At 44.4% G+C, this 121,896-nt stretch overlaps 3 protein-coding genes across 3 annotated transcripts; 1 reads left to right on the top strand and 2 right to left on the bottom strand.

The window, feature by feature from the left end:
• Positions 1-50,962: 50,962 nt before the first annotated feature.
• On the top strand, positions 50,963-52,272 carry DLX2 (distal-less homeobox 2). The gene is given in 4 exon segments (XM_068408184.1): positions 50,963-51,287; positions 51,511-51,698; positions 51,954-52,028; positions 52,030-52,272. Coding segments are annotated over 4 exon segments (831 nt in total).
• Positions 52,273-60,683: 8,411 nt separating this feature from the next.
• Positions 60,684-62,611, bottom strand: DLX1 (distal-less homeobox 1). The gene is made up of 3 exons (XM_068407880.1): positions 62,105-62,611; positions 61,386-61,585; positions 60,684-61,031 (listed from the first exon to the last, which is right to left on the bottom strand). Exons 1-3 carry the CDS (start codon positions 62,415-62,417, stop codon positions 60,777-60,779), a joined length of 768 nt encoding a protein of 255 aa, XP_068263981.1. The 5' UTR covers positions 62,418-62,611; the 3' UTR covers positions 60,684-60,776.
• Positions 62,612-66,346: 3,735 nt separating this feature from the next.
• On the bottom strand, positions 66,347-119,272 carry METAP1D (methionyl aminopeptidase type 1D, mitochondrial). Its single transcript, XM_068407958.1, has 10 exons — positions 119,223-119,272; positions 89,670-89,836; positions 86,978-87,127; positions 81,878-82,026; positions 81,158-81,200; positions 77,547-77,710; positions 68,442-68,539; positions 67,761-67,808; positions 66,781-66,859; positions 66,347-66,643 (listed from the first exon to the last, which is right to left on the bottom strand). The coding sequence occupies exons 1-10, from the start codon at positions 119,269-119,271 to the stop codon at positions 66,565-66,567; spliced, it is 1,026 nt and encodes a 341-aa protein (XP_068264059.1). The 5' UTR covers position 119,272; the 3' UTR covers positions 66,347-66,564.
• Positions 119,273-121,896: the final 2,624 nt, after the last annotated feature.

Below are 121,896 nucleotides of genomic sequence, written 5' to 3' on the forward strand. Positions count from 1 at the left end.
TTTAACAAGCCCGACAGCTGAAAGTAAATAATTCTTGGGCAAAGTTTCTAGGATGAAAGGCTTGACCTGCACTTGAATCTAAAAGCAGCAAGCTGATTGACCTTATGATACTGTGGTTTAATTTCAGGAGCTGCCTTCCTCGCCACCTCCCCCCCTCAAGCTTTTTTTCTGAATCGCATGAATATTTCATGACTAACTGCACATACCATGGTGGACAAAGAGCTAACAGATTAGTAATTTGACCTGCTATTTATCTGAGGTGCCCCAAACATGCAAGGAAAGAGACTCTGATTTTTCTTTAGAACAATCATGAAACAGAATATGGCTGATTCGAGAAACTTTATCTTTACTTTAGCTGAGCTAATTGCAGCGGGTGGAAGAGGCAAAGGGTATGATAAGAATTCACATCTGGGAAGAAAGGAAATCAGTGAGCAATACAGTCAGACATGATAGAGCACTCTATCTTAATCACTGCAGTAAAACACTGAACTTAACTGCATTACCTAGAAACCTTGTTTATACTGCTTCTGCTAAACTTCAGCAAAGACTTAAAAAAAAACCCAAAACACCACAAACACTGAAAGAATGAGTGATGTCACATGTAAGAGAGCTCTTCAGTTGCACAATTTTCTTTCCCAGATTATGAACGTCAGTTAAGATTGATGGAGAAATCTCTTAAATGACATGCAAAAGTTGCCTGTAAAGCAGTTCTTGGAAATCATCTCTAAAGATCAAATTATGATTGAGGGATCTTGCTAGTGAAAAACATGAAGCTATTAGACAAAGCAAAGTGGTTTTGGATAACTAAGCATAGAATGGAGACTTCATTCACTCCTTCCTGCCCTCAGAACAAGAACCATTAAGGAAGAGAAGTGTAAACTGGCATGGAAGGAAAACATTTAACTATGAAGCCATTTTTATGCATTAAAAAGGTACACAAATTCATACAAGTACACTCTGAAGCAGAAGAGAACATTTAACTGAGGAAAAAAAATTAATAAAAATCAGTCTATTACATCATTGTGTAGCCAACATCCAAGTGTAAAAATTCATGAACAAGTTCAGATGACTAGAAATTGCCAAAAAGAGTGGTTGGAAAACACTGTGTTGCAACATTTGCGTAGCCATGATCTAGTTGACGTGGTGGTGTCAGGGCAACGGTTGGACTCGATGATCCCTGAGGTCTCTTCCAACCTGGTTGATTCTGTGATTCTGTGTAACATTTAGAGACCCACTTCCGCATCAGCACAGACCCACGGTTGATCAGGCACTTTACAGCTTTAGGTACCTATTTTCTGCTCAGAGTGACATGCTCTGAGGTTATGATAGCTGCACTCCAGCCTGTTAGTCATCTTAACTGCTGCATGCCCCGAATGTTATGCTGTAGCATTTAATTTGAGATAGGGGTGTGTCAGGCACCCCACATTCAAAATGTACGCAACTGTGGAACAAGCACGTATATAGATTGAAGTTCTGAATTTGGTGAATCTAGTCCACAGCTACTTTGACAAAATTTACACAGTCAATTTTCTGGACATTATTGACAAAAAAATAGCACTATTTGTCACCTTCAAATAACAATTCCACAACACTAGTGATCAGTCCATGGTCTGGAAGCCATCTACAGTCCCATGGACAATTAAGTTCAGGGCTTGTTCCTCCTCCTCCAACACCTCTGCCCACATTGAGTTTCTTTTGCAAAAGGCATACTTGCTAAATATCTTTTGGTAACCTGTGCAACAAAAGTACTTCCATAGCATTGGAAAGTAATGAAAGAAATCTCTGAAGTATCTTTAATCTTAAACTGGAAGCATGGCTTCCCAGATACTGCTATTGAGGAGGTGAACAGGTTAAGAGCGGGAATGAAATCTACTGAGAAAGGAAACTGCATTACAAGACTTTGCTCTCAAGCATCTGTATTAGCCTACGCAAGAAAGCATCTGAGGGTAGTCAGAAGTAGTCATGGCAAGTAACATTTCTGACAGCTTGGCTGATATTTAAATTGTAGCTAAACAAAGAAAAAAAGACAGTTATAGCTAAAAGGACCTGGGAATCTCAAACCACTTTGGTTACTACAGGAGAAAACTGAGACCAAGCAGTACAGAAGGAAGCACGCAGTCTTGAAACCTTCTTCAAATGTTTATGGGAAAGAAATGGTAAGAGGTAGAGAGAGGATCTGTCAGAGTGAGGTTTGTGCTGGCTTTACCAGACAGGCTCTGGGAATGAAGGAGTTTGTTTTCTGTTTCTTGTCTTACTTATTTCCTGAACACGGACAAGTAATTTCACTTCTCTTCCTCTTCTCTTTTTGTTCTGTAAAACTGGTATTATACCATCTCTTGTGTATGTCAAAGGCACAGCAGAGTGAAAGCTGGAAGGAAGCAAGCCAAGGAAAGAAAGAAGTCAGATTGACCCACTCAGCAGATTTGTAAGATGGGGGAAGGTAAAGCTATTTATTCCTATGCCAGACGTGTGATCCTGTGGCTGGCTGGAGCAGGAGGCAGCCAGCTCACAGGCACTAACATGCTGGATGCCTCACCAAACCCATCTGAAATGACAATGCTGCCATGATTAATGAACATCTCCAAACATCATACAAAATAGCTAGGGAGAGTAATAATAAAAAAACTAAGATTAAGGAAAAAATCCCCATTCTCAAATTGTCACAAAACCAATCTACTACAAAATATACATCTTGGATGAGAAAAGGGGTCATTTTTCTCCCTTTGGGCATTAGAGTCTTTAGTCAAAACAATACAAGACTTCTCCTGGAGCAAACTTTCTCCCTAGATAAAGCATGGTGACAGCATTGTGGGTCATATTTAGGAAACCTAGAAGATGTATGGCTCAAAATCAGACTGTCCACCCTCTTCCCTTGCTAATGCCAGCAGCACGATACCTCAGCAGCCCTTGGTGCTCAGTGTGCTGTGGGTGGTTGCCATAAATCAAGCAGTAGTTCAGCATTCACCAGTGCCATTTCACCTTTGCCTGTCAATCCTTTCCTTCTTGCAAAAGCTATGACTTCCACAGTTTCTGTAAGGAAATGTCCAAGTAAACAGTGAGCTCCTTCTTAGCCTCAAGGTCTCTCTTGAGCCTCTCTCTCTAGTTGTAACATTTGGCACTTCATCCTTCAAGTGTTTTTACCAATGTCTATTCTATACCTGCTGGTTTGGTCTTGACTATAAGAACACATAATTACCAGACTAATTTTAGCTGTTACAAAAACATCTAAGTGTATGTACATCCAAACTTTCAGAGGACAGTGCCCTTCAAAAAAACAAACAGATCAGCTATTCAAATTTAGAGCGCACCACTTCGCTAAGTAATCCTCACTAAAATCCAGGACAGCAATGGGTTTGTGCCACAGCAAGTCACAAGAAAGTTTCTACATTATCTCAATATACCAGCACATTTAAATTGCAATTCAAATCTCTGTTGACAATAGAATAGTTTAATTATATAAATGAACCTACATCAGATTATAGCAGTGGTAGCCATAACAGCAACATAAATAGTAATTAATCCAAACACTTCCACAGTCCCCTTCAGCTGTCAGTCTCCAAGTATTCTACAGATGAGGGTAATGACCCCCTTCTTTGCAGGGAGGAAAATGGAGGTGCTGCAGTGTAACACCATTTGTTCAACAAGTAGCAATTGTAGGTCTTGGACACTTCACTGTTATCCCCAACTTTCTTATTTTCTCTAATGGGCCATTATACACTCTACAAACAATTTGGAAATTTGATGGTGCTTACAACTTTAGTAGTTTCAAAAGCTTCAAAAGCTCTGTCATGTACCAAAGAGGCATTCAGTATCTCAGACCTCAGGACTGGCTGAAGCATAACTCCTGCTGATGAGAGGACTTTAAAGAGGTGTGTAATAAGTCAGCCATGTATCAAAGAACAGGCTCTACTCTTTGGTTCTCAGCTGTCGAGCAGAAAATAAAAATTAACGTATAATGGCGAAACACCTTCCTTGGGAACGCTTCCAACTCCTGCTCCACAGAGCCTGGAAAACTGCTAAGAGCAGCTCAAGTGAAGAGAGCTGTGTGTCAGGAGTACTCCAGCAAAGTGACCGAGCTGTGTGCTTGCCTTTGATCACTCACACTTCTGTTGTTCTGCAAATATGATTGCATCAACTTGCTTTTTATCTTCTTCTATTTAATCTGTACTAATGTGTCTGCAACATAGCTGAAGCAAAATCACAGCCTACATGTGGATTCTAGATCACCTTGAAATACTGCTCCAAAAGCATTAGCATTGATTTCCAAAAGATCTTGATAATACAGGCAGGCAGTAAAAAAAAACAGACACAGCAGACGTTTTCCAAGCAATTAACAATTTTTGCAGCTCCATTTCAGTGCAGAGATTTACCAGAAGGCAGAAGCCCCCCTAGTCTCCGTCCTTTATCCCAACTGCCACTCACATCCAAGCACTGGTACTACTCATGTTATTAACACAGCATGTAAGTTACTTTCTGGTAAGAGAGAGCTATCTATGGCAGTGCAACAGTGGAGCAGGAGGGGATGGACAGTGCAGGGGATAAGAAGAAACACTAAAACTTTTCCTGCAGTTGTAGGAGACACAACCAGCAACTCTTTCAGAGCATCTGTACTTCAGGCAGCTCCCTTCATTTCCACCAGGTGACTCACATGGGAAAGGGATGGGGTGATGAGGACATACGCTAGTGCAAATAAATAAATCCATAAAATTTGTATCAATCTGGAGGGAAGCAGAGCTGCAGTTTGACTCAGACATGCAAAGATAGAAAGTTTTACATTGTTGAGATTTTTCTTTGGGGTTGCAGATCATTGTCAAAATAACCTCAGATTGGGCCACTACCTACTACCTGGCATTGCTCCAGAGCTCAAGAACTCTGCAGACAGTTTTGCTCTTCTGACAAAAGCAACACTATGCAATAGGCTGAGCTGGGCAGAAGACAAAGTTATCTTGAGAATCTGCTGGATTGTGAAATGTCACAAACCACACTGTTTCTTAGATGTTGACCTCTCAGCACAAGTGCATAGCAACATGTGGAAGCCTGTATATACACACAGTTTAAAAAAATCCCAAATAAAACATTTCACTACATACACTTCTCTCCCTGCAAGAGAACAGTCAAAGAGCACACAGCAGATATTAGCCGTATTACTTCATTTACTACTGCAGGATGATCAGACACAGCAGTGATGAATATACAGTAAGAGTCTATACAATAGAAGGACAACTTGAGCAAGTTGGTGTATTTTATAGCACTCAGAACAGCATCCTTTTACACAGATAGCAATGCTCAACTTTTCCAACAGCTGATCTGCCACTTTGATAGCATTAGGAGACACAACATTTTCTTAAGAGTCAAAATGCATGTTTTCCCCATTCATTCCCACTCATAGTTGTGGCGTGAAAATACCAGCCTTTTAAGCAGCACAATGCATTTTTTTTTTTAATATATAGAAAAAGCAAAAAAGGACAACACTGAAATTCTGTTTCCTGCGTATTTATCATATGGTTACATTCATCTTGTAGAAATGCAGCCTTAGCGTTCAATAGAGGTGCTTAGTGTCAAGGAAAGGCTTACAAAGCCATGCCTGAGCATGTATCACACCCTTTTTCCTTCTAACAAGTCACGGCATCTTTATGACACCCTTTCAGAAGTGCATCCTTAATTCCCTTTGCTAGTTTCCTACCTTAGATTCAAAACATCTATTTCCCCCAAGGACAGGCAGATGCTGAGTTTGGAGTACATAAAATCATTATGGTTAGGATATTAGTACCTACACTTGCATCAGAAATTCACTTCCTTTTAGATGCATATAATGTCAGTTAAAATTCCACTTCTGTACATGAAAAGTGTAGATGAAATATGTACTGATGCTGAAGAACAAAGCACCTTATTAGCTCTCCAAGCACAGTGCACTGCAGTTCGTCATTATCCAATGCATTCCTTGCAAGCCACTGGGTGGGGGATATGACAATCCTTGAGTCTGCAATGCAGAGAATTATCCACATCCAAGCAATACCAGAAGCAGGGTATTGCCCAAAATTATTTGTCATTGGCATCTTCTTTAATATTAGAGGTGGAGGGCAAATGGAACGAACAAACAAAAAAAACCACTGGTGAAGTGCAGGAATATTACCTTTGAGTTAATTTATTAATAAAAGTCATTTATGAGACACCTCTCTGCCTCATCTAGGGCCACAACCCAATAGACAGTATACGCTATCTATTGTATGTCACACACCAACATGTTGCAATGTGAATTTCTCGCTGTTAATAGGGAGTTCAACAAAATAGTAATAGCAAGAGAAAAAATAAGTTACTATTGTAGTTTATAAAGCATTTTAATATTACTTTTGCTCAATTGTGACTGTTCTAAAAATGGTAAAATTTTACCTGCTGTACAAGAGGGGTTTCTGACACAAGGCTCACAGAGTCTTTGTATATAGCTGCAAAGTGATGTCGATAACTGCAGCACCAATCAGGACAATCCTCAGTGCTGCAGTAGCAGCAAGATTTCTTGCAGATGAGCTAAGAATGGATTCAGGAAATGGGCATTTAGGTACTGAAGCTATTAACGTGACTCTAGAGAGTCCTACAGCTGTGCGTTGCAGACTAATTCCTCCTCTAGCCCTACCTGCCATTGTGAACTGGAATAAACACCCTCTGCAGGGTCATTCTAAATGTGACATGTCACCTTCCAAAATCCGGAAGCCCGCAAAGCTCTTCTGCTACATATCGATTGTCTAGGAGTCAGCATACAGAGGAATCCACCAGCACTGCAATAGAAGATTAATTCCAGTGCTTTTGCCACAGGAATTCAACAGTTGGACTTCTGGGTAACCTTGAATAAGCTACATTCTCCTGTCCCTCAGCTTTCACATAGGATAGCACTTCCTCCACTTGTAGGGGTGCCGAGAGGCATTAGTGCTCCCGATACCAAGATACTGACAGCACCACACGGCCAAACACAAATATCATGGGCGCATCACAGAATACCCTAGTCCTGTCTGCACAACACAGTACTTATTTGTAAACTACCCCTTTCAAATACTGCTATAATTATTTATCAATCCAGTCTCATTTTTGTCTATTTATTCTGCCACTTTCTGCTGTGCTCCAGAGGCTTCTGTATATAATCAAGCCACAAACATGTTTTGCTTTGTTTTAAATTTTGTTTAATAATTGTTTCCTGACTAGCTTTAAACAGAGCTAATTTCACATACACACAGACACGTATACACAAACCACTGTTAACTCTAATTTTGTATTTTTTTTAAAAGGACTGAGGGGTGACTTCATTAATGTTTTTAAATATGTAAAGGGCAAGTGTCATGAGGATGGAGCCAGGCTCTTCTCAGTGACATCCCTTGACAGGACAAGGGGCAATGGGTGCAAGCTGGAACACAGGAGGTTCCACATAAATATGAGGAAAAACTTCTTTACGGTGAGGGTGGACCGAACACTGGAACAGGCTGCCCAGAGAGGTTGTGAGTCTCCTTCTCTGGAGGACATTCAAAACCCGCCTGGACGCGTTCCTGTGTGGTATGGTCTAGGCAATCCTGCTCCGGCAGGGGGATTGGACTAGATGATCTTTCGAGGTCCCTTCCAATCCCTAACATTCTGTGATTCTGTGATTCTGTGATTATTAAAAGTTGTAAGTAAAATCATTGCAAAAGATACCCAAGCATCACAAGGCACAGAAACACAGAAATCATGCCCCTCTGGCACAGAAAATGCCCACCTTTGAACTAAATTTCCTACCAACAGGAGAGTTCAAACAACGTATTTTTCCCTCTCACAGCCTATTTGAAATCCTCAGGCGTCTGGAAGTTCTGAAGGTTGAGTGGGAAGGACACGCTAGAGTGAAATAAGTGACCCACAAATCTATAACGTGTTACAAGGCGAGTCAGGCAGGGACAGATAACAACCAAGTCCTGCTTCCCGAGAGCCTTGCCCACATATTGTGCCTCAAAGCTGGCAAGGAGGGCCCACAGCCCAGCGTGGCAAATACACAAGGCTGAGGACAAGCTACCTTAGGGCTGGATGTTACTGGTATCACAGACTGACAGGCAAGCTTGTCAGGACACAATGCATTCTCCTAAAGCTCAAACCAATCACACCACAAAAGAAAAAGGATGGTTTCAGGACACTATTTTCAAGCATCCTTCTGCCATAACAGTTCTTCCCTCTCTGTGTGTTTTTGGGCTAACAGAAGGTCAGTCCCTCTCTTGAGCATTGTAAGGAACTCACACTTTGCTGATTGAAGTCAATACCATTTCCATAGACATTTGTGACCCCAAGATTTCTCCCCTTGGTCTTTCATGAAACTAGGGGCACAGGAAAAGGATTTCCTAACAATGAGCCAGAAACACAATTACAAACTGAAGCCAAACAGCAAATCAAACTCTGATCTCCCTTCCCCTGCCCATCTTTTGCGTTTTAATTCTTCTTTAACTGGTAAGCACAGACAAAATAGACCTTTTCCTTGGTTTAATTTACTTCTTTGTTTCTGACAGAAGAAATAAGTCCTTCCTGCAGGAGAACCAACTCCACTTTTCTCTAAATAAAATCCACTTTTGTAGATGGAAGTTCCTTTGAGAGGTTTCCTAAAGCAACTAATTTAAAAAATGGAAGACTAGAAGAGCCAGAAGTAAAACTTTTTTGTCTCACAAAGGTATTGAAGAGCAAAGACATTTATGTGGATAAGTTTTCAAAGGAACATTTAGGGAATGTGAAGCCACTACTTACTTTATGTGAACCACAGTAGTTGACAAGCATAGGGTTAAACCTATCAGTAATCTAGCGAAGCAGAGTAAAGATAAATTTGCTAAAGTGCACAGTGAGACACCAAACATTGTTCCTTCCTAAATAAATGATCACATACAAAAATATATCACCTATTGCTGTGCTATGTAAGCAGGTTTCAATAGTGAACAGCCCAGTGATTTACAGATGCCTGGGTTATAGAAGAGAAAGAGCACAGATGACTCCTGTCAGCACTACAGAAGGGTTTGGCAGAAGACCTGAAAGGACAGGGAAGATGCTAAGGATGAGCTGAACCCTCAGCTCATGGTGGCCCTTTCATACCATATCTGAATTGTGAACTACAATTGTGAATTAATCCAAGTCCATCTAAATTCTTGAATTCCACAGAAGTGTTTAGTGTCTTACCATTTGAACTGTATAGTCTTGGTTTTAAAATTTGACTTTGCATTTCACAGGTAAAAAAAAACAGAATTGCTAATTTCTGATAACAACTGTGCACACACACACAAAATCTATATACATGTCTCTCTCTGCTTTGCGTGAAGGATTTGATGTGTGAAATGTGACCATCCCAAACTCTGCTAAGAAATACCACAAACTAGACAATTGCAATCATATGTTAAAGAAAGTGAAAAAAAATCAGTGTCAGGCACACGGAATAGGTATTCACAGTGAAATAAAAAGAAAATGAACATCCCTCAGCCTGGGGACTGATGATAGGTTTGCCATGATTGTTTTTTCCCCCTGGGAGATTATGTCTCTCAGGAGGTGACATCCACTTAAGGGACAATGAACCACTATTTATATAAATGTCCATCAAGGAAACTTTCTAAACAATTGCAAATATTGACTGACATGCAGCAGATTAATTTGGCTTCACTGTCATTGTGATATATTGTAGACAGCTATTGTGAAATGGCAGATCTTTTACATTCATACTTGACACATAACAATTACAGAATCACAGAATCACAGAATGTTAGGGATTGGAAGGGACCTCGAAAGATCATCTAGTCCAATCCCCCTGCCAGAGCAGGATTGCCTAGACCATACCACACAGGAACGCATCCAGGCGGGTTTTGAATGTCTCCAGAGAAGGAGACTCCACAACCTCTCTGGGCAGCCTGTTCCAGTGTTCGGTCACCCTCACCGTAAAGAAGTTTTTCCTCATATTTATGTGGAACCTCCTGTGTTCCAGCTTGCACCCATTGCCCCTTGTCCTGTCAAGGGATGTCACTGAGAAGAGCCTGGCTCCATCCTCATGACACTTGCCCTTTACATATTTATAAACATTAATGAGGTCACCCCTCAGTCTCCTCTTCTCCAAGCTAAAGAGACCCAGCTCCCTCAGCCTCTCCTCATAAGGGAGATGTTCCACTCCCTTAATCATCTTCGTGGCTCTGCGCTGGACTCTCTCTAGCAGTTCCCTGTCCTTCTTGAACTGAGGGGCCCAGAACTGGTCACAGTATTCCAGACGCGGCCTCACCAGGGCAGAGTAGAGGGGGAGGAGAACCTCTCTTGACCTGCTAACCACACCCCTTCTAATGCACCCCAGGATGCCATTGGCCTTCTTGGCCACAAGGGCACACTGCTGGCTCATGGTCATCCTGCTGTCCACTAGGACCCCCAGGTCCCTTGCCCCTACGCTGCTCTCCAACAGGTCTGTCCCCAACTTGTACTCATACATGGGGTTATTCTTGCCCAGATGCAGGACTCTACACTTGCCCTTGTTATATTTCATTAAATTTCTCCCCGCCCAACTCTCCAGCCTGTCCAGGTCTCTCTGAATGGCTGCACAGCCTTCCGGCGCGTCAGCCACTCCTCCCAGTTTTGTGTCATCAGCGAACTTGCTGACAGTGCACTCTAATCCCTCATCCAAGTCATTAATGAATATATTGAATAGTACTGGTCCCAGTACCGACCCTTGAGGGACTCCGCTAGACACAGACCTCCAACTGGACTCTGTCCCATTGACCACCACTCTCTGGCTTCTTTCCTTCAGCCAGTTCACAATCCACCTCACTACCCGATCATCCAGACCACACTTCCTCAGTTTAGCTGCGAGGATGCTGTGGGAGACCGTGTCAAACGCTTTACTGAAATCGAGATAGACCACATCCACAGCTTTACCATCATCTATCCACCGGGTTACGTCCTCATAAAAGGCTATCAAGTTGGTTGAGCATGACTTCCCGTTGGTGAAGCCATGCTGAGTGCCCCTAATGATCCCCCTATCCTTGATGTGCCTAGAGACAGCACCAAGAACAAGTTGTTCCATCACCTTTCCGGGGATGGAGGTGAGGCTGACCGGTCTATAGTTACCCAGGTCCTCCTTCTTGCCCTTTTTGAAGACTGGAGTGACATTCGCTTTCCTCCAGTCCTCAGGCACCTCTCCCGTTGCCCACGACTTAGCAAAGATGATGGAGAGTGGCCTAGCAATGACTTCCGCCAGCTCCCTCAGCACCCGCGGGTGCATCCCATCAGGGCCCATGGATTTATGGACGTCCAGATGGCTTAATTGGTCCCTGACCCAGCCCTCATCTACCAAGACAGATTCCTCCTCTATCCTGACTTCTTCTGGGGACGCAGGGGTCCGGGGCTCCTCAGGACAGCCTCCAACAGTATAGACAGAGGCAAAGAAGGCATTCAGTAACTCCGCCTTCTTTTTATCCTCTGTCTCCAGGGCCCCCACCTCATTTGTCAGTGGGCCTACATTGCCTCTAGTGTTGGCTTTACCTGCAATGTATTTGAAGAAGCCCTTTCTGTTGTCCTTGACCTCTCTTGCAAGGTTTAATTCCAAGGAGGCCTTAGCTTTCCTAATTGCCTCCCTACATCCTCTGACAACAGACTTATATTCCTCCCAACTGGCCAGCCCCTCCTTCCATGATCTGTACACCCTCTTCTTCCACTTGAGTTTGCCCAGCAGTTCCCTGTTTAACCATGCGGGTCTCCTGGTACCCTTCCTTGATTTCCTACCTGTTGGGATGCTCTGATCTTGAGCTCGGAAGAAGCAGTCCTTGAATGCTAACCAACTATCTTGGGCCCCCTTACCTTCTAGTACCCTGTCCCATGGGATTTCCCCTAGCAATTGAACATGGAATTTCTGTCAACAAAAAGAGAAGCATTTAATAGTCACTTTGCTTCCCTAAGAGAGACATAGGCCCTCCTAATAAAGTAAAGACAAGAAGGATTTTTTCTAACAAATACTAACAGATTTTTGTCATAATACTAGACATTACCTATGCAAACAGTACAATCCCATGCTAACAAAATGTTCCTGCTTTCTCTTCACAAGGAGTGTCTCCAGTAGATCCTGAAACACAAATCTGTGTTCTGCTACAATCACTTAAATGTGAGGGGATGTCAAGGTCTATAATGCACAGAAGCATTTTCCTCAGTTGCAAGAGCTGCTTCAGTGCCCATGGGGTTTGTTTGTTTTTATTAATATGGCTAGTCCTTGAATTCAACTGCAAAGCAACTACAACATTCTCAAATCTAAATTAAGAAAGCGTCCAATGTCAAGCCTTGAAACAGGGCAAGGTAGGACTGAGAGAAGCATATTGCATTTTGCTGCTGTCTCTGAGCTAAAGATCACAAACTCTGTATCTCCTTACCTTCACAGCTTTCCTTATGGAACTGTACCTTTACAATACTGGGACAAATGGACATTTGTCAGACTCACTGAAAGACATTCATTGCCATGACACAGGTAGGACAGCAGTATTTAGAATAGGATGCAGCAGAATAACTAATACCCAATTTTCAGAAACATCAAGTAGGTACATTTTCTTTGACCTCCGTACAGTTTGGGATACTCAATACCTGAAAACCAGACCATGAGAGGAACTCAGATAATAAAACCAGAAAACCACTTTGCCTTGCTCCCATTTAGCCACACCCTTTTTGGGTCTAGTAGTTCTAGCATTATACTCTTAATTGGCATCATACTCATATTCCCATTTGAGATTTAAAGGAAGAGAGAGTGTGTGTGTGTGTGTGTACACTAGTGTTAAACAGGAGGATGTAGCAGCAGGAAACCGATAATCAAAACATTTTTCTTTTTTAACGCATTTTAGTTTGTCATCAGGACTTAATTTTGAACAAGTTTCAGAGATGTAAATCCTTGCTTTATTCTACTTACTTCACCCTTTCAAGTGCTCCAGGAGGAGAGAAGGAAAGCTGTTGTGAAGCAGGATAATTAGGGACTTATACTGTAATTGTTAAGAGCACTGAGCACAAAGGCAATACTAAGAGCTGCCTGAAGCTTTTTTGGCCATGGGAAGTGGCGTTACCAAGGTAATAACTTTCAAACTGTCCAGCAAGACTGCTGGGGAACTCTGTACCAAGAGGGATGTGTAAGCCAAAGCGTACTTCCTGAAAAAGAGAACACGGGCATTCACTGATGATTTGTAGGACTTCCATGTTTTGTCTTAAATACGTATTTCTAGTTTGCTGAAAGTTGGAAAGCTGAGCTCATTGTGAAAATTTAAGATCCTTCCCTATCACATCCTGAATCTTGCAGTTGATTTGAAAATCAGATGGGGGTAAAGGAAAGTAACTTGAGAATTACTGAGATGCTAACCAAATTAGATAGAGACAGGTTAGGTATGGCTTATATATAAATGCTCAGGGGTGAAAGTGCAAGGAACCACACTTTTCCCACACTGCAAATAAACAAATTTGCAGTACTTGTGCTTTCCTGTGTCCTCGCCTCCTTGTAGCAGCCCCTTAGGTGCCAGTGCTATTCTTGTGTGCCTGCAGGAATGCAGCCCATCACTCAGCTACACGGAGACAAGGATGCGAGCCTGACAGCTACTGCACTTAACTCTTAAGATCCGCACAGAGGCTGTGCTTTTAATTCTGGAGATTCACAGCAAAGCATCCGGTCTTCACCAAGATAGCAGCTGTTACACTAATCTGAGGCCTCACTGTGCTAATTGCTGCGTGAACCAGCCACAGTAAAGCCAACTCTTGCCCCACGCTATTTAGCTGTTAGATTATCCTGCTACGCAAAGTGGACAAAACCACATGCATTGTTTGCAGATGGAAGAAGGTGACATGAAAGGAACGGTGACAGCAACAACAAAAGGGCAAATGCAGGTTTCCTGACCAGCAGCAAAAGAGGGGCACAGTGTTGCAGCAGTGGTCCTGGGCTTTTCATGTGGTGGCATGGCACAACCCCTGCCTGCTGGGGGATGTGCATCTGAACACTGCAAGGAGGTCACCAGAGCCTAGAAATTACTCTGCTGCTCCAGCATCCGGATGAAGCAGCTTCCCTGGAAGAAGCAGGATGAGTTTTCAGCACATGGTGTTAATGTACCTCCTCTTTGCTGTGTTTTCGACACTTTCAGGTAACTATCACACTCATTATCCCAAGGTATGAAAACAAAAGAAGAAACCTGCAGAGAGAAGATGCAGTCTCCTTTTAGATTATGTTTAGATTTGTCCATTTTATGTGAACCAAGCCATGCCACAAAATTACCTATGAGTCACTTAAAAGGTTTTCAGTTCATTAACAAAAGTTGTCAGAGATCCCGTTTGCACAGGGCCTACGGATACAGTTACATAAAGGTGGAAGGATCTCCAATATTTTTCCTCCTAATGCCCTGTGCTCAAAGCTAGAAGTAACTGTCTTTATGTGCATGATTTCAACTGTATTTCTATGCTTAGGCTGCACACGACATTTGTATGTATTTTCTCAAGCCTATGTATCCTAGCCTCAAGTTATCAATCAACCCTTTACCTCAACACTAGAAAATATCTAGTAAACAGCTTCTAGGAATTTTCTCATTATAACCAAACATGAACCCCCATGAAAGGGGGGAAGCACATTTTATAGCTAAGAAGCCTTTGTTAAGGACATAAAGGTTGCCATGACCAGTCTCTTCCTAGATTTATACAGATGTGAATTTGGCACCTCAAATTATCTCAGCTTCCACTATATCCAATTCTGCATCAAGGGGTACTCCTGCACTTTCAGCATTTTTTTGCCACTTCAGTTCTTTAGAAGTTTACATTTTAAAAAACCCACTAGACTATGATCAAGTCTTAAAGGTATTTAAAAGATATTTGAATGTCTTCTCTTCCCACCTTCAAAATTCTTTGTTGTTTTTTTGTTTTGTTTTGTGGGGTTTTTTTTCGGGGTGTGGTTTGGTTTTTTTTTAGTAGGAATGAGTATTAAATACAGTACTTTTTCATACTTAAAGGGTCCAACTCTATCAGATTCCAAGCATGGCAGAAACAAGACAGACTGTAAAATTGTAAGCAGTCTCCATTCCTAATTGACATCTTTCTTGAAAAATGGTAATCCCATAACCTTGCAACATCATTTCTCAGGGGACTGATTAAATGAAAAGTCTGTTTTGGTCAATGGTAATTATAGCTGCAGACCTCAAGGTAACCTTTAGTGTGTACATTCTGCCTTGCACACAATGCCAATTAAATGGTTGACTGTCATTCCTTAGGTTCATCTAAAATTACATTCTCTTGGAAGATAAAATATTGCCAATACAATTTACAATATGTCTCTTCAAACTGCAATACCCAACTAAGATTTATTTCTTCCAGGTCAAGAAAAATTGAAAGAAAAAAAATATATAAAAAACTTAATTTGTAAAATACCTTTAAAATAGAGGAAACACATGTTTAAAACAAAGGGTGTTTTGGGGTTTTTTGCTTCCCTTCATAGAGGGGCTGTTTGGGTTAAGAGTGGAGGTTTTTTTGGTTGGGGTGGGCTGAGTGGGTTTGTTTTGGTTTGTTTGTTTGTTTTTAGTTTACTGCCATTTATCTCTCTTTCTGTGTAGCTAGCTCTTCCCTTGTTTCTGTTGTGTTAAGCTAAATCTCTCCGAGGTTCAGAAAAGTACTGATCTTTCAAGTACACAGGATAAACAGTGTCTCAGGCCATATAATGTCCCTCTGTCTTGTCATCAGTGTTGTTAAATATATTAACAATGTTTTAGGAAAAAATAATTTGCATATTCGTGCCAGAGACAAATCAAAGAATGTACTTATGCAAGGAAGATGCTGAAGAGTAACCCAGGACATCAGCTCACAGAGCATCAGTTTACTGACCTCTGCCTTCCCACACAGCAAAGCATAGAAAGTTCGTATCTGCTTTGTTCTGTTAGTTTTTACATCAGTGAAGTAGTGGGGGTTGATAACACATTTCTTCCAGCTGTTTCTAATAGGAAATCAAAGTGAGGCCCACAGTTTTCCTAGCAGTTTCACTTGACAGTGATTTGAGTACCAGTTTAAAATTTGTCATTGAAAGTATTTGTTCTCTACTATTTAATAACATAATTCTTCAAAGATAAAGCAGATTTTAAATAGTTTGTACTTAATTTTGTTAGGCTGTCCCTGACTGTTTGAGATTTTAATCCCTTTACATTTCTACTCCATTCCCCGCTATGCACAAAGAAATATAGTACTTTACTAAAGACAAACTTGTAAGTCAAGACAGGAGTCAAAGCAAAGGGAGCATCATTTCAGAGCACAGCCCTTCTTTCAATAACTCATCACAAACATCAAACACATTTGCCAGTCTCATACGGATTTTCTGTTGCTTTCAGTTAAACTTGTTCCTGCTGGCCTAACATTAAAAAATCCCTTTCACATCCCTCTCTAGTAATGCCCTTTGCCTAGCTGTTTTTCTGTTATGGTTTCCAATCAGGATAATTACATAGCATTACTTTTGTCAGCCTAGATCAGCTTCCATCCAGAATACCTTTATTCATGTTCTTTTACCTCCACTCATAACCTTATGTTTTAAGAATTTTAAAACCTATTAAGTAGCACAATATCACATAACCCTGGTTTGGGGGATCATGGCTTCGTTAATGAGAAACTTGCTGATGAAATTTATGGTGGTGATCAAAAACAACAGTGTAAAACCTCAAAAAGTTTTAAAAAGCAAACACAGAAGATCTAACGGAATGAGATAACAGGTATTTGACTGTACAACGCTGTTAGCCAAATGTGAGCATGATTATGACCATGAAGTCATCTTTTCTACTGTTAAAAAATGTGCTACATTGTCTTCAACTCGAGGTTATGGTTTCTTCTTAACCCCCGGCCCCCAAAACCGATGTTCAATGCCTCATCACCATTATTTATCATTAACACAGAAAACACTACTATCAAGTAAATCTCCAAAACTTCCAGAAGTGCAGAGATGACCAGACGCTACACATACTGTTTCTCTTCTGTTCATTTGTCTTGGGGAAAGACCAGACACTCCCTTATGGCGGATCTAAGTATAGATTAGTTCATCAACCAAATAACGGGAGGTTATCTGCTCATTTTTACTCTACTACAATGCATCAATTTCTATTCATTTCATCTCTTTGCTAAATTAATTTGAAAATTACAATGTAAAGATTCTGCGAAACAAAAAAAATCTTTTTGCTACATGCTGGTTTTTCCAATGAAATAATGGGTAAACATAGGCAACTATAGCACTTGTAAATTCAGACTTTTGTTTTCCACCATATGGCATTTTTTAAACACTCTCCAAGCTCGACTGTGAAAGATACAGCCATATTTATGGAAGTGCTATAGGTATCAAAGATAGTCTTTCCACTGTAAAAATATTTGAGCCCCATCATTAACCAGTATATCCTACTGGTGCCAACATTCTGCAGAAATTGACAGTTTTAATCTTACAATCCTTTGTAGGTTGAAATAGACCACTACATAGCACATGGATGAGAGCAAACCACCTCTCACCCAGGTTAAGTGTGTTAATCATCAGTATGTTTAGTTCACACATACATGTGGTTAAAATAAAGCTTGCCTTCCAACATAAGACAAATTATCATAAAATCAACTGCATTTATATTTTATGTAATACTTAAACTTGTGTATATTTCAAAGGAACCATCATGAATAAATCTTCAAACCAGAGTAATCTCTCATTCATAATTACACTAGTTTTAAAGGTATTCGAGGGAACAATTTCCCATGTATTTACACAGATGTTCCCAAGTGCTTGATAATAATCTCCTAACACTTCTGAGAAAAGCTGACACCAATGGCATCATTTCCCAGATCCCATCACCACCCATATGACTGCGGCAACAAGGATCACCATCAGCCATGTGATCGTTATGAAGCCCCAAGTGAGAGCAGACTAACAAGCACTGTCCCAATAGCAGGGGCTGGGATGGGGGCAGGAGTCCCCACAGCCTCTACAGTGACCACCAAGTTCGCTCCCTCTCTCCAGCACAACTCTGTCCAGCACCGGACAAAGATTCCCAGACTCAACCCATGCAACAGGGACTGGAACATGCACTACACCAATTTTAGAAACTGGCATTTTAGCACAAACATCAGAACATCATAGAGTGAAGATGCATGTTGTATTAGAGCAGTCAATGCGCCCCTGAACCAGAGTGGCAGTGACAGAGAGGCCATCTCTTTGGAAGTCCTCACAGATTCTGGTTCCCTCCCAGTTCTTCAAAGAATTTATAAGTTTATTGGGAGGTTCCCCCCCTCCATTTCTCTTCATTAAACTCGTCTTACCATCACCAATATACTGTTCTATTAAGAAAGGTTTACCTGGGTAAACTGAATAAGAAAGTGCCTTCATGCCACAAAGGGTGGCTACACGGAAAAGTTGCATCAGCATAACTAAAATGGAACGTGCATTTCCTCAAAAATATGCTGGCCAAATTTCTTACTCCTTCATTCAAGGAAAAATGACTCAGCATACACTAAGAGTTAGAAAAAATGAGATCTTAATAGAAGAACCCACTAAAAACATTTGAAGAAAATACACTCTCAATCAAGAAGTGCTAATAGCAATATTTACTGCATTTTTCTCCATTTCTCCACTCTTCCTTTGGCAGCACCTCCACAAAGAGATGGAGAAAATTTGGAAATATTTAGTATCAGTTCATGTCTAGATAAATATAATTTATTTTATGAAAAGTGAAATGCACATGCATCATGCATAAATTGGCTGACATCACTGCAATTACGACACAGTGACTGCTCTTCCTCCTTCAATCCAGAGCAGGAGCTCCAGCAGTACTTTCAGAGCCTCTCCCATCACATGGGACTTGACTATGAGGTTCTCAAGATTACACATCTAGAAGCTTTCTAAGTGCACATTAGTTGACAAGAGGCAAAACATCACATCTTGATTACTACTAAAACAACATGTTGTTCCATGAGCCACTGGAAATGCGATGCCTGGTTGCCTATAGACATGTCCTAGATTTCTGCACCCACCTATCCACAAGCATTCTGTTCAGCCAGACAAGTGACATATGGGTCATGATGTTTTCACAGCTACATGTGTGCTGGCTGACCGGCTGGTGCATGATGTGCATGCTCATTGACCAGCTGGCTGATGCCCAGCAGAAGCGACTGGGAGCCAAGATGTAGCTGCCTTTTCTCAGCAGGGAGCACTAATCAGGCTGTTCTCTTTTACACAGCTACTGATTTTTGTTAAATTTGTAGGAACTTAAAATGTATTTGAGACATTTCATTCCCAGTTAAATTTTGCCACCAATAGGTTCAAGAGTTACAGTGGACTAAAAGGAAGAAAAAGAGAAAGAATCTGAAAGATACACAGTACAAACATACATGTTTCTTTGCCATTGCAAACCTGGCTGCATATATGCCATCAGCGTTCACCACATACCTCTAGCTAATTTTTGCTTTTTTTTTTTTCCACTTGTATACTTTTTGCTTTCATTACTCTCGCACAAATGCTACCCAGCCTTACTAAATCCTGCCCTACTACTTTTCCCACTCTTGAAACCCTCCTTCCCCTGTTTAGAAGCTATTTCTGTTTCCAGTTCAACCAGGCTTAATAGGTAAGTAGCAACTAGACAGTGGAAACACATTAAAAATATACAGTCAATAGACGTATAATAACGTACTTCACATTTAAGTGTTTTAGAGGGATTTTTATATATGATTTATCTGTACACATTTTACATGGAGAGAGAAATAACTGTTAATCATGCCATTGTTCAAGCACAAATTCTGCATCTAATTGTCTGTTAGTTATCCTGCCATGTTGACCACTCATATGTTATTTTGAAGGCACAGAGAAAACAAAAGTCCTGGAGCTACCACAGCATTTCCATTTGTAACTGGTAAAACTGAAAGTGAAATACTCACACTGCCCACGGCTGCATCAGTAGACCTCCTGCCCCAACATTTTCCACCCAAAAACCGTAGCACCACTCAGCCATGCTCCCATCCGGTCCAGCATTATCATTCATTGCACACAGAGCCAGGCTGATGTGGAGTGGATTATGAAGATGATTCTTTACAATACAACTCAAAGTCATCGAAATAATTTTACTGGTTTACACAATAAGTTTTGTACAACCCTCCCTCTGTGACCTGTTGTAGAAAGAGTGCAGCTGTTTCATCCTTCCAGCTGTAGGTTGTTTGTTTTCTATGATAAAATTACACAGTTTCATTGAGGCAAAACCATGAAGCCATATGAAGCTTGTCACTACCCTAAACCCACTGCATAACGGTTCTACATATATTTGATATACACTCCTCACACTCATGAGGCAAAAATGTTACCAGACACAACAGGCAGACCCAGAAAACACATGAGCCCACAAATCTGTGTCATGAACTCATAAGTTGAAATGGCTTAAGCCTTGACAACCTACAGAGATCCTTTTGGGAAAGGCAGAGAGGGCCAGGTGCAGTCAGCGCTTGCATGGGAGGAGTTCCAGCTTTCTGTGCCACCATCTGGGCAAGGCCCACTTCTGCTGCACCACATTCATTACTCACTGTGTGATGACTATCATAGCAGCTGTGATGTCTGTGCAGCATCGAGGCCAAAAAAAAAAAAAAAAAGTACTATTATTGCAATAAGTCATGACAATTTTATCAACTTTAAAGGATGTATGTGACTCTCAAAAACGTATCAGCTGTTACACTCAAACTCCTCCGGCAAGTTACAATGCTTGCTATGCAGCTGACGTCTTTAGAACATAAAATAAAATTTCACACTGGAACATTTAATCTTCAGTGGATGCAAATTACTGCTGTGTCTTCCAGTAACAATTTCGGCTGATACAGCATTATAGTCTTCATCGGACATAAGATCTCGGCTTTGAAATTAGAAGCCAGTTGTGAACATTGCCTTTTGAATACAGGAGGTTATTTGACTCTTATCAAGACCGATAAGGAAGTTGTTTCTCTATAGGGAAACACAATACAGTAGGATGTTGGATTTCAGACTCCACTGCAGATAAAGTGCAAGTTCATATTGGCTGGGGAGAAAAAGAAAAGCTTTTTGTCTTATTTTTAAGATCTCCTAAAGCCACAAAAAGCATTTCTAATTCCCAAAGCATTTCTAACACCATCAGTACAGCACACTAGCTGTAAGATAAGCACCTGCATTTCCCCTTGCCAGTATAGTATCATTTCATCTTGCTGGGCTGCCCTACGGGCACCAGCCATGACAAGCTCTACAGATCACTGCAGTCGTATCCCATTTCGTATCCTTGCAATGGTAGGAAGAAATGGTCCAGGTCTGCAAAATCCATTTCCTGGCAACAGGCTACAGCTGCATAGTATAAGCTGCTACGTGTTAGGGAAATCGATCCTACGCTTCCTAAACACAAGAACCAAACACTGCTGCTTTTTATGAAGCCAGTACTTCTCCTTGCTTCTGCCCAAGTAACTACCACGTAAGGTTGACAAGCCTCAAATGCTAGTCTGAGGACAGAGATATAGCTTGTGTTCAGAGCAACTGAGAGAGGATACAGAAATAGGCTGTGCTTGTGCAACCATGCTGCAGATGGACACATGGCAACATGCACTGTGCCCAAAACTTTCAAATAAGAAAAGACATTTTCATGAGGCTGTACAAGGGGTTTACCTCATAGGTGCTAGCAATGATCAGAAGAGGACTGATAATGGCTCAGCAACCCTGTGACAACCAACACCCCGTACTGTCAGAGATCTGTTGGCCATCCGTTCAGATATGGTTAAAGTTTAGGGGTGGCACAGATGTCCTGGATGTTTGCAAGGCCATTAGTGCTGTGCTGTCTCCACCACCTGTCAATACTGGAAGTGTTCCTGAATTAGCTGCAAGGTCTGAGGAGAGAATTTCAGGCCCTAAGGATGGTATTAACAGGACGTGCACAACACTCCTATCCCTGCTGTTTCAAGTAGGGCAGTAAGTTCCCTACAAGCAAGGTGAATCACCTCATGCAGATCTCCCTGCTGCGTTTCACTGGATCAGGAGGTTGCTGGAGTGAAACCATAAAAGTGGCTTAAAACAATTATTCCAGCTCCCTCCAGTATTTTCCTCAGTTGTGTTCTCACATCAACAGAAGTGACATGCTAGAGAGATGTTTTTAGCTATTAAGAACTGGTGATCTGACTCCCCCTCTTATACCACTCACAGACACACGAACTTCAAATTCTGTTTAAGGAACTTCTGCTTCTGGCAGCCAAAGCAGCTGATCCTGCTTATTTCGTGCTGCCTTTTGCTGAATCTTATGTTCTTGATGGGAGTCTGACCTTGCTTATAAGCAGGTTTTTTCCATGTGAGCAGGTGCAACTAGAGATGATTGGTAGCAATACATTTTCTTTATTCATAATTAAACAACTTTATAAACAAAGATCTAAAATTGCACATTGATTTAGAACCTACAAGTTCACCAAAAGCCCGGACATTCTCACACTTCAGTTCTCCTGTAAAAAAAATGCAGGCTCAGGGAAGGAAAAAAGGCAGAAGCAGTGAGACATGTACCACTCCCGCTCCCAGCGCTCAGAGGCTCAGGCACATACCTCAGCCAGTCTGCTGCAGGCAGATCCACCTCCACAGCAGCAGCCTTCTCTACCACTAAGTACCTCCGAACGGGTAGCTGATGAAGAGAAGTTGCAAAGATGGAGTGTTTTCTGAACTACTGCTGTAGTAATAATACCTAGCTATATACACAGTATCTGCATTCAGATCTTTGGCAGGTGTAAGACAGCTCTTTATACCACGTTCGTGGTATAGAAATCATACTATGATGTTCAAGAATTCTAAGTTATTATACACTTGATAAATGTATATAAACCACTGTCTCTGTTTAGCCTGCACCCAGGGCTAACTAATAACCAGTTGTTCTATCACACAGTCTCCCCTCCCCAACTGAAAAAAGGAATTGGGAAAAGGAGGGACTCTCGTGGGTTAAAATTTAAACAGATTTAATAAAATAAGAAAACCAATATCGATACTAATACAAAAGACACAAAATTATACTTAGCTCATAGAGTGGTGCCAAGTCCCTCCAGGGATAGTAACTGTTAAGAATAAAAGAGAAGAAGGAAGATGAGAAGCAAGCAAAAAGCCCTTCCCACCCCCAGCAGCTTTCCCATTTATAGTGAACCTGACGTTAATGTTACAGAATACACCTGTGGGTCAGCCTGGGTCAGCTGCCCTGGATTTAACTGCTAATGGCCTTGATCACCGTACCACAGCTGGCCACACACTGAAACAAAATGTAACAGAAAAGTGATTCTATAAATTTTATCCCTACAAAACCAGGACAACCACTCATTCTTTCCCATTTATAAGCCAAAAGAATATTCCAGGTTATAATTCAATGTAAATGCAGTCTTTTAACTATGAATCAATCATTTTCATCTTTTGTTGCAAGTATAACAGCAGTGGAGTACACAAAAGCTACTTTCATTACAGAAGTATAATATGAAATCCAGCACAGGACACCTTACTGGCAATTACATATTAATATAACAACATTAAAAAACTTCAGTATGTATTACAACAAAGACAGAAATAGAAAATATTTCACTATATCCAAGCAATTGTTTCAGGTTTGTATACCAGCAAGAACTAATTGTATTGCATAGTACAAAGCGACTGTGAAAGCTGTTTCTTATTCATATTTCTACAGAACCCCAAAAGCTGAACCAGAGAATAATCATCTATGTTCATTCAGGTTTATTACATCTAATAAAATGACTCATTCAAAAAAAAAAAAGTTGATTAGACTGCACACACACTCAAAAAAGAGTTATATGTGCAACCTCAGGTGACTCTCTTTGCATACTCATTAGGCTGTAAGTCTCTAATTACATTATAGGAGCATTGTTTTCTCCATAACACTCCTTCATCTAGTATTTGAGCATTCAGTATTTCTTTTTCTCCTCTACAGTAAGTATGTAGCTGATGCCTCTGTCACACATTCCATCTAAACTACTGAACACAAGTTACACAGGAAAATTTAATTCTGGTATTTCCTAAGCATGCTTCACTCTGCACTTGAAATATGTTCTTTTAACATAATTTCTTCAGATGTGATTTCCTAACTCTTAAAAAAAATAATAATTTCTACATTCCATTATATGGAACCAATACAAGTAATATTTAGAAAAACTATTTCCCTAAAATATATGCACATAAATTTTCACCCTCTGGCACAGATCGAACACAGAAAATATCAGTCCAGAAGATTAAAATTTGGTAAAGTTATAAGCATCTGAAAAGTGATCTTTTACAGAGAAGTGCCAGACAACCTTAATTTCAAGCAATACAATCAGCTCTATTATTAACATTTAAGTATATATATTGCATATAGTACTCCTGTATTTTGCACACTTTGAAGACTAGTACTGCAGTTCTTAGGCTTCACAACCAAAACCAGACACACAAAAATCAAAGCACATGACTAGTTAACATATGCTTGTATCATATTTGTTGTTAAGTACAAAGCACCTACAAAATTCTTCTGAGAGCTAAAAAAAAGACTTGTTCTTGACCAGAAAGGTAGGTATGCTTGACTTTTCTTTCAAAAAAAAATTCACGCAATTTTAATTTTTGATGTTATTTAAGATAATTCATTGTTAAGAAATCGTGTCCTGTGATAATCACTTTCAAGAAGCACATGTGCAAACAGAAAATTGTGCCTAGTCCGCATTTCACAAAAGGTCATCTGCCCATGGCCATTTTTCATAAGTAGCTTTTGTCACATATTTCATTCTTATAATAATGACATTATGGTAATGCCTAGCATATAGCTCAAGGCAAACAGACACAAATTCTCCTTGTGCCAATGGGGAGAGAGGAGAAATCATTCTTAATCTTCAAACACACTGAGGTTAATGAAGTGTTAATTAAAATATTTTAAAACAAGTCAGCTAAATCTTAAGAAACCCTCCAAAATATGGGTAGCTTTTCCTAAGCTAAACTCTCCTGTTTCATTTCCACTTCATCCTACTACATTCAAGCTGAAGATGAAGCTTAGAAAATCTTATTTATATTGCAACACTTTTCCACTTGCAAATATGTCCTTCTCAGAGCCATTCTGATGCAAGGACAAAGCTACCACTGAGGCGGCTAGTAGTAACGTGTCACAAGGGAAAGAATAAAACACCCTGAGGCTCTGTAAAAGCAGCCCAAGAATTTCTATTCATACAGTAAGTTGAACCAATGGCAAAATACTGTTTTTCTGAAATGTTAATTTGCATAAACACTAAGACAATTTAGACATGGATTTACAGTCTTAGTAACTGATGGGATGAAAACAGAAAGAAAGAGACTAATCTCATGTGCTTGCATGGTGTACCATGCCCAAAGAACATTTCTTTTGCAGAACAGCATCCACCAGGCCTAGGAAGCTGATTCATCATGATATATATATGAGTCAGGTGCCTATTACAAAGGCATCCTGAATCACTTCTGGACTCTAGATCATACTCAAAATGCACACACAGCACAGGAAAAGCATTCTTATGCTGTGAGTAAAGTAAGCACTTTCAGCATGCAGTCACTATTACACTTTTATTTAAAAAGAAGCCAAAAATAAAAAAAAAAAAAAAAGAGAACAAAGGGAAAATTTCAAACAAGCTCAGCAATTCTGACTCCTCCACATCAAAATAGTGCTAATAATATGACATTTCTCATTAAAAACAAAAGCCACTTCTCTGCAAGCTGGCCGGTTAGCCAATAAACCTAACTTCTGGCTCAGTGACCCCAGCCTTTGCTCAAATGAGACCACAGCCCCAGACAAGCAGTGCTATGGACACTTTTCATTAGTCTCCAAAAGGCGTACTAGAACATTTTCTGATACTACAGGATTCATTCAAATATGACAGCACCACTTCCTGGCTACATGAAGGTAAAAGAAAGAGATATTAATATCCTATCAATATACCATACCATTAAAGTGCAAAACTCCCAAATTTTATAACGCTCACGTCCATAGAAGGGACTCAGCATTTCCATATATTATATCCTATCCTAAGGTCCATACTGTTATATAGTTGTCTCATAAAAATATTAAGATATTTTGGCTACGCTAACCAGCAAGAAAGAGCAAGGGTCTAAAGGAATTACTGCCAATTCTCCAGGTCCAGATAACACAAATGCAACAAACAAAACAATACTGTCTTTAGTAAAAAGCAAGGTCTCATTTCATTCCAGGGCACATTCAAGCTATCCTAAATTTCTACTGCATTCACCCAGCATAGCAGCTTCTCATCTTGCACTGCTCTCCCAGCCTGCATGCCTAACTATGGGATGAGATGGAGTCCTGACAGAGAGGCCAAAGTGCAGAAGTTGTGCTTGTAGACTTCCTGAACACGCCAGAGCTAGAAACGTAAAGAAAAAGCACAGCTCTTACTCGCAGTGTTGGAGAGCAGAAACCCAGACCAGCAAAAGACCTTATAACCCTCCTAGACTGTTTTCCTGTCTCAAACAAGGAACTCAGCTTTGGGTGGGTATCCCCAGGAGTCTCCTCAGTAACTACCCCAAGGTTATCCAGGACTTGGAGGTGTTACCACAGCAGGTAGGAATCAGCTGTACTTAGACAGGTGTGACAGCAGGCTATTGCTTCACAGGCTGTAGGTGCACCTGGACCCCTCACTGCAGGGCAGCAGCGCCATGCAATGTAGGGCAGCAAGAGTTCATGCAGAAGAGGTGAACTGGCGGGTACAGTAGTACTGCTACTCCCAGACTAGGAAGGTTGTTATTTAAAAAGAGAAAGAAGAAGTCTGACTCAGAAACTAAATAAAACCACAGAGAACTTTGTGGCTGAAGTGTAAATCAGAATAAAAAGCAGTTTAAGGAAAGGATTTCTTAAACTAACTTTGCTGCTGAAAAGCTAAGTTTGGCAGAAATGCTGCAACAACTACTACGTGATAGTATTGTTCTCCTCCCTGTAGAATTATTTTTAAAGCTACATACTAATGTCAGATTATGTTATGCCAAAGGCATCAGATTTCCTTACAGTGTGCCTGCTCCTCCTTCAAGCCATTCCCATTTGGGCTTACCATGCCAGGAGATAGCAGCCATTGTCTCTCTCCTCTGTAGAGCTGGCCAAAAGATTTTCCCCTTCCCAGGGGGGAAGGGACAACTGGCAGTTGCTAACTAAGAGCCTCACAAACTAATTAAAGATGGGTTTCCTCATCTAAATTGTTAAGGTGCAAGGTACTGCTTGTAGCAAGTCAAGTGTTCTGAATCCCAGCTTGCAGAGAGTGGGCACCAGCCCCCAGATGCTGCAGGGCTGAGGCAGCTTATTGAGAGTAACAAGTTGCTCAGCAAGTAATGCACTGCTTTCTTCAAACAAATGGTATAATTGAGGGAAGCAAATTGTTCTGCTTCACATGAAACAGCCTCCAGAAGGCAAACATTCAGAGGACTTCCAGCTTTTCTTTAGATAAGGCTGCAAGGGCATATTTCATTCAATGCAGACAGCCTTGTGTCATTTAAGAACAATGGGGAAATACTGAAGCAATTAAGACTTTTCCCTATAAATTTCCCAATAACTGCTTCCATTCCTTCAGAATCCTGTCCTTCCCTACTGAATCAAAACACAGGGCAATGAGACAGCCTGTGCTTTAAGACTTTCTCTCAGAATATGACCACCACTTCCTTCTCTGGACCACAAAAGAAGTCCAAGTGCAAATTTTACTTAACCTCAAATAATAATTTTTTAAAATATCTTATTAAATAAGAGTGTTGTTCTGGAACTGTTACTAGGAGCTCACGGTATCAAAGCTAAGTCAGGCATTCCATTTTTTCAGGAGCAAAAGCAGATGTCTCTCTATCTGAAGCATTTTTGTAAATATAGTCAAAAATATGTGCAAACATCCCAGTTCTTGTAAGAGTGGATACCTGAAGGAATATTCTGTTTCCATGAGTTTACTGATGAAGGGGCTGTATTGGTTAGGATGCAGGCATTGTGGGTCCTTTAGGGCTCTTCACCCTGATGGGTCAAACTATGATTGTCCCATCAGACTATGGCTGTGAAATATAGTAACAGCTGGCATTCCTATGGCTGAGAAAATACAAGGCATCACTAATGCAGGACATATCCTACACACACGACACAGTGTTATGCCTAATAATGCTTATGTTTACCAATAAATAGCTGCTTTATGAGTACCTTGTGTCAGCTGTCCCTTGACCCTACAGAGGGTCGCACCTCTTGCATACAGAGGTGTGGGGTGAAGTCAAATTGTTGGTACGCTCCAAAAGTTACTTATCATTGCTGTGTTGTGCACAGAAAGCTAGTTTTTTGATGGCATACAGAGCTGAGGGCTGTCTTTCCTCAGTCCCTGCCATCACTGCCTGTAGTACCAAAAGTAACACTTGCCTTTTGTCTTCCAAAGGGACATGATGACAGTGGGTATAAGAGAAGCTGTGTAAGAAATGACTATTTGGTCTCTCATAGATGGTTTCACTCACTACTACTAATTCTTATCAGGTGGCAGAATTTAAACAAACAAAAAGGCTTTTTTCATGTAAATAATATTTACATTTCTAAGCTTTTAAGCTTCCATGGTATCCTGTGTCAACAGTATAAATGGTTTTAAAAAGTGATTAGACACATTCTTGGAGGGTAAGTCAATCAGTGGCTAGTAAAAACTTAGCAGTTCATGTGCAACATCTCACCCCAGGACCTCTTTCAGCTGCTGATTGCTTCAGACTGGAGAGCACAGAAGAAGCAATCTGGGTTCCCTTACTTTGTTTTTACATGTCTCCCCCAGTGTGCCACTGGCCATTGCTGGAGTAAGGACCCATGTAAGCCTATTAATCCCATGACCATTCCCATATTAGTGTTCAGCCTTCCTTTCAGCACATTTACTTTTCAGCATCCATAGAAACTTACAGCTGTTCATGACTCTATTTCTAGAGGCTACTCAGAGGTTTCCTAAATCTCATTATCCCTTATCCGCACAGCGTATATGAGAAGTACCCTTTGAGAGCATTTTTAAGTGTCTTCAGTGCCTTTAGCATGAAGAAAAGAGACATTAAATTGTTGACTGAGATTGCCTGTATTTCCTTACTAATAGCTGTACCAAGAAACAGGGCCGTATTCATTGCTTGCATTTAATTTGCATTTGGCACTTCTGCAGCACCTCCTCTATCCAGGTAATAAAACAAGGCATGGCATCCCCTGGCCTTCTTCCCCATCAACAGCTAAGCACAGCACCTGCACTCTTCAACCACAAAACACTTAATTAGAAACTGCATTGACTGCTTGGGGCATGGGTCAGTTGGGAATGAGGAACCCAGGCTCTAACCCAGGTGGTGAGATGAAGATGGCTGCCGGTGGCCTGGGCACACTGCATCAGCTGGGGCCTCTAGACAGGGCACCATGCAGCAAGTTCACAAGTAGCACCAGGCCACACATTATAAACATGCAGCACAAAATGAACTGTGAAAAAAGGATGCAAAGATGGCATGTGCAGGAAGAGGTACTTTTAACCTCTGTAAAGCAGGGTCACACAGGATAGCAGACACAAGTGAAGGGACATAGAAGACAGGGCTGCCTATAGACACCAGTCTGGCACTTTTCTTAGTGCTGAGCTTGCTGAATCATGGAAACTGCATTAAATATAGAAGGCAAGGAACAAAAGCTGAGCTGCCTAGGAAAAGAGAATATTTGATAGTTCCCCCAGGCTGGTCCCCAACACTCTCCTCCAGTCACCATCCCTAATTCATCTTTTAGATTAAATCAGATTAAGTGGCTGCAAAAGTCTGCCTGTCGCATTGCATAGGCTGCTTCTGAACAACGTTAGTGTCCATACCAAAATGGTGTCTGATTCCCCCATTAAGCTAAACACACTCAATTGTACTGGAGAACGTGATGGTATTCCAATTGATACCAGACTGGAGCACTCAGTCTGAACAGACAAATGGTCAAGCATAAGATCTACCACATTTAGCTTTTGGAGATTGGAGGCAAAGAAAAAGGAAGCAGATTTTTCTAGACCATGCTAAATACTTGCCTAACTCAGCTGTAAAATGGACAATCACAGTTCATCTACCCAGATCCCACTAAGGCCTTAGCCACAAAATCATACTTCTTATACGATGTAGGTTTCTTCCAGTATTCACTGTTGTTCAGCAGGATGAATCCTATGCTATCAGTACTAAATGTAGCTATGTTAAGTATTATGAACTTTTTAGTCATTAAAAGAAAAAAACAAAAAAAACCCAGAAAACAGAAAGAGATGCTTAACATCATTATAAATCAAAGGTCTTTCAGTTGTGATTCAGAGTGTGGACACTGGGAAATGCAATTAATGTTAACATTGAAGGTCAGAGCAATGTGCTTGTGTTAGAAACACTTTCATTTTTAAGCAAGTGCAGGTAAATAAGAATGCATTACATTAAATGGATTCTGTTAGATATCGTAGTAAATAGGTTGGACTGAGTTCATACCATGTAGAGATTTAGGAAGTACTTTTCTTCCTCTTTCCAAACTACTCTCTCCCTCTACATCCAAAAGTAAACAGACATGAAAGCCAACTCTTACTCAGCTGGTGGTCTATCGCTACTATTCCTACATCAGTTTCCACCTTAAGCCCGTGCAGGTTTTCTTTCAGTCTCAAACTCTGCTTTGTCACTGGTCAGCAATACTGTTCTTTTAATGATTAACTGAATAAATTAGCACCAAAGTCACAGCTGAACATTGTGGAACAAGTCACTATCACAAAGGTTTTATTTTAAACTATGAAAGCAAACAGTTACTCACAGCTTAGGTGAACACTGGTTAAGAGATAAAAGTGCATAAAAAGAACAAAACCCAAAACTGAAAAAGCTTTAATCAGCTTTGCTACTTAAAAATCAATCTTCCAGGGAAGAGGCAGCAAGAGATGAAAGCATACCTAAAAATCCACATAACAACTCTAAGGATAATAATCTGCTAATATACACTCCAGCGTCTTAAGGGCAGCTTATTGCTACACACATCCTTCGGCATAGATTCTAAATGAGACCATCCTGCACCAAAACAAGATCCACCAAGCAGCTTTTGAAAACAGAATAAACATAGCTGGCTATTTAATACGAAACCTCTGATAAACTATTGCAAAAGAAAAAAAAAAAAACTGAAAAATAGGCGATGCAGCTTTGCAAATATGTTAAAGTAACTGTATTTATCAATAGCTATTTACCAATGGCCTACACCTCCTTGCATCTGCCCAGCACCAAGCACAATGCGACCAGAGTCCCTGATTCCTAGGTGTCAGGATAATACAATTTTTAAAAATTAAATTATTACAAAGGGAAGCAGACTTTTCTTGTCGTAAGGATGTTATACTTCTGTCTTCAAAAGACACAAAATAAAATCTTCCTGGGAATACCTGCATTTCATCTGCCACTTGGTCACGGACAACACAGTAGTTATCTGAGCCTTGTTTTCACTGCAGCTCCCATACTGCTGTGTTTCACACCATTCTACTGCTTCTGTTTCTTATTTTCAAATCCAATACGATGTCAGAGTGTAGATAAAAACTCTCAAACTCTAAACAAGGCAATTTAGCCTTGTTCAACTACCTGCTGGTCTTATATGTCTGGAGGTGGTACATTTCTGTGCCAATAGGTTGCAGGTTGTTCTGTCTGAGATAAGATGAAGACATTGCTCAGCTGAAGAGCAATTTTCCTTCCTACATTTAAGCATGCCCTACCTGCACTTCTTGTCTTTCCTTTAATCTTGGTACAGAGCTGGAAGGTAAAGTTTAAACCAGAACTCTGTCACTCATTTTGGCTTCATACACACCCCAAGCAGCTTTCCAGAGATGGGTTGGATGCTTCAACCATCCAGCAGAAGTTACCACTTGGCACCCACCTCCTGCCTTCACACACTGCCACAGTCTGGGAGTGCACCATGGCAGGTGCTTCCCAGATCCTCCCCAGCCTCCTTGGGCTCCAGAAACATGCTGCTGGGAGTACACAGCCCTGCAGTCATATGCAGCCCAAGTGAGACATTTTGGCAGCTAGAGACACTAAATGCTAATTTAACGCCCTTTTCTCTCCTCTTCATGAATAGCTCCAAGATAGGGCACTTTCTCTCCTTGCCAATTCTTACACTGCCAGAGCAAAAAGGTGGCAGCCTCTCTCTGGACTGATTGTCATTGCCGCATACCCAGCTCTATCATTTGGTATGCTTCACACACTGTCCTCTGATCTGGCAACAGGCCTGAGTACAAGCTAATTTACACCTTCAGTATAATGGCTTTTGTGTCTTTTGCTACTCTGGAATATATTAAATGCAGCTGAAACATAAGTCCAGCAAGCTGCTGTCTGCCATCATCTTGTAAAAAGAACAAAAAACAGGGAAGAGAAAGAGATCATTTAAATTTTTCCATAGCTGGTTTTGTTTCCAGACCTTCCTGAGTCCATGACAGTCTCCTTGCCCTTAAATACTTCTTTCCTGCATGCCCCTGGAAGCAATCCAGGGAAGGGTACAAATACCAGAGATGCAAGAGATGGAGGATTTCAGTTACAGAAAAATGCTTCTGAGTAGTAAAATGTCTTCCCTGTTTAGCTGAGTTTGCACTTGCCTTACTGAAAGAAAAACCCATCCTCAGTTCTGTCACTCCAGAGACACAAAGTGCATAAAGAGTGGGATTTAAAGAGCCTAGTGTTGAAATCTTCAGAACAACCCTTACAGCTCAAACCTGTGTTCCCAAGTCACAAGGAAAAGCAGTGGGTAGAAAAAAAGGCTAATTCTCCATTTTTCCCTACCTCCCTCTCAAAAATTTTGCAACACATTTCCCAAACCTAAGTCCTGCGCCTCAGGCCACACAATTGCCTCACTCGGCTTCTTGGACACACCTTAAGGTTTACATAATGTCATGCATGCCAACCACACATGAAAATGTACTACTTCAGGGCACCAAGGCTGTCATTTCACTATTAAGCCACACTACTGTGTGCACAGTTTTACCACTTATGCCTGCAGACAAAGGGGTCAGTACAGCAGAGGGGAGAGCAGCCGGGGCAGCGGGACCACCTCCATCAGCCACAGTGCCAGCCTCTGCCAGGCTAATGTGACCACAAACCTGAGGTGTTACTGTGCAAGGACAAACGTGATCAGAAGAGGAACAGAAAATAGCTGGATTCTCTAACGTCCTCACATAACTTGACTTCCTTTAGGGATTTATTCAAGCTTTCTTAATATGCCCTGGAGCCAGTAGCGCAGTCTCAGGTATCAATAGAGGCACAACCACAGGTCCTAGGGAGAGTTCAGGGATGAAAATGAGACTGCAGCCAACCTGTTAGAAACCTCAAGTGTCCCTGGGTTTTGCACTCAGGTTTACAAGAAGCACAACATGACGCAGAAATGAGTCATAAAATGCCAGAGGAGCAGATGGGCTAATTGAGGCTGCCTACCCCCCATGCGAGGGTGAGCAGCAGTGATGCTGGGAGGGTTATTGGTCACTACAGACAGCCCAGGCTGAGCACACAGGCCATGTCCCAGGTCCACCTGCCTTTCCCTGCCTCACCCCACCCTGCACAGGAATGCCTCAGCACTGGTTCATTACTGATTCAAAAGATCACAACGACTTTACGGTTGCTTGGGCAGGTTTGCCCTTTGTGGCACAAACACAGCACTGTGACGTTTGCAGGATCCCAGCCAACTTTGGGATATGGGGAAGTGCCTTTGCACTGCTAAGCAGTGGAAAATTAAAAAGGAAGAGAAACACCACCGCCAGTGTCTCCATCGCTCCAAATCCCCACGCACACAGCAGACTAGCTGGGTCAGTAATGCAAGTTACTGGGTTTTAAGAGCACCAGGCATGCTGCTTCCTGCAGAGGAAACGTTCTGCTCACTCTTGGTTTCCAGCATCCCACCTCACTTTACGTGTTCTGAGTAACACATGCAAGGCATGCTGACTCCAGTTTTTACATACTGAGCCCTAATGAGGTGTCCAGCTTCTAACAATGTGCACATGCAAAACCATTCCCGACCAGTAAACAGATCAGGCCATTACCGTACTCAGCTCCATGGGCCTCCTCTGTTCCTGAACAAAACTGTCACTCACTGCCACACAGCAGCCAATTTCCACAAGAAGTTTGATCCCCCTGGGCTCGCTATTTGTTTCTGCAAACCCACACAGACCAAACCTAATGTAGCCAAGGATCAGCACGCATAGCTGCACAGCAATGCTGCAGCAAGACAAGCCAAATTCACGGGGCTGTGGATTCCTCACTTTATTAAAGAATCTTAATTTTTTAATGCTATGTTGTCAGGCACTGTGATGTGTTGCTGAAGTGATAGTGCTTAAATAACAACAACAACATGAAATGAATAGTTTCACTCTTCAGACTGAACACAGCAAGATACAGGATGTAAAATTAAGTGCTCGGACTGACAGCAGTTGAGTTACTGATCCAGCTCTTTGAACCCAAAAGGAGGGCTGCCACTAATTGAAATAAATCCCCAATTACTGAACTTTATTAGAGGTTTACCACTACCAGGACTGTCAGAGACAGCTGGCTCTGGACAGGGTATCTGCAATATTCCAGAAAGATTTTCAGTCATTTCCTGGTATTTACTCTCTGCCTACTGACCGTGTAGGAAGATACCAAATCTTAACAGGAAGCCTAGATGTGCTGTCGTGATCCTTTTTTAATAATGGAAAAGCACATCATTTCCAAATAGAGAAATCTTTGGCAGTGATGTCAGAGAAAACAAGAGTAGTTTTCTACTTTTTTGTTATTATTTTAAATGGTAGCATTTTAGACACCATCCCCTGATCCCAGTGTGACTCCCTAACTTTCCTATTGTTAGTAATACTTACCCTAGTCCTAAGATTCCTTCTAATTATAGTTTATTACACATTTTGTCAGTTTTGTTTGCTGAGTAAGTTGGTAGCTAGGCTAAGTGTCAGATAGTGACCAAGACAGATGATCTAATAGTTCCCTTTGGTTTTTATCCTTAAAAAAATGGAAAAAAAAGAAATGTAAGGCCACTGAACTGAACTGGCTGAAACAGATTTCATGACGCAGCCCTTCCAGCCTCTGAGACCTTCAAAAGATTTCAGTATTTGGCTCCACAGTTACATCTTTGTTTACAGCACAGAAATCCTGGGATGGGACTCTCCTTTGTAACCCCATGCGAGTCCGGGCACTGATATGTGGGACAAGACAGAGCCTGCCAGCAGTTAAGCCTGAGAGGCAAGAGTGAGCTTGAATGAGTCTGTCCTGAAGTCAGCCCCAACGTGCTCTAAGACCCTGCCAGTGCAGTACATGCAGTTCCTGTTTCCATGACTCAGTGCTTCACCCACTACTCCTGGGCACGTTCTCTGAGCAACACTGGGTGGAGCGGGGGTGGTGGTGGTGCATCTAAACTAGATACAGATGAGAAGGAAGACAAAGAGGTGCTGCAACACCAACAAGATGTCTTGTGTTTCAGTCAGAGTTGGTAAGCACTAGCACAGCTCACTGGTAACCAAAAGCAAGTAACTGCTGCTGTAACAAGAAAGAAACTGCTCTAAGAAGTCTGAAAGCTGTGCTCCTCTGAACCATTAGCTTACTAGACCCATAGTCCAGATCATCAGTAGTGGTGGAGCACAATAAAAGCAAAGCTAAGAAAAATCAGGCATTTCCTCAGAAGTAGGAAGGGCAACATGTTACAAATATGTAAGAGAGCAGCCTTGGGCAATCAGGCAATACAGGTATTTGCAAGTCCTTTTCTTTCATAGCCTAGGGTAAGAGGTGAGAGCTCCCAGGTGGGCCCTACTCCACCAACCAGAACAACCCCGAAGACACTGGGGAAGCTGTGGTGTTTCCAATCTATACATTGTACTCCCAAACCTACAGTGATGCTCCTGAATTGTCAGTGATATCCCCAAATGGCCAAGAACCTGGCCCATAAAACTCAATGGGGAAGGTAGTCATGCATGGCAATCACAAGAAACCGCTACAGATACTACCACATAACTCACCCAAATACCAAAGGAAAAATAAAGTGTTTTCTAAAAATTAAACAGGGGAACCCTCTTAAGGAATCCAGCATCTCCTGTCCTGACTCAGAGGACACACTTCTCCCTGAGATACAAGTAATTTCAAGTTAGTCAATTTGCTGATTAATCCATTGTGCAGAACTTATCAACTCTGGTGTTTTTTTCCAGGCATAACGTTATTGGGAGTTACAGCAAAGGTGTCCAAGTTTCATTACACTTACAACACAGTTCATTGTTGCTGGCCCTGTGTTTTTGTAGTCTCATGTTGCTGCTCCTCATTCTCTCCCAAGAGCTCTGCTCTCCAACAGTTCTGACTTGACAAACGGCCCCCTCCTCTCTGCCTAACGTGTCACAGGGAAGCTTAGATTATCCGTCCCTTATCTTGTCTTGAAGGTGCATCTTCCCTCCTGCAAAAAAGCACTGTTTAAACAAAAACAATCAGGCCTTATTCACTTAATAAAGGCTGTGTTGAGATGAATATACATTGTACAATACTGATTGTTGCATTCTTGCAACATAAGCCACTTCTCTGAGTCTTCTGTGCTGCATCCATATGTGGGATGTTTAGTACAATGGCCTCATTGTAATCGCACGACTTTGGCCTTGTGTTGGAAAAAAAACTGAAGCGAGCTTCCAGAATTGCAGAAAGATCAAAGGTTGAAGCCAGACACTAATGACCTAATAGGCAGAGGTCTACAAGTCAGCAAACCCCCTAACCTTGGAGGACAGCTCTTAGTACACTTGCTGCTGTTTTCAGATTACTGCTGCATCTCTGTTTCTTCTCAGCTCTCATTCCACATTTTGTAGCAGATCTATAGATAGCCCGATTTCCTTAAAGTGTAAAAATTAGGATCCTAGAACTTTATTGCTTCTCTCTCATTCCTCTTTTGCAGTCATGCAGTGACCTCACCTGAGGCTTGCAGAAGCCTTCTGACAAGCAATGTGAAACTGTGGCATTTCAGCCAACAGCAGCCGTGGTTGCTGATGCTAGTACCAGCACCTCAGTCAGCCTTGGAAGCAAACCTATTGACCACTGAGTACTGCTTGTCAGTTTGAACACTGACTATCAGCAATAAAAAACACCCAGCAAAGTCTTAGCAGCTAAACAAAGAAACAAATGCCCAAAGAAGTCTTTCGTACAGTTAAAGTGAAGTGCTCATACAGCACGTAACTAAATATACATGCTACCACTATCTATTTTTAATCTGTGTACAGGAAATAGCAAGCTATTATTTTCTGCTGCATAAATTTCTCTGTAATATTAAGATGTTAATGTTCTCTGTCTAATATAAAAGGTGTTAACGCTCACTGATAATAAGAACTGTGGGGTTGAAGATAAAGTTGTCATAGACTTTGGTTGTTCTCAGGGTAGCACTGGAGTGTTTGAATGACCTCACTTGTAAGTTTCCTGAATGATCCAGACTATTTTGTAAAACAGGCTCCTGATTATCCAGACAGAAAAAAAAGTGTTTTGGAGAAATTACTGTTCTAAGTGTTTATAGCTGAAGTCATTAATTATTTTATTGTTGGCTTTAAGTCAAGCCACTGTTTTGCCTAGATATACAGACACATTCTGTAACGTCTTTGATTCCATTGCAATAACTAAGATGTATTTGAAGTAAACATCATTGATACGCACAAGAAAAAGGGGAAAAGTGCTATATATCTATATAACAGAGAAGAAAACAGAGAAGCAGCCATTTAATTTTATAAAAGGAACTTTCTGGAATTATAATATATGTAAAAACCATCACTCTCAAATCATGATCAAGCATATTTTTGAGGTATAAATCCAGGTAATCTATGTCTACTAGACAGCTGGAAGCATCAGGTAATAAGGATAAAGCTTCTTTTAAGGAATTTGGCAGACATATCCCAGATAGCTAAGGAAGAACAAGTTTAGAAAGTTTCTGCGCCTTGTTGTGACTGGTGCTTAGTCAAAATTGGCAGTAGCTAAACACAGCAAGTATTAGTGAAAGTACTCAGGCTCAACAGCTAAGACAATATTACACCAAGGAACACAAGGAAGAAGTTAAACATGCAGCCATCCACTCACACACACATCAATCTCAATCTCTTTGATGACTCAGCCAGTACTTAGCACTTCATCTATGATAAGCAGCATATAATCTTGTTGCACAATGGTGTAGCCTGTTAGTTCTATAAGTCTTCTCCTCTCAGAAATTTTACACAATGATGAAGCAGTGTTGTGGAAAGCATGCTGGCAGCAATACAAAGATCTCACTGATGTGAACGCCAAAGCCTTTATTATAAGCTGGGTGGTCAGGCTGCCAAATAATGCTGTTTGTTAATGCTATGCATCACTAAACACTGTTCCTCTATGCATGATCTTTAAATCTAATACTGTGTTTGATGGAGCAATATGTAATATACTAGCTAATATTTGAATGAAGTAATCCATAAATTTATAGCTATGCTCTGCTATCCTAAGAAGGGCTTCTACTGAAATGCAATTCCCAATTTACAATATTCAATGCTAGAGGTACGAAACAAGTAGAACTGTTAGGACCTACCAAATCAAAACGATTTTCAGATTAGGTGGGGTCCAGATCTTCGCCTGGGAACCCATCGGTAGCGATCATACTAGAGATCTGTGATAGTGCATTGCTCTTGTTTTAGTTTTCCTGAACCTTGGAAGAGGTCATAGCATTATGAGGCTACTGGAGATCAGCCACATCTCAAACAATGCAGTAGATTCTGCAGAAAACCACCAAGGGGGAGGAAAAGGATGGAGACTAGGGAAAGCCTGCACAATTATCACAAAGCAAGTAGGTTTCTTCACCTCCTTCCACCCATCCTTAATGTCCCCATAGTGCACAAGTCCCACTGGCTTTGCCCCACTTGTTCCCACAGGCCCAGTGCCCTCCCAGGGTGGACACTGGAGCAGCTGGCCCCGCTGGGGAGCTGGGAGCATGGTGCAGAGCCCTTCTCTGCAGTTGTTTTGGCTGGGTGGGAGGCTCTCCCATGGCTCCTGCCCAGCCTATGCATGCACCCAGGGCCAGAGGTGGCACCCCAGGGAGGTGGGCTCCGGCAGGATGGGGTGCCAGTCCCTGTGGCTGTACCCCGCTCACATACCCCCTACCCTAACTCCAGAACTGGTTTAACACAAAAAAAATGCTTTTTGCCCAAAACCTATGCTGAACATGACACGTAGACAGACCAACAAAACCATTTAACTTCATAATTTCTGTATTCAACATGTTATATAAGAGTAGATATGAAAATCTGGCAGAGGATGTAAGCTGTAGACCTTTACACTATGTTCAGGGTGATTTTCCAAAGACTTGTTCTCACAGAAGACCTGGTGCCAGAACTTTGGAAACATCCCAAGAAATTAAAAGTTTTTCAAGCTCAGGTGAAGTACTAATTTAGGAAACAAGCCAGGAGATTTTTTTTAAGGTAGCATTTATAAATCTACAGTGCAGCCAAGTGGTCACATTTAGAATGCACTTATCCATTAATCAGCTTGTCACAATAGTGATGTTTGTGCAAGAGATGCTGTCATGCTCCAGTGACAGAGACAAAATACAAACACACCAGACACATTTGGTAAGAACATGGTTTTGAAGTTTCATTTTCATGCAGAATAAAGCTCAGGCGCTGCTCTTCTCCTTGTAAGAAGAGTGCAAATACCTGATGCAAATAGGGAATTAGGCAGGGATGTTTCTCTTCATGAATGCTGTGTGCAGGTAAGTCCAAACACTACCTTCAGGCAACCTCCTGAAGGAACTGCATTATGTCTGCAAGATGGTTGCTACTCCCTCTGGAGGTTCTGCAAAGGATCGCCTGACATTTCCTGATATTACCCTTAAGCATAGTTTAAAGCTGCTTGGCAAACTGTTAAAACTATTTTTCAAATTTTTCATTAAGACTGTTGTGGTTTACACTGAGTCCAATTTCAATCTTCCATTTTCCATAGTGCGTAGTGGGAGGGAGTAAGGATGCAAGAATATAGCAACTGTTAACTACAAAAGAGATTTTTCTGCCAGCTTTCTTAAGTATACAGCTGTACTTTTCACCTTCAAATACCATCACCAGGGAGAAAGCCCAAGTTTCCAGAACCTCCTATTAAAACTGCCAATGCAAACTCCACATTTGTGTATGTGGATGAACTGAGTATTGTTATATATCGTACAATTAAGAAACAGATATGATGCACATTCATTTTTAAAATGTCATGTTACATTTAACAGCTTCCTTAACAACTCCCATGAGAATGTGCCCCACCCTTACAGTAAAAAAAAATAACAGTATAAGAAAGAATGGATACAGCAATGAGAATTTAAGATTAACAGAATTTCAAGAGATGATGCATCACTGACTTCCTGGCTTAACAACAAGACAGTAGACGTGTTAAAGACAGCACATCAACTCCGTCAGGTGAGCTGCTGTCAAAAAAGAAAATGAATGAGAGGCAACAAGAAAACAGCTAGTTGTCAGACATGTCACCTGAAAAAAGAAAGGTCCAATTTATTTACCTCCCTATAATATGCTTAAGTAACTGCTGGGCAGCACATCAGGCAAACAGGACAGAAGCTGGCACAGCAGCTCATTTACTTACCTTTGCTATCAGTTCACTGAGCAAATCATCAATAGTAATACATTTGTTGAAGCTTAGTATTTCTTTGAAGAACTGCTAATTACAACGCAAGGTTATTATTAAGTCTCTGCAGAACTCTAAGAAACTTAACTAGTTAACTAGGTCATGCAAACCAGGGATCAACAAAACACATTTTCATCTTAAAGACAGATACTCTCAAAATGCTGTATGACTCTATCCCATGCTCCTCAGAACAGTGAGGACACTTTTAGAATTAAAAAATACTTAGTGTCTTCTTCACACATAACAAAAATGATGTTCAATAACAGTAAAGCAAGCTCTGGTTCAACTTAACAGTGTTTATGCTTTATGTTTTATGTAATTAAAAGCAAACCTCCGGACTGCAAAACACATTGTTCCCCTACCCGGCTTGAGTGATGACAGTGCTCTCTCCTTCGCGTTCCCCTTCCAGAGCCAGATAAGTTTCACACTCGACAGTACCCTCTTCTCCCCTCCCCAGCTCCCCAACCATGGATATAATAACAGAATTTAACATTTACAGGTATGCTAGGTGAATACCAACTGGCAGCCACAGCTAGTTACCAGTTAAAGGAATGCTTCCTGTCATACCTATTTTACCTTTCCAGAGTTTGCCAGGAAAGGTCTGGCTTTATCACTGGATGAATGAAAGGTGAAACACAGAATTTCCTTCTCGGCCAGGGTGCTGGAGTCTCCCTGCCAACACAGCTGTGCTGGCACAAACCCGGTGGAAATGTGCCATCTCCTGGAAGAAAGCTTTTTTCCTGATAATATGGCTATGAAGACACCTTCCTATCTGTCTCTGCTCTTGGGTTTTGTCAAGACTGGACCAGCTAACACAAAGGACAATAACCTGGACAGGCAATGTTCCTCACCCTGGTTTTCTTTCCCCGAGTCAAGCTGGCTGATGACATGGCACACATCTCTTCTGGTCAGAGATAGCAACACCCAAATCCTCGTTCCCACAGCAAGCTGGGAGTTGCTATACTCCAACTACAGCACCGCTGCATTCCTGTGCTACACAGACACACATACACAGCAGAAAGAGCCATGCCAGCAATGCCATACTGTAGGTAAAGGACGTGAGGCCACATTTCTTATTGCTGCCTTCTCCTAACCATTTACAGGGCCAGATATACAGAATGAGATGTAGTAAGTGACCTGGAACCACCCAGGCAGGAACACCATCTCCTGCCTCATTCCCGCTAGGGAATGAGAAAAGGAGAGAATTCATAACCTCTGGGTGGCTGGCGCTCTCACAGAAAAATTGCACTAATTATTCCCCATTCCAGAAAGGTACGCATATGCAGGAAGAAAAAAGGAAGGCAGCAGTCAAGGGGATATAAAAAGTGTTATGAAGAAAGCATGCAACCCATATAATGTATATTTTATGTCTGAAGGGCAATTATTCCTCCAATATGTGCTGCCTCACACTGTTCAAGAGCAACTGTTCACAGTTCTTCAAATAGAGCACAAAAATCCCCTGCTTGTAAAGTAGCCTTTTCCTTTGCTGCAGTGCCCTTAGTGATGCAGTTACTCTTCCAGCACTAAGATCCATACAACAGGATTCTTGATTAGCAGCACTGCAGGCTCCTTACAAACCTGACTACTCCAAGTTCAACAGCCCAGTTGCCTGTGCATCACCTTCCCAGCTCACAGGTAGCTTGCACACACTGTACTGCAACTCCAGCCTTTCAGTTCCAGAAGCAATGTAAAAGTTTTATCTACTTGGTGATCAGCTTTCATCATTGGATCACTTCACATCAGTTTGAAAGACTAGGTCGAGACAAGATTTGCAGTCTCTGGATACATACGAGTCCCATTGTTTTGAACAGTGATAGCCTCACTAACAACTCCATCAGAGTTTTGTCTTTCGTGCAAAGCCACCCCTGATGTCAATGAGCCAACTGACTACACAGGCAATGGTAGCAGTAGCATGAATCTGGTCTGGTGGGAATCTTGCATATACTACAGTGGATGATAGCATATGCCTCCCTTATAAAAAACCTTTCACACTGGTCAGGAAAAACATAGATACAAAAAAAAGCTAACCTATATTTCCACATAAAATGCCTAGAAGGCATAGCTTGCTGGAAAGGAGAAAACATTTGTCTCCCCCCAAGCTCTTTCAATAATAAAAGCATATAGAATCATATAGATTTGGGTAGCATGTCCTCATGGACAAGAACAGACTTAGTTTCTATGTTAACTCAGTGCTGCACTCCAAGCTTACTTTTACAGTAGCTCGTCTTAAGAAAATAAGTTGGCATTCACCAACTCCCAAGGAAACACCTCTAGGTGAAATGCCAGTCATCTGTTGTTTGCAGCATAATTACTGTAGTCATTTAGACAAGTCTGGTCTACAGAGCTATTTAAAATAGGATAGACAATCCAAGCCTGGAAGCTACTAGATAAACAAGACTGCAGACTGCTGCTGATATTGCAGCATTCAATTCAGTAAGAAAAGGCAAGCGTGCCACTGATACAAAAAATATAATTCACAGCTCCTGCACTGCAGAAGGGACAACCAAAAGCAACGAGTTGCTCAGGTAAGAAGAGTTTGCTCTTCAGGCTTTCTCAGAAGGCTGGATGGCCACATGCATGTAAAAAAAGTATGAATGTGGACATATGTCTGTACCCAGCGTACAAAGCCTCACTGCATGGATTTCCAGGCACAACACGCTACCCAAAATGTTATTGTTTCTCATCTCAAATACTACCTGACTTCAACATGGGCTGCGACTTTCAGGAGTGCTGAAAATCTGAAGCAGCTGGATATAGTTGCTGTAGCTATAAAGAATTCCTAAGGAAAACACTGCTGCCATAGCCTAAATGTAACAGCATGGTCTTGGACTCAGGAGTGTGTTTTCACATAAAGTCCCAGACCTAACATAGTGCTCCTTATGCTCTGTACTTTTCCCTGCATATATCCTTGTACAGCATCAGCCACGGTTTGGTCCACCACATATGGTACATCCAGAGTTTTGGGACACATATATTATTCAGAAGCCACAGTGTACGTTTTAGCATTACAGCTATTCTCTGCACCAACTTCCTTATTTTGCAGAAAGCCTCCCTTCTGCTTAAAGTAAACCACTTCCACAGTAGGTTACCATAACAGCCCAAAAACATTACTTTTATTTTCACACCTTAGTTTATTTGATGCCACCAGCTTTGTTCAGCCTTATCTAAGTATGCCACTTCGTTTTCTTAATCAACATGCAAACCAACTGTAACAGCCTTTTAAAAGTGAAAATTACCTTTCTGAATAAATTCTCATTCGAATTTGAGTGAACAAATTGCATTCACACGGAATTAATAACTGTTACTTCAAAAAATCAAGTCTTGTCCATTCCTAATCTTTGGAATTTAAAAGAGAACTCAGACCTAAACCAAGCAAGTCAAGCAAAGCATCCCCATTTCCCTTCTCCCTCCATCAGATCAGATGTTAATTGGTTGCCCTGTCAATTAATAAGCATTGGGAATATGAAAATGAATGCTAAACCTCCAACATATAAAGTATCACACTTAAGAAATGTGTCAAGCTTTCTACTACAGGATAGATGGCCTATCAGGATGCATCATGGAACAGTGGGGACATCCTGTGGCCACTTAGATTCTTTACACCTGAATGTTCCCATTATTGTTTTTAATCCATTTATTTGTTCAACCACTTCTGCAAATTAGATGCAAAGTCACTTAATAATGTAAGAGGGCCTGAAGGCAATAGAATTTGCTTAGCTAACTTCCCACCTATCACTTTATGTAATCCCTTCTTAGTAGCTGCTGTGCTCTACCTCAGTTTTCAGTATGTTCTCTTCTTCGGGTTATATAGTTTGCAAGTCAAAACAAATAAACAAAAATAATATTTAAGGAGCTTGAGCTGGTCTAGGTGGCAACACTAACCCCTGACAGCCATGCATACAAGTCAAAAGTGACATTCCAGTTTAATTTATTTAGATTTATAGCAGTGTTCATAAAAGGCATGTAATTCTAAGATCTAGGCATTCTGCCAACAGGAAAAATACTATCAGATGAGATACATATGTAAAGCACCTGCCAATATTGTGAGCTAAGCAACCACAAGAAAACAAAAGGCCAGTAACTCTTGTGAATCTGAACACAGTTCCTTTCATCCCCTTCCCTCCAAGGGAGGAACAATTTCAGGATAGATATGTGTGCAGACCAGGAGGTTGACTTCTCCTCATGGACAACTAACTGCCCAAAACTCCCTCTGTTTTCATACTTACATGATGGACTATATAGCTCGAGGAAAAGGTCCCCCAGGCAGTTCATGGGACAGCTGTGGCTTCACAAGTCAAGATCATCTCAACTCACTCACTTCTGATCATGTTGACTTCACCACTTTTAAAAACAAAAAGCACATGAACTTTAAGGAAAATTATTTTTTCTGGTTTGTACACACGTATTTTCTCAATACAGGAAAGAAGATGATTTTCTTTTAAATTTATATCTTCAAGCAATTCACCATCTCTACTTAAGCTTTCTATGAAGGCTGGGGGTACCCAGTGCCAAATCCCAGAGCATATATCTAAGTGTTCCCGTGAAGAGGCTCTGCAGTTTGCATAGCCCACAATTTGAGTCCATTTAGTGTGGCATTCCAGATGGGAATGCAGCCATCTAGGACTTGCCCCAAGTGTGCTGCAGCTGTAAAATCCACCTAGGAGGTCTGTTCTTGAGCACATCTTCTTTAAAGCAAAACAAACACTCCATCCTTCCAAGCAAGATATTCGTGTTTTCCAGCAGGAACAGACCCTGTTATTTGCCAGTCAGAGGAGGTGTCAGCTTAAGCAACGTGCTGCAGGAGAAACTGTACTCCATGCCTCAGGGAGTTCACTGACACTACAAATCAAAACTCATCCAAGCACACTGAGATGATATAGCATTTCTCAGCTCCAAACACCACTGTCCACTACATTGAACCCTTAAAATAATCACACTTAAATTAAAACAAAAGCAGTCTAGGTTATTCTTCGTGTTGAACAGTTTGCATAGACTGCACAGGTAAAGGTTGTACAGATGTTACAATCAAGGCAAAAAAAAAATCCGTTCTCCACTACCTGTGCAAAACAAGAGTTCATAATGACACGAGTGATCAACTCTGCCTAAATGTGCTCCCACAAAATACGCCTCTCAGCTTGTCTCACACTTGTCATCTAAACCAATATTAGAAATTATCCAATGATTCCTCTTGGAAGTATTTTTCCTGCATGCTCTTATAAAGATTTTTTCCATCTAAATATTCACACACAAAACACTTTCAAAGACTTACCTGTGGGCTGAACCTGAGTTTGCTCAAATCCACTATAAAGTGGGCTCAGAACCACCTGCTCCACAGTGTACATGTACCTGCAGGCATGGTTGCCCAGCCTGTGGCCAGTTAACATTCCCATATAACACTATTAAAAATTAAGATTGCTTTCTAGTTGTTCTACCAATCCCCTTCTATATAAAAAAAAAAAAGCATGCAGCTTTTGTCAGTGCTGTTACCTACGACACAGCTGGTGAATTAAAAAAATCTGGAAGCACAAGAGGCGGTCAGAACAGCCTGAAGGGCCCTACTTAAGCACTGGGTGGGATTTCACAGCCATAAAGGAGGCAAGAGGGACTGCTTGGGCATGCTCTGCTTTATTCCCAAAACCTACATGCCACACATGGAGCACTGCTGCTCTACTGACTTCACATTCTGCACACAGACCTTCCTTCCCCCCTGCATCTGTAGCAATAATTAGACCCAAGACTGTGCTGATACTAGACACTCACCCCAATGCATCAGGCTGTGCACTTCCTCAACATAGTACAAGGAAACAAATGAGAAACACATGTGCTAAATAACACCGGACTAATCCTCTATTAAAAGTCACAGTTTGTGCTCCAGTCTGCAAAGGTTTCTACTGAAGAAAGGTGCTGAGCTGCCAGTGAATCTTCACTGAGAAAGATAATCTGACACCAAGACAGCTTAATAAACAACTCTGAAAGGCTTTTACAGAGCCCATGTCTCCTATCACACTTGAATAAGCTTTTTACAAGGAGGTAAGAAAGGAAACCTCGGGGAGCCATGCAAGGGGGCATATTCTTCCCAGAAGAGTTTTGTGATTTTTGGAATGAAGTAATCTGATGCACAGATCGATGAGACAATAAACAGTTTTTAGAGACGAAAATGATTAATGCTGGATTCTGAAACTGAGCACAGCAGGTAGCAAGCTTCCGGATGGGTGTTGAAAAGACTCATACAATTTCCTAAAAGCTGATATGTTTAATCCCTTGGAAAAGGAAGATATAACTGTTACCATTACTCCAAAGTGTAATACCAGATCTCATAGGTACAATGCAAGCATAAACCCTCCTCGTGGCTTCATGTGGCACATGATTTAAATGACCCTTCTACTTTGAAGACAAATGCTCAGGACTATACCATGCATTGTATCACCATAAATCCACTGGAAAGCATTTTCCACAGCCATGAAAAGAAACCCATACTTGTTAACATGCCACTGCAGTAGAGATTAATGTCCAATTACTTTTTTGCAACATCATCAGAAATAACAGACCCATTTCCCAAGATTCACCACATTTCCACTGAAATAAGTGACACGGTTCAGGCCAATGGGGATCATAATGGATAAAATAATATTAACAACTACAGTGGATTAAAAATTACATCTCTTTCTTAATGCTGAGCGTGGTTCTCTTCAAGTCAAACTTGAGATAAAACATCGTGAAACAACTTGCTCTGTTGATCCCTAGGTTAAATCTGTACCATATATAAAGATTGAGGAGGCAAGCCTTTTAAGTGCTTTCACATTTTTCTCATATTAAGTCTGTTTTAGGAAGAGAATCATAGGAATAATAGCTAAAAAATAAAACAAAACATACCAGGCAGGAGTTACTGTAGCCATTTCTATGAGTCATATATAACTGGCCTGATAAAACAAAAATCAGTTAATACAAACTGATCAGCTGGAGAGATGATGATTTTGAAGACTGATGGTCCTTTCTTGTGTTTACACATTGTGTTTAGTATACTTGATAAAGAAAATATGTCCACAGTCCTAGCAGCATGAGGATGCTTCTAAAACAAAAAAGTCAACAACAAAGCCAGCTCAATTGTTTTGCAGCCTCTGGCTATAAGTGCTGTACGTTTATATAAACCTCACAACCAAAACTTCTGAACACTGAACTGCTCTGCAATGAGAAGGCAAGCATCTTTCTCCCATGTGCAACTGAATGACTAACGTCCATAAGATATATATTTTGCATCACCTAAACATTCCTTCTCACAGGACATAAATAACAACACATGATCTATTACACCAAAACCAAGCATGACTGCTGAGTAGTGATAGCAAGTACACAAAACACTCCTCTCCTCTGAGTTTTACCTCACGCCCCAGACTCCCTGGGTCCTTTCTAATTACCCATCCAGACAATATTCACAATTCCCAAAGCAGGGACAAAAAAAAAGGTAGAATTAAAATTATCAACTCGACATGAGAACACAGAAACGCAGAAACACGGGACATCCTAAGGCCATTATTTTTTTAAACTCCTTGCTAATACCAAGACTGATTCAGAGGAGTGTGTTTTAAAACATTAATGTTAGCCAAGTTGTCTCTTACCTGGTACAACCCTTCCTCTTTCCTTCCTGCTGCCTGATGTCTTCCCTCCCTGCATCATAACCTGTTCACCTTCACAGCCTGGACATTCATGCCCTTACTTATACAAGTTAGCGTTTAAAACAACCACCTTACTCATGAACAAAGTTCAGGTAAATAATAAATAACAAAATCAGATCTACAAGATCAGCCATGTGAATAGATGCATAAGTAACTCTCCAGTGGTCATTCCAGCAGAGCCTGTGCCTCCAGACAGGCAAAAAATAATAAAAAAAAAAGAGCAGGAACAAAGCCATGAGACTCTGTAACAGTTACCATGCGACAATGCACTTAAAATTTGTGAGCCCTGCACTAACTTATAAGGAACAACTTGCATGAGGAAGACTACTAATATAAGATGAAGTAAACAAAACCACGCCCTTCACTTTTTGTGTAAATCACCACGCACATGCATGGGGCTATATAGCACTAAAATATTTATTTTCATTTAAAAAAAAAAAGTTTTTCCTCATAGCAAGACAAATTTCCAAGAAACTCTTTTTGCATTATGAAGTCCTCAAAATGGGATAAGGTGTCTCCTTTGTAGTTTGGGGTTTTTTTTAAACTACCTCGTATGCTGCAAAACGTGACTAACGAAGAGCAGCTGACCGCCCTGAGCTCTGCCTCTCCCCTTCTCTCCCGTGCCAGCCAGCGGCTGCTTCAGGCTGCCGGCGCCCATCCCGCAATGGACAGAAAGCGTCGTACAAAGATGTAACGTGGCACAGCAGTAACCTCACACTGCGGATTTTATAAACAAGCTTTTTTTCTGCATTAAATACTATGTTTGAGAGAGCCCGCAGTACGCGAGCCCCCTGGTACCGGCGCCGTGCCCTCTCCGCAACCGCCGCTGCTCTTTTCCCGGCCCGTCCCCGGGACCCCGAGGGCTCCGCTCGCCCCGGCAGCGCCGGGCACCAGATACCGGAGGTGTCACCCCGGGTTCTCGGTACGTCACTTCTTTCGAAGGCTTAACGCCGGCCCGACCGAGCACCCCGCCTCCCGGAGCCACCTGCCACAGCCGGCGTCGCGGGGCCCCGGCCCGGCCCCGCTCACCTTCGCCCGGCGCCCGCCACCGCCCCCCCCGGGCACAGACGGAGAGGCTCCAGCCGCACCCCGCTTCAAAGCGACCGCAGCGGGGCTGCGGCCGGGGTGAGGCGGCCCGGCGGCGGGGGCGGGACGCGCGGCGGCGCCAGGAGCCGGCACCGGCACCTGCGCTGTGAGGGAACCGCGCGCGCGCCGGGCGGGGGCGAGCGCGAGGAGGGGTCTTGAGGGGGCACCCGCCGGGGCTCGTGAGACGGGGCAGGCGCGGGGCTCGCGGGGGCACGCGATCGGCACGCGCGGGACTCGTGGGGGCGCGCTGGGGCCGCCAGCCGCCCCCCCGCGGCCCCACGAGCACCCGTGAGATTCCCGCCCTCGCCCCGCGCAGCGCCGCAGCCCCGGGGGGCGCGGGGACCGGCCGCGTTTTCACGTTCCCCTGCGAGAGAAACGCGCTTCCTGAGGAGCGGCTCCGCGCTGCGGCGGGACAGTCGAGGGAGAAAAATAAAACATAAAAACAAAAATCCGTCCTGAAGGCATTTCACTGCGCTCCCGAGACACCGCCCCGGCTGCCCAGGGCCGCCGCGCCGGTTGCTGCTGCCCCGTGGGGCGGCCCCGGCAGAGGGCGGCCGAGGGCAGCGCCGCCGCGCCCGCCCGGCACCCGCCCCCGTCGGCCGGCGCCGTCCTCGGTGCAGCCGCCAGCCGGCAGGGACGGGGCAGGGAGGTCGGCAGCCGCTCGGGGGGTGCCCGGCACCGCCGGTCCCGCGGTCGTGCCGGGGCCGCAACAACGCGCCGTTACCGGCTGCCGCGTGGTGGGGCGTCCCGTGGGTGCCGTCAGCAACTGCTGTGTAAAATACACGTGCGTGTGTACCAGCCGGAGGGCCGCCCCCCGCGTGTAACTGTGCGGAGGTTTCGCTGGAAAGCGCTCCCGCCCTGGCACCGGGAGGCGAGAGCAGCGCTCCCGCCACGTGGCCGACGCCCCGGGGACAGGGCACCCGGGAGGGATCGCCGACCGCGGCCCCCCCCAGCTCCGCACGCCGCTTGCCGTCCTACCGGCGCCCACCGCCAGCCGCGTCCGCACGGGGATGCAGCTCCTGGGGGGACGGACGCCGCGGGCCTTTCCCTGGCCGGGTCACATACTGGGCACAGCGCGGCAGAAGCGGCCGGGCCGAGCCGCAGCCCCGAACGCTCACCGGCGGGGGTCGGACCGCCCCGTCGGACCGCTCCGGCGGCGGCGGAGAGGGGCAGCGGCATGAGCCGTACGACGGGGCCGGGGAAGGTCCCAGTCCCGCTGCCGGTGCCGGTGCCGCGGCGGGCCGTAGCGCCGCGTAGCCCCGCGCAGGGCGCGACCCCGTAGCCGCTCGTGCCCGCGCCCGGCGCCGCTGCCGTCCGGCGCCCCGCGAACCCGCGGGGATACGGCGCAGCCGGGCGCCCCATTGGCTGTTGCTAGGTGACGTGCGCTGCGCCACGTGACCGGTGTTAAATGCTGTCCCGGCGGCGCGCGGCGCCGCAGAGCCCGTCCCGCTGGCGGTGGCGGGAGCGCGGCTGCCCGCCCCGGCCCGGCCCGGCCCCGCGGGCGCGGAGCGCAGCACAGCGCGGCGAGCATGGTGGCGCGGCCCTGACCGCCTCTCCCCGGTGGGGACGGCCGCGGGGCGGCGGCGGCCCGTGCCCCGGCGGGCGGGGGCGCGGGATGACTGGGGTGCTGGAGAGCCTGGTGCCGGACATGCACGCCAGCCAGATCTCCGCCGGCAGCTACCACCAGCACGGCGGCCTGCACAAGCCGCAGGAGTCCCCCACGCTGCCCGTCTCCACGGCCACCGACAGCAGCTACTACACCAACCAGCAGCACGGGGCGGCGGGCGGGCCGCCCTACGGCCCCGTGGGCTCCTACCCTTACGCGGGCGGCGGCACCGCCCCCTACTCCGCCAAGGCCGGCTACGACCTGGGCTACGCGGGCGCCTACGGCTCCTACGGGCCCTACGGCAGCAGGGCCTCTCCGGCCAACAACGACTCCGGTACGTCCGAGCCCCGGGGCGGGGGCTTGGGGGAGCCGGCGGGAGCCGGGCGGCCCCTCCAGGCCCGGCGAGGAGGCGGTCGGGGCTCGGGACCCGGGGTGGGCTGGGAGGGCGCTCGTCCCCGGTGGGCCGCCCCGACGGGCAGGCGGTGATGCCGCGCTGGGGGCAGGGCCCGGGGCGGTGAGGGCGCCTCTCCTCACCGGGGCCTCCGTTTCTGCCGCAGCAGAGAAAGAAGACTGCGATCCGGAGATCAGGATCGTGAACGGGAAGCCCAAGAAAGTGCGGAAACCCCGGACCATCTACTCCAGCTTCCAGCTGGCGGCTCTGCAGAGGCGCTTCCAGAAAACCCAGTACCTCGCCCTGCCCGAGAGAGCGGAGCTGGCGGCCTCCCTCGGCCTCACCCAGACACAGGTAGGGCTCTCCCGCCGCGGCGTCCCGGGAGCGTCCCGCGCCGCCGGGGCCACTCGCCCTCCGCGGGGTCGGATGCGGGCGTGGGAGGGGGGCTGGCCCGCAGCGCCTCGACGGCCCCGGAGTGGGAGTGCGGGGGAAGCAGCCGCGCCGCCGAGGCAGCGCCGGGGTTGCGAAGGCTGCTCGTCCTTGCCCCGCCGCGGGCGGCCCGGGCGGCCCCGCTGAGGCTGTGGCCGCCTGACGCCCCTGTTCCCCCAGGTGAAGATCTGGTTTCAGAATCGCCGCTCCAAGTTCAAGAAGATGTGGAAGAGCGGCGAGATCCCGGCGGAGCCGCCCCCCCCGCCGCAGCGCCTCGCCGCCGCCCCCCGCCTCGCCCCCCGCCTGGGACTTTGCTCCGCACCCGCGCACGGCGGGCAGCGCCGGCACCACCAGCCCCAGCCCCGCCGCCGCCTTCCTCGGTAGCTACTCGTGGTACCCGCCGGCGCCCGGCGGCCCGGGGCACCTGCAGGCGGCCGCCTCGCTCCCGCAGCCGGCGCAGCCGCCGCACCACCACGGCGGCGGGGGCGGCATCTTCTAGGCGCCGCAGGGACTGGAGCCCGCGGGGCCCCGAGGTGCAGCACTGGTGTTTTGGAGAAGCCTGGCTCCGGCCGTCCCGGTGGAGAGGAGCCGCTCCGCGGCCCGTCCCTTCCCGCCGGCTCTGGCGAGCCCCGTGTGCGCTCGGCCCCGCGGGGTCCGCCTTGCCGCCACCAAAAGAACCGCGCTGCGAAACAAGCACCCACCTGCCCTCTTCTTCCATCCCGGCTTTTTCATGAAACCACCGGTGCAGAACTTTGGTTAACTTTTTATTTTTTTAAAGTTGATAGGTGCCTTTGCGGATGACCTCACTTTGATGTTGGGGACTACAAAAATAAAATGTAAAAAAAAAAAAATATAAATAATTTTTATATGTAGATTTAAAACAAGAGCCTCCCGTGTTTAAGTTATCCTTTTTAGCCGTGAACGAATCCGTCCGGCGAGGGGGGCCGGTCGCAGGCGGCGGTGCCAGGGCGGGTCTGTCCCCCACGGCGGGGGGGCTCCCGCCCGCGCGGTGCCTCTGGGCGGGTTTCGTGCCCCGACGGGGCCTCCCCGGCGAGGGCGCCGAGCCGCGGCGAGCCCTCCCCTCCGCCGCCCTCGCCGGCAGCCCAGCCGCTGGTCCTGCCCTTGCGCCGCTTAGATGTCCAGAGTAGTGGAAAAAAAAAAAAAAAGGTATTTTTTGTTATTTATTATGGAAAACTTAAACACTCTTTAATGTTTCTTTTACAATAAGCAGAGATTATTTAAATAAATTATTGTTTCCATGGTGCCCGCGCTCAGTTTCTTTGGGGATGAAGGAGGTTAGGGGTGTCGATCCGGACCCCGGCGCTCGCTTGGAGGAGAGGGCTGCCTCCCCTCCGCCACCTCCCCACCGCAACTAGTGCCGCAAGCCGGCAACTTCCCCCCTTCCCCGCCTCCCTTTCCCGTCTACAATAAAATCTCGCCCCAGCCAGTCTTCTCGGCGAGACCATGAATCACTCAGCGCTGCCTGCAGCAGCCCAGAGCTGTCCCCCCCGCCCACGGCCTGCTGGCGCCAGCGACATTTCGCTCGGGACTGGCTCCTGCCGTCTCCCAGACTGGCCAGAGAGGTTTGGGGCAGGGCTCTGTCCGGGGACCGGAGTACGCCTGCAGCGGGTCCCCGGGCGCAACCATGCCCCAGATAAATTTTGCCTCCCCCCGCCTCGGTGGCACCCAGGCCGGCAGCCGGCATGGGAGCTTTGCTTGGGCCGGAGCTGGTGGCTGCCCCCGGGTCCCTCTTTGGCCATTCGGGGGCTAGAGGCACCGGCTGCTCCTCTCCGGGAAGTGCCCCTGGAGGGGCCGGACACCTCAGCATGTACCCTGCTGGGATGTAGCCCTCCAGGCGTCACCCCTCATAGCTGGACCCCTCTGGGATGTACCCTGCGAGGGCTGGATCCCTACAGGCTGAACCCCCTTCCAGGCTGCACCCCCTCCAAGTTGCACCTCTCTGGGATGTATCCCTCGAGGGCTGGACCCCTCCAGGATGTAGCTTTCGGGGATGCTCCTTACCCATCTGCACCCCTCCGAGCCGAACCCACTTCTAGGCTGCACCCCCTCTCGGCTGTGCCCCTCCGAGCTGTAACCCTGAGGGGTGTACCCCTCCGGGCTGCATCCCTGGAGGGCCTGGCGGCTGGAAGAAGCAAAGGGAGGTGAGAGGGGGCTCTCTGCCCCTTGTCGCCCCGAGGGTGCGGGGGACAGAGGGGCCGGTGCGGAGGATCGCACTGCAGACAAGACAATGAAGAGGCCCAGGCCAGCTCGCCCGGGGCAAGGAATGTGCAGCCCGGCCGGGACTCTCCTTGGCATGAGGAGCCCGGGCGGGGCCGGGGAAGGCGCGGGGGGCGGCCCCACAGGGGACACGCTGGGGTGGGGGCGGCCGGGAGGGCAGATTGCTCCTGAGAGCTCGAGGAAATCTTGGGGGCGAGGGGGGAGGGCAGAGGGGCGAAGGAGGAGTGAGGAAGAGAGAAGGGAGGGGCGGCGAGAGAGGCGGCTGCAAAGGGGGCGAAAGGAGGGAGCGGGAGAGACAAAGGGGGAAGGGGCAGCTGCCCGCCGGCCCCGTAGCTGCCCCGGCGGCGCGGACAGGGAGGAGAGCCCAGAGCGGCCCCGGGAAAGATCGGGGCCGGCCCGTCCCGCACCTCTCCCCCGCGTCAGCCCCCCCGCCGGCTGTGGGGAGACCCGGCGGCAGCGGCCGTCCGCTCGGGCCGGGGGGAAGGAGTTTTCTCGCTGGCGGCCTGCGAAGCACTGGGGTGGCGAGCATGGAGAGGGGCAGGGGGGATAAGGCAGGGGGACCACCTCCAGAGACAGGGGCACGCGTGGTGGGGGCACGCGTGGCGAGCAGCACCGCGGAACCCCCCGCCCCCGCGGTCTGGCAGGGGCTGCGCTCCCGGCGGTGCCTCCGCGGGCCCCGGCGGGGGGGGCGTGTAGGGAGCTGGGACACACCTCTGCTAGGTGACAAGTTTTGATAAACCGGTCGTCCGGGTTGCAAGAGGAAAACGTGGGCGCGGGACATGTCCGGGACGGGGACAGACCTCCCTGCCCCGTCGTTTTTACAGGCGCTTCTCGCTGTTAAATTAAGTTTCCCCCAAACACCTGCCCCTCCGTCCCCTCCCCGTTGTCCCTCCTCGCCCAGGGACTCCAGCCCGCTGCGGCGGCGCGGTGCAGAGCGTGGCTCGGCTCCGTGGGGCCGGGCAGGATGCGGACAGCGGCGTGGGGTCCCCGGGGCGGGGCCGTGCCCTGCCGGGGGACGCTTGTCAGCGGTCTGGGAACAAAGCACACCCCCCCCGGGACGGGGGAGACTGCGGGCAGCCCCTGTTGCGCTCCGCGCGTTCCTTCTCCTGTTTAGTTGATTATTATTATTTATTCACTAGTATTTATTTGCTACCGTTTTAACAGCAGCTCTCTCTGGGCTGCCCGCACCTGGGGTGTGCGTGGGGGAGTTCGTGCTTCACCCCTGCGGCATCCCCGCAGCTCCCGCAGCCCTTCCAGGCTCCGCATTTCGCCCGCTGCTCGCACGGGCTTGGGACGCGGCTCGCACCGTGCTGGGGACGGCGGCGGCAAGGGGATGCATAGGCGCGCTGCACCTCCGCACGCCCCGGCGATGCATACGTGTAGATATGTGTATGCTTGCAGTCTGTTTTCTCATGCTCTTTCCCTGGCCGATCGGACGGGGCGGGCACCGCTGTGAACCATGCGCCCCCACACAAGGCGGCAGCTACGCGGGGCTCGGCCAGCCGGGGCCGGGAAGAGTCGCGGGGAGCAGGGCGGACGAGGGGCGAGAGCTGCCTTTGCCCCCCCAGCACTCCGGGAAGGGTTGTGGGGGGGGACCTGGGTCGATGCCGCCTCGCGTCCCAGCCCCGACGGCCCCCCTGTCGGGCCCGGCCCCGGGCGGGGGCGACTGAGCAGGGCCGGCCCCGGGGGGGGGTCCGGGGTAAGTGACGGCTCCTTGGCCGGCCCGGTGCGGGGGTGCAGGGGCACCCTCTGCCTCCCCGGCGCACGGGCGGGGCCTGCCGGGCTTGTGCCGTGGGTCGGCAATTTACTCATTTGCCCCGGTGAAAAGAAAAAGCACGAGAAATTCAATTAAAGCGGCTCTGGCAAAAGGAGTTATTTGAGGCATGAATGTCTCCCCTAAAGCTGCAGCAATCATGTGGCATTAGACACTTCCGGAATCCTATAGCCAACTTGAAAAATCCCAGACCCCCTTTTTTTCCTAATTTTTGCTCTGATCTGTAATTTTATCCACATTTGCACTAGTTTGAGCATTCTGGCTCTCCCATCTGAAAGCCTGCAATTACTATATAATTCTTCGCAATTTCACATGTCCTAATATGGACTGTAATTTTTGCGCAAGACAATTTCCTGCTATTTCAAGCATCAACATTGTCAAAGTTGTATGTACATAATAAATGGGAATATCAATGCATAGTTTTTAGCATAACATCTTGACTCCTCGATAATTATATCCGTTCGGAGCCTACGCAGAATTAGCCTGAATTGCATGGTAACTGCTGCTGCTTTAAAATTTTTAAAAATTACTCATAATTTTCCCAAAGATTACCAAGATCTCGAGTGCACAATGTCATCAGCGTAATGAAGAGTAAACATTTATGCTAATAATCTGCAATTTTTTTCATCAGCTATAAAGACAGAGGCTATATAGCAGAAAATTTCAGTCATATTCTGCAAGAGCAGAGCTGCAAAAAGGCTGCTGCGCTCAGAGGCATGTGCATCTCTGGGGGATCTCAATCCACATTTGCACTCTCAGGATATTATTATTGTGCTCCGCTGCTTCTTTTTTTTTTTCCCCCTTTCTTCCCCCTTTCTTTCTCCCTCCCCGATCCTCTCCCTGTCTCTCACACTCTCTCGCTCCTGTAACTTTCGTAGCAAAAAGCCGCGTTCGGTCCTGTGGTTTGTTATAAAGCAGAGACTTGTGCCCCGAGCCTCAGGGACTGAGGCGGAAGGTAAGGGTGGCGACACAGGCTCCTTGCTCGCGGGGGTAGGTGAGTGAATGGGGCGCGACGTGGACGGATGCCCCGCGGGCCGGGGCCGGGGGAGGAAGTACTGGCAGCGGCTCCGCCGGCCCCATCTCCCCTCAAAGCTCCTCGCCGGCGGCGCCAGGGAGAGGGCAGGAGCGGGGCGCCGGGCCGGGCGGCGGGAATGCGGCGCGCAGCCGAGACGAGCCGCGCCGCGCCGGGGCATCCCGCGGGCCGAGCCGCGCCGAGCCGCGGAGTGCTGGGCGGGCGGAGCGGGGGCACGCGCTGCCCGGGGCTCCCGCGGGGGCCGGGGGCTGCCGGCGCCGGGGCGCGCTCGTTTTCGGAGGTGGTTTCGCGGTTTGCGTTTGTCGGTGCCTTGCGAAGGGGAGCGTTACTGCCCGGTTCCCGGCCGGGACCCGGGAGGCGGGACGGGAGGGCACCGGCGCGGGGGGGACCATGGGACTTTTTCACCGGCGTGAGAGCGGTGGCGGTGGCGGGAGCGGGGCAGGCGGCCGGCGGCGGGGAGAGCGGTGCGTGCGGCGGCGGGGATTGCTTATCCCCCTCTGTCAAACGAAGGGAGCAAATTCCGAATGCAAACGGGCTTGGGCTCTGATATTTGATTTTTTTTTCTAGTTCCAGGGGCCGCTCTGTGCTCTGCAATTAGATTGACACATGTACAACATCCCCAGCCATTCAAGGGGGTTCGCAGGGACACTCCAAAGGGATTTTTTTTTTCCCTTTTTCTTTTTGGGTGGAAGATATTAAAGAGGTATCTGTTGTTTGGCAATTTTGCTAAGTCTGTCTTCATTACTTCAACATTGTGCATTTGCTAATTTGGAAGCCCCTTCCTATTGACAGCTCTGCTCCATACACCTGCAAGCAATTTGCAGAGCTCCAATATAGGAGAATTGCAGAGATGGCAGCTCGCACCTATTTTATTTTTTTTTCTTCGCTTTTCTCAATGCACAGCAAATTTGGCTTTCAGTGCGTTATCTCTTTTGTTAATGCAAAAAGATTCCCTGGGCGAAAAAATTGCTCATAATTACCAGAGAGATGGAGAAACTGCATTAGAATAAATAAACCTGAAATTACTGTAATTATGTTGTGTTTGATGGGCTCGGCTTGTAATCAAGAAGAGAATACAGTGAAATGATGCTGACCCTCTTGGGTTTGCAGCTGTACGCGCACTTTGGGGTCTTTTTTTTGCAGAAAAGAGTCATTTTGATCATCATTAAGCTGTGTGTAACCTATTTCAGAAGTGTTTGAAAATGAGGGGCACTTTTTTTTTTCCCAACAAGGAAAAAATATATCCCAAAATTACATTTTGCCGTTTACAGTCTCATCCATAAGGTTGTGTTTGCGGGGTGACAATTGTTAAAGGTATAATATTCGAAATCAGGACTTAATCATTGTAATGAGGTATTGTTTCAATATAAGCACCTTTGGATTATTCATAGTTTAATTAATATCCTCATTATTAAAATCTTCGAATCCGATATTTGATGAACTACTTGTCAGCAACAAGGCAGAATTAATTAGGCCTGTATTGAGATTAACATTTTCAAATGTACAATTATAGTAGACTCTAACTCAAGACCGCCTCGCTGAGAGAAAACTAATAATTTCTCTATTTGAACTGTGAGCAAGACGTTATTGAATTAGGAGAAGCTGATATATCTTTAAAGCGCTCCGAACTGCTTGACCACCCCGTTCCCGTCCGGTCAACGGCGTTTGGTCTCTAGCTGCAGCCGCCGCGGGACCTGCGCGGGTCCCGGGGTGCTGCGGGGCTGCGGGGTTGCCCCGCTCCTGCTCCGCTCGGGGCTTCGGGCTGCTCGGGACCGGGACAGGGACCGGGCCGTGGCACCGCGGGAAACACAGAGCTGGGAAGTATTTTCCGCGCCGGATCCAGCACTCCCGCGGGCCGCCCTGAGTGCGCCTGGGCGCATACTGCGCTGCCGCGCAGCGGCTGCGCGACGGCCTCGCGGACTGGGGAGCGGGTGCGCGCAGCGACGTACCTCGGGGCGGGTAAGCATTGTCCCCGCGGGGCTGCACACCATCTCCCCCGCGGAACCTGCGCGCAGAGCCGCGCACGGCCGGCCGGCCAAGCCCGGCCGCTCCCCTCCAGTGGCGCCTGCGGGCTGTGCCCGGAGCGGGGCCGCCACGGGGAGCGGGCACATCTGAGCCCGGCTCTGGGATAGCCGCGGCGGCAGCGGGACGGCTCCGCCGGCGAGGGGATGCGCGGCCCAGACAGCCGGCCTGGCCTGGCTGTCGGGGCCGGGGCCGGGGCCGGAGCCGGGGCCGATCCGGCCCGTCCCGGCCTGCCCTCCCGCCCACATCCCCCTCCCAGCCCGGGCGCTGGTCCCGGGTCCTCCTCGGCCCCGAGCCACCTCTCCGCGGAGCCTCCCGCGGCACTTCGCGACGGCCGCCGCCGCCGCCTGGCTGGGGGCCGACCGGGCGCACCCGGGGACAGGCTGGTGGCCCGGGCCGTGCCGCCCCCCTGCCCCCGCCTCGCCTCCCGGTCACGGCCGCCGCAGTCCCGCTGCGGAGCGCGGAGCCTGGCCCGGGCCCTGCTCCCGGCCACGCTACGAGACAGGGAGCACGCGTGTGTCTTGTTCCAAACCATAATTTTACTGTCTCAAAGAAACTTTATAACTTATGTACAAAGATTTGTGTTGTTTTTTTTTTCTTTCCTTCCCCAGATACAAAGCAATAAGTTAACATTCTCAATATAAAACTAAACTTTGACATATAGAACACTAAACACAGCCGAGCTCAGTTTATCACATCTTCCGAGTTTCACGAGTAAAATGTCAATATCTCAGTACACAAAGCATCATGGTTTACAGCCACACGAACCAGAACGGAAATAATAATAATAATTAAAAAAAAGCTAAATTTGTGCAACATGTTTACAGAACAATAATAATAAAGAATAAAATATGTACAGCGAGTAGCTCCTGCACGTCGGTTTGTGCATTTCGACTTAGGGCCGGCTTTCCGCTGGGAAGCCCCGCCGGGATTGCGCGGCGCTGCGCCGGTGCGCCCGGCCGCCCGCCCTCCCGCCCGGCGGGTCCCCACCCGCTCCACCGCCGCCCTCGGGGCTCTCGTTCCGTCCTCCGCGGCTCGCTTCACCTCAGCAAAGCGCTCGGCAGCTGCTGCGATTCCACTTCAGAGTACCAAACAATGTGCATTTATTTTCTTTGTTAAATACGCGAGAAATGCAAATCATTCGGACCAAACCTCTCCACACCAGCGAAGTATAAAAGTTATTGTAAAAGTTAAAAATCGCATCCTTCTCTTGTGGTGATTTATTCGGGGGGGCCGGGGCTGGGGGGCCGTGTGTGGTTTTTGTTTGAAGTAAACTCTGCGTCCGAGCAGTGCCCTCAGCAAGCCGGATTGTCCGTTTGTTTCTAGCACTCTCATAGTGGTAATTTAAGTCAATAAATAAAACCCCTGTCTTCCCCTTTTAACAACAACAGAAAAATATACAGATGGACAGTGAAAGGTACAGAAAACGTCGACGGAAAGAAGCTCTGGAAATCGTACAGCTTCCTTCCCCCTTGCAATTGAAGAGACCGTCAGATCGGGGTAGTAAATAAATGACCTACATTTCAACAGACACAGACAGACAGACAGGACAGAGGAGAGGGCTTCCCCCCCTCAAACATCTTTTTCTGATTGTCCCACAAAGCCGCGGCCGGCGCTCGCTCTGCTCCCAGGCTGTTGTGCGGTGCTCGGGGCCGCTCGGGCAGCTGTCAGCGCTGGGAACCGGCCCGCATCACATCTGTGCTCCCTGCACCCAGCTACGGGGCAGCGTCCTAATGGCTGTATGGGCAAGAGACCTGGTTGTTCGCTTGTTTGCGTTTCTTTTGTGTTTTCTCCTCTCTCTCTCTTTCCCTCTCTCTTCCCCCCCCCCCTTTTCCCGCTCTCCTTTTATTTTATTTAAATTTTGTTTTTGTTTTTTCTGTAATAATGTTAATTTCGGGACCGATAGTGCTTGCGGTAGGGGAAAACGGGTTTATAATCACATCAGCTGCGGCTGCTGCATAGCTTCTTGGTGGGACGAAGGATACCACGACGTGTAGCTGGGGATGTAGGTGCCAGGGGTCCCCGACGAGGCCTTACCGGAGGCAGAGGTGGTATTCCACACCGGGGGCACCGGTGGCGAGCTGCCCGAGAGAGCCCTGCCGTTGGTCAAGGCGCTGCTCTCCAGGGCGGCCCCTCCTTGCTTCATCAGCTTCTTGAATTTGGAGCGCTTGTTCTGAAACCAAATCTTCACCTGCAAACGGGAACGGCGCAGGGCTCAGCACCCTTCGGTACCTTCCAGCATCCCCCCCCCACCCCGGGGTCCGACGGACCCCCGCACCCGGCGGCCCCCCAGCTTCTCCTCCTTATCAACCCGCCCGTGGCTGTTGTGCCCGTTGCCATTTTGTCATGTCAAACCACCCGGTAAGACCCCCCCCGTCACCAACTCCACCGCGGAGGCGCAGCCGGTGCCGCGGAGGCCGCCGCGGCTCGCAGTGGAGCTTGCGTCGCTCCGGGCCCCGTTGCCCGCGGCTTTGACCCGTCTGCATCACGCGTGGGGTCTTCCCACGGGGAAACAGAAGAGGGGTCGGCTCAGTCGGAGTTGTACCTGGGTCTGGGTGAGTCCCAGAGATGCTGCGAGCTCGGCTCTTTCGGGGAGAGCCAGGTACTGAGTTTGCTGGAACCTCCTGTTCAAAGCCTGTAGCTGCAAACTGGAATAAATAGTCCTGGGTTTGCGGATTTTTTTCCCTTTCCCATTAAATCGAACTTCCCCTCCTTCTACCACAGTGCTTTTCTCCGATTCGGCCCCTACAAACCACAAACGGTGCAGAATAAATAATAATAATAATAATAGCAGCGATAGTAATAATAGCAGTAACGGCAATAGCAGCAGCGATAGTAACAATAACAGCAGCAACATCAACAATAACAATAATGAGGAGGAAGAAAAGTGAAGCTCGAGTAACGCTAACAAAGGCTCCGAGCGATTATGGCAGCCCAGGCTCCTTCCCAGAGAAAGTTTGCTATTTTTACAGGCTGCAGTTTAGGTTTAATTACCCTTAATTGCATACATTGTTTATAGCGCTACGCAATAAATAATTACGAAGACTAATACGTGCACATCTGGGTTGATTTATTTTCCAGCCGGGCATTGTGTGCTCTGTGTACTGCTCCCCTGTGATCCTCAGCCTCTCCTGACTAATATTTTGTAATTTAATTTAATTTTCCCCCCCGATAGATTTTTTTTTTTTTAACACAAGCACCCTCCCTCCCTCTTTGCCTTCCCTCCCCCCCACCTCCCCCCTCCCCAAAGCCGAGTGCACCTACCTGTCTCCTCTAACCGGGTCTGAGTCAGGCTGGAGCTGTTGGGGTAGGACTGCACTGAACTGATGTAGGGGTTGGTCGAGTGGCTGCTGACCGAGTTCACATAGGGGTAGCCCAGCGGTCGGGAGAAGGACGAAGCTGTGCTGTACGAGCTGTCAGGCTGAGAGTGGCCCGCGGAGTGTAAACAGTGCATGGAATAGTGTCCGTGGGACATGGGAGAAGGAGACATTTGCTGGCTGGGCGGCCCAAACTCCATAAAGACAGCCTTCCCTGAGACGGGGCTATTTAGACTCTCTGGCATGGTAGTCATGGTCATTTCTTGTCGCTTGGTCTGTGTGTGTGTTCTCTCTTCAGCTTGCCTTTTTAGGGTCTGTTGTGTTTCTCAGGACAGGAAAGAACCCAATTTAAGCGGAACAGGGTTTTTCACTTTCCATTCATAAGAAAATGGAGTTTGTCTCTTTGAAAAGTCTAAGCATGATGCTGTAGATCTACACAAACTCGCCTAAAAGCTTTGACTCAGCCAAGTCTATGAATATTCATGAGCTGGCGGAGCTGATTGGTCCGCCGTCTTGCATAATCGCTTTGGATTGGTCCAAGGAGCTCGGGGCTCGCCCGGACCCCGGTGAGCGCGGAGAGCGGCTCTGGCAGCGCCGCGCCTCCGCGAGCGCCGGCCGCTCGCCCCGACGGCACCGGCGGAACGGTGGGGCCCGGCGCGGCCCGGCCCGGCGGCCTTTGCCTCGCTCCCCGGCTCCCCAGCACCGGTCCCCGGCCGGCCCCGGGCGAGGAGCCGCCTGGGCCGCCCGCTCCCGTCGCCGGCGACGGAGGGCGCCGAGCCGGGACACGGCAGGAGGTAGCGCACCCCCTCCGCCCTTCTCCTCCGCCCCTCGCCGCGCAGGCGGCGCGGAGGGGACGGTGGCCCCGCTTCGCCGGCTTGGGCGGGCTGCCGGGGTGCTGGCCCGCCGGGCGGGCCCTGCTCCGCGCCCAGCTCCAGCAGACGGCGGCGGGACCCGCAGACAAAGCGGCCGCGAACACTCCACGGGTGCGCAGGGGCTCTCCGCTCTGGCCCGCGGGTCCCAGCGCCGCCCGCACCTCCGGAGCGCGCCGCCCGGTTATTGCCGTTCTTGTTCTTACAAGCGAAAAAAACAAACCCCAGCGAAACAAAACCGGCCCTGAACGGGCCAAACGGCGCGTTTGAGCTTAAAATGAAAACTTCCGCGTGCGTGAGCAGTAAATGAGGTGGGACTTGGGAGATCCTCCCCAGAAAGCCCACTATGAGTCCCAAATTACTTTGTTAGATAATTAGAAAGTGTTGATAATTATTTCTTTCATAATTCAGCGGTGTGACTGGAACAGGAAAATGATCTTCTGAAAGTTCACACGTGCAGATGTATTAGTTACTGATTCATTTGATTAAATGCTAGTCTCAAGTGCTCTGATCCACAGCTGAAGGCGGCCCCATTAGCATAACACTGATGTTTAATTTTCATACGCATAATTAGCCATATATTTAACACTAATAGCAACATGCAGCCTTTCAGCATTAAACAGCCTGGGATTTGATCTGGCCTGGGCTGAACTTTCCCGGTTACACCTAGGCTGTCTAGGGTGCGCAGTTATCCCGGCACCACATCTGTGTAATCAAACACATTTTGGCAGAGGGAGAACACCAATAAAAGTGAGCATTCAAAACAAATCGCGGCGCTGATGCCGTTAGCCGTTAGCGGTACGAGCGCCGACCCGTCTTCCCCCGCCGCCGCCGGTGGGCACTGCCGGCGCGGGGCTGGGGCTCCCTGCCCCGGCGCCACCGGGCACCCCCGGCAGCGCCCGCACCGCGTTCAGGCTCCGCCGGGCAGCGACGGTCCTTGAAGCAACCGGCTAATGACTGCGCAAAGCTGACAAGACCGAGGCCCTCTGCTCCTGGTCTTTTTTTTTGCCCGTGTTTTCATTAGCTGCTCTGTCGGTTTTAATTGCCCATTTCCTAACGCCTCTTTTACTTCCTCTCCCCTCTTTTTTTTTTTTTCTTGTTTTGCTCGCGATGCGCAAAGTTCATCTTCACAAACCGCCGCGGCTTGGCGCGGGAAGGGCGGCAGCGGTGTGTCCCCGGACGGACTCCTCTGGCAGCCGGCTCTGCCCCCCGGCCATGTAAGTGACCACCCGAGGCGGCTCTGCGCGCTTCTCCGAGGGGGGGACGGGGCGCCCCGGCAGCTCCGGCACCTTCGCCGGCTTCGAGCCCGGCGGCTGCGGGGAGGCTGCTCCATGCTCGCCGGGTCTGCCGCCACCTCCTCCGGTCGGTCGGGAGCAGGCAGTCCCGGGGCGAACCACAGTCCCGCCGGCCCCGCCAAAACCCCGCGGTCCGCACGGCGCGGCTCTGCTCACACCCGTCCTCTGGGGCAGGGCCGCCGCCGCCGCCGCCCCTTCGTGCAACGCCGGCCCCGGGGAGCGCAGCTCCGGCGGGCGCGGAGGGGCCGCGGGACGCCCCGACCTCGCGGGGGCGATCGCCCCGTCGGGGCACTCTCCGTGCTTGCCCGGCAAGACTTCTTGCGTGAAGGGCTTGTGCGAGGGGTTGTCTGTCCCCTCACAGCCGAGGCATCTCTTTAGTCTCGTTCGTAATTAGGATTACACACGTGTGGCATCAATGCCAGCGCCTGGCCGCCACCGCTCCGCAGCGGCCGGTAAAACCCGCAGTCCCATCAGAGTTACCGGGGTGACTTCAGAACAAACAGCGACTTCCAGGAGCTGCCAGCAGCCCCCTTACACCGGTCTGGGGGGGTACCTGCTCCAGGCTGCCCCGCTCCCGCCTCAGCCCACGCCCCGGTAAGCGCGGGGTAGAAGGCGGAGGCGGCCCAGCGGAGGGGCAGGGGACGGGCAGAAGCCCTTCTCTGCTCCCATCTTTCTCGCTTAGCACCTGCGGTGCCATCCGAAACCCCCGGGACGCGCCCGTGGTGTGCCGCGGGACCCCCAGCTGCCCCCCGTGCCCCTCGGAGCGGGCAGCGGGGCCGGGCGGCGGGGCGTGAGGAAACGACCTATCCCCCCCGGGCAGTGCTGGGGGTCCCTCGCCTCCCGCGGCCGCAGCGCGCTGTTTAACCTCTGTGTATTTGTAAACTTGTTGGCTGCATGGTTTGTTTTCACAGGTTTTAAGGCCTTCCAAGGTCCTCCCGGGGAGGACGGAGCCGGCGGCTGCCCCGCGGTGTTAGCCGTGTTCTGGGGGGGTCCTCCTTTTTGGAAAGATGCTGTTAGAAACTATTAGAGCTGACAGCTCGCTGTAGTCGAGTGAAAACAAACAGCAGAGCAAAGCTGTAAGAAAGCGGCTTATTTCTGCCCTGAACCGCTGAGGGAGCCGGTGCTGAGCGGCCCCGGCCGCCAGCATGCCCAGCCGGCCAGCCCCCGGCGCAGGACCGCATCTGCCTACAATTAAGGGCAAGTTATTTGTACCAAAACTGCACCGCTGCTGCCGCGGCTCTGGGGCACTTCTCTATGTCACATATATACAAGGCTACCCTGCATTTCACAGGACCGGGTCCTGCTCCGGTATCCTCCAAGCACCCAGGCCAGGCAGGTCGCAGGGCCGGCCCGACGGGGCAGTCAGCAACCGGCTAATTGCAAACCAAAGCCTCCACCCCCGGCAGGCCCGGGACAGGACCGCAGCGAGCACGGGACCGAGCGGGACCCGCAGCTCATGAGGACCATCAGCTCCAAACCCCGGGCAGGAGCCGGGCTCATCCTCCAAACGGCAAACTCCCCCGTTTCTGTTAAACGCTTAAACAGCAGAGTGCCTCTCCCTTAACTAACGTGGGCACTACAGAGCAGTGATTACCCCAAACTCGCTAATTCTTCAAGCAGGGCCATTATTGATCTCCAGAGAAACGCACTTCACATCTAATTTTTAAACACTTTTTGTGCTGTGCAAAAAGAAATTAGCCGAGGCAGGAAGGGAGAAAGCTGCAGGCATGGCTGCGGGGGAAGAGGCTGCTGCCTCTGCCTGCCACCCTTGAGAAACTTTTTTCCTTCCTAGTAGAAGTTACAGCCTGGGAGACAGCACTGTGCTAATCGCAGTGAAGACAAATTGACTCCATAGCTCAGCTATAAAGGGAAAATGCTATGTTCCTCTGTCCTCTCAGCTGCACTGAAACAGTGTCATCCGATACATGTTTGTCCCGCATAGGATTTGGAAGAGAGGGGACTTGCTCTCTGCCCCTCACCCCAAATAACCCAAACCCTTTGCACTTGCAGGCTGTGCATCGCTGCTTCCAGGGTCACAAACAAGCCAAGGGACTTTTATTAAATACTCACCAGGTAACATACAGACAGGACTATGTCCAGAGCTGACCGCTCAAGCTGCTTTTTCTGACCCCTGCAGCGACTTACGCAGCACCCATTCCCCACAGAAATTACAGAAACCTCCTCTCTGTCCCGAGTGAAACTGGAAATCCCAGAAGCATAGCGAGTCCCTCCTTGCTCCATCTTTAGGCTTCTTCCACCAGTTTAGAGAGGATTTCTGCTCCCTTTGAGGTAACCACAATGGTATGTTCAAACTGCGCTGATCTGAAATGCACATTTAGCAGTTATTAGGGGGCAAATGCATCCACCACGCCCATAAAACTCATCCTTTTTTTTTTTTGTTCTATCTGTCAGTTATCAGTTCCAAGGCTTAGGAAAGATCAAAAAATAAAATCGGGCACCTTTTATTGTCTACAGAAATTGCAGTCCATTTATCCTTCAGAATCTTAAATTCGGGGGATCCTTCCATTATTATTGGCTCTGCAACAAGAAAAAATGTTTTCTAAGGCTAGTTGCACTCCCACGCAGACCATGAAGCAAGAAAGCGGGGGTGTCCCAGCAGGTAGCTCCCCTTCTGCACAGGTCCCATCCTCCCTGGGCCGGCACTCTTTTGCAACACTAAAATGTGAACTAAAGAGGAAGATGAAGTATCAAGGCAGGAAGTTGTCCATTCCTCTTTTGTAGAAGCAGGGAATTTTAATCAAGCTTTAATTAAGACCCCATGGATAATAACCAAAGCACCAACCACACTTATAAACAGCAGATAGTTTTAAATATTTGAATTTTTAAAACAGGTTTAAAATGTTCATTAAATCAGCAAAACAACAATTTCCTTATTCCCCTCTAATTGCTGCACCATTTAGCCACACAGTGAGAAAGAGGGCTTTTCCCCCAGCAGCTCTCCATCACTGGTATGTAGCACGCTCCATCTGGGGGGCGATGCTCTGACTGGTTATCGGTGCTGCAAGCCCCCAAACTGAACCAGCAGCTCTGGCAGGCAGCAAATGGCACAGGAGCCACCCAGCAGCTCGTTGCGACCACGGCTTTGGGGTCACCACCGCATTCTTCTCATCCTGCACAGCCCAAGTGTGCCGTCTGAGCCTCCGCCTTGCCGAAAATATGTGTAAAATATGTCATTTAATAATAAGATTTATAATACTCATTTAATTTTCTAAATCTTATAATTCGGAAGCTCTTTCACCCAACTGGTTCCTTAATGCGCTTTTAAAAAATGGTATTTTAATCTGCTTCCTAAAGGGTCAGTGTCTCCGACATCCCCATATCTGCATGGATCTTTCTATATCCCAATAAAGAAATAGTACAGATCTGGGCTGCTCTGTGTGTGCTTTTTAAAATAAAACCATAGCAGAGAGTTACTAACCTATTGTGAACGCCATTCCTTCTGCCATTAGCAAATTACTGTCATTGGCTACAAAAGAAAATAAAAACGCGTTTACGGCTGGGGGGTTTTTTAATTTTCTTTTTTTCTTTTTTTTTAGTAAACGCAACCAGCACTTGGTTTAAGTCCCTTTCTTGGCTGGCAGGTACTGTGCACGCCGGCCCCCGCTACGAACCGGAGCACCCGCCGACAGCGCTCCCACCCCGGCGGCAGCGGGACGGCCCCGACGGCGGCTCCTCACAGGCCGGTCCGGGGCTTTCACGGTTCCGCGGCGATATTTATTTGCACCGCGACAAACTTTGCCGGCGTGGTTCGGGCGCGGACGGGATGCGGGGATAGGGGGACGCGGGGGTGCGGGGACGCGGCACACGGCGGCTGCCGCCCGGAGCGGGGCGGGGGAGGCGGCCCGCGGGGCCCAGCTGCCGCGATGACTCCGTTAAACGAGCGATTTGTCCTCAAAAACACCCGCGCGACTCTCAGCGAAGCCGGGGCTGCCCGACAGCTTCCCAGCGTGGGCAGCCCCCCCGGACCCCCGCCGGGACCGGCAGCGTGCGTGGGCGGCTCTGCTCGTTTGACCGCCCTCCCCGGCCCCCGGAGTCATTTCACCGCCGGCGGCGGAGCCAGCGCGGGGGGCGACAGGTCCGGCTGGCGGGGGCCGCTTACCGTGGTGCCACACCTCGGGGTGCCCGTGGAAGTACGACCCGATGCCGTGGCCGACGAAGGAGGGGCAGACCTGGAAGCCGCCCCGCTGCGCCACGGAGCTGCGGGGCAAAGAGGACAAGGTGAGGGAGCACGCCCCGACTACCACCTCCGCGAGCCGGCCTCGGCAGCACCCGGCTCCCGCAAGCTCTCACCTCCGCCCCAGCACCGCGTCACCACTTTGTGCCTGCTCCGAAAGACAGCAGCCATCAGAGCTAGCACCGGTGAGCCATTGTTAGGTTTCAGAGTTAACGCGCCTGCCAGCAGAGGCTGGTAGCTCCTGTGCCAGCCCTGCTGTCTAAGCAAGACGGCAACATGTTGTCTCCCTGTCCAGTAACCTTTTCCATGAGCTCACTGGGAACTAATTTTAACGTGGGACAGCTAAACAGCAGCCAAGTTGCACAGCCAAGAACCCAGCACACCACCAAACCGCAGCCTTCGCTGAGTCCTCCCTAGGCGCAGAACCTGTGCTGGGCCGTGCACCCACTGCCTGCACCGGGCTTTCTGCAGGAGAGGATCCTGGTGCTAACGGGGAGAGTTAAGAGCCCTACCGCTTCCCTTCTGAAATACTGCAAACATTCAATACCAAAATGTACTGCAACCCCAGCAAATCTGTTCATGCTAATTAACAACGTATTTTTAATGAACCCACCACCACAGTAGCAAAACCAAATCATAACAATTATGGTGTTTCAGTTCTGCCTGGGAGATCTGTCCTGTCCTTCATGGCCTGCCTCAGGGAGGAGCATCTCTGAGAGCTACCTGCAGGAACACAGCCCGGCACTGATCCCTACCCATGTCGGGAAAGCAAAGTCCTATCCTGATCCTTAAAAATGGGAGGACCTGGAGAAACATGGGGTGTCCTCTGGCTGCTGGGCTACTCCATGCCTGCGGGCTTCACTCTCAGGCTCTGCCCTTACTCAGGCAGTGGTGGAGGCAGTGGTGGAGGTGGTGACTTGAGGCAGCTCAGCCAGGAGGGCTGCCCGCATCCAAAACAGAAATGTGTGGAGATGGGGGGCGACCTGGAGGTGGATTAGAAGTGACAAGGAAGCTACCCCTGTCCCTGCATATCATCGCCACACTATTTCTAAAAGCAAACAGGAGCAAGACAAGAAGGCACGCAGCCTGAAAAGATTTCACCTATAACATTAAAAGCTTCATTTGTTTGTTTTAAATCAAGGCAGGCACTCAAAAACTTCAGGTTTGCCTATATTTACATCCTAACAAATACTTTCTCAGAGTTTGACTGCAGGTGGAAAAGCAGGAAAGTTAAGAAACTCAAATAAAGGTGTAAGCTCTCACAGAAATTAAAGCATGTTAACCCCCATGGGGAGGCTCTTATTCAGGTGCAAAGTGGCCTCAACTTGTTGTAGGCAGTAATCCCTTTGCACACCAGGCTTCACAGACTCTGCAGTGCTTGCTCCAGTGCCCGTGGGTCACTGTCCCAGAATGTAATGCCACTGCAATGAGGGACATAGTGCTCCACCACCGCAAATGGCAATGAGAGAGGAGAGTCGGGTCAATGGTTAGCAACGCTGCAGTGTTCAGACCTTCAGAGCACGTTTTAACAGGATTTGTATATTAGCTTTTTCTATCATTGCCCTGATACAAAGACTCATCACATTTCTTTCATTAACTCTGGAGAATAACGGAAATTTAAAGTTTAGCTGCCCCCAAACTCCTAAGTACTGGCAAAGAGGGTTACTGATAGGGCTAGAAGTTTGGCTTCATTTGGTTGTCTCCGAAGTCCAGGTTTTTACCTTATATGTGATTTATGTGGAAAAAATTAATGAAGGTTTATGCAGTGAAAAGTCCTACTAGCAATGGAAAAGACTTTCTCCCATCTTTCTATCATATCACCCACATCTGGGTCAGAGACTTGGCCTGCTGCTACGACGATGCTGAAGGCCAAGGAAGAAGCACAGGGAACAGCAAGGACTTAGAAAATCAGGTTATTGAGAAACATACACAAAATGAAATGGAAGATCTCTGGTGACCAAGCCCAGAGCAATGCAGATAATGATTCCCATATGGGTGAGCAATTCTCTGAAGAGAGATGGGAGAAGCTGTCCATGCAACATGTGGTAAGGTTTTTTTCACCTTCTTCTGCAAGTCTTTTTCCAAAAGCACAAACAATCCCACTGACTATTTGTGGTATCCCTGACCACTGAAAGAGCAGAGTCATTTTTTGAGATGTTTTGTATAATTACAGGGTCCAACAACCCCCCCCCAAATACATCTTCTGTAGCACAACAGAAAGCTTTTTCTCTGTTCAGCTATTCTTCCGAGCACCATGGCTACATACTCTCCTGTGGGCAGGGGAAGCTCTCACCCCAGCACTCAGCTGGTGCCGTGGAGGGTTGAAGCAGCAGTAGCTGCGTGTTGGGGCACTGGGCACAAGAGCACCGGGGCACACAGAAGGCAGTGTTAAAACAGTATCCCGTCCTCACGCGGTGAAAGAAGTGGTTCTTGTGCATTCCAGTGGTGAATTCTGCCACTTTCTTGCCAAACAGCTTGAAAACAACTCTGTTGGCACCAGTAGTTCAGTGGTTACCATCTGTGATCAAAATAGGGGATCTTGGAGCTCACAAGGCTTTGACATCTGCACTGACAGATGCCTGTGCCCTCCCTCCTTCCCATTCATAATGTCTACATACAGAGCTTGGGTATTCTTTACATAAAATGTAATGTGGCCAATGAACCTGAAGTGACACAGAGAAAACCTGTGGAGAAAATAAGCTGCAGGTATGAAACTCAGCCATGTTCACTCTGGTTTTAGTATTTGCATGTGCTTCAGAAGCACCTTATGGGGAATTTCACACAACAACTACTAGTTTTACTTTGGAGTATTTAAAAAATCCTAGTGAGCTCTTACCTCCTTGTGGTGTTATACTAAAACACCCAGCTTTCATAAAAAAAGAAAGCTACTAACCCCGGCTACAACTTGCAAAGGTAATCCTGTAAACGTATATCTACATGTTGGCTGTAACTGCTGGCAGGGAGGACTCTGAAACAGCTCTGAGAAGAGTGAATCGAGTGTTGATCTCGGTCAGCCTCTGCGGCCTCCAGGATTCTCAGGCTGTGGAATCTGATTAAAAAATCAGGATGCCATGGAGAGGAGCATTTTCACACAAGTGCCATTTGCTGCTGACAACAGCTCAACATTTTGGTCTCGCTGTCTCATTGCCCAGCTCAGGATCTGTCAGCTGTGGTCCTTCTTTTCAGCTTTCCCTGGAAGGCAACCTTACAAGACTGCAGCCCGAGCTCCATGCGCTGCTCCTTGCAGACAGGCAGTGTAAGATCAGGCAGCCGGAGGAGCCCTGATTGCAAGTGGGAAAGCAGTGAAGGCGGGAGGCAGGAGTCGCACGGCTGAGCTGGGCTGCCTGGCATCTGCCATGGGAAACGGGAAAGGGGAGCTGCAGTGTTGGGTGGATGTGCCAGTCTGCCAGTTCCCCTCAGCTGCGGGGCTTCCCTCAGCCGAATCGCTTCCAGAGCAAAGGCTGGGGCAGCAGAACCACGCTGCACCAACAGCATCAAGAAAGAAAAAAAAAGATTCTTCCGAATAATCATTAAAAATATCCATTGATAACATTTATCATCACATATTTTGTTATTTGAGCTATGTTGCATGTATGGGCAGAGGTGAATTGGGCAGGATTAAAAGCATAATCATTTAACGAGCCCAGTACTTGATTTTATGTTTTGCTGCCATATGTTCCAGCCCAGTGGCTGCGGAGTCAAAAGTACCTGCAGGGCTGCTCCTCTTTTGCAGATGGCAAAGCCAGGGAAAGTGTCTGGCATCAGGATGGACCAGCAGTGGCCCAGCTGGTAAAGGAACATCACTGAGGGCCAGTCTGTCCACCTAAACCCATAGGCAGAGCCTCTTGTATGGTGGCATCATGCTTCTGAGAGTGGACAGAGACAGGAGAGCTGGACATCAGTTCCCTCCTGAGCATCCTCCTCCCATGTTGCCAGACAACAGCTAATTCTCTGAAAGGAGGGAGAAGTGTGGAGACTCTCTACAAAGCTCCCTCCGATACTCTGGAGCCTCCCCTGAAAGGAGCTCTTGGGTGAACGGCATAAATCCCTCCCCTTAAGAAGCTGAAAAGCAGGTTTGTGGGGTTCCCACGGGACAATGGTGGGAACGAGGTACTGAACGAGCTATGTCCAGGCATGTCCAGGGGGCGGTAATGGGGTGGTAATGAACTAGCCAATCATAATAAAGAACAAGGACTTTGGCTATGAGAAAAATAAGATATGGGGAAGTTGAAAAATAAGAAAGAATGCTGCACCTGCAAGATATAGCTTTTTAGCATAAACCAATCAGAACTAATATAGAGGCGTGTGAACAAAGCATACTAACCAATCATAATAGAAATGACATGTACACAGAGTGTGTACAAAAACAGAATAGTATAAATGTACCCTCAGATACGTAAATAAGGGAGATCTGCTTAACGATCATATTGGTCTGCGTGCATTTACTCCGTGCCCTCTCAACACAGGTTGAAAGAACTTCCTTAGGGGGCTGGCCCTGTGCAGATGGCCTCTAGGAGTGTCTACAGGATAACAGGCATCCCAGCTCCAGAGCAAAAACCATCCACTCAGTCTCAGCACTGGAACTCCCATTATTTTTTGGGGGGGGAACTCCAAAACCTGCAATTTTTTTTTACCAAATTTTGACACTTTTTCCTCAAGGCAGGTCTAGTCCAGTCTTCTAAGCCCTTACCGAAGAAAGAAAGTGAAACAAAACCCATTTTCAGCATTGATAGCAACTGCCTCTCTGGGCTCTTGGTGGCACAAGGGAAGAATTTGGCTGATCAGACAAGATGGCACAGACTGCTTTGCTACTGAGGCTGAACACCCCAGCGAACTGATTCCCAGCTAGGGACGCTTTCCCTGCAGTGCCAGTTCTCTCCCCACGGATGAAACTTTATCACCAGTGGTCCTGCAGAGCAGCATGACATGAATGGCTAAAGTTGCTAAACAAATTGGTGTTACACTTCTGGGCCGTGAACATGCTTGTGAACATGCTTGGGAAACACTGAAAGCAATAACAGATCTATGATAATTGTTTTCTTACTTAGGGATCTGTACAAATGCCTTTTTTTCTTTAATTAGAAGTAATCACATTTTTCTTAGATACATTGTTAGCAAAATGACCACTGAATGGCATATTTGCCTTTTTTTCTTTAAATTTTTGAAAACAGCATCAGCCTAAACTAGATTTGCTTGTGATAAAATTATCTATTTTGAATAGTACCATATTATCTGAGAAATTACAAAATTCTACTGGAAAAATATTAAAGTATTTTTCTCTTAAATAGTAATCCTAGACTGAGGGAATCCACAGCTTCAGGGATTCCCTATAATGACAATAAATGTTGAGGTATAATTAGTAATATTTTTGAAAGCCAACAATTGTTTTTTGAAAGAAAGGTACATTTTAGTTTCAAACTGGAACACAAATTACTGTATTTTTCTTACAATAGTGCTGAACTTTTATTTGAGGTTCTCTGTTTCTGAAAGCAGACATGATGGATTGAAATAAAAGATAATTTATTGCAATGCTTACTTTCAAGTGCAGAGAGAAGCAGTGTAATTGTAATTTACAGTAGCTGTCAAGGAAAATCTATCACAGATGACATTAAAATGACTTATTTTGCCTGAGCCACTTATTGTTTAAATGTGCATAATCTGATAGAAACAGATTTTTTTAAAATCTGCTTTATATTGTTCTAAATTAATATCAAAACATATACTTACGAGTTAAACATTTTAAACCATTTATTAATACTTTCACTGCTACTATTTTTTCCTAGGAGTTGGAAATTGGTTTATTTAACAATATCACTTTGATGGTTTTTAGCTCCCTACACTCACACCACTTCCACGTCCCTGAATTCACTGTCTAAAAAGTAATTTCAAACTAGATTTGTTTCTGTCTGAAAGAGAAGTGTCAGAAATGATAGAACAAAATGGAACACAGAGCCCGGTTCTGTTTTCACTGGAGCTGACCGACAGTTTTGCCACCACCTTCAATAAGAACTGGATAGCAAAGATTCAAATTTTTCTAAGCAAAGTAACTCATGACTCCATGCAATCTTTTATTTGCAACTTGTAGCTGATGGGAGAAGGAACTGCTATCCATGAAATACTCGGTGTCAACTATCGACCTTCCATAACAAAGACGAGGTAAGAATACTGAATGCAAACTTACCTCTGCGATATAATTATTCCCAAACCTATTGTAGAAAGGAAATATTCTGATTATTTGTGCCTAAGATACGTTCTGCATATTACTTGAGCACCTTTATAGAAATACTGATGCAAGAAACCTAGACACATTTCCATTCTGATGGGCCTAAATGTTTTCAGCTTGTGGTTGCTCTCAAGTATTTATGATATCTAACTCTCCTGAAACTTAAGATTTTGATGTATGTGTGTGTTAAATATGTCTGTCTGCATGCAAATGTCAAAGGATGAGTAACCAGCAACACACAGCTTCATGAAACCAAGGTGATCTTTCAGCAGAGGCAGTGGTAAAGTAGTTCTAAACAAGCCAGCCCATTTAAATCATCGACACGATAAAATTTCAAGAAATAAAGTTAATGACCTGCTATTTCATATGTAGTTTTGAACAGCTACTAGCTCTAGCTTTGATTAATCTGCTTTTCAAAGGGGGCGCTGACTATATATTTATACTTTGCAAGTAAACTGACCTCCGTACCAACACAGCAAAAATCTAATGTCACATTCAATTCTGTTCTTTTTCTTCTTCTTCCCCCCCCCGCGCTTTTTTTTTTTAATACAGCTAGAATTAATGTAGTGAATCTGTAATGAAATGCATTATCCTGCATGGAGATTTATCAGATTTTCCAACTGAATGCCATGCTTTGCTAGCACTAGCTGGAGTTCACCTGCATGTTGGTGTGGCGTGTGGCTCTTTTTTGTAAAGAGTTAAGTTGAACACAAAAAAAGGGAACAAAGGTCAGCACCCAGCCGCCACTTGAATGTGAGATTTTTCTTTTTATTCCCCTTGATGTATACTAGGCTCTGTGTTATTAGTCTTAATGATGGAAAATTGTAGTGTTGATACAAATCTTTTTTTCAAAGTAGTAGGCGGGAGCTCCATTTGTTAGTAAGTTTTTTTGTGACTAAAAGCCACGGACAGTACATTTATGTAGCAGTAAAAGGCCTAGATGCTCTTTCCATAGCAGAGCTAATTATTCCTACTGTGACCTTACTGATCTACCCTGTTCCTAGTACATCTCATCTGCACGCCTGTTCCTCTGTGTAGATGGTGTCAGAGAATATGAAAAACCCTATAATGAAACCATTTTCATGATGGAGAAAGGCTACTGGAGTTGCACTTGCTACAAAGAGGCTCAATTATATGAGTAATTGTGATAATTTTCTACATTCATAGCCTTCAATGGGGAAAAAAGAATGAGAGCCACAAAGGAAAATTACTTTAACAAGAAAGTACAGAGAGTAAAAATGGAAGAAGAGACAAAAAGAGGGAAAAAAATAACCAGAAAAAAGTTTAAAAAATAGATCTGGAGGGAGGAATAGCAAGACAGGGAGAACAACAGAAATGCTCAAAAAGCCTATGTGCAGCTGTGTTGCACAATTAAATTGAATTTTTTTTCTGCAGTTGATGAATGTGACTACTGCAAATGTGCCTCTGTAGTTAGCTATCATTTGTTGTTCCGTGACAGGAAAAGGATAATTACCTCTCAGAGAGAATCAAAGGCTGACATGCCCTTTAGACACAGCCATGAATGCAGAGCTCGATAGAATGCTTGAATAAGAATCCAGTGTTCTGTGCCCCCTTCTACTCAAGAATAAATTTTGTTAAAATGCAAGAGCACCACCAGTAAATTTGTTGAACCCTAGGTGTTCAAAAATATGAGGTGCATCTATCGACTCATCCCATTTGCAAAAATAAAACTACATTTTGAATTCACTTCTATTATATTCATGGACAGTAAGATAGTGAGATATGCATTAAATTTCTCTTCCCAGTAGGGGTCTGATTCAACATTTCCTATGAAAGAGCAGAAAGACACTATCCTTTTTCTCCAGGCTAGTTAGCCTATAATTTAAAACTGTCAAAAACACAATTTTATACAAAGTCTTCAATAAAAGCTTCTCAGATATAACCCAAAGAGGTTTTACTAAAGTTTGATTCAGACTCTGTTACAATATTTTTAAAGCTATAAATACACCTAACTGATATTTTGCCGTTCTCTTTTTTCCTTAAAGTATTTGAAGATTTACAAAGAAAAAAAGCAGCATCCTTTCAAGGTGACTAAGCCTTGCAGCTTTTAAGTAATCAGAATGTATTCAATAGCATGTTGGGACCATTAATAGTCCAGAGAAGTATTGCTTAATGAAATGTACATGATATATGTCTATTTTTTTTGGCAAATATTTTAAAATAATCCATAGGTACCTTCAAAAAACTAAGCAGACGTATTTTTATTCAAAACTGCCAGCAGAAGAAGAGTCATGACTGCATTTATGTGAAGGCTAGAAGAGATGCAAAATAGGGAAAAATCTCTGAATGTGACCTCTTTTTCCCCTGTGACGTTAGCATGCACTGCTCTTTGTAAGATCAGAAGCTCTGGAGTTAAATATTTTTGTACTTTTAAAACAAAGAGACTCATTTGTGTTGACCAATTCCTTTGTAACATTCGTTATTGCTACACAATGAAAACAATGGTTTCTAACCTTCTTACATCATTAGACAGAGGTGGTGTAGTTTCACACACAACTGAAAAATAAACAAAAACCCACTGCAAATCACATCTGTTAATTTAAATCCAACTTATGAATATTTTTGACTCTTTCTAGAGTTATCTTTGCTGACCCTAGTGTAATTCACTTCAAAAAAAAAATCTCTTTTACCCAAGGAACAACATTATAGCTTGGCAGTTCACATACTGATATCAGACTGAAATGATGGTTTTGAATCATAAAACATGTCATCAGCTTTATACCAAACCACCAATAACCTTTGTCCCACTTGCCAGCCCTCCCTTTACTTGTCAATATAAGGCTTACCTGATTGTGTTTCCAATTACAGAGAAGGGAGCCCCTGGTCTGCAAGCTGCAATTGCTTCATCTCTACATTTCCTGGCAACCTCCACTAACTTTTGACCAGATTTATCCACGTTGCCCACCAAAAAGGTTTCAGAAGTGTCACCATGGTAGCCATTGTAATACACCTAAACATACGCAGAAATGTAAGACATTTTCTTGTTTTGCATCCAGAAACAGATCGTCTCCTTAATTAAATCCATTCTTTCTAGGAACAAGCTATATATTGCAATGGATAGACGACAGGTAAGCTGTATTTGCAAGAATGAGACTGGAAAAGCAAAACGTTGCAGAAAGGGGGGGGGGAAAAAAAGGCGTGAAAGACTGCAAGGTGCGCAAGGGTTGGCAATTATAAAGTCAAGAAATGCAGAAGTTGTGCATCTCTGCTCAGCAGTGCACCAGATGATGACATTGCTGAGCTACGGGACATGAGGCTAGCTGGGCTGCATGCAAGAAGATGGGCTGGGGCCCTGCATGGGCTGAAGGGGGCCCTGGGGGCCGTCGGGTGCCCACCTGCCCTGGCTGCCTACCCCCGGGGCCAGGGACCTGCTCGCACCCCACAGGGGTAGGGCATCAAGCCTTGGCGCTGGCTGTGGGCGCTGGGAGACCCATCCCTCCACAGCCAGCAATCGCCAGTGGGGTTTTGAGGTGATGCTGTGCGCAGCTGGGTGAGAGGTGTACCTTGCTGTCAACATCCACAGGGAGCCCCAGAGAAAGCACAGGCCAAATCTACCACCTGCCGCTGCAAGTTTTCTTTAATTTCACTTCTAAACTACAGTGTGGCATTAACGTTGGATTTAATTTCTGATTTCCAGAGATGAATTTTGAAAGAGAATAAACATACCACTCTGGCACCGCAAAGTTTCCCAGGCTGAAAACGTGGCACCCTGTTGAATTAATTATGTACTGTCTCTTTTTTTTTTTTTTTGACATTTCATTGGTTTTAAACCTCTGTTCTCCAGAAATTCTCTGCCAGGCACAGGAAACCCTGGCTCTGCACTATGGAGCTCTGCAACACCGCATAATGCAAAACCATTAAAATGGGTTTGCAGCTCTGCAGTATGGCAGGCAGGCACATAATTCTAAGACCAAGCCAGATTTCCCTACAGAAAGACAAATTATAACAGTGCACAGTTCTGATCTTCTAAAACATTTTTTTTTTCCCCCCAAAGAGTGGGCAACTATCCTTCTAGGACTAATAAATCACCAAGCTCGAAGCACTGAACTTTTGCCACTGCCGAGCTATTTGTGAAAGAGACTCATGTTCTTTTTGGTTGATTCCAAACTAAAAAAAAAAACCAACCAACAAAAAAAACAACCTGGCTACAGACAGTTTACCCCAAGGCCAGGTTTGGGTTAGGGCTGAGACGTGAAGAAAACTAAGGCAGTTAGGAGCGAGGGGTGTTTTAAAGAAAGGTGAGCGCCAGCAAGGGCCCAACCATGTTGCTGCCACTCTGGCGGACAGCGGCTGCGATCCGCTGCTCTACACCTTCCTCTGCCAGTCCAAACTGCCACTATATCTTTTTTTTTTTTTTTTTAATGCTCGTTGGGCAGGTTTTAATCTAGCTAGTTCCTATTTAAACTGAACTAGTTCATTTTTAGCTCTAGCAAGTACAACACACAAAACCCCAGCATTAAACATCATCATCCTGGAAATGCAAATACAGATTTAAAATGGGAGAGCTTAAAAATAATAATAATAATAATAATAATAATAATAATAATAATAATAATAATAATAATATTTTCTGCAGCCCATCAACTGCAATTACATATTTTTGACGTTAATAAGCTACAACCACAGCAACTGTAACACAATAATTTCTTAAAAGTCAATGAAAGAACCAAGCTGTAAGAAACGTTAACCTGGTAATGGCAGGCTGAAAATTGCACTATGCTGAGAACTTAGTGATGGATAATGCTTTTGTTTCTACACTAAAATACATTTTAAAGGCTACATGATTCCAGCCAATAAAATTTGTATTTCATCTATGACATTCTGTCACCTTAATTGTGCAAAAATGGATTTTTTTCTTCAAATAATGTGTACATAGTGTGAAGTGTTTACACTTAATAACCAGAATATTATTTAATCATTTTATAGAACCTGTACACAATTATAAACAGTTTGTTGTGAAATATTTACTTCGATTTTTATTCTGTCCACCTGTGAAACATCTCAGTTTCGCTCATTAAAGATAAGCTAAAACATAATTAGCAACACTGCAAAGTAGTATTTCTTCCTCAGATAGTTTGTAACTGAGCAATTATCAAACAGCACAATTCAGTTTTAAATGATAAAAACGTCTTTACAAATAGAATCAGCCATCAATTCCCATCCTCGTAGGAATCTTCACATTCACAGAAACGTCAAGATCTATTTTATTTTATAAGGGTAAACAGAAAACAAATAAAAATCTATCTTCAAAAAGACCACTAACATTTCGTCTAACATTATTTGTAAAGCAGAGTGGACAAAATACACTTGTGGATAAAAAGGTCACTGACCCTAAGTTTAATAGAAAAAATATTTTAGAAAGCTTGAATCTCATGCTTAGAGGTAGGTCTGCTGGAGATTTCTTCGCTTCTACCAGTATGAAATTTGGGCCTATGGAAAATAGTATCAAGTTACCAAGAATTTCTTTAATGATTAAAAAAGCTTGTTTTTATAAGATGTTACTCCCTTGTATGTGACATATTGCAAAATTATGGTGGGATTCAAAAGGTTTCTGTGTTCATATTAGAAATAAACTGCACTTTGGGAAAATAAAAACATGCACAGTAAAAAGAAAAAAAGCTTCTGCAAGAAATGAATGATTTTTTTTTTCTAAATGAAACGAGAACTAGGTTTCCAGTTTTCATACTTTCTTGCTCCTAAAAAAACCCAGCCAGTGTTTATTTAAATAGCTATAATTGACCATTCTCTGGAAATATTAAATCACAGTTATATCACACTATTTCTGCTTCTGCGCAAAAGGTTCAGGGCTTTTATAGTAGAAATGGAACACAACACTACCTTCAGGGATTTTAATAAATGTAGGGAACACTGCTAGCAAAAGAGTTGCTGTCCAAATAGACTGACATACACAGGCCAATGTAGCCTCTAATGACAGAGTAAGATAATGACAGGCCCCACTCAAAATCAGCAGGAAGAGGAAGATCAATCTTGGCAGAGTGAAGGAAAAATGCTGGCTTTCTTCATGTTAGCTCATCTCATACATATCTGTCTTCAGCTGCTGCCCAGTACCGTGGTGCTCTGCATTAACTACACAGTGGATCAATAACAATTACACCTTCTCAAAAACATGACACATAGCAGGATTGGGTTGACATTTCACTTAGGCCAACATTGATCTCAGTGCATCTGATTCCAGTCCTAAATTCAAGTCAGGCCTGGGTCTAGCTGGAATAAACACACAGTTAAAAACAAAAAAGGAAACCAGCTGCTTGTGCCTTGGCTCAGAAGTAAACAGCACATCCATCTGTGCATCCCCCATCTCCAATCCACTATTCTTCCTGTTGCTACTAGTGATTCTAAAGTTGATCAAAGACTATTTTTTATATGAATTACTCACCGTGACATCAATGTTGATAATATCTCCATCCTGAAGAGGTCGACTGAAACATAAACAAAACAAAAAAAAAATGGTGACAGACAGTTCCTAACAAAGGCAATATAAGAATAAACACCTAACGACACATACATAAAAAATCAGGGGGTAGATACTTTGTGATGGAGGAAGGCAGAAGCAAACAGAATAACCATTTCTAATGTTCAGCTCTCACTACTTAGAGAACAAGTGTAGCTGAATATAAAATAATGAGAAACAACTACCAGAAAAACATATCAACACCTGAAAAATCTACCATTATATTGATTCTTTTTCTCTCACTAGGGTTCATATTTTACTTTGTGAGTAGCTGAATGTATTGCAAATAAAAAAAAAAAGCACATAAATTCAAAACTATTCATTCCTTACCTTATACTTATTTTGCTGGAGAAAAAAAAAAATCAGACTGCACTGTGTTTTTTTTTTTCCCACACACTAAACTCTAAAGGCATTATGCTACTTTTTTTTCAGTGTCTGGACAAACAGGATAGTATTTTTTTTTTCTATTTCACATACATTCCTATAACATCTATAAGCATCATGTGGTAACACGATACGCATCTGCAATAGGTTTACATATGACATTTAGTTAAGCTGAAGTATGTTCAATATTAAACACAATTTATTAATTTCAGTTTAACATTTTCATTCCCAGTGGTAAAATGTATATTATTGGGGAAATACCTGTCGGGAATACCATGACATACCACGTTGTTTACAGAAGTACAAACAGATTTTGGAAAACCTCCATAGCCCAGAGGTGACGGATAGGCATTCTGTCGGATTATTTCATGATGAACAATGGAATCTATTTCTTCCGTTGTCATGCCAACCTAAAATATCAAACATAACACCCTGTTAAAAAAGCAAAGATAGTTTTTTCCAATTTACTGAATGTGATTGCAGCCAAGAGTTTCAATGAAATTTCAGATGTTTCAAATACGCTGCTTTGATACAAAACACTAAACTGTCTGATATACTCTATTGACACATTGGACTTGTTTTTTTTAAAGAGAAAAAGGTTTGAAATAAAGCATGCGGTAGAAACGAGCACTCAAAGGTTCCTAAAAAACCTAAAATACTGTCTACTTCCTTGCCGTCCTTTTTTCCACATTTGGCTTCTCAAAGACACCAGTTTCCCATGGCATCTTGTTTCAGTAGCTGCTACAGAAATGTCTGGCTTTAATGCTTTCAGTCCCTTAAAACGCAACATTACTTTCCCTTTTAGTTGTAAAAGAAAAGATCTTAATTCTTGTAACCACCCAGTACACTTATCATAATGTACTTGTGCATTTTATGAAATTGTTTTCCAAGTATTCTTTAATTTTATAAAATATTTAAATACGGCTTCATATCTTGAGGATATGGCTTCTTATCTTGAGGATATTTTACTTAAGGTTGCCATAGCCCGGATGATCACAGTGAATCTACAAGTGCTTATCCATCATTTTTAGAAATCTTCATTTTTATGCTCAACGTTTTCTAGATTCATCTTTTTCTCACAATTTTACATATTAAAAAAAAAAACCCTCATAAATCATTCAGCCATTTTCTGAGTATCCATGAAGTGGAAAACGCACAGGCTTAAAATAACATTCTTCTCGCTTTTCTTTTGGATTGACTCTGTGTCTGGAATGGTTAGAGCTGAAATTTGAAATTTGGAAGGGAAACCTCCCTCATTGAGAAAAAGTGCCTTTGAGGGTTCCTCTGCAAATTGATTTTGATTTGAATGAGTTTTGAGCCTTTGAAAATCATGCCTCGTACACATACACTACAGTGGCTGTGATTTTGGAGGACTTTTTAGTAACACGTGGAATACAGGTAGGCTGTGGCGCAGGAGGCATACTTATCCATATATTGAAATATTCAGTGATCATGCATGGTGAATACAACAAAGTGCACTTGTGTACTGTGCTGAGGATAAAACCAGATCTATTTGCTCAGCTTGCATCTTGTTCAGCATGAAAACGTGGTTGGGCAGATGAGGAGCGATGAACCCACTCAAGACCGAGGATCTGGGTGTGCAAACCGCCCTGCTTTGCAGCAGCCATTGCAGCCTCTGCACTGGGATGGCAGCTGCAGCCCTGGTGCACACTCGTATCGCTGCCATCGGTTCTGGGTAAAGATAGGTTTGTCGCTCCTGCCTTCGCTTGCCCATCTATCACCTTCAGCCTACAGACAAACTGAACCGCTATGTACCCGATTGGGCACTGTCTGCCGCTGCTCTGCTCAAGGAATTTTATGTGGCTTTTGGACACTCAGCAGGCAGATCCGTGTTCTCTGCATGGCAGGTTTACACACTGTGAGAAGTTCTGCTTTTAACAGCATCTGCTTTACTTTTAAAGGAGATTTTGCTAGCTGGGCAATGCTGGGGAGGCACATACTGTGCACCTCATCCCTTATTTGGGACGGGGCAATGTGATAGTACCTAACAAAATACTTCCATGTCACAGAATTTGCTGTTTTATTCCCCAATCTTTTCCTCAAACGCAGTAAATGCTATCATATATAATACCATGTTGTACTTTTCAACCCCACAGGCAGTAAGTGGTAATATCAAAACCACACTCAGTCCAAACTTTGTCCCTCTGCATCCATGCACTGTAATGCATCTTTGTTATACCGGGGGATGTTACTGCCATTAGCTAAAGCACAGGTGAGAGCTGGTTTCGAGGGCTGCGTGCAAGGCGGGTTCAGCAAGACAACAGGAACAGGTGGAGGGATGGGGCTCTTCAGATAAAACAGGAATGCAGAATTTACCTTATGAGAATAGCCTAAAAGAGCTCAGTTTGTTTAGTCTGGCGCACTGAAAGCTGTAATAGCTCTATTAACTGCATGAAGGGGACAGACTCAAGGAAAGGCAGGAAGCTGTTTAAATTAAAGAGTGGTGTTGGCACAAGAACAAATGGGTATAAACCGGCCACACGCAGCGTCAGGCTGCAAAGCAGAAGACGCTCCCTGTCGATGAGGAAGGGTTTTGGAGCATCCTCACAGTCAGGGGAGTCTTGGCCAAACACTTACTGGTGTAAGACAGAGCTCACCCCTTGACTGTGGCTGACCTGGGCAGTGGTCTTGGCACTGCAACTCCAAGTGCCACCGCCCTCCCAGTCCACAGCTCCTGGTCACGTAATTCTTACCTTTACATCACCTTGCTCCAAAATGTTCATTAGATGTATGTAGTATTTTGCTACTATGTATGATTTGGCACATACTATGAACTGCATCGTAAGCTACACTGTATTGCATACATATGTATTTTACACATGATAACAACCAAAGAGTATTAGTGAAAAACGGCTCTCAATCATAACCCACATTGCACCCTGATCCTTCAGAAACATGTATATGCCCTTAACTTTACAGAATCACAGAATCACAGAATCACAGAATGTTAGGGATTGGAAGGGACCTCGAAAGATCATCTAGTCCAATCCCCCTGCCGGGGCAGGATTGCCTAGACCATATCACACAGGAACGCGTCCAGGCGGGTTTTGAATGTCTCCAGAGAAGGAGACTCCACAACCTCTCTGGGCAGCCTGTTCCAGTGTTCAGTCACCCTCACCGTAAAGAAGTTTTTCCTCAAATTTAAGTGGAACCTCCTGTGCTCCAGCTTGCACCCATTGCCCCTTGTCCTGTCAAGGGATGTCACTGAGAAGAGCCTGGCTCCATCCTCATGACACTTGCCCTTTACATATTTATAAACATTAATGAGGTCACCCCTCAGTCTCCTCTTCTCCAAGCTAAAGAGACCCAGCTCCCTCAGCCTCTCCTCATAAGGGAGATGTTCCACTCCCTTAATCATCTTCGTGGCTCTGCGCTGGACTCTCTCTAGCAGTTCCCTGTCCTTCTTGAACTGAAGGGCCCAGAACTGGACACAATATTCCAGATGCGGCCTCACCAGGGCAGAGTAGAGGGGGAGGAGAACCTCTCTCGACCTGCTGACCACACCCCTTCTAATACACCCCAGGATGCCATTGGCCTTCTTGGCCACAAGGGCACACTGCTGGCTCATGGTCATCCTGTTGTCCACTAGGACCCCCAGGTCCCTTTCCCCTACGCTGGTCTCCAACAGCTCTGCCCCCAACTTGTACTGGTACATGGGGTTGTTCTTGCCCAGATGCAGGACTCTACACTTGCCCTTGTTATATTTCATTAAATTTCTCCCCGCCCAACTCTCCAGCCTGTCCAGGTCTCTCTGAATGGCTGCGCAGCCTTCCGGCATCTCAGCCACTCCTCCCAGTTTTGTGTCATCAGCGAACTTGCTGACAGCGCACTCTAATCCCTCATCCAAGTCATTAATGAATATATTGAATAGAACTGGTCCCAGAACCGACCCTTGCGGAACTCCGCTAGACACAGACCTCCAACTGGACTCTGTCCCGCTGACCACTACTCTCTGGCTTCTTTCCTTCAGCCAGTTTACAATCCACCTCACTACCCGATCATCCAGACCACACTTCCCCAGTTTAGCTGCGAGGATGCTGTGGGAGACCGTGTCAAACGCTTTACTGAAATCGAGATAGACCACATCCACAGCTTTACCATCATCTATCCACCGGGTAACATCCTCATAAAAGGCTATCAAGTTGGTTGAGCAAGACTTCCCGTTGGTGAAGCCATGCTGAGTGCCCCTAATGATCCCCCTATCCTTGATGTGCCTAGAGACAGCACCAAGAACAAGTTGCTCCATCACCTTTCCAGGGATGGAGGTGAGGCTGACTGGTCTATAGTTACCCGGGTCCTCCTTCCTGCCCTTTTTGAAGACTGGAGTGACATTCGCTTTCCTCCAGTCCTCAGGCACCTCTCCTGTTGCCCACGACTTAGCAAAGATGATGGAGAGTGGCCTAGCAAAGTTACATGAGTAACTTTTACTGTACTGGGAAATAACTGCATATAAAGAAGTTAAACACACACAAACGTATGTAAGATTAAAGCTTCAAGTAGTTTTGTTATTGGCCACCCCAGCTCAAGAATTAAACCTCCGGGAAAGTGTGATGATAGCTGAAAGAAAAATGCATGGTAAATTGATATTTTTTTCCCCTTTTAAGCCAATGCATTGACCTACAGTTCCCATCTACCTCTGCATCTCATAGCTACTCAACCCATTTTACCCTATCCAGTATGCTATTACATGAAATACCAAGGCAAGGCTAAAAAAGCACTCCATCTGCAAAACTGTGTAGCAGGCTCCTCCCAGTACACTTTAACTTGGGAGGTATCCCAAAAAGCATACTGTAGAAACATTACTGGAAACCACGAGGCTTCATTATCGATGCACTCTGGAAAATTGTGTGGAAATTGGCAGCTGTTTTTTTCCAACAGCAGTTCTAAGACTTGTGCTGCGCCGGACCCTGCGGGACAGCGAGGGGCTGAAGGATGGACGGGAACCAAGGAGGCAGCCCAGCCCTTCGGACCTGCACACATGCAGAGCTGGAAAGCGAGGTGCATGGGGAAGATGGGCCATGAAACAAAAGGAAAAAATGTAGTGTGGGCCATACAAGAAACTCATGTGATTTGACACAATCCGAACAGAGGGAGATTACAGGCAGATATTATGCCTGAGCCAGCAACTCACTCTGAGTACTACATAGGTCCAAAATACAGAAATAATTGAACAGGCACATAATGGATTGACTCAAAGGTTAATAAATCCTTTTTCTTTCAGGATCTAACTTAAAGTTGGATGCACATTAAGGGAAAGTAAAAAAAAAAGTAGAAAAAAACCCCAAATAAGTGAAAGCATAAAAAACATCCAAGCTGTTGTGGGACTTCTGTAATTGTTACCTTTAAGCCCTTTCCAGCCAGAAGCAGGACATGACGGGCCAACTGACAAGCTTGACGAAGCCCTTGAATCTGATCTTCGTTCTTAATTTCTATGTCGTCTCCCCAGTCTGGTACAATGCTTGTCGTCACATAGTCTGGCTTCTTTATGTGCTTGGAGAAAAAGGATTGAAAATGAAGATCAGAAAACTGAGCATGACAATGGGATCATTTTCTCAGATACTGCCTCCTGCTTCATGGCAGCTTGCCCTTTCTGTCGTAGTATCGACCTTCCTAAGCCATCAGGGCAAACCCTCAAGGCTGCCTCAGTATTTCTTCCACTGCCCTTTTGAACTTAACATTGCCTGTTACTACTGACTTATACAGTCTGTTAACCTTCCAGTGCTGAAATCCCAGATACTACAGCCAATTTCCAGCACAGACAGTCACAAGTTTTGAAACTGTGAGAGAAAGACTTAAAAACTCTTAATTTTCTTTTGGAAAGAGCAGCACATTTTCTACAAAAGGCATCTGAACACTGGAACTGATGGGACAAACATAAAGAATTAGGCTCAAAAATAAAACTGATCAAATCCTTAGTTTCTTGCTCAGTCAGAACTCCTGTTAACTTTCATGAGATTGATTTTTTTACCAAGAACCTTAGGATTTAACTTATTTTAATTTAGAGTTTTTACTTATTGATCTAGTTCACATGCTGCCCATCTACAGCACTACGCAAGGGTATCCAATTCGCTGTGTCAAGGAAAGTGTAATAAACTAACTTTTTTTTTTCTCACAGAAAGTTCTCAGCCCTCATATAGAGGTGAAATGTCACTTCTGATTTTTTTTAAATCCACAACAATTTATTGACACATGTATGAACACAACAAACTAATAATAATGGTAACATCTCGTGTAGAGATCAAAATGCACTTTCTCTCGGAGGGTCCTGGGCTGTTCCACTGGCTGGGGAAGAGTCCCTTTGCCCACCACAGCCAGGCTGATTCTTTGCCACGTTGGCCATGGGGCAAGTTTTGCACTGACTTCACAAAATACAGAATCAAGCTGGTGGGAAAAAAACAAAGTGGGCACTTGTGCTGTACCCAACAAGACTGTACAACAGCAAGGTGTAGGAGTAAGGAAGAGTGGTACAACCAATTAGCTCTAGTGGGACTTTAAACAGGAAGACTATTGTTACTCCTACGGGTATTTCATGTCTACTCTGATAAAAAGTGAAACTATCTATAGTGGATTCATGTCAACAGAATTTCAGATTTACATTTCATTCAAATTAATGGCCTATCAACCCTAACAACATCCTATTGCAGTAGTTTGGGACTTCATTTAGAAGAAAAAAAAATACATTTGCTGTATTAGCAACTCCATACACAGCAGCACCCTTGCTTTCCCCTTGGAGGGCACCTAACTAGTATCTGCTGAGACCTGCTCCTGCTGACCTGTATGATCTGTTAAGGGAGAAGCCCAAAGCAGCATACATACAAGCCTATGTATACAGTTTTGCACCAACATCTTGAAAAAAACCATGTTATTTTAATGTGATTTCTGGCATACTCTGTATAAAGTAATAACTTTGCCCTCAAGTTTTCAGAGATGAAGAACTGGACTGATTTTTGGACAGTCTGAGAACTCTGATCTGTGAAGACAGCTTTTCAGTATGACAATATATTTCTCCTTCATTATCCTAAAAGAAGCATCTAAATACAGAAAAAAATAGTTTGTAAGTTCTACAATTTTTAAACCTTTGAAAATATATAAAGCATGTAACCCTATGTTCCCCCTGCACACAGACCTCCCACAGCCTCTTAGGCATAAGAGCCCTACATCCAGCATCCTTATCTGCTTTCCTATCTAACAACTGTTTAGTATTTCTGGCCCATGGAAATACTCTGTATTTTGCATAAGAAATCTATAATAAAATGAAAAGTAAAATTAAAAAAAGTACTAATACACATCCTGAAAAGCACTGTTTAGAAAAGGTACTTTGGTTTTCTTTTTGCTAAAGGAAAGATACTAAACAGTTAATCTGTATGCTGTAATTAAATGGGAAAAAAAGAAAAAAAAAAAGAAACAAACAAAAAAAAGAAACCAGAAGTGGAACACATGTTAAAATTGCACAAAAAAGATCCTTTTGGCTTTAAAGTAAATTAAAATAAAAGTATATGTTGCAAGAAAAAAAACCACTCAGGCACAGTAGAGACGAATTTAGAATGTGCAGTGGGGTTGTGGGGCAGCTACCAGCAGGTATTGTATGTTCTCTTCCTGAATCTGACATAACCAATTAACAAAAGCAAAATATAAACATTTTTATAATTAGCTTGCTGGAGATTTATATAGAAAAGGACTTGGATGATCATGAATGATTCCTACTGACTTTTTGTAGGACCATCTATAATTGTCCAAAATGAGAATCTGGACCCAGAAGTGTTAAGTGTTGACAGATGATTATAATATTCCATGTTTACACTACTATAACTGAACAAGCCCCAGGTTTAAACTCCCTAATAACTAGATACGCCACTGTGTTTAACATGCTAGGCTGAAAACTTCTCTCACCAGCACTCCTATGGCAAATACCAGACCAAGCTACAGGACGGTGATCCAAACCCCCAGCTGTCGGACAACGAATACACTTGATCACACCTGCAGTCGAACTCTATATTGACTGAAGAAGATTAGATAATAGAAATTGCAGTACCTTAGGAACTGGGTGAGCTGGAGAAACCGTGCCTGGCCAAACTATACTATAAGCAGTATTTCTTTGTTCCTGAAAAAAGAAGCATCTTCGCTGTTGATTGCTTGACTGCCTGTGCAGGTAGATACGATTGCATGAAGAAAAGATTACGTGGCAGCCAGTCATAGAACCTGTTAACAGAAAAGTTAAAAATGGTTACCGTTTTTTACTACTACCACATTACAAAATGGAAAGTATGCAAAAAGAAGGGCATCATGTAAAACAAACCACAGAACCCATGTAGTAGCCAAGGGTAGCTCAAATTGTTCAAATCTTGTACCGTTAAAGAAAGAGCATTAACACTGAGAAGCAATGAGAACAAAAGAACTCCCCAAACAATACTTTGAAGCTTTATAAAATACCACATCTGTTTTGGTTTGATGCATTAAAAAGTAGTGTGGGTAAATTCCCCAAAGCTTACAGCCAGGAGTGACGCTCCAACTGGCCCCTGCTTGGAGCAATTCACATGGCTGGAAGCTGCGCTGTTCAAGGCTTGGGGAAACAGTGAATAACGGACAATGGCAAGAACAGAGGAGAGAAAAAAATGATTCGATGTTGATGTCAGACACTGTTTTCACCTGTATTTTTGCAGAATCGGTCACAGATTTGAGCATAACCAAGTTAATGTTGCTCTTGTCATTTGTGCCAAGACACAAGGAACAGGGTTCAATTTGTCCTGCCTAGCAGGGCAAGAGAACAAACTTCAAGAGATATTTTTAATCTTGGCCAAAGGCAATTGAAGGGATTAAAATTAGTAATTGACTTAGAATAGTCAAAACAGATTCCCATTTAATTCACATGGGAATTTGGGATGTCAGTTCATTAGAGTATTCATTGCTCAAACTTAGTGGTTGGGCAATGACACATTTAGCCCCTCTCAAAAAGAATAAAAAAAAGAAAAAAAAAAACAGGGGGGAAAAAAGGGCATTGAGGACCAAAGGTTGTCAGAGACATCAAAACCAAACTAATGCATCACAAAAGACGATGCTAGCATCAAAACTGGGAAATATACTAAATTCCAAAGGATTATTGACACTGCTCAATTAAACTACAATTACATGTAGTGCATATTGCCATTACTCAAACATTCTACAGTACAAACAGAGGGTTTTTTTGAAATGTAAGTTTCACACAATAGTTAACCTGCTTCTGAAAAATGTCATCTGTATACAAACATAAGAGCAATCTTTGTGGCAAGTAACCCATACGAAAAATTACTCTTTAGTAAAAAGGACATGGTTTTGTTTAAACTGAAGTTACTAAATATTTTTATATCACATGAATTAAGAAATTAATCTACTGCATATTCTGCAACTATGTAAAAATTATGGTTTTTTTTAAGAAGAGTTTCTTCCATACTGTGTATGTTTTTATTTTATTGTACCCTCCTTCCTTTCCTTTGGATGCATTTATCATGTCCAGAAGCAGAAATTATCCTTCCACATGCACATTTGGCTTCATAGACAGCACTTTTACAGCACTGCATGATACACAGGAGTTACGCACCTTTTTTGGAGCCCCAAAACCCAGAATGAATGAAATAGTTGCATGGGGTTTGCTTTAGAAGTGTTCCTAACAGACTCTTTGCACACTGATCAGTGCTATGTTTAGTTACCAATATCTGAAGGGTTCTAGAGACTTTTACTCAATGCAAGCACATTTTCTCTGTTTTTTTCAAATTGTTGACAAGTAACAAGGCAGAGTTGGAGAGCGAGGCTCGCTCTCAGTATAACCTACGTACCCCAACGGAAGTTGCCTGCTTCAACGGGGAAAAGAGTGTCTTCATGGAAGTGGAGCTGCCCAGTTAACAGAGGGCTGCATTGGTTTGGTGGTGTTTTAATTATAATTTAATCAACAACAACATCATCTACTGCTTTTCTAGGGTCTCCTTCACAAGAAAAAAATCACTGTCCAATCAAAAAAAAAAAAAATCTGAGCCATCTAACCGGCACAACATAGAAGTGCCTCCAAAGAGCCCAAAGCATCCTACAAACTCCCTGGCTGGTTTGCACCCGTTTCTGGAAGCTGGAAGCATAGAACCTGCCGAGGCAGCAACTTTTGGGCCATTGGAAGTAGCAATCTGCCCGCCAGTGTAAGCTAAGGTAGCTCTTTTATAGAGTGCAGTGGAAGTACCTTGCCCTTAGCACAGCTGAAGGTATTATAAATATATTGAAAACCCACACTCACTGATGTGGTCAGCTAAAGTCCACATGGACATCAATGTGTGAACATGCATTTCAAATGCTCTCCTTGACGCGCGACATGCTGCCCAGGCACCTTTTCTGCTGTGTAAAAGTTTAATTGGGGAAGAAAAGGTGGAAGTGTCCTGGTCAATTATTCGACAATAAAACTCCAAATGACCCAAATACATACTCTTAAATACGTTAAACCAGTTTATATTCATGGGTGCATGCCTATCGACTATCCCACATTCAGAAGGGATACCTTTTTATTTGGAATAAAATTTGTACCTCTATTCTCCCAAAGATACACTGTAAGTGTTGTCACAAGATAACAGGATAATAAGGTACTGTAGTCTGTTGTTATTCTACTAACTACTCATTATAAACCAGACACATACAAAAATATCTACTACTTGAACAGGTGAAATGCGACAACCAAATAAATATCACCATAGCATAATATGACTCCTAAAATACATTGTAAGAATTACAAACACAGGACAACTAAACCTTTATTTGAAATATAAAAACTTACAACAGAAAGCATTCTCCTACAAAGTAAAAATAAAATTAAATAAAATGGCATTAAAATATAATGAAGTTACTGTTTTATAATGAAAATCTGGACTCTATCCACATACTTCCTTCCTTAAGAAGGCCTTCCTAATGTCTCCACAGCTCCTTTTATTTTTTAAGCTCCCATATTCACAGCTAATTCGATATAGCAACATCATCAATCACTGGAGACAGGAACCACTGGCTGTATTCTCCGAGTCTGGCTCAGATATTCCCTCCTCCCCATCCCTTACACCTATCAAAGCTTTTCTCAGTGCCTTAATCACTTCTGCAACACTGGCACTCAAGCACATCCTCTTTGTTAAGCTTTCTGTGTATATTAATTACTGTAAGATAGTTCATAAATGCGGGATTTTTGCAGCTTCCAGTGGAAACTGCAGCCACCGGAGAGAGCCCAGAGTTGGAAGACGGGTAGCCTTGTAGCACGCCAGCACAGTGAGGATGCAAAGTTGACCCTTTACGCATTTCTTCTCTCTCCCAACAGTAAGGCTACGTCACTTGCCACAAATAACAGAATATTTACTATCAGCTGCAATAAGGAGAATTATTACCAGCATTACTGAATCACACCCGCAGATACGAAGTACCGAGCACAGAAAATTACAGACAACTGCTCCTGACTCGACAGTGAATCACACTGTGCAATCTGTATGCACGCGTGTCCTGCCGGAGCCGCTGGATTCCTCAGCATACCTTCCAGACTTTAATTTGTAGTAATAATATAAATATGCACTGTGAGCTTTTGCGAATTACCAGATGAATTTATCTTGTGTGGAAATTTCATTTTCTTTTTCTTTTAAACGAGTCAGCCAAAGCAGCTGAATACAGAATTCAAGTATGATGACGGGTGGGAGCATTTTAAGTGACTGATTTTGCAGCACAATGTGCCCTATATTTATTAGCCTTTTACTCTAGGTCTATTTTAATTGTTATCTGTTCATGCATGCTAGACTATATAATGAAATGCTCCTATTTCACTAACAGAGTAGAGAGGGTTTTTTATGTGTATCTCTATTAACGACCCTTAATTAAGTTGATTTTAGTAATTTAAATGTGATTTTCCTTTGGTCAAGAAGTATTTTTAAAGGGAGATGTTGGAAATGAACTCTCACATAAGCCCTTTTCTAATGCGTCCTGTTTAACAGTTACAGCAATTTATCAGCTATGTTTTCAATGAATGAGGTGTGGAGTAGCCATGCAAAAAACTGCTCAACTACATGATTCATCAAATGTGACTGTTAGCAATGATTTTTTTGGTATTTATTTATGAAAGACTTCAAATTTCCAAGCAATTAGCAAAAATGTTACCAAAGGATAAACTTCATGACAGTTCTAAGCTACAATAAATACAAGGGTACATCTTAAAAGAGCCAAAAAATAAATTTAATGTATTTTAGAATAATTTAGTCATAGTATCAACAGAATCACAGTACCAAAATTATTTAGGATTACAAGAATTAACATCCAACTGATTTAGGAAATAAAATCAACTTGCTCTTGATAAAGTAAATCTTACTTAATATATATGAACAATTAGCAACATCAAAAGCATTGTTCAGATAACTAATTTTTAAATATGTAATTTAACATATATTTCTTTTTCTTTAAACTTAAAAAAAGAATGACCATGGAGATTTTCTTAGTATATATGCCTTTGAGGGTAAAACACTAGAGATCTTTAATTTGGCTTGTCAGGTCATTTTAATGTTATATAATAATTTTGCTTCTTGTGCAAATATTAATTTAGCTGAAACTTCAGAGGAATAAAATTTAAAGTGAGGTATTAGAATTCACTATGGGTAATAATATGTGGAATCCAGCAATGCAACTATGTAAGAAGATATAGCTTTTTACTGTTAATTATGAAATGTTCCCATTTTTCAATCCAAAATAATGGCTGTGGTTTGATAGATCTTTACTTGTAACTGTAATTCTAACTGTCTTAATAAAACACTAACTTTGTAATCCCCATGTTGCAAAGGTACGTCCAAGCTTCAAAAATAGGATGGGAAAGATTAAAGGTTCTCTCCAACTCTGTGTAACCTGTGTAGCAGAAGAGCAGCTCACATTTCACAAGCAATAACCTGTGCATTTGCTAAAAAAAAAAAAAAAAGAAAAAGAAAAAGGGAAAAAAAAAGAACAACAACATAGGGAAATGCCTGAGGCAGAAGTTGAAACTGATTGGGCAAAGTAGAAGGACAAGAACCCTTGAAATTTAACAAAGGCAAATTCATTCTGTTGACAGATGTTGATTACATCAAAGCCTCGAAAGAACTTTTTTCTGTTTCTTTTTTTTTTTCCTTTTTTGCAACTAATACCTCTGCGTTTGCTGTACATTAAGGATATAACATAACTTAATCAACATAACCCAACATGTAATAATTTTACATTTGGTAAAAGTATATTTTAACGAGGTCTTAACGACAGGCTTCTCCAAACAAGAGTGTATTCACATGGTCATGTCTGCATACCCGTGCTGGTCACGCCATCATCAGCCCCTTACTTCCAGGGGTTAACTGCTCTGGCAGCCAAATAAAATACAGAGAGCGCTGTGTAATTATGGAGACAGTCAAAGGGCAGACTCTATTTTGAAATCTATTTGCACAGACAAGGTCTTCCAATTTCGCTTACAGGAAACAAGCTGGTAAAGGGGGTCTCCTCCTCTCCAGATGCTTTCCACACGTTTTTCCCACATCAGGAAATCGTGGACATGGACACCATGCAGCACTGTTTCCTGGATTGCAGGACTATGTCATTACAAGGAGAAGAGCAAGTCCATGCTCGTGAGAAATATTTCCTCCTAATTGCCCATATTAGGGGAAAGCAAAACCCACAAGGACTACTGAAAATGCAACTAGCAGCGATTTGTAAACAGGACGCAGCCACAGCTGTCATGATGGTACTGGAAAAGAGAAAACAGAAACGAAAGGGTAAAAACACTCTGGTTTTAATAGCATGATTGGGGAAATGAAATATTCATCAGGATAGATGTGAATTCAGTTACAACAGCAACACATTGGTGAAAACCTCAACAACAGCATGCTTATGACTGTACCCTGATAAACTGAAATACAGACCAATATCTTGCAAACATTTTATTCTAATTGGCATTATTTTATTTAATTATTGAAATTAACTGGAATTAATGACAGAAGTTGTTCAGTTAATAAAGGCATTAACAGAATTGCTGTTCTCGTTACTCTCATGAGAGCCAATAAAGCAAGGCAATGGCCAAACACTGACCAACTCCAGGGGAGCGGAGTCAGCCCCTCTGTTGACAGCACTGGGACTCCTCAATGACACTGAAAAAAATCCAGTTTGGCCCTCAGGACCAGTTGTGCTCCCTGCTAATTAAAATTTTGCCCTTTCTTCACAGAGAGAGGAACCGGGCAATTTGCTAATACAAATGAGTATTTTAACTGGGTGTAAATTTATAAACTATATGGAAATACATTCTTGTTTGGCTTTACTTATGAATTAGTCTAGACCAGCACACTAAAATGATGAATCAGTGCCTTCTGGAATAATACCGTACTTCTAATTCATTATTCAGTCAAACTTATGGCCAACAAAATAGCTGTTCTACAAGTTGGTAAACTGGGAAACCACAGAGACTCAGAACCTCTTCTATTTACAGGAAGGATGACAGCCTAAGGGTACTTCATCCCAATAATCACAACATTCAAGTAATGGTGCCCAGGTCATGACAAGCCATGACCCTCCCCATAGCTCCTTCAGGAAGCTGGCTGGGTGCCACCTTTTATCAGCAGCAACCAACAGTGCAACTTTAACAAACAAGAAGAAAAGGAAAAATTAATTTTATATCCTTAAAAACCCCTTCGACCAATTGAGCAGAGTCACACCAAGCCAGTATAAGAAATAAATTCACTGACTGAGTAAAATTCTGGTACCATTAAACAGCACTTTCCTATTTTATTATAGGATTTAAAAAATATAGAGTACAATCTAACTATATCTGAATGATATTAATTCATATACCAAAGGAAATTAATTGTCTCTTACAGAAAATGAGACTGGGCTGTAAAGGCTTAACTTTGGGAACAGGGCATTGTAGTTCTCCAATAAGCCTTCCATCCTAGTGTTAATTTCTACTATATTTTCTCTCTCAGATAGAATGACACAAGTAGAAAATAAAAAGAAAGTGTTGTCTAAAGCAGTATCACAGCAAAATGAAACAAGTCAGGTACCAAAGCCCGACAAAGCAATATTAAGAGTTTCACACTCAGTTAATATCAGGGGAATTTAGACTCCAGATCACAGCATCTGGCAAGTTTCAACTTCTGTGACTTAGCAGGAGAAACATTCCTTTTATGTTACTGCATTCCTATATTGAGTAAACTAATTTATCATAAAGTGAATAAATTAGAACGAGAAACATATCTACTCAGGTTTGCATATTTAAATACATCTTTCAATCACTTTCTATCTATCTTTAGGATTTTTAAAAGATCAGAGAAATTACTTTTGCTTGAAAGATTGGTTATTGTATTCATTATTTTGATTTTGTAGGGAAGTAACAACTGTTGGAACAAGTTAGTTTAAAAAATCGCAGTTGTTTCAGATTAAAATAATAAGCTATTCAAATAGTTCTTACACACATGCACAATACTGAATCTTGTTGTTAATATGCACCCACCCACAGCTTTAACATTCATTGAATCCTACTGGGATAAAATCTTTTCAGGTGCTCTGTGAAACAACCGTTTTTCAACTGGCATGTTTGTGTCCTATATACACGGCTGATACGGTATTAAATGTTAAAAACAAATCCCACTTTAACCTCTTAAATTTCCACCTGAAATGGAAAAAAATACGTCTGAATCACCACAAAAAATGTTTCCCACAGAAACCCTTTCAGTGGGCGAGCAAGGCTGCTGAAATAGAGTAATCTTTGCATAGAAAATTCAGGAGTGCTCCTGAACGCCGTATCAGGATTTTCTGCGTAGCTTGAGACACAGGAAGAGAACGGGCAGTCAGGAGTCTTTTCCCCACACAAAATACAAGGCCCATTGCAATAATGATTTTTAATACACCTGCAGCCAGATCTCTAAGGATACAAGATGATTCCTGAATTGTAAGCCAGTCTTATCTCAAAATTTTAAAAAAGTGTATGCTGCTAGCAATTTTAGGATGAATTCCTTAACAAAATAAGATTACATTACTACTGGTAACAATGGTAAAAATGACAGCTAGCAGTGTTTCCTGCCTTGTATTAAATGTTGTTAATTATTTGTATTGTCCTGTTTTCACGTGAAAACACAAGTTACATTAGGACAGTGAGTCTTTACTGAGAAAACACATATGTGTCCTTCGCTACAGTGAAGAGTGTAAGGTTGGGCAATTACATCCTATAACCCAGACTTCAAAACATACGAACAGAGAGGTGTAAGAGTTTACAGCTGTTTCTACTAAAGTACTGCAGTGGTGGTGAAAACTAGCTCTTATTTTTTTTTTTCAAGAAGATGCTCTGCACAAGGAAGATGTTCCAATCAAGAGCTTGCTACAGATAACTTGTAGCATCCCTATTAAAACATTTATTTTTAAACCTGTCAGTCATTAGTATGTGCTATTAATGCATAACTTGGAAGCTTATTCATAAATATGTGACATGCAGGTCACTGAATGAATTATAATGATAGGATTATGGATCGAATTTGGGAGAGTACAGTATAATGTTTGGGAGCTGTTTTAATTTTTTAAGTATCTTTCACTTATGTCCTTGCTTAACATTCACAAAGACCTCTTTCTTATCATAAAAGTCCCTGTTTATCAAACAGTGATACAGGAAGAAGTTGTTTACATTTTCAGAAGTACCAACATACATCACTTATTACAAAAAAAAAACAAGCACTCCATAAGAAATGCTCAGTCACTGTCAATCACATGCACTAAAATATACATAAACCAAAGCATGTGGTGTGAACTATATTAGATTCAAACTGAACACAGAATTACAACTATAACAAACAAAACCCAAATAATTACAAGTGACTCATAGGCCTATTTACACATCTCACCAAACTGCTGGAAAGGTAGGTAACCATAGAAACATGACAGCCTAAATTCAGTACTTAAAATTTGTATTTAGTTTAAAATGCTGAAAATGATGTTTCTATTTTATGAAATCTATATTTTTAAAGGCTTTGGTTTTTGCTTTGGTACTTAAATAAATGCTCAAAATTATTTCATCTCTCCATTACTAATAATTTGCCTTTTAGATTTTATTTTATCCAAGTAAAGATTACAGCTTACTCTTTGTAATATAAAACGTTAATACATTTTAATACTGCAAATTAATATTCGTAACATTTCTTTAATGATTGAAATTAAATAATGATACAAATCAAACGCTCCTGCACTTACTATTAAATGTTTTGCATAGACTTTTCTAAGCTGCACACTAGCAAAAAAAAAAAAAATTTACTCAAATTAACTGTTAAAGCTGAAATGCTAATATCCTTTTCAACTTATAGTTCTTTTTCACTGACAATTACAATTTGCATGGCTTAAAATTTAATACTATGATTAGTACTAATGTCCTATATTTTACTTCATAATCTAAATGAGTAAAATATTATTTTTGTAGTTCACTGGCTCTTATACTTAGGCTGTAATGTTCAGTGTGTATTTCATTATGCAGATGAGCAATGGATGTCATCTAACATGATTTAAATGGGTCAACAGTATTTTCCTATTCACATTAATCATCCAGACAGCTACAAAAAAAAAAAAAAGAGCAAGCAGCCTTGAAAACTAACCTAGGAAATCTCTTTTTACCACTGACTCTTCCCACTAGTCAAACAACAGCAAACACATGCTACAGGAGATGGGAGCCTCGCAAACCGGGGAGCCCAGGCTGGGCGCTGCTCCTCTGGCTGGTGCACAGCTCTGGCCGGTGCCGGCAGCGGGCAGTGCTCCCTGGGCTGCCCGCGGCCCCGTGCCAAGAATGATTCTCATCCCGCGAAGTTCAATGGGAGCTGCGTGTTGACAAACTGAGCAAATCTGAACCGGCAAAATTCGTTCTTGGCACAGGGACGTGGAATTGCGCTGCATGCGAAGGCGTGCTGCCCGCTGACGCTGCGCTGGCAGCTGGGCTGTCCTTGCGTACACACACTTGTTGGAAAACTCCCACTGAAGCCAAAGGACACAGGATCAGGCCAATTATTTATGAAACACATCAAAATTAAGGGCTCTGTTCTCAAGCCATGTAACCATCATCGATGGCCCATTTCATATATAGCATATTGCAAATAAAGTGGTAATTTATAAACAACAGCGCTTCTGTGGAAAGCGAAGTTGCTCTAATAAACGCCAAAGGGAAAGAATGTAAGTACAAAACAGGCAGCAAGTAACATGAAGATCAGGTCCTAAACATTCAGACTCATTCATTCAATGAATATTAAGTTAGGATTAAAAAAAAAGCGCAATCAGGATTCCCTCAAACATGAAAGTGCTGCCGTGGCACAAAATCTCCATAAAGGCAGAGTTAACACGTTTGTTTGTATTACGGTGTAACAGGGCTGGCAAAGCTTGCCTGGGAAACACCACGCTGTTCGTACCATGGGGCAGATCCTGCTGGACCACACAGGGGAGGTCCGAGCTTCTCAGAGATGGGATGCCTGGGCTGCAAGGCCACGGGCAGGCGGTGGGACTCCTTACCTCCTCCCGTATTGCTGCTGGACAGTGCCCTTACCAGGGACCGCTCTCCGCATCCATCCTTATTTAGACACACTGATACCAGCACAGCCATTGGTATTTCCATGTATTTTCCAATAACAAATTTAAAACCTTAAAACTGTGTCTTCTGTTGAAAGTAGCTGTTATTTGCTAAATAGATGTTAGTGATACAGCACACAACACCTCTTTCCCAGAAGCTATACTGGCCACTCACTTGCTACCACAATCCAAATTTCTGATTTTGAGATATGAAAACCAATAATATGGCTTGTGCATTGGCCACCGGCTTTCTCTGACAGCCTTCACCATGCTTCCTTTTCCAATCCACAGGTGCAAATAAAGGGGAACAGGAACTGAGCTTCAGCTTTTAAAGTAAACTAATCAACATAGAATCACAGAATCAACCAGGTTGGAAGAGACCTCAGGGATCATCGAGTCCAACCATTGCCCTGACACCACCATGTCAACTAGACCATGGCACTAAGTGCCATGTCCAGTCTTTTCTTAAACACATCCAGAGATGGTGACTCCACCACCTCCCTGGGCAGCCCGTTCCAATGTCTAATAACCCTTTCTGAAAAGAAATTCTTCCTAATGTCCAACCTGACCCTCCCCTGGCAAAGCTTGAGGCTGTGTCCTCTTGTCCTATCGCTAGTTGCCCGGGAGAAGAGGCCAACTCCCACTTCACTACAACCTCCCTTCAGGTAGTTGTAGACTGCAATAAGGTCACCTCTGAGCCTCCTCTTCTCCAGGCTAAACACCCCCAGCTCCCTCAGCCGTTCCTCGTAGGTCAGACCCTCCAGACCCTTCACCAGCTTGATCGCCCTCCTCTGGACTCGCTCCAACACCTCAACATCTTTCTTGAAGTGCGGGGCCCAGAACTGGACACAGTATTCAAGGTGCGGCCTCACCAGTGCCAAGTACAGAGGGACGATCACTTCCCCAGACCAGCTAGCTACACTATTCCTAATAGAGGCCAGGATGCCATTGGCCTTCTTGGCCACCTGGGCACACTGCTGGCTCATGTTTAGCCGGCTGTCGATCAGCACCCCCAGGTCTCTTTCCGCCGGGCCGCTTTCTAACCACTCTTCCCGCAGCCTGTAGAGCTGCATGGGGTTGTTGTGGCCGAAGTGTAAGATCCAGCACTTGTTCTTGTTGAACCTCATGCCGTTGGTCTCAGCCCATCTATCTAACCTGTCCAGATCCCTCTGTAGGGCCTTCCTACCCTCCAGCAGATCGACACTCCCACCCAGCTCGGTGTCATCTGCAAATTTACTGAGGGTGCACTCAATCCCTATGTCTAGATCATCTATAAAGATATTGAACAGCACCGGCCCCAGAACTGAGCCCTGGGGAACACCGCTAGTGACCGGCCGCCAGTTGGACTTTGCCCCGTTCACCACCACTCTCTGGGCTCGGCCATCCAGCCAGTTTTTAACCCATCGAAGAGTCCACCCATCCAAGACCACTTTACATACGGCAAAGTAGGAGGTTTCCAACTATTCAGACCTCACAAGACTTCATTCGCAACACTCATGCCCTGGACAAGTGTTTCACCAGTACCTAATAAACAGCTGGGTACAGCAGGCACCTTCACTGGATGCAATAACTGTTCAGTGCAAAGAGCAAAGGCATCTGTGGGCACTGATCTGGGGGCTGATTTACAGTAAATTAAACAATAACCACCACTATGATGACTAAGGTCCAGTCTTCACCATGACCTTTTCTAGGTGTTGGGAACATGGAGGAGAAGTCAGCGTACTTCATAGTGTGACAACCCACGTGCAGGGCAGTACCTGGCACACTTGTTTCCCCTGTGCCCTGTCCCATGTAATGCACAACAGGAGGAGTTAAGACACTGACATGCAACATCAGTGAGTTTCTAAAATATGTCTTTCGGACTGGCACCAGCCCTGCTTATCTGGCCCCTCACTTTCCAGTGAGAAAATGTCACATTTGGATCCTAAGAGCTAGCTGGGAGCCCTGAGTGGTAAGGAAGGACCTCTGGGTTTCTCCACTGCCCCATACCCCATGGTCAAAACCCCAGCTACTGCTTCTGCCACGAGAGATTTCCTGGAGGAACTGCAAGTAGCACTTGTCTTGTTGAACCAAAGACAATAAATCACAAATTACAGCAGCTGCTTAATCCCTAGAGCAGATCATACAGTCCAGTTGCACTTGAGGCAGTGTCTCCCACTTCCAAATCTTGACCTCTCTCCCCGCCACTTCTCCCAAGGCACACTTTACAGGTGTCCGCCACCCACATAACACCTCCCCAGTGCATACGGTGCTCCAAGGATGGGAACGGCAAGGCCCATGACAGCCACTCCCCACACAGGTAGACTTAAGAAAAAATAGAATACTTCATTTCTAAACTATCTTCACCAGGCTATTCACTCACTTTGTACTGTTTATTGGACTACTCCACCATCTGATTTTCTAAGATAAGACAGAGTAAGCAAAGGGTCTTCAAAAGAAATTAGGTCTCCAACTCCTTTTTCTAGAATAAAAAGGATTTACACAGCTCTTCTCTGCACAGATAGTAAATCTATAAGGAGCAACAAATGTTTTGCTTTTCACCAGATGAAGATAGTCTTAACTTGCCAGCTAAATATGACAGGCATTTCTTCAGAGCAGGCTTGGCTACCTTGTCTCCGAGGCTGGGCAGCAATCCATGAAATTCTCCATGGGGACATCCCACTTAACCAATTACTAATTTGCAAACTCAACTCAGAACTTTCAGATTGTCTTGCATGATTTGTCAAACATCCACCTCAACTCTTTTTTTGTTGTTGTTGTTTTTACAGGTTTGTGGTTTAAATACACAGATTTGCAATAGAATTGCCCACTGGAGAGACAGACCAGTGTTGGCAGCAACCTGAGCCCACAGCTGGGTCTCCCAGCTGCTCTGACAAGAGCCAGTTGCTTGCAAGTGAGAAAAAGTTTCAACCAGAACACAGCTCGCTTACGTATTTATTTATTTGGAGCTTTGGTTAGAGAGAAAGAGCTCCAGAGGCAGAACTGACACAAGAGATAAAATTTTTAAAGATATTAATTGCACAAAAAGAAAAATTTTTGCAAAGGCCTCCTGTTCAATTTGATACAAAAAAGGGCATTTTTACTTCTAAGTAAAATTTAACATGATTGGAAGAAAAGGCTGCACAGCTGTCTGTCTGTCAGGCAAGACACAGGCACATATTGCATTCCTCATGGGGAGTACTGAAAAGAACAAATAGAAAATGGGCTAGTAGTAAAGCCATGCATGTGGCAAGAAGCAGACACTGGTACTACTAAGAAAGGCCAGTGATTCTGGCAGCCTGTGGTAAATCTGATGATAGTGCAGACCCATCTTGACAGTAGTTTACTAAACCTGCAGATCTGCATGGGGAAACATTGATGTCTCAATTTTACTGGTGATTTCAGCTACAAAGGCACTATTTTTTTAATTAAAAAAGTCAGGTCAGTGAAGTTGTTCATTAAACCTCTATCCAGATGTGATTCATGATACACTATAAATTATTCTGAGGATTATAAAATAGAGCTGGACAGAGAGAGTATAAAAGCCTCAACTCTGGAGCGAGCGCTGGCAGTGGTCCCACAACTTTCTGCAGAAGCTCAGCCACAGAACTAGGCACCTTCTATGTTAGACTGCGTATCTTTGGTCTGTCTCTTGGAAGACTTTGGTCCAACACCTGGATAAATTCTGAGTGAGAAGCTTTGGCGCTAAAAGATACGAAAGATGTGACAACAGAAGTTATGTGTATTGACAAAATCATAGCCAAGACATGTACAGGAGGAGCTCTCAACTCTTTTTGACTCTAAAGTCATCCACAAGTCAGCAAATTCAGTCAATTATGCACTAAGAATCCTGCTGCATATTTTAATCATGGAAAATGTGAAGTCCATTTTAATCCACCCACATGGCCTACTGCAAAGTGATGTGACTGTGAATTTGAATTTTATGACCCTGACCACAACTTTATAAACGTCAGGGCTCCTGATTCGCATTCACTGAGCAAAGAGCTACAGCAAAGTAGATGACTCTGACTTGGCTGTTGTCGCTACAATGACACAGCAGAAGTGATGTGCCTGTGCCTCCGCCGTGCCTGCTCACAGTGCGGTGGTTGGTAGCCCATCACCACTTGTGATACCAGATGGGACAGAAGAGAATTGGTGCCTTTACCCCAGCAGATTATTTTCAGCTGGCTGAACTTCTAGCTGGCAACCTCTCACCAACCCCGTGCGCGACCTCCAGCTGGGTCCTACAGCTGGGGATACTATTGCAGCAAAAGCTGCCAAAGTTTGTCTACCAGCTACCTTATTCTATACCTGATTTTGTGAAACATTTTTTACAAAAGAGTTATCTGGACAAAACAGTCCCCAAATGAACAAAAGTAGGACTGTCTTTATCAAGCAAGCTTTAGAAACAGCCACTTCTGCAGTCTTTGGGTTGCTCTGCAATTAAAGTTTTGCCAGAATACAGGTATTAGTTAAGGAGAGTACAACCCAAAGCTCTTAGACAACGTAACAATACCTCTCAGAAAACTGCTGAGACAGAGCTATACCAGCAAAATAATTCTTGCTGGTACAACTTGATCTTTTAGAGGAACCGATTTAAACTTTCCAAGAAGAGAACTCCTCTCGTGAGTTGACCTTCTGCTGAATTAGTAGGGCCAGCCAGAGCATGAACAAATCTTTATAAATGCAGACAAGTCCTATTACTTTCTTTATTTTTTTAAAGAACACTCATTTCCTTTAAGTCTCTGTCATGAGCTATAAGAAGTATGCTAATAATAATCACTGCAGAACAACCAGAAACAGCTCTCAGAGGTGAGACCTGCCTAGTCGCCTCACAGGTGTTAGTTCAGAAAGCACATGGCCATTAAATTAAGCCTCATCACCACCTACCATTTCATCCACGATGCAAGAGTGTGACTCGATTCTCAGACGTGCACAATCCACTGTGGGCAACACGTCATCTCGGTGTCAAACCAGAACATCTTTGCAAGATGACTATCCACTCTGTCCAGTAGACAAGGACCTCAACTCAACAACTCTAGATGAGTTTACAAGCACATTCAAGAGCTACGAACCCAAGCAGCATACAAGCAGATCTGCAGTGACTACACGATCTATCACATAAAGCACCTCGTTTTTACGACTTGTGGAAGGAGGTTAGGAGCTCACTGTTGCTTTTTTCCAACTCCATCTTCACCTGTGTCTGTCAGAAAATCTGAGACTGAACAGCTGGAATTTACGTGAGGAACAATTTCTTCGCCATTTTCTTTCAATGTTATGCCACGTCTGTTGACTTTCATAATTTAAAAAAATACATAAGGCAGGACCTAATTTAAGTTTATGTACAACTAAACATGAAACAGATAATCTGAGAAGTTCACACATTCCTTTAGAGAACATCTGATATGCTGTAAGTATTAATGTATACATTCAGATCGTGTTCATTACTGCATTAGTCCTTCATGGTTCAAAATGAGCTTGATTTAAAACTGAAACATAGTTTTAAACAGGTATTTAACCATAAATACCTGTAAGTAAACAGCTTTAAAATATGAAAGTTGGAGACTTTATACAGCTGGTTAGAGTGGCTGGTTATTTATCATCTAAACTCAAAAGAGAACAGTGAGACTTTCAAAAACACTCATGAAAGTTTTCTCAGCCTGCACGCTGCAGAGCATGCCTGCCAAAAGACCTCTGAGGAGCTCTGAAGAGCCCTTTATTCCCCTTTTCTAAGGCTTCCATGCAGCAAGGTAGTTTGTTGAACACTTGGTTTCCAAGATTTTCCTCTTTGTTCAGAAATTAAGAAGTAAATGGAAAGACATCTACTGATTTGGAAAGGACAACGATTCTAAAAGGAGAACTACCCAGGGAATTGGTCATTTAACAAAATAAACAAACTCTCCATACTTTGTTTCTATGCCATAAAACATTTCCAGATAGTTTTCCACTCAAGTAGTGTTTTTAATGTGAACTATCTTAAAGGAATTAAAAAAAAATAATTCTAACTTCCCCTGCCCAAGAACATCTGTAGTAGCTACCTCTAAGGAACAGCCAGTTATCATATAGATAACGCCCTTTGCCAACGAACAGTTCAGCTTATAAACATTACCTTAAGTGATTTCTCCTAAATCCTTTTAAAGACATAGCAAGATAATGCAATTAACTAAGACAAAATAGAGAATTCTGACACTTCTTATCATACTAAACATAGCCACGCACTATATTTTCCTGCCTGAATTGCATCCAATAAACTACAAGACCTTACTCTATGGTATATGAATTTTCATGCTTAATTTCTCACATTTTACTCCTACAATTACAACATGCACTATTCTGGTTATGTGACACACCTTATAAAGTGAAGGGGACTGCACTTAAGTATAGGACTGTGAATCTTTTTAAGATGGGGCATTTGTTTCTTTCACATCTCTAACCCAATACAGTAAACCAAGATCGTGGCCAAAGTGAGTATTTTATTATCCAAGCTGGACAGACTATATGGCGCTGACACATAATAAACAAGATGAAGTTGTTTTCAACTTGTGCTTCGAGGAAACCTGGGAATTTGATGGCCACATCCAAAGACAGTGAGAAGACTTTTTTTAGAAAGCAACTTCATTATCAATTTGTTTCAGCTCCCTACACGGAAGTCCACATCGCCTCTGGAGGATGCTTAGAAAAACCCATGCTCACAAAGCTTGAAGATCACTGAACCAACAGGTCACAGACAGGGAGGTCTGCTCCCAAACACAGAACAACGTTGCCCCTTCTGTGGATGTTTCTGCCTGTCCGACGTGCAGTTCACTCCAACATCGATCAGAGAAGCATCCGAAGAAGAGCACTATACCATGCAGCACTGGCCAGCAGCAAGTGCCCAGGGTGGCAGGCTCCTCGGGGCAGGAGCGCAGGGGAAGCCCGGGTCCAGGAATGACCAAAGTGAGGAATGGGTAGATGAAGGGCTGAGGAAACCTGTGCCACATGGCAAGAGCCACTGAGCAGAAGCAGCGCAAAGAGCAGGAGCTTTGGTGACAACTGCAAATGCGGACGGAAAGGTCAGGAAAAGAAAAGTTACGGCAGTTCAGACAGAAGTGTAAGAAGGGACAGAAGCAGCATTTGGCAAGTTGGGAGAAGGTAGAAGATCTGGGAATTTGGCAAACAAAACCCAAGACATATAGAGAGGGTAAGAAATGACTGATTGAGAAGAAACCCTTATTATGTAATAACCTGGTTTTAAAAGTTTTGAAATGGTTCCTCTTAAAAAATTTTCTAGAGTCTGTTTTCACTCTAGATAACACCAAAGACAAATGGTGTGACCTGAAGCGCTGAACACAGAATACGAGTGACTTTTCTTAAATGGAAACTAGAACTTTACTTCATACAGTGCCTTTCATACTTGGTGTGCAACAAATTGCTTTAAATACTGGCAGGCAAACAGCCATTATGCACTCAAGAGCTCATACATAATACTACTTAGCATTTTTATAGTGCTTTTCATCTTCAAAGTGCTTTACAAACAACTCATTAATCTCAACAAATGCACCTGCAAGGTAGATAAATATCTGCATTGTAGGTGTAGAAAGACACAGAAAGTTTAACAGCTTATCCAAGGCCATGCACATCACCAGCCCCAAAATCCCCAGCTCCTAGTCCCATGAAGGACCTGAGCCCCGTCTGGTGTTGAGAACACGCCTTCCCTTCAGCCACGCAGCTGTATGAGAGCTTGTCCTACTGTGAGAAGGGTGCCAGCAGACTAGCAGGAGAGCCTCCCGTTTCTGAAGCAGGTGAGCTCCCAAGGACCACTAGCTCCCACAAGGACCACCGACCCCAGTAAGTGGGAAGTCCATGAGACACCAAGGTGAGACTCACCATATAGGTTCCCAAACTGGTTCACCACTGAGCAGTGAGCTGAGAAAGCCTCCGTGTTGGTAAAAGCCTCCGCCTCTCTCCCTTATTTATTTCGCAAACTGCTGCACAGTCTCTGGGGCAGGAGATTCCTACAATTCAGACAACAGAAACCTGAAGCCTGTGGCCTCTGAGTGCAGCCACAATGCAAGAAAACAACTGCAGCTTCACTCCTCAGGCGTTCTCTAATTATAAAAAACTTGGAATGAGCTTTGTCTAGCAAGAACAGTAACTCTCTCCCTTGCCGGTGACTGGAAAAAAATTCTAAATGTGATTATACCACACGATTGTACTTTTACCTTTTTGTGATTTAAAAAGGTCTGATATGACTCTTCTTTTTTCATGCTTTTTTTTTTTTTTTTTTTAAACCTCAAAAATACCAGGAATGTAAAACCTGGAGCAGGCAAGAAGCCTGGAAGGTGTGAACTGTGATACAATACATGTACTGTGCTACAGCAGACCTTATATTCCCTTACCCAGAGGAAAAGAATAATGAATTTTTAGTAATGACATCTTTATTTCAGATGTTTGTTAGTCACTAGATTTAAATAAGTAAATCTGAAAATCCTTATCCATTCAGTCTTCACATTTGCGATCCCAGAGCTTTACAAGTTCTCCAGCCACTGCAGTTCCTCTCAGGGTAAACAGCTCATGTTTAGCAAAATAAGTAAGTCAGACAAGAAATAGTTGAAGGCAAATTTTTCCACACTTTTCTTAAGATACCAGGGAAAAAAGTCTCTCTACAAATACTGGTATAACACGTTAGTTAGGTAAATGTGAACAGTAAAAGATAAATGAACAACGGCAAAACTGTATGTAGCTAAAAGAGTAATTAACACGTTCTGCCTGCCTGTCCAGTCAACCTGGACATAAAAGCTAGAATAGGAAGAAAGAAGCAGTTTTTAATTACTCTTCCCCATCTCAATTTTTTAAACTCACAAAAGAAAAAACTTACAGGGTCACACAATCCAAAACAACAGGAAGAAACAGCTCTTGATCATTAAGCAGAAATGTTCCCCACATTTAGAAGTTATCTAAGACAATTATTTCATTGATTTAAAGTGGGATAGACATACACTTGTGTCTGCCAACTCCATGCTTTTTTTAAAAAAAAGTGTTAAATTTACAACTCCTGATGAAAATAAAGGTATATAAGAGCAAACTAAAAATAAAACATACAGGAAAAGCAATTAAACTTAATTAGATTGAACACTAACACTCACTCTGCAATCATAAAAAAATTCTAAAAACATTTTCTATTTTCTAAATAAAAAAATCTACCATGATAATATTCTGCAGCTAAAATAATATACAATGTTTATATAATGCAGCTTTTCTAAGAGAATGAAACACATTAAAGAGAAACATGCAAGAACAAAGTTAAAATATGCAATTATATCTACAGAACTCTGGAAGAATAAAAATGATAATGTAGTAAAAAACCCACCAACAATCCTACATGATAACACTAGTGCTGCAATATTTTTTGTTATTTTGTTTAACAACTTGTCAGTTTATTTGTAAGCAGTAATCAAGAGATGTCAAAGTAACTTCTGTCGCTGCTGGTGCTCTTGCTCTTCCCTGCTTCTGTTTTCAGTCTAGGTTAAAAAGAATCTTTTTTCCTAATTACCAACAAACTAAAACCAGATTTTACTAGTGGTGAGGTACGCTACCCATCAGTACAAGGCAATACTACATAAAAACAACAAAGAAAATAAAAAAGCAGGAGGCGAGGCTTGAACAGAATTTTCTTTCAATTCCCTTGGGAATCATGGTACTACAGAATCTTGGATTCCCAGGCAGAGGGGATCATGTTCATCAGTTACAGCAGCTCCTCTGGGCCTAAGTCCAGGTAGACTGCTTGTCTAAACTTGATGAAATATAGGCGCCATCAGGTAACAGCAGTGGTCAGGGAGACTCCAGAAATGTGTAACTAAAACCTAAAAAATGAAATTACAACACTGCTGTAGCCTAACAGCCTCTTTCTACAGGATGCAATAACTGTAAGGCAGAGAGCGTACAATGTACAGACTGCTCTTTGTATACTTTCTCTTGCTTTTTCACACATATAATATGAAAGTTAGACCAGTCACACGAGTATATTTTAACCAACACTGTTTTTAAATAGAAATACTTAGGAAAGAAACCACTATGACAAATGCACACAGCTTGAACAGGCGCAACATAAAAAAAAGGCAAAAAGAAGCAGTTTCCCTGTAACCCACTCCCCCTCCCTCTTCATTACTTCAAAATATTTTCAAATTAAACTTTAATGCTAATAAATATTGCTAGATCAACAGCACTAGGATGTGGTGTCTAGAAGCACTGCAAGCTATGCGGGACTGGCACATCACCACATCAAACTGTCAGAAGAAGAGGCAGTGAGTCTGTCTCGCCAGAGGTGCATTTCCAAGTGCTATTGGAACGTGCTTGTTTGGGAGCAGGGGAGAAAAAAGGAGGAACCCAAAAAAGGAGGGAAAATTATACAATCCCATATTGAGATGATCATTGTAACTAGGGGTCCTACAGGTGGTTTTAGTATGGAAAAGGCCTTTTACAGACTGCATACACGATCAAGCACTACTTAGAAATCATAGTTTGCAGTGGACCAGCAGAACTGTCATTGAAGACTGCTCAAAAACTCCTAAGCTTTTGCTTAAATTTCCTCAGGATTCACAACTGTCACAACCAGAACATAGCATACAGTATGCCTGAATATCATGGAAGGGAAAACCAGCTCACATTTCACGACACAGATCTCTGCTGCAGCTTTAGCACCAGAACAGGTTCAAAACCAGAAGCAGCCTGTCTTCAATGTGACTCCAGTTGAAATCCAGGTCTCTTCAGAATAAGAAATGAAAATACCATGACATGATGCTATGGCCATTCAACCACTGAAAAAGAATTTTTTCTTGTAGCCTCAACCTTACACTCCAGCTCGAGCTATAGATAGAAAACCACGCAAGAAATGAGGGGAAGCGTGTCAGACCGGCTCGGTTAGGTTTCCCCTACACTACTAGAGAACAACCACAACACACAATTCCCAAACTTCACAGAACATGGTACGTTGTTGTTGTGTACACCTTAAATCCAGCTTCTGGTCTAGGTAGGGTAATTCAGTGCAAAAGCTTGAGTAAAAGGAATACATTATCTAAATCACTTCATACATGTCCACTGCTAAACTGCGTGCTAGCCTGGTACCTTAGGAGCAGCAGGCACTGAGGCAGCCTCAGGCCCCGTTTCATTCTGCCAATGCCACGCTGCCATGAGACCCTCCACAAATTACTCCTTGGCGCTACAGTTTCTCCATCCATCAGCTAGTGCTCACAATTTCAGTCCCTTTTGTCTGCCATAGCTACTGGTGCTGCGAGCTCTTGGGGCAAATAAATGTTATACTATATGCACACAGGGCATCTGATCCTGTGATTTTGGTTGGAGGAGCTATCTGCCCTAAAATACAATGTAATTCACAATTTGAGGTCTAGAATTTGTTTAGGGATGATTCAGTCCTTCATTCTTTCTCTTCATACGTTACATATTACAGTAAACAAGCTTAGGGACCACCAGAGACCTGTGATATACTCTATCATTATTCCTGATGTTTTAAGTAACAGAACACGTAAGAACTGAGAAGCCAGAGACTTCACTTGCAGTTCAGTCCTGTACATAGGCTCGGCAGGGTCATCTTCTGGTATAAAGAGCCTGTATCTTTCTTTAATTTAATCCCTAGAGACTGTGAAGCAGTGTCCTTTATTTCATTGATTTGCTGTATAAGTATAGAGAAGGATAAATCAGTCATTTGCTGCTTTGCAGAGCAACACTAAGATTTGTATGTTGGTTAACACTGTGTCTGTGAGCCTGAAGGGACCCACCCCTTGAGTAAGAGGCAAAGTTTGCCTTTTGTGCTGCCCAAAGTCAGCACTGAACTGCGCAGTTGGAATTAAAGTCACTTGATGTGACTTTCCGTTTCAGACTGTCCACTCTATTACACGGTATTATGTTGAGTCTTTGCTTCTATACCTGACGCCAGGTAAGGAAAAGCCAGGCAAGGACAACAGCCTCTGGCAGGCAATGCAGAAGTTGTGCATGCAAACAGGGAGTGCTCCTCACTCATGGGCATCCCCACGTCTAACTCTGAATACTGAGAGTGCACTGTAAAACCTATTTTGGAAACACTGGAAACACGGCAGCAAGCCAAGACCCCCAGTTTCTTGGTAGAGGCTTTTCCAGAGCTTTCTGGTGTTTTCCTTCAGGGTTAGCAGCCTACACATGTAGCTGGACACCAGCCCTTACACAGAATTGCTGCACCAGGGCAGTGAGCTGCTGCAGACAGTGGAAAAGTTTCAGAGCTCTGCAATGGGAATGGAAAGAGAAAGACGCTCCTTTCTGCTTAGGGGAAGGTCCAGGTGAGCTTTAAGGAAAACTGCAAAATGGAAAATGATGCATGTAAAATATACTTCCAAACCAGTTCCATTTTGCCTGAAAGGTTACAGCTAGGCTTACCTCAGTTAACTTCTGGTATATAAAAATGTACCTGTCCAATATATTTATCACTGACTAAGTACTGTCAGATATAGGACACTGCCTGGGACCTGGCCACCCAAGACACAAGGCACAGAGATCAGAGCAAGCATTCACAAAAGGCTGAAACTAAGTACTCTTCAGGAACTTGTGAATTTTGTCTCTGTGGGGATTTTAGTGGTAACCGCAATGGTGACGCTCCAGCACCAGGTCAGTGTGCACCTTCCTATAAAGACGAAAAGACTTTTTATGTATGGGAATAAATGGCTCCGTGAGTAGGTGTGGGTCAGCAAAGCTATTGATGCAGCAGAAAACGTCAAGTTTCAGCAGCTAGCCACCAACTAAAAACACTTAAGTAATGCCTAACATCACTTATACAGATCAGTGAAATGTAACCACACATGAAAACACTGCTGCTTTGTAAGCCGGCAGCTGTGCCAGCCTGGCTGTAGGCTGCTGCCAGGAGCGGGGATGCCACCCTCCCTCCTGCATCAAACCGGACCAGGGAGCTGCCGACCCAAACAGACCCTCCACTATGGCGATCTACAAGTTGATCCAACTCATGCCATGGCTGGACACCTGCAAATGACCTTCCTTCGTTTAAAGGCAATCTCAGCTAATGCTGGCTGATTGAGAAACCTAAGCTCACGGAGAAACCACACCCTGCAAATCCATCCACAGCCAGAAGTGATAGATCTTGTCAGAACAAAGGGGCTGTGTTGCTGCCAACAATACATTACCTCTCAACTGAAAGAAGAGAACAATTAAACACTTTATTGAAAGGGGAATATTTTTCTGCTTGTGCCTCAAACCATGAAAATGCATGTCTCCCCCAGAGTTACTCATTGCTGCACTGTTGAAATGGGAATAATTCCTCGTCTGCCTGATTATTTTCAAGACAGTGATGAAACTACCTTAGGATCATTTGAAAAATGTTAAAAGTGTACTACCATCAAATGGTTTGAACTTCCACCGTGCATCATTTGCAGCTGATAATGCTAATGTTAAATTCTGGAGACACGAGTCTGTCTACAAATTAATGGAAAACGTGAATTAATATTTTCTTCCAGCTAATTGCCCAGCTCATATATTGCACAGTGCAACTGAGCATCATTTGATCTTGAAAACTCTCTAGCGCAAAGTTTTCAATCACTTTTTCTCATCTGCCAAAAAAACCTCAGAATTACAGGACATATTTCATTACCAGTTTGGAATACCAGGAAACACTTAGTCAAGTCTCCCCAAAACCGTTATCTGTATATGATACAGTTAATTTTTTAAAAAGCATTAGCTTAAAAGTAGTGAAAGTTACCACAGGTGAGGATTAATTTTTTGAGTTGTAAATTTCTAAGTTTCTTTTCAACACTGAAGAAGATACAGATGAAGAGATACTATTAGCATTTGAAAATACTGCTAAGAAGATTTTTATGATTCATTCTTAACATGAGAATAATCTCATATATGTTGAAGTTTATGGTTAAATAAACTTATCAAAGGGCAAGCTATAACAATTTTTTAAAAATAAATGTAACTCTTATTTCAAAACGCATCATCAAAAAGATGGAAACATTGATTCAGTAGCACGTGGCAGTCAAAAAATCTGGCATGCATGCTTTGATTTCAGAAAAAAAGAAAATTACCTTATTTTGAGCCCTTCTTTCACTTCCTCTTACACGTATTGAAAAGTTTGCATTTCATGAGACCATGAGCATTATCAAGGGCTGCAGACTAACAAAATGCAAGATACGGACCGTGTGTATCAGAAATCCTGCTTAGTAAAAGATCAGTAAAGTTTTTATGGATAACTCAAGAGACAGGAGTCTTGTATTAGACAGTCATTAATGCTCCATCTTCTAACTCAAATTCACTCCATTTCTAGAGTTTGGTCAAGTGTTTTATGTCAACTCCAATTCCAATGCAGGAGTGGAAAAAAACAGGTTCCCATTTGGACAGAATGCACAAACTGGCTAAATATTGATAATGATAAAGATCAACTCCAAATTAAGGTTAAGGTAATGGAAATTACATGTCTTTAAAACACAGCTCAGTACCTTATTTTTCACAGGGGTGTCTCTTATTTCCCTGAGAACCAGTAGGCATCCTCAGCTGCATTCACGAAACAAAGGTGACCACAGGTGTTTGATGAATTCTGGATAATGAATAAATATTTCATGAATAAAAGTGAAAGAAATATAAAGGAAAGGGAACTAAGCACACTGGGGGAAAGATGCCTCAACTCAGGTCAGATGCTGATTCTGCTGATTATTCAGAAAGACTCTAGATTCTCTGTAGCAGGCTGTGTGGGTGAGGAGGTGACATGCTGATGAGTCCAGGTTCCCACCTACAGAAGAAGTGGATTAGCGACAGCAAAAGGGTATCAGAAGCTGCTGCAAAAAAGATTCCTAGAGAAATCTTGCAGTTTCCACCACCTGCAAGGGGGACCCTTGCAGGTGGTGGAAACTGCAATGGTTTTGGATAGATATTATTCTGTAAGGTAACTCATTTAATCTTGACCACGTTTCTGGAAATTAAAAAGCCATGGAAATGGAGATTTGAAGAGATTTACAGCAGGCACTTCATTTATTTACTTAACCACCTCCCATGTGGAGACTCCATAGCACGCTTCTGTACACTGTTATGCAGAGTTCAACACAAAATGGTAATTTAAAAGCTGACTATCAGTTTTACCATCCTAAATGGCAAAGCCATGTCTGACCACAAAATAAAACACTATGTAAAAGTATATATATGCACTCTATCTAAAGGATGTAAACTAAATCACTTCATCACTTCATATTGCCTCAGTCACTTGCTATACCTTTTTCTATTAGTCCACTCTCTGCATGGTCTGAGCTAATATTTCTAACTTCTGTAATGCTTCAGAATAGTTTGATGATTTTCATATAAATACTCTGCTGGAGAAGAGTTTATTATTCCTTTGAAATACTAAAATTTGTCTAGACTAACTATGAAGTATAGACAATACTCTACTATGCATTACTGACAAGACACGTGAACCAAACTTGTGATTTTTATGGCCCAAAAAAGTATGCTCTGTAATACAAAAAAAAATTTAGATTAAAAAAAAGAAAAAAAGACTGATTTCTAATGAGACTCAGTACTTCCAGGCAAACTTGGAAACGTGAGGCTTTGAAGCTATATTGCAATGAAATCAAACTCCAGCTATGCCACCCTGCTTTTTTTAAAAAAGGTTTAAAAACACATTCATGTATGTCCTTTTCATTTTAATCATGGAGGGGAAAAGAGTAACGTTCTCAGAAAAATTTTGAAAACAGTAATTTCTAAAAGGCTCTGCATCCACAGAAGAAAAGTATCTCACAACATCCCACACACTATGGTGTTGGAAAAAGCTACAGCTTCTATCTGAGGGCAGTTTCCAGGTTTGTGGGTACCTGTTTAGGAGCCTGTGTACGAATTCCCAGTTCCACAAGGTGCTTTTCAAGGCAGTGTACAAGCAAATGGACGGCCGGGGAACACAGACTACATATCTAAGAGATGTACCATACACCATCAGTCTACAGTCACTTAACTTTAAAGTCTGGCCAGTAATACACCACATAGAGTATTAAAGAATACTTATTCATAGTTAGAGATAGGGAAGCAAGATCAGAAGTCAGTTATATCGGTATTTAACACAATAAGTAACTCATTTTACAAGGGATGTCTTCTCATCAATTACTCTCCTGTGGCTCAAAGTCCTGAAACTTCATTACAAGAAATTAGGGGCTTCTACTCTACAGTAATTTACTTGCCTAAAATGAATAAATCAACAAGAGACTACTATGCCTTAAACCATCTAAGCTGTATTTGTAGACATGCAGTTCTTTAATGACTTCTACTTTATTATCAATGAAGTATCACAAATGCAATTATTGTAATACCTGAAACTGTCATAATATGTAATTAGACCTTCTACAAGCCAATGAATCATCATATAATCCGTACTATTTATTAAGTACAAACTGTGACATGACACACCGATTTGATGTGTCTGTGTTCTGGATGTTTCTCACTTTTCTTTTACAAAATGGTAAACGCAATTCTCACTTCTATGCATCACCTGTAAAATTCTTTTCAAATACTCTTCAAGAAGGGGTGGCAGCTAAAATGCAGTTCAACCCACTGCCAGGCCACTCTGAAATGCAGTGTTTGAGCATATAGAATTTCACAAAGGTTTGTGCAAGCCACTTGCATTCTTACAAAGTTGTGTACCTTCTCCTTGAGTTGACAGTGTTGCAATTCAGACACTAGCAAGGCAGAAACTATTCAAATAAATTCCTGATATGCCTACTGAACAGGCACAAGCTGTCTTTTTAACTTCCTACAATCTTTCATTCAACTTATTTTCTTTTTTCAAATATAATAAGAGATTTTCTAGGCTAGCCAAAGTCCTTCTGATATGTGGAGGAAGTATTTAACCAGTATACAACAAACTTCCAAGATCTCTGCTGTTAAAATGCACTTATCTAGAAACAGTTTAATAAGAAAGAACATTTTCCTTTCATCATTTATAAAAACATAACACCAGAAATATGAAAAAGTATCACAAAAGAAGCTATAAAAATGTAATTTTCATTTCATTTAGGCAGAATAGATTCCCTTAGGTGATCAGAAATCTAATTTAAATTACTTCTGTCTTTCAGTATTTGCAAATTAAATTATACTGAACTGTCCAATTCAGAGAAAATTTGATTTAGTTTAATCAGTCTTGTCTGAACTATGACAGTTTTGCTTTTTCAACTTCTGGAAATGCATATCCACTAGGGGAACTGAACAAGGTTTGATGCCTGAAGGGAAGGTATGAAGGCTTAACAAATTTAAATGGTTTGGCTATTTTAAGTAGATGACAGACATCAGGTTTCTAGGTGTGGAGGGGGCTGGAGGCAGTGGTAGGGCATGGACACACAACCAAAACAATACCCACAACAAAAAGGTAGCAGACACAGAACTGCTGAAGCAAATAATGAAGAATAGTATGAAGCTGCACACTAAATTTCAATTCATTTGAGATTTAAATGAAAAGCCCCATTGCTCGTATGGTATTATATACTAAAAAATGTGATTCCGTTCCACCCACTTCCACACACGTGAAAAAGTTAAGGTTTTGACAGCTGTTGGAAATAAAACAAATAGGAGAATCTGAAGGCCAAATGTTGCAGCTCTTCCCAGAGTTCAGCTGATGCTCAGATTCCAAGAGTCCAGTCAAACTGAAATTTCCTTACAGATATGAGGCTTCACCACTGAAAAAAAAGGCCTTTACATTTTCCCATGGTTTTCAAGACTGTTAGATAGAATGAAAAATAGAAGTACAGTAAAAGATCAGGATCAACAGCATGAGAAAAGGGATTGTAATTTTGTTATGCCAGGTGTAATGCATTGCAATATTACGCTTTAGCTGAAAGCACACGACATTGAGTTTAATGGTTAAGTTAAAATTAATCTGGGATCACTCTATCCTGTATTGCTACACTAAGTATTTAACAGTCTTAAAAAAAATTTAATCATACAAGTCTTTCATCAAGATCATTGTGAGGTATTTCCCTCTGTTCACACGTTTAAGATTTTACAAGGGGTGCTAAAAGGAAACGCGCACAGAACGGTATGGCCCGAGAGCTTCCAATCTTATTTAACATGAGACAATAAAACATTGAGGGGAAGGAACGAGAAGTAAGGAACATCGCGCCAATAAGATAACGCATTTTTCAGCAAAGTACAGCGTCTTGTACAATTGTTCTGATGTATTAATAAGTCAGTAAGACACACGGGAGTGATTCACTTGTGAAAGGTTACGTGGTAGAAAAGGCGGTTTTGGGAGTGCCTCGGAGTCCGAGGGACGATGGGGCCCCAAAAGCCACCACAGACACTGAAGCGCCAACACGCAAGACGTTCTGCAGGGGGATGGGTTGGCGGAAGAAACACGTACACGGCTGTCCGATTACTTTTTCTGTCAAACACACTGTAACAGCAGAAACTACCACAGCAAAACTAGCACAAAATACTCCTGCGCCCTCCCCGTACCGCTCATCACCGCGGAGACAGCAGCCGCGGCCCTGCTCGGAGCGGTGCCGGCAGGCGCGAAGGCCGGGCCGCCCTCCGTGCCCAGCACGGCCCCGCGGGAACGCAGGCGGGACAGCCGCCGCGGGACTGGGCCCGAGCCTCACGCGGGAACCGTTTTTTTCCCTTCGGAAGGCGCACAGCCTCGGGTCACCGCCCGTCTCCCGGGGAAGGCAGGCGGGCTCTGCCCCGTCGCAGCACACCGCTTGTCCCACGCTTCTCCGCCGTACGTCCGTGGGACCTCCAACTTACGCGCGGCCCCTCCCGCGGGACCCCGCTGCGGCCCGCCAGGCACCGCTGACACACATCCCCCCCGCCCCGGGACGCCTTCCCGCGCCCCGGGCGCTCCGGCTGGCGGAGCGGTCTCCGGCCGCCCCCCGCAGGCGCGGCGCTCTCCCCGCGAGGGCGGCGGCGGGTCCTTTTGCTCCTCGATTTCAAAGCCAGCCGCAGCTCCACAGCGGCGCCGCGGCGGGCGGGGCGGGAGGAGGGCAAAGCGCCGCGCCGGGCCCGCGCCTCCCTCCCCGCGGCGGCGGCGCGCACTCACCTCCGCCCCGCAGCACGTTGACAGCTCTGGGCGCCGCCATCTTGCCCATGTGAGGCGGTGTCACGTGGCGGCGGGCGGCCAGCCGGACCGGCGGGTGGGCGGGAACGGGCGCGAGCCCTGACTGGCTCGCGCCGGGCGCGCGGGCGGACGTGGGGGCGCGGGGCCGCCTCACGCGTGGCGGCGGCGACGGCGCTTGTTGGGGGCAGTGCTGTGCGCGCGCCGCTTCAGGCATAGGCGGGACCTGGCAGGTGAGCCCCGCCCCGCCCGCCAGGTGCGCGGCCAGGCTGTCCCCTCAGGGCCGCCGGCACCGTCCCCGAGCCGGGCCGCGTCACCTCCGCGCAGCCCGCCCTCGCTGCCCCGCAGCCCTCGCAGGGCGCAGCTCGTCAGCCGGCGGGCGCGGGGCCGGGCTGCTCCGCGGCTGCGGCTGTGGCGGCGGGGTGGGAGCGCCCCCTTCCCGCCCTTCCGCGGTGGAGAGCTGCGGGGGCTTGAGCGAGGCGGTGGGGCGGGCGGCGTGGGCACGGTGGGCTATGCCGCGGGCCCGCGGGACGGGGTTTGCAGGTGACAGCCTTCAGCTGAGTGCTGATCCGCGCTGCGGCAGCCTCGGCCTGTCCTGCGGTGGGGTGCCGGGCGATCTCCAAGTGGTTGTTCCCCTGAAGTGCCCTTCTCTCTAGTCCCCGTCCTGCTCAGCTTTATAACACAAGTGCATGTGTACACACACGCTGGTAACCTGTGGGATAAGTAAGCAAATTCTCAAATGAGAACAGAGGCTGTTTAGATTTATTTATCTCCTGGTATAGCTATTAGTAGGTTTTAACTTCACATGTACAAATTTTATAATTTAGTTAACAAGAATAGGCTCAAAGCCCAAGGCAGATGGGAATGCTGATGTTACTTACCCCCCTGTACTCTGGAAAAAGCCCCCAAAATGTATGATCTTAAAAGTTACACTGCAAGTATTTCTGCCTTTAAGGAGCAAATTCCAAGAGTTCTCTGATTAAAAAAAAAGAAAGTGATCCTGTGATCCTCTCAGTGGTCCTATACAGACACCGCTAGCAAAAGGGCATCAGTTAATCAGCTGCCACAGCGCGACAGGCAGCCTATCGCATAGCTTATACCCAGGCCATATAGTAGTTTAAAGATCAATACACCACCTTGCACTGCCTCCAAAAATAAAACAAGCCACTTCTTACAGCCACATTCTGCACCAACTGACACGTTTCATCATCATTATTCAGTGAGGGGAGAATGATAGGATTTTAACAGAAGAAAAACAGAGCTAGAAATAAATGAAGAAATAGCATTGCTAAGCTGCCCCGTTACACCTCATGAGCATCATTACCCTACTCTGCTCAGAGGCATGCGCACACTTCATCTGCAGGGCAGAAATGTGCATGTCTTCACCCCATTCCTAGTTCTACAACATAGTATGGTCTTTCAGGAGTTTGAATCTCATCAGGCATAATTTTATCTTATTTTCTATCTTAGCAAGGCTTTAGGAATGCAGACACCCAGTGTTGGTTCTATGACAACAATGTACGGTGCAAAGCAATCACACATTATCGCTGCTTGGCATAAGTAACTACGTGTATGCTGGAGCGGGTGTGTTTGCGTGTGCCTAAAGGGAACAGCACACTTCACATAGAAGTAGCCATGTATGATGAGTAATTCACCATCTTTTCCTGAACCGTCACTAAAGAGGAGAAACAAAGTGCTGTAAGGTAGCCTAGTCTCACCTTTCTTACGTGAGTCAATAAGTATTTCCTACTCAGTGGAATGAGAGGCCACTGTTAAGGAAAACTAAGTGAACGCTTGGCTTTTGTCTGTAGCTGTAAGACCAAAACTCCATATTGTAACAGCCTGAAAACTGATTGATGGCATAACAAAATGCAGGAATTGGAGGCAATACTAGTTATGCTGCTACCATCTTTGTCATTACCTTCTCCTTAAGTGTCAGGTTATTTCACAAATACTTGTAGGCATGTGCTAGCAGTTAGACTGGACCAATTCCTTTTGCATACCAGAAACCAAGGGGGGATCAATTGAATGACAATCAATTACATTCCAGGAGAACGACGGTGTAATTTTTGCAGTCTGAGTGAATCTTAAGTCTAACAAGAGTCATCATTCAGTAGTCTCTAATTTATGCTTAGATGCAGGTTTTCTCCTTTTACTAAGAAATATAAATAACAGGTATAGGTTTATTAGGAGCTTTATACCAGTAAAATGAGGATTAATATCTCAGAAAAGGAGAGATACACCATACCATGTCCCAGCAAACCTGAAAAATACTCTGCTGTGTTCAAGTCCTGTCACCAAAAGAAAATTCTTCGCTTTTTCCTCATGTATATAGTTGTCTTTTGTTTACATTTGGTAAATCCTCTTAAATGTTTAAGATGGACAGTGATGTCTCAAGCTGTCCTGAGCTTCAGGTTGAGATGCAGCTTTGGAGAAATAACTTTTTTTTTGAACACAACTGTGTGTTTTGAACATATATGTGTGTGTTACATTCTTCAAGGAGAATCTTGCACATCCCATCTCACTTCGATTGGCTCTGTGCTGTCAGAGTCAGCATGTTCTAAATGTAGAATCTCAACTTTATTTCTTCCCAAGATATTGCGCAGGCTGATATTAAAATAAGCAAAAGATGTGCTAAGACAGACATAAAGCTAGGCTT

Source organism: Nyctibius grandis, chromosome 9, assembly GCF_013368605.1.
Source record: "Nyctibius grandis isolate bNycGra1 chromosome 9, bNycGra1.pri, whole genome shotgun sequence".
Classification (NCBI taxonomy): Eukaryota; Metazoa; Chordata; class Aves; order Nyctibiiformes; family Nyctibiidae; genus Nyctibius; species Nyctibius grandis.

Coding starts and splice junctions, on each gene's coding strand:
- DLX1 (XM_068407880.1), bottom strand. CDS start 62,417: ATGACCATGACTACCATGCCAGAGAGTCTAAATAGCCCCGTCTCAGGG. Junction 61,586..62,104: donor GACCCGGTTAGAGGAGACAG/GTAGGTGCACTC, acceptor TGTGGTTTGTAG/GGGCCGAATCGGAGAAAAGC. Junction 61,032..61,385: donor TGGGACTCACCCAGACCCAG/GTACAACTCCGA, acceptor TCCCGTTTGCAG/GTGAAGATTTGGTTTCAGAA.
- METAP1D (XM_068407958.1), bottom strand. CDS start 119,271: ATGGGCAAGATGGCGGCGCCCAGAGCTGTCAACGTGCTGCGGGGCGGA. Junction 77,711..81,157: donor TTATCAACATTGATGTCACG/GTGAGTAATTCA, acceptor GCGTATGTTTAG/GTGTATTACAATGGCTACCA. Junction 66,860..67,760: donor AGGAATGGCGTTCACAATAG/GTTAGTAACTCT, acceptor TTCTTGTTGCAG/AGCCAATAATAATGGAAGGA.